The 144,128-nt window shown below is 42.8% G+C and overlaps 4 protein-coding genes and 1 long non-coding RNA gene across 6 annotated transcripts in view; 2 read left to right on the top strand and 3 right to left on the bottom strand.

Moving 5' to 3' along the window:
- The window catches only part of LOC111264536 (netrin-1), a 41,847-nt gene extending 17,632 nt beyond the window's left edge, over positions 1 to 24,215 (bottom strand). Inside the window, exon 1 of the mRNA XM_022840525.1 lies at positions 22,627 to 24,215. Within this exon, the coding sequence (XP_022696260.1) occupies positions 22,627 to 23,986 (1,360 nt within the window). The 5' untranslated portion in view covers positions 23,987 to 24,215. The remainder of the gene's footprint in view (positions 1 to 22,626) is intronic.
- Positions 24,216 to 40,858: 16,643 nt separating this feature from the next.
- On the bottom strand, positions 40,859 to 114,835 carry LOC111264532 (netrin-1). Its single transcript, XM_022840522.2, has 6 exons — positions 113,089 to 114,835; positions 43,701 to 43,889; positions 43,356 to 43,505; positions 42,949 to 43,107; positions 42,611 to 42,799; positions 40,859 to 42,127 (listed from the first exon to the last, which is right to left on the bottom strand). The coding sequence occupies exons 1-6, from the start codon at positions 114,608 to 114,610 to the stop codon at positions 41,994 to 41,996; spliced, it is 2,343 nt and encodes a 780-aa protein (XP_022696257.1). The 5' UTR covers positions 114,611 to 114,835; the 3' UTR covers positions 40,859 to 41,993.
- LOC147752940 (uncharacterized) lies at positions 83,898 to 89,540 on the top strand. The gene is made up of 4 exons (XR_015312721.1): positions 83,898 to 85,582; positions 86,414 to 86,672; positions 86,848 to 86,941; positions 89,167 to 89,540. It is a non-coding gene; the product is annotated as an uncharacterized LOC147752940 (long non-coding RNA).
- Positions 114,836 to 126,098: 11,263 nt separating the features above from the next.
- Positions 126,099 to 134,605, bottom strand: LOC111264529 (uncharacterized). Its single transcript, XM_022840518.2, has 7 exons — positions 134,391 to 134,605; positions 134,104 to 134,232; positions 131,962 to 132,168; positions 128,680 to 128,808; positions 128,286 to 128,456; positions 127,898 to 128,080; positions 126,099 to 127,445 (listed from the first exon to the last, which is right to left on the bottom strand). The coding sequence occupies exons 1-7, from the start codon at positions 134,589 to 134,591 to the stop codon at positions 127,224 to 127,226; spliced, it is 1,242 nt and encodes a 413-aa protein (XP_022696253.1). The 5' UTR covers positions 134,592 to 134,605; the 3' UTR covers positions 126,099 to 127,223.
- A 5,446-nt stretch (positions 134,606 to 140,051) lies between these two features.
- The window catches only part of LOC111264530 (uncharacterized), a 6,169-nt gene continuing 2,092 nt past the window's right edge, over positions 140,052 to 144,128 (top strand). The window contains exons 1-3 of one of the 2 annotated variants that reach the window (XM_022840520.2): positions 140,052 to 140,145; positions 140,557 to 141,134; positions 142,981 to 144,061. In XM_022840520.2, coding sequence (XP_022696255.1) covers positions 140,076 to 140,145; positions 140,557 to 141,134; positions 142,981 to 143,133 — 801 coding nt within the window. In that variant the 5' untranslated portion in view covers positions 140,052 to 140,075 and the 3' untranslated portion in view covers positions 143,134 to 144,061. Of the gene's footprint in view, positions 140,146 to 140,556; positions 141,135 to 142,980; positions 144,062 to 144,128 lie in introns of those variants that run through there. The other variant, XM_086970111.1, reaches the window with a different exon arrangement.

Genomic DNA, 144,128 nt, shown 5'->3' with positions numbered 1-144,128 from the left:
TACGAATCTATAGAGGACTGCTGATTAAAACCAACATATTCGTGAATTGATTTGTCTTGACAATGATATGTCGATAAAAATTTTCAGAAAGGTTAGTAAACATTTGAAATTAATAAAGTAGTAGGAGAAACCCAGCAAGCCACATACTGAAGGAATAGGCGTGCGGACTTTACGTTTGTACAATCTTATAGGTTATGTTATTGATCATGGACGTTGTCTAATGATCCCCTACTTTCGATTCGTCAGATTCGCGTGCTGACACAGTCCGCCAACCGTTACTCATATAGATCTCAGATCTGTATATATCTCGTTGCTAAAACCTGCTGCTTAAATGGCTTCGCCAGTCATTTCCTTCTCCGTATTTTTCCTGTAGCTGAAAATCTACCTGTTTTATCCTAACCAGTAGTAGTTTTTTTTTCTGAGACTTGTTAGATAACTCCCGTTTAAATGCACATTATTCAAGATTATTCTGCATCTGTTTCGAAGCTCATTTTAGGAAAGAACCGTCATTGAAATGACTAGACGACTATAAAGAGAATCAACATAGTGGGACAGTTGTGCTTGTTCAATACATCCGGACAGCAAAGTTCACTGATGAACTTTGGCTCAACATATTCTTCATGATCTTAGCTTTTACCTTCCAGACTAATTAACAAATGGGATGTACGAAGCATATCCGCCAGAATAAGTAACTTACCCGTCGCTGGATGTTTGGAAGAGGCTCCGCGTTCACCCACTCGTAACATCAGCATTGATTGCAAACGTTAGGCCGACAGACGCTACAGAAACAAGTGTCTCCGCTGCAGCTAGCAACAACAAAAATGCCAGGTACAGTCACCAACAAACAACACATTAGAAACTGAGAGTTTCGGGTGTGATCTCGAATATTAGCTACAGAAACGTTTATTATTCTTTTTCTTACAGATATTTGCATATCATTGTGTGCAAGTAAAATAACAAAGTCTTCTACCTACTCACCTCTCAATTAAGCCACCATGTTCTCCTTCTTGCGCCTTCATATTGAGCAATTCTCAATAGCTGTTTGCTAGCCAGCTGACATATTTTTAGTTGGGGCCGGTTTTTGGTCCTTCATGGACTCTCGGCATAGTCTGTTTCATAATTTCCGGTTTTAGGGTCTTTTAGATTTCACCAATAGAAACACTGCGAGGTACGCTTAGCCCTGTAGATAAGCTAGCCATGCGCATGAGTTTCTACGGCACATGCATATGTAGGTAGTTATGCTTGCGACCATTGTCGATGCCGGCGTCACCATCGATTTCGTTTCTATCGCCTCAGTCGCTATTGGGTCAAACCTCAAGAAATGAGATGCCAGAAGGATGTTTATAGCCGTGCGAGGATAAAGCTACAGTGACCAGGGGGATGCTTCGCCCACACGCCTCTCCTCTGCGGATTACTGCGGCTACAAGAAGATAAAACGCGCTAGATGATGGCCTCGATTTTGATAGTTGTTTGGTGCTCGCGACCGCATAACCCGCAGGCCAGGCGACTCAGCCAGACGAAAATCCGCGGCACAGTCCGGAGCCATGGGCGCCATGAGAGTGGCGAATGAAACAACCTTCGTACAGATAGACGTAATGTATGCAACTTCAATCTCGACGAAGGGGTGTACGTGATACTTACAAAGCATTTCAAGGTAAGTATGCCGGCCTGCACACACGGCAGCAATAGCGGACTCGGCTAGTAGTTTCTGTGACATTGTTAGTGAGACGCTATGGGACGCTAAACTAGCGCCAGGCGCTAGGCGGAGCCATGTTTAGACGAACAAGAATAATCCAAAAACCTGAAACCTGTTTGTTTTTGAAGCGCTTTGCTATACTGAAACAATGTGGCCTTGTTGTCAATTGCATTTGGTGAACGTTCGAAAACGGCCAGCCGTCCTTCTCTCTTTTACAGTCCATTATTTTCTTCAAGGGCGACGATCCAAATAACATTTAATTAACATGTGGCTATAAAAGAGCGATGAGTTTGCAGATGTCGGATACGAAAGTCGCTTGCTACACCATGTCTATCGTGCGATCTGAGGGCGTTACAAGCCATGGAGTAAATACGCTATACGCTAGATAGACAAAGACGGTGTGTGCTATAACAAGTAGTAAAGCAAAACGGACCCATCGAAGTCTAGACGAGTGGACGGAGAAAAAATCGCAAAGCACTCGGCAAAAGCCTAATCCTTTTAGACGATCCGTTTCATTAGTATGACAAAATTTTTAGGGATACGAGCAACTTATTTTCCAAAATGACCATTCCATCAAACCATCAACCGCTTAGCTGTTAGGTATAAAAGTTCGTCCCGATAAAGTACATCGAGATTATCGGCGCAGCCTCTAGTTACACTGTTATTTCCACTGTATTAGGCCTTTTTCACAGGTAGACTGCAATGCCCCTCGTAGTCGCTACATAAAGTAATACATCAAATGGCACTACGTACAGAAAGGTTTTTATTACAGATTACAAAAAACGAAATCCCATGTTGACATCGGCAGATGTCTTATGCCGAAGCGACACAGATTGAAATTGCTGAAAGACTAAGCCCAGTCACGAAGTAAGGATTGCGCAATACCTTTATTCAATACCATCGGTGAGGTTTGCGGTCGACAAAAAATCTATTGGTACTTGTTTACGTACGCTTTCGTCCGAAAGTATGCTTAGCCTGAATGAAATGTGGTAACGATGTATATTTGTATGAGCTCTACGATGTGTGCAGGCGATGTAGGTAAAAACGAAGCAAAAGGAGTTCTCAGAGCGGAAATGTTATCAATACATCACACACGCGTTCAAGCTTCTACATCGGACGAAAATAATGATGGGAAATCGGCGTTTCTAGCTCGGGACATTACCGTCGATTATTCTCACTTAGTTTTAGGAAGTGAATAGATATTTTCACAGTAAACTCATAGGCATTGTAGTGCTGGTTTGGTAAAAATAGATTTTTACTATTAGCTCGTTGTTTCCAAGCGTTGCAGGTCTGCCTTAGTTATGCGTGGACAATTTAGTCACGATACGTTGTGTCTCTTTCTGTTACAGGAAAGCTGGCTGTATATACGATATTTGTGTTCGGTGAGCCAGATTTTTTAGGTATAAAACAGTTCATGAAAGGAAACCCAGTCACGAGCATCTTTCGATCGATATCCGTTATATAGTTTATGTCGTTTTTCTTCTAACAGCCATTTCGCCTAAAATTAAAGCTACGCATCACACGCCCATATACTGCTTAGTTTACGGTTGGTTCAGTATGGAGAAAAAATCTTCAGCATCTCTTGATCGACCTCGCACAGCCATAGACCTCTTTTTAATTGCCTCATGCATGCTAACCAATCACTACGCGTACACTATCTAAATACTTACAAACACGTTTATTGTGATCGCCACTCAAACTGTCATCGCTATTAATAAATCAGTCCTCTCATTGGCGCAATGAAAAAATCATTGCCGCCCACAATTTATTGACGGATATCACGCATTTTTACATCCGTCCACATATATGGCCATGCACCCACGCACAGTCACGCCTTAAAAAGCTGTACTCAGCCGTTCCTTTCCATCTGAGTGACAAACCGCTGCTTTGCATCTTGTAAACGTGTCACGATATTTAGATACTCGCAGTACGGTGAGTAGTTACTAATTAATTAGCGGGTCCGTTCTCGTTGCCCCAGATGGCGATCACAGCCAAGCCGGCAATGACAACTACAGTTACTATCCTAATGGACGCGGTAACCGCGAATCTTGCGCACGTCTCCTTATCAAGTTTATGTCACTACGCATCGTTTACTTCTGGGCATTGTCACGAGTGCCACCGCTGCTGCTGCTGCTGCTTCTTTTCCACGGACTTCCGCACTTTCTGTTGTTAACAAGGGCAAAAATCACTTGCATTTTCAAAAAGATGTCCATTTTTATCTGTTCCGCCCTTTATGAGTGTATAGCATACTCCCAGTCGCCTCGGTGCACTTCATTGCATCCTGTCAGTTGACGTCAACAACGACCTATTTGGCCTTGTGCTAGAGAGCCTAACTTCTCTTCTTTTCGAGTCCTTGTCGGCGACACCGCACGACCTGCCGTCTAACCGCGACCTCGATCTCAAGATCTCGGGAAGGAAAAAGAAACATAGAGTCGAAATGCCGCACCGTCGTCTAATGTCCTACCTAGTTTAGAGTTTGACCTTGTTGCGGTCCATTGAAGATGAGGTGCGAGCAGACAACCGAAGTATTTGCTTTCTAGATGGCATCGTTCCGGTTAGATGTGGTAAATCAAACGTTGGCTTCACTTCACCGGTGTCCAACATCCGAATGCAGGTTGAGTAGCGATAAGTAGCGGCAAATGTGTATGCTTTAATCCTTTATCTTAGTAGGGAAGTGATGTCCTGGGTGATTTCAATCTAGGCCAGGTTGCTGGAGACAAGAACGAGGACTTGTAAGCAGTCCGTGTGTTTGACTATGTCTCTGTGACTACGACTTTGCTTCCTTCTAGAGACTGGATCTTACAAGGCCAAATTTCAAGTAGCCTTTTTGAGCGCTGGGTAAAGAGGTGGCACCGATTACAGCCTATAGGCTATATGTAGTCCAATAGTCGCTTCTTTTTGTTTTTTGAGAAAAACAGACGACGCAGCAACTTATAATATAACTGTACGATAGGAGGAGCAGATGCATTGTGAGGTACCAGTATTGAAAGCAATCGGAAGGGATAACAAGTTTAATGAATCGAAATGTTTTCTAGCGAACATATCGAAAATGGGAAAAGGTTTCGTTGACTTAGATATATGATTATCGATGGGACTGTCCGTTATTTGTTAAACTATCCAAACTACTTGTATGGGTCATTTGTTCGGCCTTTTTCAGGCTCAATCGTTAAGCTTCTAGATGTTAGCCAATAAGTCATAACAACTTTCCTCTCTAAACACCTATCAGATAAATAAGCCGGATTCTAAAGGTCCCTTTAATCAGTTTATTTTTCGATGAATAAACAATAACAACGCCTAAGTTAGACAAGTGTGATATCTGTATCTGTTTGGATAGCAGGCTACTTGGTAAAAATGTAATAAAAAAGTAAAATTGCTACTTCCAAGCTTTTAGCTACCGCTAACTAGCATAAGACTGCGATGCCGCTTGTTGCGGCATGGTAAAATAAGATCAGCGTTTGTTGGCATTCTAGCGGTCTTATCTTTTAACCAGTATGTGTGTACGGTAATCGCCGATTCGCATTTCATTGGAAAAAACTAGAAAAAAGAGAGTGCCGTCTTGACTGTAAGAGTAACGAAAGCTCTGGTAAGGCAAGTCAATGGATATCGGGTGGTAGCTGAATCATTTACAACCCGTGATGCCCCGGGGGGGGGGGGGGGGGGTAGCACGGTCTTATCCCTAGCGAATCAATTTAGTTAGATTTTCTCGGCCAGCCTCGCCTGTTATTATCCCATAGGCCCATTTAACTGTCTTTTCTCCTTACGCTGGCTAGCCCATGGACGGATGCTTTACTGGCTCGCTCACATTGCCAAGTGAATCTCGTCTTGCCTAATTTTCCCTTTGTCTCAATTGAACCCCATTCGAAGCGGCTGATCCAGTATCGTCTACCTCTTTTGATCCATCGACAGACTTCAGGCGATGTAGCAAAGACGAGGGGAAGGTAGGAATAGAGTCCTGCACGCGGAAATAGAAGTAGTTCCGCGTCTTGTAGCTAGAGTGCATCATATCCACTGCTGGTTACCACCTTTGCACTTGTTCGCTTTGCCTGTCCTGGGCCGCTACCCCTGCTTCAGGTCTAACAAAGACTGACCTCACAGTCGCGAAAGCGGTTCGTTGCCCAGGAGGGGTTTGCTTGAGAAATCTGAACTCGAGGCTGAATTTTATTATAGTCGCGGCGCCGTTAGGTAGATAGGCCGTACGGTTTTAAAATGAATGCTTGTGGAGAAAATAAAAGGCAGCGGCAAAATAGAAGCTTAACTAGAAGAGTGCCCGAGGCTGTACTTTTGCTGAGTGTTCTTTGGTAAGTGAATGATCACACGATGGCAGCAGGCCAATGGACCAGGGCTACCGGCGAGCGTCCGCCTCGCTTAAACTACACCGACTGAACGGGTTGGACTAGATCGAAGTATCGTGACCATAGATCGTGACTTATGCATGTCATAATAGTCCAACAGGACAAAAATTAGGATTTCCAACGAAAGACTAGAGAGACTGCAGCCTTTTTGTAAACGAATGATATGCACTACAAATACAGGTATTTTTACGATAATCGTCCCTCGATACTGGTTGTATATATAATTTCTGCGCATGATTTCATGAGAGTCAATTCGTTAGTTGTCGCGCTCTGTCTATGCATTTAAGTAATATGGAAAACATTCATAGAAAGCAAGCAAGAGTCAAACACTTCTTTAGTAAATGCGGCGATCTAAAAAGCAGTATTTGACAGGCAGATGATTCAGCCTGTGCGATTTCCGGTCCGGCCCTTTAATGCATATGATTCGACCCAGGCTTTTAATACAATTGATCTTAAGTTTATGACTACAAATAACACGAGCTGATTTGCTTTATTCAAGGCTGGACAGCGGCGATGGGGTAAATTCCATTGCAGATGAGGAGAATTTAGTGGCCAGCTCACAGTCATGAACGAGCAAATTCCAGTGTCTCTGGGGAAATTCGAACTGCCGTTAAGAAAATAAAGATTTCCTATTACAGGAATGAGGTAGGACGGGCGACGGCCTAACGACTCGAAAACCTGGGAACGTTTTTTCTCGAAGCTTTTCATTGCAGACTTTCGCAAGCTCTTCTCTGAAATTATGCGACTATTTAACCTTATAATACAAATTGGTGAAGAACAGCAGTTTTTAGATGGCTGTACATTTAGGCTGGTTGCCGTGAGTGCTCCGCTATATCGAGTTAGCGTTTGAAAACTCTATACGTATTCCTATTTTACAGGATATATTAAATATCTTTTTAATACTTTGAATTAAGTAGCTTAGAGCAGCCCAAATTAGAAGTGGGCATAGGTTCTTTGATATTATTATAAAATGTGCAGTGTGATAAAAGACGAAGTGAAGATACAACTTCAAAGATGATAATAATTCATGCTCAGGTAAGAACACTTCTAGGAATAAAGGGATCTCATTGAGTTACAAAAGCGAGACAAGGCAATAGAAAATGTATCACCTGTCACGTTAACGCTAAATGATTTATTTAGACATATAACGGCACAGGTAGGAGATCTATAATACAATGACTAAGACCCGAGGAACCAAACTGAGTAACACTTAGCGAAAAATACAGCTTGCAGCTATAATAAATACTTCGATTGCAAATCTACTCTAGAACGGCAAACGAACTTATCAATGTAAAAAAATCTGCCAGGTTAACTATTGACGCTACCTCTTAAATTGTGGATGTACCCACATTGTAACTTAAAGGATGGTATGACGATGAGATAAAGCAAGTTAGGATCCACATCGATAAGACAGTAGCAAACATAGTTTTCAGCTATTCTACTACAAGGTGTGCAAACAACTTAAAAGTGCTCTTCTTTTTTGGCGTCATTTAATTCGACTGGTTATACTAAACTAGCAGCAGCTTTCCAGGGGTTCCAGAATCCCAAGACACAGCAAAACCTATGTTCGCCAGCCGCTTCTTTACCCACCAAAGCATGTGTTGTCTACTCCGTATCCTCAAGAGTTTTTTGCTCCCCATCTCGACTAGACTCCCTGGCGTAGAAACTTCGGATTTCAATTTCAAACCTACTACAGCCACGGCGACAGAAATAGCAGTACCTTGCAACCCTTGTAGTAACTTGCAAGCTAAGCTTCTGTACACTTGTGTCGTCGACCGAAACGATGCGTGTCCCTGCCGCCTACCTTGCTCCTCGGCTTCGGCTATATTCTCTGAGTTTGTCTACTGCCGTCCGTACGTTCCGCCAGGCCTCCAAACGCTTCCGCGAAACCAGGACACTTCGTAGGTTTCCACACGCCTCCTCGGTGTTTGTGACAGCCGGAGTTTACCGTCACCATCGAAATATTCGCATTGACCATTTCTTCCATCCATGGACATCAGCGATGGCCAGTGCGAAGCCTAGTGACGAACAGAACCACCCGAGGCCGCCAGACGAGTGATGGTTTTTGTGAGGAGCGCAGAACCGAAAGAATCGTATGATACATAGCGGTGTATGTCGCAAACAGCAAAACAGTCACAGCCACGGCCAAGCTACGGCGCTGATCTCCTCTATCTCGAGGTCCCGTTTGTTCTCGTCTGTTGCAACTCCTTTTGGTTGTTGGCCATCCCCCAGCCTAGCTAGCTGCGGTCCTGTGGTCTACCCTACTATGCGGTCTGGGACGCCACTCGAACCTTCTGTACAAAGGCATCGGCATTGTTGTCCTTCTTGCCGCCATCGCCTGGTCTCCCGTGCTGAATGAGGAGAAAGAGTTCTGATTTCCACATATATTGGTCCCATTGCCACGGCCCCCTTCCCTTCACACACTTGGAAGTAACAGAAGCGAATCTGGTGCCACCTTCTTATTCCTGCTATTCCCTTACTTTGGTACGCTTCTCGTGGAGCATCCCGCAAGGGTCCCGGTCTACCCCAGTTATTGCCACTGGTCCTACACGTCAGGCACCCGTTACACCCTTCTAAGTGACGGCGTTGCCAGAATAGCAATGGAACCAAGACGGATCGTTGGTCCAAGCAGGTGGCATCTACGGCCTGTCGAGCGGATCGCTCTGGCAAGGCCGTTGAGTCGTAGTGGGAGGAAGCTGCAGCCGGGAACCTTGCTTGCCTGTCACCTAGTGGCCAAGTAGTCCACCCAGATTGTCATGAGGAGCCACACAGTCGCTGCGTATAGAAACTGGGAGCGAAGAAAGGGCTAAAGTGGCGGCGATAGTAGTGAGGGTTTGAGGAGGCTACGATGTTAAGTGACGGCACGTATAATGCCAGTCTTGCTGAGTCTCTTACACTAGCTTACTATAAGCATTGGACCAGTCGAGTTTTTCATAGTGCTCAAACATGATTAAATACTGGACAAATAGGACCGAAAGAACGCGCCTCTTTGTAGAAGGATCTGAAAAGGACACGCCACGTAGAAGAACCTTACGCATATCGCCGCGACACATGCTCATAATCAAACCCAACACATCATATAGTCGTGAATGTGTGGGGTGAACGATTTCACGTACCGACCACGTTCTGTCGTCACCTCTATCGTCTCCTTTAATATTGCAAAACAAGAAAAAAGGGTGGTTATCGGCGACTCTTTCAAGGCCGTGACCCCATTTACTAAGAGTAAACGCAGAAAAAAGCGTCTTCACAGAAATGACGCCCACGATGACTACCACCGAAGTTGTTCCTGATTATATTATCTGGCGAAAGTGAAAGGGGTCACCGAAGCCAACTACACTAGACAGCATGTTAGCCCGGGAAGGCTCGAAAGAGAACGCTAGAGAGATAGACGTCTGGAAGAAAAAGGGACACTTAGGATCGCGGTTAGGCCTAGAACATGCGAAAAACGTTGAAGGCTGCAAGCTGGAGAGTAAGTAGGTTGTCTGGCCAGGTTGTGCACCCCACCAGGGAAAGATCAAGGATCTCTTAGTTTGCGCGACGTTCCCGCTTGCTTGATCGGTCGACCGAGATGAAGAGACGAGTTCGAACTTAAGTGACTATGACCGTGGTGCTGCCCGCATTTTCGTTATCATAATCGAGCCGTATTCAGGAAAACGTACAATTAACACTATGTGATGCGTTCAGTTGCAGGCTCGAATACGAATACAAGTCATAGTTTTACAACTTTTACAACGATGACGAGGAATTAATACCAAGTTGCGTAATGAGTGTGGCCCAGCCCACTAGCAGCAAAGACGTTGAAGCAGGTTAGCAATTTTTTTTTTTACTATTACTAGAACAACTCAAAATTCGCTTTTTTTGATGCGGTAAAAATGATGGCATGAATCTTGGAGCCGACCAGTAGGTGGACCTCCAGTTAGATTAATTTTTAGGATTAGCTTTTCTCATTCGGCAAATAAGTTTTTGTGGGCTGTTAATACACCTGTTCAATAGAAACGAAGTAACATGCGTTTGTTTTAATAGATAGCTGGAACTTCTTCGCCGCTAAGTTCTTGCTATTGCTGCAATATTTGAAAAGCAAACTTAATTGTTGTTTGTTTTGTAAATAACGCGATTCTTTGAATTTTATATTGCCTTAACACTTGGGTGTTCGTTGCGAAGTGATATATTTATTTCTAGATGATGAACTAGTTAGCTTACTGGCAGGTAAAGCAGTTGAAGTTAGCGGCCATTTGTCTAATCCCCACCCGTAGGGTGTCACACCTGGCTAAATGCAGTCATGTCACTGCCTATAACAAACCGAGTTCGAATAAATCGAATAGCGTTATCTAGCCCAGGATAAAAAAAAAACCTTTCATTGTACATAATATGACCTTGGTGCTGCGTTGATGGACTGAAAAACTATGCGCTGTTTTTGCAGCGCGCGATCTAGCCGTGAATGGTTTTTTTTGTTTACGCTCATTGAGCATAGCAGTCAGTTTAGTATCTAGAGTAATGTACGAGGTCATCGGGTTGTCTTTTAAAACAGTAATGCAATGTCGGCAGTGCCTACTTAACCTGGAAAACTAAACAAAAGCTACTGACTGAGTCGGCGGGGTAGATTTTGTGAAGAAACGGTTAGTAGACGGGAGCTCGCCTTCTCTTCCACATAGCAACAAGCAACCTTACAAAGCAGAACCCGGAATGAACGAATAGAGGATATAGCAATAGAAGAAGTATCTAGCTACGGCTAGGAATAGCTTTCTTTAATGTATAGCCCGGGGTGTAAGGTACCAGTTAGAAATGCCTTCTTGGCTCAATTTCCCCTATTAATCCAGTAGGACTACGAGGCAGTCATAACTCAGTACGTACTATGTGGCATCAGGATCATTGCACTAGCGGCAGGTTTAGAAAAGGAAAGAGAAAGATGGGGAAACAGACGTCTTAGAGGGCGCAGGAGTGATGCGGGGAGGTCTGCAGCATCTGCCCTGAACACTAGGATTTTTCTTAGACTTTTGCGACCGTTCAGGTTCCAACTCCTACTTGCTCTCAATCCTCTCCACTCCCAGGAGGATGTATTACAGGAGCCCGAGCCGACATGGGGTAGAACAGAGAAACGGGGTATTTTTCCCAGAGATTAGCCTTCCTTTCTGTTCCTTTGCACCCAACTCAACGACCAGCTAGTCGACCTGCTGCCTTCCTCTTTTGCAGAAGAAAAAGAAGACTGCGATACAACTGACGCGCAGGAACGAGGCAGGTCATACTAGCCTACTCTCTGTAAGAAACGTTTTTTAGTCGAGGACATACACCTCGGAATAATATACGCTAGATGTACATGCCATGCTTCATATTTACAAGCTTTCGCACCGTGAGTTCATTCCCTTAACTGTATACGGTCAGAAGAATTTTAAGCGGTGTCAATATAATTCTATTAAATTTATGAGCCATTATTACCTAAAATGCTTAATGGATCATCTCTGATATCTGAATCGTATTTTACTGCTTAAGTAGGACGTGGAACATGCCGCTGGTCATTATTATTAATTATTTTTGTTATTCAAGTAGCAATACGCTCTTGTACTTAGGTAACGCATTTTAACATTTCGTTAAAGCAGCGATTTCTTAGTCAAAATGTCACCTTATTGTTACCTAAATGTTACCTAATTGTTTCCATTTTGAACAGGATCATTCAATTCGCAGTACTCAAGCACGACCAGCCAACCCATTTGCAATGGGGCCCCTAAAAACATAACCCATACTTGAAACCACCTTCCATGAGCACCACAAAGGCAGCATCCACTGCGCATATAAATATATAATAATAGTTGGTGTATAAAAAAAATCATATTTAATCGTAATTATAGCTCATAGAGCCATGGCCATCGACCGTCACCACTGTTTGTATTACCGGTAGTCATCTGCGTTGCTACGCTTCCGTAGGTCTCGACCAATTCAAGCTCACCTTAGGTCATTGGTTCCCGCTGTCCTGCCAGCGCCAGTACACACAAAGTTGAGAGTCGTCAACTGATTCCCAAGCGATTCTCCATAAAAATACGAGCTCGCGCATCGACACTGAGAAATTAGTAAAAGTTGAAAATCGCCGATCTGAACTAGATCGAAACAGCCATCTTGGCGTCTTCACGGTGCCACCGCTCATCGCTCACGCTAGAGCGTCGGCGCCGGTTCGTGAAAACGGGATCCGGGCTGGTTTAACGTTGAACGTGCGGACAGATTCAGCCTCATCGATTCTAAGCCTATCGACAATCACGACGAGCCGTTAATTCTGAGTGAGAAATATCTACATAACAAATATATTTTACAGGCCGCGCGCGAGTGTTCACAGTAGGAGTAGGGTGTCCTGAGTATATTAATGTCCGCGTAAACGACGCAGCGTTTTTATAACAGCCAATAGCAGAAAATGATCAAAGCAAGGTAATAGCGCTTGGTAAAGTTGAAGCACACGAATAAACAGGAGAAAGCAGACATCGACATTTACTGCGGTCAGCTTTAAGCTACCTAAAAAAACAAACTGTAACATCATTTCTGTGAAGTGAGGATTCTTACTGGTATGTTTTAATATACTTAAGACCAACCCCCGTCAAAGGCGTAATAACTTTTGTTCTAATACGAGTACAAATTAATTTTTATTGGCATGTGTATATAATGTCCTGTTCAATACAATACAGGTAAAAAAAAAACGTATCTCCACTATTATATGTACATACTGTGTATTTTTTTATTTCCTAACCGAGTGCACAAGCCTTAATTAAATACAACAATAGTAAACTGCATAACTAAAAACGAGCTAACGACATAAAGCTCAACCCTTAAAGGATATTGCTGAAGAATATAAAAACATTGGTTGGAAGAACACTGGTCTACGGTCAGTCGACTGTGTTCTATAAAGAGCTAGCAGCAACTGTCTTTGATAATACGAGAATCTTTTAGTTAAGCGCATAGACAACACCAAGACTATGCATTAGGAAACATTCCGGTAGGTCGGAATCCTCTAAATCCAGATTAAGTTGGCTGACGCAGGGTGCCATCGTATGACAATTGCTTGGATCAAGCTGATTCCTAATTCGTAAATAAGGTCGACATCGAAAGCATTCACCAGGAAAAATCTTTCCAGTGAGATCTACATGGACACAAATGATATTACAAGTGCTTAATATGTAAAGTTCTATGCATTTAAATATATATACACATACTTGGCTTGCCGTGACCCAGGCAGGCCTACAACTAGCAGCGAGCTAGTCAAACGAGTCCTTGCGTCTAGACACAGCCGGCTTATTGACAAGCGGACAGATCCGAGTCCGACGCATGCCTCAACATTCATATATTGGTGTAATAATTTGCATGGATGAGGTAGTATGGGTTTATCTCCGCGTGCCGTTATCATGCACTAAGCTGCGCAGGCTACCCCCATGAACATACATCCAGCAATAGGAAAATATATTTCACTTCCTCTCCACCCTGTACGCCCTCCTTCGCAAGAATGAGATGCATATTGTGTATTCAGGAATGTTGAGAAAGTCTGTTAGTCGAGCTCTGTCATCGCTTTCTGTCCCAAAGATGTCGTACAGTATCAAGCCATAGAAGACCAATCATAGCACTTACTGCCTTCAAGCGATGAGTCACCGTGACCTCGACTCGAAAAGTTTGCCTTTTCAGATAAAGGTAGAGTAAGTTTAGCGGCAACCGAGAGCATACTAAGGACGGTCATGCTCTTCCAAAGTCTGCGATAACATCTGGATCCAAGCTTAACATGTGGAATTGTCGAGACGCCACAAAATGCGCTATTATATTGAAGTATATGTGAAGTATATGTGAATCAGCAGCAGAGAGAGAATACTTTCCAGCTATAATCATGGTAAACAGAAATAGCAGTCAAGCGTATTTCAGTTAGATGAAACTTATTTCTCGACGTACTCTTATTTTATCACAGTCGACACACCTAGTGGCACCTAGCTCGTAGATCCCGCATCAATGATAGTAAAGAGCGCAATGATTATCTACCCGGGGCTTGAAAAAGCCCCTTTTAATCCTTGTTTCGTAAAAATATATCCGATGTGATGAAACGTGGATCCGAACACGTACTACCATCAATAACTGAATGTAAATGAACAACTCATTTTTTTCTGTTTACCGGCGATAGGACTGATAATCCTGTCCGCTAGATTGATTGCCTTACCATCTTCATTCACTACAACTTTCAGTTATCTTCAACCAGGCTATCAACTAAGCTATTTGATTAATTCGAGCTTGCTTCGAATCGATCGATCTTGGCTTGCACCAGCCCTCATGGAGCCTTTTACGGCTCGCCGAGCAGCAACGGTCGTCGGCGCTTCTGCCGCAGTCGCCTTAGTCACCGTTCTGATCAAATCGTGGTCTGACGCCTTAACCAATATCGCTTTCCAGAGCGTACTCAACAATACTATATTCTCTTTGACGTTTATCCTCCTAGTGCAGGATAAACAAGAGCTAGGACCATCAAGTACTACCATCTACTTCCGTTTATGTGAACCATCTTCGACTGCAATCACTTCGTTCTTCTAGAAAGACGAAGGCCTTGTCCGTGTATGTCTACCCTTTCAGGCACTGGTGGTCACTGAGCGTTAGGGTCAATGTACGCCACCTGCGGCGGTCGACTGGGAAAGATTCATTTGGCCCCCATCACGCAGACCTGTATATATATATATATACACAGATCGTATAAGTGTGAAGAAAGAGACCGGGAGATGGGCTGACAAATGCTACAGCCCGACGCCCAAGTCCGCAAGCGTCATGCGATGGACTGATGATTCAGTGTTGTGGTATAGTCCCATTGTTACTGGGCTGTTTTTGTCACCTTGCACACTCGATCTGCGATCGCCTCGGTCCACAGCTTGGCTTCCTATGGATCTGATGCTTCACTCGAACAGCTTGCTATAGCCCAACAAAGTGACCGTCACGCCCAGCAAGCCCAGATGGACGCTGAAGGTTGTGGGATGAAAGACGATCCTAAGCCCTCCTTCTGCGCTACAGGAGTCTACATAAGAGAAACATAGCGTGATAACTACTGCGCCAAGTAGATCAGGACTACTGCTAGCTGTTTAGGGCTCAACATTCCCAACGACATTTACGAGGACTAAGCATTAACAGACGATGACGCTGATGAAGCCTGTTGGGGATCGAAATGAGAGAGAACAATTTTTGGCAAGTTGGGTTTGCCAGATACCAGATTTAAAATACGATATTTTCTGCCTCTATGTTTCATCGAATGCGACATACATAATAGCCTCGACAGGCGCTATGATCAAAATCCGCGCAGCTGTGACACTGAATCGGATGGAGCGATCATATCAGCAAATGGTCTTCCAATTACGCTTCCCATAATAAACAGATAATTGTGCTCACTTAAAGCTAACCCCGATTAGTTAGCGATAGTATATTTATGATTATCCATATTAATAAAATAAAGTATCAGCTTTAGAGGTTCATGGTGTTTTTACATAATATCATGGAAGTTTCAAGTCCGCGGAAAATCTCCGACGCCATTTTGGCTATAAAGTTATACCACTAAAATATACCAATATATACATTCATATGTATAGGCGCCCAACTGGTCCATTATAATCTACGCCATGTCTAAACGTATAAAAAGCGCCGGATCATTGACACATTTCGAAATCGCAACAGTTCCTGCTGCCGTGGCTTTTTCCCTGTCCCTCTCGAGGCGGTTACGCGCCAGACCTGAAGGCCTTCCCTGCGAGGTCCTTTCTTCTTCTAGAGACTCGTTTTAGAGTTTTTTGGAGTTCAAAGCCACTCGGTTACGGACATCGTTTTTTGTGTGAGGATGCTGTAGCTGTGCCTAACGTGGTAACTACTGCCGCCGCGGCTTCTCCTAGATCCAAAGTGTCAGGAGAGAGTTGGATAGGTGGGCTAGGAGCAGCACGGCCCTGTGGCGTGGCCGATGGCGAGATTCCGCTTGGCCGTCATCAGCTGCAGGTGATCCGGGATTCATGGAAAGGGACTTCAGGCGCTAGATCTCTCCCATGGGCTTGTTTCGAGGATTTGGAAAGGCCGCTGCAGCACGTCGACACCTGACGTCCCTAGGGGATCTGATGCAATTTTATATGAGCTGTCGTTGTGGCCGCGACGGCGCTGTCGGCAGCAGCGGAAATACCTAGTTACTATCGCCGCTACTTCTATCGAAAACAGGACACATTGGCCGAAACTGTTTTTGCCGCGAACCCATGCGCTTTTTATGGATTGTAAATATACAAAGTGAGCGAACATCGGGGTGGTGTCGGTGGATATTGAGACCACACCGGAAAAGACCACTTGGATTTTCGCTGGAGTCCTACGCACTGATACGATGGTAGCCTGAATAAGAGTTCAGTGAACTATAACTTCATAGGCTGTTACGTAGCCGTTGAATAGAAAACCAACTGGCTGGTAGAAGCTATCGTTGCCTCGAAATATCGAGCGGAATTACAATAGGAGTAAACAACCAATGCGCTCGAGATATGACCGATTGTAGATTAATATACTACAGAATTAGATGAGAGCTCTAAACAACATCATGGATATTTAAGCAGTTTAAAGCATTGACAACATATAGAAATAACCGTTATAGCTCTTCACAGTCCGAGTATTTATCAATATTTCGGCTCTCGTTTGCGATTGATCATACACGGATGGTTGCAGACAGTTCACAGGAGGACGGTAGCACGGGCCACGATGAAGGCAAAATAAAACGATGGTGGGGGTTAAACGAAAGCAAGGCATTGGTTACGAGCAAGCTGTGGCTACACTAAGGTGGCTCACTAAATATCCTCTACTAATAGCAGCAGTGCAACAATAGGTTTTCCACAAGCTTGATGAGAGGTTCTCACACTTAGTCTCACACTTAATACTTCATTCGTCGTAGAATAAAAACAACCCTGTTGATACACGATAAATTTATGTCAAATTTATATGCTAGACACGAATACAATTGAAGGCGCTTTTTCTCATTGCAGACCATGAGTTCGTCACAAATTATGCATTTGAGCTCGAAGCGTGCAGGTGGCATGGTACGAAGTAACTTTTAACAGTTCAATAATTTTTACCACGGTTACAATTTGAATTAAATTTTATTTCGTTTTGCCTGTCTTTAAATTGGCTAGATAGCAGACACAATAAAGTCTAATCAAAACATTTTTATCACGGTTATGATCACGGTTCCAATGCATTGTGATGCTGATCAATGAGGAACAATAGCTTGTCATCTTCCTAATCTTCACATATTATCTTGCAGCTGCTATTTTCATTGGTTCTGAATAGCACCTGTAGACCTGTTTGAGACGAGCTCGCATGTAGGTAGGTAGGTAGGTAGGTAGGTACGGCTGTGGTATAGGTGGTTTTATTATGGCCGAAACGAAGACACATGTGAACCAAACTACGAGACTCGTTAACGTATCGACGAAGGTTTAGCAGGCCCGTTCGGCCTTATCGAGGGTAGCTGATATCGAACAAACCATAGACTCTCATTATCTAACCAAGTGAGGTGGGTAATTCCTCGTAGCAGTAGCACTTCTGCATCTGCCGTAAATGCATTAAAAGTTTTACTACGGGCCTATATATACTTACTTATTCTTGCTCTTCTATAAGCAGGTTCAGACCAAGGCTTCAGTATATATGCATTTTAAATTTGGCGGTTGCTGTTTTACTCTGATATAAATACAGCTATTACTAATAGTCAATATAGATGCCAAGTGTGTGTCATATATTACATAATTAACTTAATTTCTATAGTAAGAATCAGTCTTCAGTGGATCGGTAGATGTATCTAAGTGGTCAAAATCTACCAGAATAGATACCAGCCATATCTAGTGTGCCACTATTTATTTGCTTTAATATTGTAGCGTCATGATGAAGTTGAAACGTTTAAAAAAAATGTCAAACTATAACAATAGAAGACAGAGTAGATATATGTGAGAACCCTTTCGGATATTCGGTTGGATTGGAGAAAGCACTGAACATATGCGTACCACAGAACACATCCGTATGGACGGTGCGGCGTTAACTGTTACTTTAAAAGACACAGATCTATACATTGCCCGACTGAGAATAGAAGCGTGGTTTCTTAAGATTGAAATTGTCTACTTTCGGACAATTAAATTACTTGAAATGAGCCAAACGCGTACGAGCGTGCTCTTCTCGGACCTGGCTTAAATAGAACACCCACGACCACTGTTTTTTCAGTGTGCAAAGCTAAGGCTATCAGTTTTTCGTAGTCGCTACTATTACATCAAGGAGGTGATCAGACGTAAAATCGTGCAAGTATGTTCTATTTTCCGGTTACAATTAAAATCAAGCTCTTAACAACCGAGACGATTTCGTTCCTAATACGGTAGTTACTACGCAGATAGTACGCTAACACGGAAACAGTATAAGGAGCAGGGTGCATCCTGCTGAATCGGGGCCATCAGTACACTCTCTGCTACAACATATAGCTTTATTTTATTAAGTTTACGTGAGCATCTTCGGCTGTTACCGCAGTGATGGGCAGATGTACAGCAGCTGACAGCCAATGCAAATAGTACACGCGGAGAAACTTGACTGCTCGAGGTGCAGTGCCCGTATCTTTGCTTAGGCAGTTCGCTGGCAAACTAACGTGATTAGGATAGAGTAGGTCTGTACGTGCTACCTGTTTGCCCCCCCGTAGTGCTTGTACGACCCATTTTCATGAGCTTTCTTTCGCCAATTTCATCCACTAGTTCCAAATGGCCTGTTGCCGATAGCGCTGCAGCCCGTGGTAAATTGCTTGCTGCAGAAGCTACCATCAGAACGGGGGAACTTTTTTTACAGCAAAAAAGAACATTTTACTGTCGAAAGATTCATTCAGTACGAGTCAACTTTGATCATCGACCCCGTTTTCCCGACGCTACTCCCTTGTCCCAGCTTCGCTCGTACGTTCCAGCTAATCAACGGGGATCTTTTACCACCACTATTGTCCCCAGCAGTGGCTGAAAGGAGGACGATTATAAAAGTGTTTGTACGTACATGTGCATGCTTGTATAGCAGCATGGATTAGAGAGCTTAACTAGTTCCTCAGTGATTATCGCAAGCGGCCAGCCACAAAAAATACATATAGAGAGAAAGAAAGTCAAGAAAAAAGGAAATGTGTTTGATCAGCTATGATTTCTGCTCGATTCAGTCTTCGGTTTCGCTGTACTGTCCTTTGGCAACCCTTGGGAGCTAAACAGTTATGTGGGTACGTCACTGATAGAGAAGATGGCCCATTAGAATTTGTCATCGTCTCGATCGTCGGGAGTCATTTCCTGGTCAATAGAGTTATTGATCGCAGGCGGATTATCAGAAATAGAATAGAGAAACTATGCAGATATGTATCTAGTTTCCTCTTGAGAAAAAATTAACCCCATAGTAACGTTTATTGATGCGATCTTATAAAAAGAAACGATCTTAGTGCTTACGTAGAATGCGGCACGTTATCACGTGTACGAGCGTAACAATAACAACCTGCTAGCAACATTTTCCACGGTCAACAACTATAAAGTCGCCGGATCGATAGGAATCATTCAAAAGGGAATTGCCGAAGAGCATATTGAACGCGCGCTACGAAATGTTGGCCATGCGCAATATAACTAGAAAGAGTTAAAGCTTTTCAAAGAAACACACTGCATAGAATTGTTAATATATAGGTAAAAACAATTTATTCGAGTACATCCTTCGTGTTTTACTTCCAGTACGTAATCGGCTAGGTATTATTTCAGACGGCGGGTTCACAGCATGAAATGAACGGCGTCTGCGCGTGGACTTGAACCTAGACTATCACGTGTCGCTAAATTTAGAAAACACATGCGTTACCCATTGCGCTATCACGAAGACTGAAGACACACACACACATGTGAAAGCCGTAGAGTGTTATTGTTTTGTCACACATTTATTCGTGAGGAGGCCCAGCCTTTGTAAAATGGCCGGCTTTCTTCCTTTTTTAGACTTTGGGCCTTGCTCTATAGCTTCATAGTGGTCTTTCGGTGCGTGATTCCACAGTAGGATGTGGGATTATATTCAGTCGCGAGGGGGCCTCCGTACTGCTAATAGTTTAAGCGTTACCATAAAGCGCCAGCATATCTGTGTGCAGTATTGTTACACAGACCTTGCCAAATTCTGTTTCATTCTAGCCGTGCGCACAGAAAGACGCAGCCCACCTATCAAAGAAAAAAAAGTGGCGAAAACCCTATGGGGTTGGCTCTCAGCTTTAATATCAAATTAGGTAAATTGGATTATATACACAGATTTATATACGGTACAAATCTACCCATTTACTTTATCAAATAGGTGATCCATTTAGATATTGGTACAGTGGCTTCATGCGCATTTCCATTGGACACCGTTTGCAATAACATTCATCTACAAATACTTCATAATAATATATATGACGTATTTTCCAAAAGATGGGAGCCAATTTTTCCTGCAGTTGCCAAGACCCTAGTTTCAATGGTGACTGAAACCACCAATTTTTCCGTCTAAATTAATTTTTTAAATTCGTAACCTCATATTCTTGTTCCCTTAGTTGGCTTGTCAATGTAATTAAAATTATACAATTTTTTTTAACGCCATTATATTCAAATTAATATTCACTACACGCCACAGGTGACATCCTCTTAGGTTTGACAATATGGAAGCCTAGAACCTTTACCATTTTTAAAAAAAGAAAGAAATTGGCGCCACAAATGAATAATACATGCGTCAGCAAAAAACATCAATACGTTTCACCTCGGGACGCTTTTTCTTTCAGTGTTTCACATCGAAAGGCATAGTGAGTTTGTAACATTTCGATCAACAGCACAGGTAAAAGATCGTCTACCGGAAATTCCGGAAACGTTGGCTTCCGATACGCCGATGTTGCTTACAGAGATTCCACCGACATAAAACTTTCTAACTGATACAAGCGGGCTATGAGCAACAGCCTAAAACAGGCCGTTTTTCCGGTCGATGATCCAACGCCTGATCGGACGCCGGGGTCGCATCAGCTTCTCCATGTGGTCGTGGTCGTGGTCGTGGTGGCTAAATCAGGCGGAAAAAGCGCCCACGGGCGGAATTAGCGCAGGTAACAAGGACCCGCAACCGGGTCGCTGCAAAGCATGTGCCATGTTTACAGGATTAACAATCGATGTCGCTGAGCGCTCGGAGGCCGGAAGGGGACTCATTCGCTTTTGTAAGCGGTGTCCACCAGGACCAGAACTGGGGTTGGCAAATCCCTGTGGCTGCGATTCGCGGCATAATGTATGGCTACGCAGCGCAATACAGCCAAATTATAAAAGACGGAGAATTGTTGCCTCTCGAGAAACTTGCGCGAGCAACGCTGCAAATGTTGGTATTACAATAACTTTGTGGCTGCATTTTGCCTACATGTTGTGCCGCCTCTGCTGCTGTTGCTGTTCTCGCGGGAACGTACAACAAGCGCAGATAAAGCAAACGGAGTTGAAGTTGCATGTGCACCCCTCACGCGTTGATTAGTCGACTACCGATCTTTTCTCGGATCTTGTCCGCTCGCTTGTACGGGAACTTGTGTCGTTTAGCAACTTGTTGCACAAATTTCTGGTTTTAGCTAAGTCGGCCTGAACACTGCTAATCACCATAAAGATACTCTGCATCTGTTAAAGTATTTGTTAGACTGATCATCAGGCCTGATAATGTGTGCCTCGCTGTTTGAGTTGTGTTTAGAGACTGCTTCAAGAGTCCCCATTCGGTACGCACGGACAGAGCGATCCCGGTGACTGCGTGATCCTCTGTGCGGATCAGGGACGCAGTACGGATAAGAAATCAGAAGTCACGTCTGTGTCGTCATCCAGTGCGAAAATTGTTGCTATCAAGCTGCTCTAGTCATTGTGAACAGCGTCAGCTGCATGATTCGCTTATTTAACCTGGCAGACCACCATTTATTCCGTCCGCAGTCCCTGGTTAATTTACCAGGGGACGCATAATTACGAAATGCGCGCCAGAATATCATTTCATAGTATCAGCAGAACGGGGATTGCGACAGGGCTGATCAGGTTGGAGTAAATGGTTTGTCTAATTTTTGCACTAATCTAAGGATGCACCTATATATAAACAGTCGAGATAGGCATGCTGTGCGTTACCAAGAATAGAGCTCCTATAGAGATTCGCTCTAGCCAAGACGATAAGGCGATATTAAGAACGAAATATCGCTAAAACACTCGTGTTACCTGCTTTGTCTATGATTAGAAATGGAGATAAACGCGGTCGTCAGTGTCTTCAGCAGTAGCTCGAATGAAGTGAAAGGTATGCCTACAATAAGTAAAATTTTAACCAACCATCTTTGTCGCCATTATCTCGTCAAAGTTTAATACAATCCGCGTCCACCACTTTGCTCACTGTTCACATCCGCAGCCCTACCTGCAACTAAAAGCATATGAGCGAGTCCAATCTTCCGATCTACGTCCACGCTAATAGAAATATTTTGAGCTCGGATCCGTCGCTACCCGGTATAACTGCAGTCAAGAGAAAGAAAGTCAAGCTTATGTCTACTATTTTTCACCAGTACTATAGTAAAAAACGAATCAATTTGTACCTATTACTTACGTTTACATTCATTTGCATCGCTTGCCGTGGCTCTTGCCCAAGGCCGGTCAAAAAAAAACGCAGCACATCTTTCACAGTCCCTCCCCGCAGTGTTATGTCGACACTCGCACTCTACGTTACCGCCGTCAGTCTGTTCGAAATCTGTGGAGTTTCGTCCATTCACACGGCTTGCGCTGGCTATACCCGCATCCTTTTTCACGCAGCGCGACGCATGGCCGTTGCATTTACATCTTCCGCCGATAGCGAGGTCTGCGATCGAATAGAAATAATAGCTGTTCTGTTGCTTAAGTTCTTGGCCCCCAGTGGGGGCCGAGCTTAGACTGAGGCTATCGTTGCCCGCCCACTCTAGCGAATCGTTAGTCTCACTGAGCACCTCGTCGTCGTTAATACTGTCGCCCTTGTTGCCGTTAATGTCCTTTTGTCGCGGGAGAATATCTGGCAGAATTTGCTGACTTGGATTGAGCAATCGCCGAAAGTCGATACGAATGTCAGTTGCTGTCACCCAATCCTGTAGTAGTGGACTTTGATCAAACTCGTATGCGGACGGTCTACCCTCGAGGGTTGAGAACGCTATGCGGGTACTGCTCTGTGAATTAGTGTCACCGTTCGGATCGGAACAAAGAGGCTCGTGCTCGTGATCGAACGAGATGTGTCGCGGCGAACGGGCAGGCCGACCATAAGTCTTTTGGCAACTTGTCGAATAGTATTGAAACGGTTGCCAACTTATGCCGTAATCGCTACTTTTGAAAATGGCCAGCGAGTCCGGTTTGCCGGAGCCACAAAACTGCAAGCTGATATAGGTGAGCTCAAATTTTTTGCCTAAAGAAAGCCGTAGAGAGACGTTGCGTTCTTCGCGACTGTTCAAACTGAACGGTTCGGACATCCAGCACGTGAGCTTTGAAGGGTTATGGAGATCGGTCAGTAAGGACGCTGGATGGCCTAAACTAGGTTTTTTTCGGTCGCATACCTGACATGTACGTACTAGCTCCTCAACGCCTAGGGGTGTCCCAAACCCTGGCGGTAAACCCGGAGCCGCCTGTCCTGAGGGCGTCACCTGACAGAGCCTCATCGAAGTCTTTCCGCACGTCGATGAAGCATGCACTTTTCGCTGGTATGCCGCGTTCTCGAAATCAGGTATGCAACGACGCGCTTTCCCTCTTTCGTCCTGGCATGGGTCTACTAGAGCTTGTTCGGCCTGAAATAGTGATATCCACGAGTTTCCCGACGACGCCAAACCAGTATCTTCATCACTTTCGAGCGCGCGAAACTTCTGCGATTTCTTCCGGCTCGATCTTCGTCCTACGGCTTCACTGCACACGCTTAACAGTAGTGCACTTATGACTATATGAGACGCACGCATTTTTAAGAACGCGCTGGAACACAGTAGCTCCGATTGGGTGAGCGGGATAGGTTTACTGTGTTAGATATATTATCCTCCGCCTACCCCAATTGCACTTACGAGAACTTGGCCGGTTGATCACCTGCTCTAAGCGATCAACGGATATGGCTGCCGTCGACTTCTACTTAAACAAGACACAACACTAACTGTAGCTTTAAGGCATGTGTACTACTACTGGCACGGAGCGCACGCTACGCTTTGACCTATCTGTCATGAGTGGTCACGCGCCGAGATCGCTTCGACTGAAGTCTAGAGACCTCGTGGTGTCCTCGATCTGAGAAAGGGAAAAGAACGCTTTGGAGAGGGTCGATTCGGGTAAGGGTACGAAGAGCTACGGCGTGCATAAGAGTAGATGAGCCAACTAAGCTACTGTCAAAATATTAGCCAGCTGTGAGCTGCCTTCAGCCTGGCACCGGGTGAAGGCTGATTCGAACATGCGACAAACAGAACCTTTGTCAGTCGCACTTAGAAGCTGTCTATTCAAAAGCGAATGCGGTCCTGTTATCGTTTTGTACGGACCTTTTGCGTTAGGTTTAACATTGTCGTCATCCTTTACTGTGGCTCCCAAGTAGTTTTAACACTGCACATATTTTTCTATCTATTAAATCTCTTTACTTTCGCTGGATTCTGCCTAGTACTAGATTTCAGTGGACGTTAGATTCCTACGAAGCAGACCATTGCGCTCGTCTGACGTTGTGCTTAAAAAAAAACGCGCGTATTCTTCATATCCGCTTTCCTCAAGCCTAACAGTCTGTGAACCAAAAAAAGAAAAGACATATTTACTAAAATGATCTTGATCTACTCAAATATCTTCACTGAGGTCTGCCTCACCCATTTTAGGGTTTGCTCGGTAGTGCCGCTTACATATGCAAATGCATTAGCATATTCTAATATAATAGCAGGTTTGACAAACGACGATAAGCTGCAACGCTAGTGCTATACAATTGCAACAAAATCTGTCTACTATTTTTGTCCTTGGAAAAAAGAATAATGCTGTAATTTCGATTAGGACGCTAGGAATATGTTTTCTGCCGTGCTATTGATTTTTGCTTTTCTCTTTCTAAGACTCAATCTAGAAAAATAATTTTTTTTTTACATATACCAGAGCTGTCACTCCTGGCGGTCATGTCTATTTAATTTAGGCACCGTGCACCGAGGTTATAGGTTTCATTCGGGTCCTAAATTGTTCACAGACTCATTTCAAATATCCCTTTACAACTCTGCTGGTGGAATGAATGAGTCGACCTTAACGTTGTTATATTCTCGATCAATATCGGTCCATCCACAGTAATCCAAAGGGCTCAAATTTAGACTGGTCGGTGGCCACGTACGCTCATTCTAGGACATGCTTGCCCTCTCAAGCAGTCAATCGTGCCCTGATCGGCTTGTGTGAGCCAATGCATCATCTTGTCGGAAGATGTGTGTTCTCACTTAGACGCTGTATCTATTCACAAGTACGCTATAGCTTGTCGAACATATAGAGCACGTTTTTTTGTGGGTCAGTTGCATTTCTGGAAGAAGTCTGCTACGCCGGTGTCTTCTTTACTAAGCACCGCACTAAAAAAATACACAGTGGCCTGAAGTTTTCTTTTAGCCGTTATAGGCGCGTCTTTAGTATTACGAGTAGGCCAAGGTAATTTCTCCGGTTGGCTTTTTCATCAATAATAACTAGTTTCCAGTTAGATGAATTAATCGAGAAGGACCTGCTGCCTCTCCCTTGAAAAAACAGAGCAGCGTTGTCTCCAGAAAGGATCTGCTTGACGTTTCAGTCGAGCACAGCGTAGCTGAAACTTTTGCTACTCTTAATGCTTAACACAGTGCGTCTTATTGCATGAAATTGCTCCTCTAGCGCGTTGATCGAAATAGGATAATTAGCAGAGATGCAACTTCAAAGGGCACTAACTTACTGTCGAATCCGCACTATTTTGTTTTGTTGTTGGAACTTGCTCGCGCTTCTTCCGCTGCCACCTACACAGTTATAATGTCGTAGACTGTAGGATCCAAGAGATTTGCAATCTCGGTGAGGGTTGGCCTCACGCGAAAACACGGCAAAGTAGCTGGCCTTCTCTCAAATTCTGAAAATGAAATGCTGTTTTATGTTATGCAGAATTTGTAATCTTACTTTGAACACTGAAAACTAGTTTCTCTATTACTCTAAAAAAACAACTATGCCAGAACCAGCTTGTCCAAATTTGCCAGGATTCAATAGGCCCATTTTGTCTAGTTATATGTATTTGGCGAGTATTTAATAAAATTGGCTTACCTCGGATATAATGAGGGGCGCAATACCTGGTGACTACCAGTCGCTTCTATGCGTTGCTGAACGAAACCTATTTAGCTTCCGTCCATGATATGATTGCAATATGCGATCAGTTTACTAGAAATACACAGGCTCTAGAAGATTAGATGGGTGTAGTGATCTAGCCTTTGATTTTAGGAAATATAAGGTCCGAAGAGAACGTGCGTTCCAGTAAGCGATAGTTATTTAGATCTCATGTGTTGTCGCGGCAGATCAGGTAGGTCAGAAGTAGGGACGGATAGGAGATTGTTTTGATGAGTGAGCACTATTTCTGTGCCACGTCCTGTGCAAGAAAACAACAGCTAATAAAAACAAGAAGAGAACTATTATAGAAAATAACTACAGACAATAACAACAATAGAAAGCTAGTTAGAAGCGGGCAGAGATATAATAAAGAAGAAACGTTTATATCCCCTATATGGAACAAAAATAAATAAAATGTTAACCATTTCGCCGTACATCAGCAATGCTATATGGGTAATTTATGAAGTTTTGAACACCTAAGAACTTGTACATGGGAGAAACTTACTCAATTAACGAATCCTAGGTTGAGCAGCAGGATGGCTTCAAAACTTGCTTTTTAATTATCTAACATAAAACGTCCAGTCCGTCAAGAAACTTAAACAAGGAACTTGAAGTTTAAAGTTTAAATCGCTATACTTTAAATTGATAGAAGGGCAAAAATACTTATATTAGTTCTTTATCAAGTTTTCTTAGAGAAACGTTTTATGAAGGGCGGTATTTAATAAGTTGTCACTTCTTCAAGTTCGCGTAAAAAAATACGCGTAATGAAATATGTTCATAATGTTTATCTTCTTAAATATAGAAGTTTAATTAAAATGAGTGGCCTTGATCGTTTACGCGAGCTCATTCTTCACTTCAGGAAACTCAAAACAGGGAGAATGAAGTGTGCTGTTGAAAGGCACATAATATACATACCTAAATTGCTTTATCCTTTTTCGCTATTATATAGTATTGGCCCAGTTAATCGTACGGTTAGATTCTCCCCGGAATAAAACGATGCCTGTCTCAAAACAACGCTTAAAGCATGTGTTTTATCCAATATTAGTATTACTATCTGTTTGTCTTGAAAGTCCATGTGAGGCGAACATGTTTCCTCCACCAAGAAAGCTTTCCTTTGGCCAAGGATAACATATTGCTTTGCGGTTTCCTCAAGCCGAAAGAAGCTGGGTAGATCCTCTCGACGAGAGCGTTCAAGTGCGTCATAAGATCTTCTTTAGGGAAGATCGCGACTCACCAGACTCCCGAAGCTTCATGCGTCTAAAAGCCAAGTGTATGCTGTGCATTGTCAAGCAATACGTCAGTAACATCGAAAAAGTGCATAATTCTATTGACCTCGTATTTCCTGCGGATGAGTTACACAGGCGCATCAAAAGTAGTGAAACTTTTAGGGAAAAACGTAAGTTCGCTACGAGTAATGTAAATACAACGTTACGAGTGAGGTAACATTGCTATGATTGAGGGTGGTGAATTATAACAACAGGAACGTATTACAAAATCTAACAAAGTATGTGGAACTCGCTTTAGCGCAAACATTTCATTAATGAGTATTGTTCATGCAACAGTTTTATAGAAGGCTGAAGACTGGCTTCTGAAATAATGCGCTCATGTAATGAAAACAAGTCTTTTTAAATTGTATTGGAACATAAATGATCAACCAACAGAGATTCACTAAATCGTTTAGCTTCATTACGTTCTCCCGAACCCGAAACCGGGTCGTCCTATAAACGTTCGGCATGCACGCCTCGCCGAAGGTTCTTAATAAATGTGTGGTTTGAAAATATCTTGAAATCTTATTAAAACGGTCGTGTGGTTGGTGAATTTACAATTTAAGTCTACTGCCTTTACTCCTAAACTTTTATCATCTTCGAGATTGCCAATGAATGGGCATACCAATTCTTCTCTTCTTTATGGGGTTGATGGATATCTATCCCTAGCCCTAAACGATTTTTGATCCACGGCATTGCTATTTCTACAAGGGTTACAGCTATTCTATCCTGTAAATTCAGCTGCTTATTGTCAGGAAGGACGATCAGCACTTTTTTAAGTAATTAGCTATCCTTTTGAATGTTTCATTTTGTTTATTAGATGATTTTGTTAGATATCTTAGTTTTGAAGAGCACGCAACGAACATGTATCATAACCGATGAGACACTCAAGTACTGCCCTTTTGAACGGGCCAATGAAGACAACCAATATAGAATACAGGAAATTAAAAAAAGAGCTGAATCAGAACGCTTTCATGAGATTTTTTGTGGTAGATATGGGTTTAAAAATCAGAGCGTTAAACGGCATCAAATATTAGTTCTAATCCGAAAGTATAAACCGACCGTCATCGCAATAATTTACTGTGTTCACGTGAGACTCACGAAAGCTCAGTATGTTTATAAATGCTCTCATTAAATGTGGGCAACTGGAACGGTTCTAGAGACCTTTGTTTGCTGTTGCGTATAAATATGGGTCGTGTGGATAGCAGACCGTGCGAGCGTGGTCCTGATCAGCTATGCTACCTGTATGTAGGCGTTCTGGAATTTAAAAGGTCGACCTGTTATTTGTTAACGAAAATGCCAACACTGGAAAGTCGCTTAGGGGCACATAAGACTTCATTTAATTAAAACAGGTTTATTAGGTTAGCGCGTGATTTTACAAGGTATTACAGTCAGCGCGAAAACGATAATTAACGTGTTTTTGACACCGAGCTATCTTCTTACCGTTAGCTTTAAACGCTATGTTGTGTAGCATTTAGAATCATAGTGGATATATACTTGAAATGAAAGTTTACCATACAAAAGTAAACTACTACTGCGCTATTGTCTCTATGCTATAATAAGGCATTACAAACCTGAAATGTCTTCACAAATATTTGACGGTCTACTATAGCATTGTGAGGTTCATCTCGACTGTTAAGATTATTCTGGGCTTCATTAATCAGTTTGGTAACATTGACACCTTTCCTCTGTGAAAAAATTGATCCCTACTCTCGATCTGATGATCCTTTTGATGGTACACCGCTATTTAACGCCAAGCACAAACAAAATGTTTTTCTCAATTTCCACAGCCCAGATCCGAGTCACCCATGCACCTACGATAACTTCTAGATATAGCTTTCATTCAGACGAGGCTTTCGGAGTGAAAAAACGTCTCACTTGAATCGAGCTATTTTTTTGTATACTTGGTTTAAAGCGCAATACAGCAGTAGGCCTATTAACACACCTCCATGCCCCTTCATCCTTATGTCAAGTTAGGAGTATTTCCCTTGCAAAAAAAAATGGCTCTATGCTGCTTTCATCTTGACCCTGATCTGCATTAGAGACTCACGTTAGCAAACTTTCTAACACGACGTGTAAAGAGTATAGTTCGCATTTGTAAAGCGCATATAGTTCTAGACATAGGGCAAATTTAAGATCATGACCGTTTTGTCTTGCCTAAACAACTAATACAGACACACTCGTACTTTGACTGCTCCTGTAACCATAGCTGTATCTAACTGTGACATAAGGGGTATATATCTGCTTAATCCGGCTAGTTCTTATTGTTGCAACTTCTAGAATTCTGTCTCTTCGCTCATTTCTCAATGTATGATCTGAGCATGGCAATGCTTGGTTGATTCCGTTATTACGGGATTCATCAATAGGCAGCTGGCAGAATTTTTTTAGCCAGCTGCTCCAATGCACATGATTAGCATGTGCTTTGGAGCAGCTTCGTTTGGCCTATTGTCCTTCTAAAGAAGTTTCCTTCCGGGGCACTAAATCTTTTTCTGAGATGGCTAACTTAATAAGAATTACCTGATACCGTATTGTACGTGTATCATCCAGATTCATACGTAAGGACAAACGATTATGGACATACTGACTGCTGCAATAAACTCCCTATTTTTTGGCCTTATCTGGTCACCCTGTGCGCCATCGAATGGCAATCAACGGAGCAACGAAATTGGTAAAGTAGTTTGTAAAAGTTTCTGCCCCAGTAGCTCTCTTAGCCTTATGTCAACTAGTAAACGTTCCACTGCCCTATAATTTTTAGTTCAACTAGCAGGCCGTCGTCGTACTTATCGGAACATCCGCATTGTGTCCACATCACTGGACAGGACATAGTCAGTTAACTAATATATCGAACAGTTCTACAGTTTGTCCTACTTCTATTATGACTTAGGCGAGCGTGTCGTCGTGTGTGTGCGATAGTCGGCAGAGACCTTTAAAGCCAGCGTCAATAAGTCACACGAATATTAGGGCGATAGTTAATTCCCTAGTACCGGCAGCATCTCTCCCGTCGATCGCCGTCCGTCGGTCCCAGAAGCCCTTATCAGTTCTCCCTTGCTGCTGGGGTCCGCCTAATGTTGAACCTCTAGTTCAAACGAGGAAAACGACGAAAGGATTGACCCAGCTATGTTGGCCGCGAAACCCAGCCGTGAACCGACCGTCCAATGTGCGAACCGCTGCGGCCGTTGCGCGCTCATGGACTTGCCGGTGGGTATTTACATATATTATCACCATTCACGCATCCAAGCGTACGAACGAAGAAGGTGTCGGTCGAGCTCGCTTCGAGTGCCATCCGGGTACTGCGAACACCCACGAGCATCGGTCGCGGCCAAGACATCGCGCTGCTATTGGTACATGACGGCCAACGACGCTACCTAGCAGCACGGCCTACTAGCGTTAGACGAGAGTCATCAATGGAAGAGGCTGCCATGCAAGTTTGCTCTAACCACTCCCACAAAGAGGGTTTTGGCCCGCTCAGGGGGAGCCACAAGCAACGAAGGAAGAGAGCTTTGGCTATGGTACAACCAGGCCGTAGCACCGTGGAACGCAGCGTGGTCCAAACCTCGTTTTCCGTAAGGGTACAGTGGTGCGAAGCACAGCTCATAGTTAGTACCCCGGCAGAAAATAGACAAGCGGATGCCTCTAGCGTGGGGGATGGAGAACATGGTGACTGGTGACGGTTTTAAAGGGAAGAAGGGGCTTTTTGAGCTTCTTCGCCTTTTGGCCTTCTGTACTTTGTCGTGTTAAGCGTCTCCTACGCTTCGTACACTGAGAGCTTCTCTTCCACAGACATACACTATGTAGTACTTACCCAAGTAAAGCAAGCAAATGTGTAATAGCGAGACAACAAGACGCCCGCTTATATACGCGCGCTAGCCCCGTAGTGGAAATATACGTTTTCGGTCTATTAGGGCTTAGCGATTAGCAAATGATAAGGTCAAAGCGATGAAGGTCGAGTGGGACCAGCGACGTCTGCTCGAGGCATCAGAACACGAGCGAGAAGACGCACCTTGTCACACTAACAGGTAGTTAACGGTTGGCTCTGAGAAAGTTTTGGGTGGATCGGGATTAACGCATGGGGTAAATGCAGACGTGAACAAATTGCCCGCTAGGATAACCCCGGTCGATGAAGCTGATAGCAAAGAGCTGTACAGGAGCATAGTGGAAAGGTAGGCGAAACTTATGTCGAAAGGAAAAAGTTAATCGATAGCTACAGCAATAGATATAGACCAGGAGAAAGTTCACGGCCAAGTTTACGAGCAAACCAAATGTGTCAGCGGAGTAGCAACTAGCGAATTATCTTGTGACAAAAGAGTTAAGGAAAGTTTGGCTTGATTTAGCCTCAAATCTGCAGTGGACGACGCGCATTATTTTTTAAAAATGAAACACAGAGCATTTTTACTTTTATTTATCAAGCGCACTACAATTAACAGCTAGCGTAAACAGGCGAGTCGACTACTGTGAAGTTCGTCAGGTGATGTTAGGAACTGACGAAAAGTTAAGCGTGAGCTAGAGATTAAGCTTGATAAACTATTGAGTCTGTTGTTATGCTACAGCTTGGTGGAAACATGGCTTTCTATTAGGCACACGTAACACATTGGGCCTAGACGAACATAGATTTTCGAAAATCGAACACCCAGTTGTTTACTACACACTGACTATTTACCACAGTAAGGTTTCATTGATGATTTTATGTAAACGTACTAAGTTTCATAGTAATTTCAGTGTCCCCATCAGGGGAAATGCTAACGACTGAGAACCATTATCGATTTACGTTTGATTATGTCGTCTAACCAAGATAGCACCATGTCAATGTTTATCTTTGTAACCCCGTTGCAAAAAGTGTTAGTTTTCGCATCGGATAAACCGCAGTGGCCATTTCAACTGTACAAAAACTATGCACGTTTACAGTTTCCTCCTTAAATGTCCACGTCAATACGTCCACTAATAGCAACAAGTATGACCAGGACGATCGAAACGCGCTTTTCGCGTAGTCGTGATAGTAAAAGCTGTTATTCCTCTACTTTGTACTTGGCCTGGCTAGGGAAAACGGCCGGCTCGGTTATATAAATGGTTTGTCTTCAAAGGGCTTAGGTGAATTTGTTGCCGACCTTTATGCTCTGAGTCAACCTGATATCCTCCGAAAGTCCGACAAAATATCCATAGTAAATTAGCTGAATCTCCGAATTCATTAAAAAGGCCGTAATATAGATGACAAGTTTCCGCACAATGGTTTAATTTATTTTTTTCTATACAGGAACCGAAGTGAAGAACTGAAATTATTTTGATGTCCTTCATGATTAGAAAGTACGTAACATACTCTCTACAAAAATCGAATAAAAAAACATCGTATTAGGGCTTTCAACACAAAATGACCTAAGGCTGTTTATATATATGCCGCTATTGCAAAAACAAAATGGACGACATTTCCTAAACTCCTGTCCACTCATTATTGCGCCATGTCGTATTAGTTACTCTTCATCAAGCTAAGACATTTTCTTCAGTTCAGTCAGCCGAAGCAGACTATAAGGTCATTGCAACTATCGGTACACGTAAACATAGAACATCATCTTTGTTCGAGTTATATTTCTTGACGTTTGGACGTACAGGCGCACATAGGCGCACCTATGCCTTAGAAACAATGAAAACTGAATCAATAGGTTTTTACGTATTACTATTACCGTTCGTTCTCAATACGAAGTCAGAAAATTTTAGTCATATAACAAACTGGTAGCGTTGTTGTACCGTGGCCAGTTGACTACGAATCGCGGACGCCGACGACAAATTCATACAAGTTCGCAAGGATCCATGGTAGTTATTGTGGGCTATATGTAAATTATGCACTTACTTTCACTGTAAGAATTTGGCACTTATTGAAAGCTTGGAATAAGACTCAACCATCCATAGACACGGTAAAAACTAGAGAAAAAGTGAATACATATTAGAAAACAAATTACCAAGTACTACCATCTAAAATAAATGCCAATTATATTGAGTTGAGGCCATTGTTGTAGGCCACACCAAGATTACAACTGAGGTTTATTTCTAACAAATTCATTTCGTCAAGGTTTGCCCTCGACCTTTCTCGTTTCTATAGAAAACACATTTAACTGTGCTAGAAAAAGGAATTGTTCTAAATTTCCACCCTCCTTTATCGAGTAGTTAGTCATATTTAGGTAGACAAGAACGATAGCAGTGGATATACCTGCAAATCCTTTGGGTGACCAACGATGACACATTCGCTAATCGTCCCCGTGATGACTTCGTGTTAACACGGCCATGTATATATACAGAGTACGATAAACGTTTTTTTGAGAGCTTCATATAAAGGTCAGCTGACAATATGACAGTCTATTTTACGCCTGATAGAACAATAATAAAAGCGAAATAAAATGGAAATAGAAATGAAAAATGCTAGTTGGAAGGAGAAATTATCATGCGATTGTTGACTCATGCCGTGTATATCTATGACGTTAACGTTAATGGTGGAAAATGAAGCTGGCAGGAAGTGCAGTATTTGATATAACTTATCTCTATCCTTGCTTTGGTCGCCCGCTGATAATTACTTATTTATAACTCGTTTCCCATCGCCACAAAGACTGGGCGAGCACGACGGTGAATCCGTTCGGTGTTTTCTATTCCCGGCATTAGCAACATCCGCCATCGCAAACCCCCCAGTTGGCAAACCATCTGAGAAGGTAGCTCGCCATACCGTGAAATAAATGCGGTGCGGAATTAGCAAATGATTCCCCAATAGATGAATAAAGGCAATAGAAACGCAATGTGCGGAAATACGAACATCTAGTACCTATTGTATTTTTTATCTTCGAAGCGTTACGTTAACGCGCTAAAACACTAAAAACGGCAATTATTTATGTAATTCTTTTTGTTTTCGTACTCGATTTGTGCTACACTTTTTAGCTAGGTCTTCAATGGGATTAATGGATATTTTAGCTAACAGATGAATACAAGGGAAAGCAACGAAGTCGAATGAAATGGTAGTCTATCGAGTAATACCGCTTCTGCTTAGCAAGACTTTGCCGGTTTTTTTGGTAATTTGTTGTCTACATTCCCAATTTTCGATTAACCAATCAGTTTTACACTAAGACTAAAAGTGTACAGAAATTTATATCAGAGTATCAAGGAAAAACCATTTCGATATGCGCATCCAATTACGCTAATGCCTCATATTCGATACAGGGCACCGTTAGATTGCTCAGAATAAAAAAAAAACACCCCGTGAAGGACATGATATAACACTGACGTTTCCTTAGCAGCCGAGGATGAAAGCACGGGCGCAAACGTTCCGCACTCGAAACAATAGCACACCTCTCATACCTTCACGTTGCCGCTAAGCGTACGAGCAACTCCCGATCCATCCACCTTTCCTCGGTGCGGGTCAAGCAAGAGGGCGCAAGACAGCTCAATGAAGACAAGCACGTACGCCTATAGCAAACAATTCATAAAAGCCGATATCCTTTTCGCTATGACCATGCTTTCATGTAGGGATATTCACATGATGTCGATGTCTTTCTGTGAGATCTCCGCGTCGTGTACTAAAGGCGGGCCTGAACAAGACAACGGGGCAACGGCAAAGTGGCAAAGCAAAAGGCTGACGACGTAGAAACACCAATCAGGGGAAAGGTAAGAGGGGGCGTGGCCGCTGTGTTGTTCTTCATTATCGAGCTTGTCCTCCGGCTAGTCAGCCTTCGCACCTTTGTGGCGTTGGCAGTGTGTGCCTCTGATCCTGGTGATTCGGAGAAGCCTCTTGTAGAACTGTCGTTCTCGAGTCCAGTTCGACGCCCATTCTCTACTTTCTTTTTGATAAAAGAAAATATCTGCGTAGCAATAAAATGTGTTTGTTATCAATGGCTCTTCGCCACACTATTGGTATATTTCTATTGTGTCTTTTACTTTCATCTTCCCTCTCTCTTTCTGCTTTAGAGAGCCCTATCTGTGCCCCTTTTGACGCCCCCATTCAGCGCCTCATTTCGCCTTCTCCGAAAAGGGCGCCTGTCTATCAATCTTGATAAAGAATAGCAAAAAGAGATGGCACAAACGAACATCGGGTGGCGAATATAACCGAACTCACCAAACTCGATGTTGGCCGACGGTTTACTAGCGTAGGTTCTACAAAGATTCCCTAAGGGCCTTAAGTATTGATTCCTCTCATTTTCTTTCTCGTCAACGAGATGGTTTCTCTTTCGTCTTGGTTTCTCTCAGTCACTAGCGGTGAGCCTAGCTTATAAGCTTGTTGGTGGACTAGTGGCCTGGCAGTGGCCATTTTGTTGAGCTCCGTGGCCGGCGTGGAAGGCGACGCATCCACTTTGGCTATGAGTATCGTTTTCGGTTGACTTGGCCTAGTTACCTCGGCCCGATGAAGTCTACTGAACGTAAGACTTTAGTACTCGGTAGGCCCTATCCGTAGGCCGCACACTATACCTCCCTAATGAGGTTCTTAGTGACGCAGACCCCTAAGCATTGTGACATTCATAAGAGTACTGAAAGGGCTCTCTTACTTTCGTTTTCTCTTTTTTGGCTGATTCTGTGAAGCCAGCATTGTCATTGTGGCCGTTGCCGCTAACGGCATCTAGCCCCCTCATGGCTCGTTTTCACAGTTTGCTATTATTGTGCTATTATTATTGCGAGAAAACGAAGGGAGGATTTCTTTCCTGGAGCCTTACTCATCAAGCACCGCACCAGGCGATTAAGTGCAATAGCGGCGGTAGTAACGGATACAAATAAATGAAAAGCAACATAAATCTAAAGACGTTATGGTGAATTGAATTCGAGGGATATATAGACACATCGGTAAGGTACAAAGGAATTGATGTCACCGTAGCGCGGTACGCCACGCCGCCTATTTATCTGAGTCAATGTTATTATACCTCCTAATTTGCTTTGTTTTCGGACATAAACGGTTGTAAATACGATGGGTAATAAGATATAACAGAGAAGTGCGGCACAGCTATAACTTAACTTAAAGAAGCTGTTCTGTTTTAGAAGTAATATTAAGGATATACGCATCGAATTAAAGGCTCATATCGCCATGCCAATAATATGAAGACAGGCCACTCTGTGACAATTAAACGAATGTTTAGGGCAAAGTAAGCCCTACAAAACAAGGCCAAATTCGACCTGCTTGAACATCGCTTATTGAGAACAGTGTTACCTTAATATATACAGTAACGTAAGACGCTATCTTTAATATTATTTGTTTTCAGATTTTCTTATATACTTTTAAGTATTATAACTTAGTAAATATTATTTACTATTATTAACATAACAAAGTGTATTTCCGTTCATACTTTTTACAACTAGAGCAAAAAAAACTTGTGAGCCAAACGTGTTATCTGCTTGATTTTGCATAAGAGGCTGGAGCTCTGTTAGATATCTTTTGTCCCTTCAGTGGCATTCCCTACAAAATGTCTAAAAATAATTGATACCAAACTTGATACCTTTAGCTAGAGATACTAACGAGCGGCACCAAATGAGTAAGTTAAATGATGTTCCTGAGCCAAGCACAGAAGATTGATCAACCATTAACTGTGTGATTTGTATACAGCGTATCATTAATAACTGTTATGTTGTCTGCTCGGTGACATCTGCCTAAGGGCTGTTTGCCATGATAGAAAATTTCGCTTCAGATTTTCATGTTAGTTTAGTGGCTGGTTCAATGGTTAATGGTTCAAAATTTATCGGCTCTCCGAGTTTCATCTTCCGCCGAAAGTTTTAGAACTGTTAGATGAAACAGAGGCACTATTCATCATAGGAAACAATATCGTCAATATGCGGCTATTGTCATTGACGTCTTCATATGCATAGAAACGGAAGTGCGCCCCCATACAACACTTTGTACCCTACTCTATCTAATCACCATGATAAACGCTACTAATTTGGAGCTATTAACGTTAAGCTGTACAACGCTGCCATAGCTTCTCGATTGCTTTTGTAATTCATTGTATCCATCCAGACGCAGTACCCCTCGGAAGATAGTATGACTACTGCGCGCCATATCATTTCTGCAGCTTCGTCCATCACAGAGTCCTTCTTGTACCTGCTACTTTTTTCTCTCTCTGTTTTCTGTTTCGTCTGCTGTTCTTCTGATTCTCCTACGAAGCGCTTTGATGAGCGTTTTTCTGTAGAACTAGCTGGCGCGCCTTGCTTGCTCCGCCTTATCAAAACCATCATTATCACGACCATAGTGGACACATGGTTAGCGAAAGACAGTCATTTCAACGCTGAAGACTCCTCTTCCTGCTGCCGCCATCAAACACGAACACCTCTCTTTCTACTGTTAATCATCTAACGTCTTGCGTTTTTCAGTAACAACTGTCCATAACTACCTTTTATCCGACTGCCAGTCGCATTAGCGTATCGAAGCGCCCGGTAGCTGGTAGCGTCCGCGCATCGATCCTTCCTGTATATACTAGGGCCTTCTTGATCCATCTTTTTCTCCCTGCTCTCTGTGCATATATGCGTGTACGATGCGTTGCTGTTATTGCTACTGCTCCTGCTACGAATGACTTTTCTCTGAAGCTAAGCTCAGCAGAGGCATGAATGACCGAAAAGCTAATACCAGCGAAGTGTAGCGTCAAATCGCCAGATTAGCAAAGGCCAGTGAACCTATCAAACTGAGCTCAAGCGAACTCGATTGTACCAATCAGGACTTTAGCACCTATGCCAGAATGAATAGGCCAGCGACTAGGCAGGAATTCGTTCATCCGTCGACTAATATTTCACCTCGTTTCGCGGTTCCTTTACGCCAGCTTCATCATTGTCGTTGTAGCGTTGAGTCGCCATGCATAGCGCATAATATCGTCGTTCTAACATCGCTGCTACACTTGCTAGAGGACAAGCACATAGGATAGGATTGTTCGTGAAAGATAGACAGTAAGGCACACAGAAACACACATTTCATATATGTACTCCAATGATAATGACTAGCAGCATGGCTTCATACAAAACTTTGTACAAAAAGAACTGTATCTTCCCCATTACGTATTGCACAGCTTCGTCTCAGTCGGCCTCGCCCTACTTTCCCCCGAGCGGCGTCCCATTTGAGAATAGGACATAAGGGGACCGGTGCGTAAAGCGAGAGGATAGAAAAAAGCGTACGAGAGGAAAGCAGAGCCTTGGAATATCGTCGATTTCTCTTTAATTGCTTGCTCTGCTCTTGTTAGAAAGTAAGGTAAGTACATAATATATATGAATAAAATAAGAAAGTTAAAAAAAAATAAAGCTTACGTAGCCTTACTGTTCCCTCAGCAGCAAACTTGCTTCTAGTTCTGTCCCACGTTTCTAGCACCCAAGACATTTCTCGTTGGCATCCTCTATCCATAGCCTTACAGTAGTTCTCCATACCTCGTAGCACTGCGTGTAACCGTTTGTCAGTGAAGGAGTGCGTGAAAGAGAGTCAGAACGTTCATTTTGTAGGTGCAACTCCTATGAACAGGCCGAGATCTGGACTTGTTGTGAGCCGCTCCTTGGTGTTACCTCAAAGGCTTTGCTTCGTCTTGGCACGACCGCCTTTCGTCGTGAGTAAAGGATAAGATAACAAGAGGATAAAAAAACAGGTCTCAGAGAGAGTCCTACTAGGCTCTTGCCGGGCCACCTCCAAACCTGTTAATTAGTCGTTTTTGCCTTACTTCTTGATCATAAGGTCAACGAATTTGTTACAGCCGCTAGCTCAGCCCGGTTGACTGCGTGCTTCTACCAACAAACAGCAAAGCAATAAGAAGAAACTTTTAACACTTAGAATAGGTAGTTTTTGACGGCACATGTGATATAATCATGACCTGTTAGACAAAAGGGCCTAACTTGGAAAAATTGCAGAGGAGGGAAACGTAAGCAAGCAAAATAAAACAAAATCAGGGTCACTTTACTGAGTGGACAGTAAACTCTGTGAAAGCAGTTTTATTTTAGGAGTTCAACTTTGACAACTAAAAGTTTCTCGGTGCCAGAATTGAAAAAATCACAATAAACTCTCCATCATAGCTTTAATGTAATATCTAGCGTAGTTAGGCCCGAAATTCCTAGGACTAACTATTATAAACTACACTAAACAGATTTACATATAAAAGCATCAGCATATTAAATAGTCGTCTACAGCGATAATAAAAAACGAGTTTATAAAATAGAGTATCAACGGAATGTCACTGCAGGCAATACCTATTTCCCTTGAACGTATTTCTTTACTGGGCGAACGCTGCGAAGCACGATACTGCAATTGGCGCTGGCCAAACGAAAAAGCTGCTGAGAAATATCCAGTTGACCGTTACCTCTTTCCTTTAATGGGGAAACAGCGTGCCTGTAAACATATGTGGACTGAAGTCCTGGAGCTATAATAAAGCTCCCTTAACGCAATTAAAGGTGTCTGCTTTGCCATGGAGGTTGCCCCGCAACGAGACTTGGCATGGCCTGCATAATGTGTTCTCAAGTGAAAATCCTAGTTACGGCGAAAAGAATTAGTCGCTTCGATGGAAAGTTGTGCTTTTCCCTAAAGGCGACTTTGTAACTTCGGGAACCGTCGTGCTGCGTTCTCCAATTAGGCTTTCTGCGTTTGTTGGGCGATTCAGCGCTGCAAGTAACTATGGAATAACGGAAAAAAAACTGCCTAATAACCTTCGTTTTGACAACTTAATACAACGACAGATTAGTGTTGGCACTAGTTTGTCTTTGTATTCGGCTTCCGTGCAAGCTATCTGGAATTTTTGCCATTAGGAACGTTCTGCTTCGGGGAAATGTAGACGCCGTCAAGGGCTCGGACGCGCATAAGTCGTAGATACCTAGCTATAGCTTCTAATATCATATACAATAAACCACACTAAAAAAAAGGGTCGCTACGAAAAAAGCTGAAACCTCCGATGAAAAATTAGATATGTAGTCGATAGTTGAAACATTTTAGATATATGAAAGGAAGTCATTTACTCTACCAAGAATCTCAGAAACGCGTAAATTTCCGGATAATTAATATCTACATATATATACGCAATAGTCCGAAAGTCTTGATCGGAATACTATTTTTCCTTAGCGGACCTTCAATTTAGAGTGTCCCACAATCGCCGCATCTAGAGCCTCATTGAGCTTCGCTAGTGCGGAAGCCGTACACTGTGCATGCTCAGTCAAGATAAGCTATACACAAACACTCACATTGTTCAAATGAGTACGAAAAAGTTTGCCGAGTAAATAGTAATTAAAACTATACAATCAAGTATTAGATTCATATCTAATATTGATAAACAAGACATCTAATAGCATACGACGAGAGAAAAATAATTTTCTCTCATTAATTTATTGATTGATGGTTTTATTATTAGTATATTTTGTCCTTCTCACATGCCTTATAAATTAAACGCAATGTGTGTATGTTCGTCAGGTGTTAAATTATGTACACGTGATGCTATTTACACGTCGTCGGGCATCCTTTTCACCCGCGCTCGCATTGCTCTTAGGAATACTCGGCAATGGTTGTTAGAAGCCCGCTAGTTTTCTGTTTTCCTTCCAGATACATTACCGCCCCTGCGAGATGGCTGGTAGCAGCGTTAGAGCACCGAAACTTGACAGCGTATTCTTTTTGCGAATACAGAGTTAGTACCGATTGCCCTTCCGGTCTATTCTTGTTTTTCAGGAACTAATTAAACACAATTAAATCTTATATTTGGCGTTCCGGTACAGGACAGCTCCTGGTGGGTGAGTGAGGCGTGTGCTCATGCTAACTGTATGAGCAAAATAATTTAGACAATCAATCAATCAATCAAACAGGTCTGGTTTACCACCTGTTGCGTATAAATATGGAAACTATTTTACATTTATTGTTCGTTACTTCGTAATTGCTTGATCTAAAGTTTGGCCACGAGTATGGACGCCATAGAGTGTATATTATACAATACATTATACAATACGGTATAATAGTGATGGAGCTGGCATGATACTGAATGAACTATTATCAGATTTCTATTTCTGCTATTATCTGCAGGTAGTGCATCAGCTCAGATCAAAACGCTTCAGACGCTTTCTAGCTCCTCACTGTTATTTAGTCCGTAGTTATAGACATGTGATCAATACGAAGGGGACATGTACGGCAACCGCAAGCTAGATGATAACAGTTTAATTGTAAATAATCTGTTACCATTCACCGTCAGTGATTTCTTATTGATCGGATCAGCCACCATAGCATGTTGTCGCCGAGAATTTAATGCATCAAAGTCCTCCAGCTCCGCGTAAGCACCAAAGAGGTGTGAAAATGGGGCACTGCCTTAAGTGACCACAAACAAAGATCCGTAAGTTCTGTTTACATAATTGGAATAGCGTCCACTTTGCATGACCTGACATGGTTTATATAATCCAGGTTTCGATGTGCTTGTCCCTGTATGAGTAAGGCCTGGATTTAAAAACTGTTGCATCTTCTTCGTCTACGTGCCATTTTGCGGACTGTCTTCTCAAGTAGCTCTTCGGTCTCTTTAACGAAGCCGTCCGGGTCAGCCGTAGGGCTTAATCGGCCCCCGTGCATCTGCATCGTACCTAACGGAACAGATAGATGCACAGATATAAGGTTAAAAACGCTCGTTCGTACCTAGCCCACATAACCGGCTGGTCCAGAACAACAGATGAGCATTTAAGGGCGTATATGAAGTGGCCGTCTTACGCAGATATTGTTTTTTTATTCGTTCGAGGTCGGATCTCGAAGTCCTGCAAATATCTCATGCATATGAATTAATGCAGTTTCGTAATCATGTGCTCGTTTCCCTGAAACGTGCGCTTCAATCGATTATATTCAATATACTATTTATAGCAGACTTCTAATATTTTTTACTATTTAACGTTAAACCCCTAACCATAAAGCCAGCGCTTGAAATTTTGCAGTGACGAATTAAATGGCACCAGGTTTAGTTTGTTGTTAGTTGTATTTTCACGTATAATACTATTGCCAGAGAACTTGCAAAAATCGAAAGGCAATTCTTGCTTAAAATCATCAATGCTTTACGGATCACCTTCTCCACTTACCTAGAATAACGTATGTCGATTTCGTTTTAATATGTGGACATCGGCATTTAAGATCGGCAGAAGGTATCCAAAGATGTTGAGCTCCCCTGCGGACCTTATGGGGGCCACCCTTAAACACCTTGTTGACTTCGATTGAGAATCGGGCCCAGTTGCCGAACGTCTCTCGACTCTGAATGGTCGCGCGGATTGCTAAAGAGAGAAAACATAAGATGGGTAAAGTAAGTCGAATTTAGCGTCATCCATAAGTTATTAATATGGGCCTTCCGGACTGTTTCATATATATCGGCTTGCACACTGGCTAGCACGCGAAGGTAACTAGTTCCATGTTTGGTTCTTACCAAAATCCCTTTTGCAAAATGTACTAAAGGTCAGCTCTTGCAAGCAGCGAGGGCATTCGTCCTCGTCTTCTTCCGAATCGTCAATGTCATCGTCATCATAATCATCATCAGCCGGTCCGTCGGCAACGATCGTCGGAGGTTCTTCGAACTGAGGAATGCCTGCGATCGCAATAGGGAGCATACATGTAGATATGTAGGGTGCTAAACATGGATAAAGTGTTTAAGCATATCAAGAAATATAGTCTACTTTGACAACCTGTTTATCAGAACTGCTCGAGTGAAGCCGAATGTGTACTTCATCTCAATGTATGTCCAGCTAGCTGGCACTCCTAAATACTCGCTTTACCACTTCGTTATACAAGGATATAGATATATATCACCGATGTCATCATGTCATAGCTACTTACGAACGCATGGCGCGATCGGTGACCGTGACTGTTGATACCCCCTCTGGCAACGATTACACGTGAGTCCTGTGACACCGTCTTTGCACGGGCATTGTCCTGACGTCATGTTACAGGTGCGCCCCAGAGATCCCACCGGATGGCATTCGCACGCTTCAATCAATGTACAATAATTTCATATACATATATTAAAATCTAGCTGTCCGTTGAGCTGTTAAATTATCTAATTTCATATAAAGATTATATCCGAACGGGTGATAAACATTTTTCCAGCGAGTCAGGCTGAAATAGTTCGCAAACTCCTTCGTGTGTCTAAGCCAAAGATCAAGGACGAACGTGCAAGCTTACCTTTACAGGCTCTTCGATGTGTCGCTGGCAAATTGCTATCTCGGTAGTACCCTTCCCGACAGTTGTGGCAGTGCCGTCCGGCAGTATTATGCCGACACTTGACGCAGACTCCCCCGCTTCGGAAACCTGACAGTTTATATAGTTCCATATTGAAACGGCACACACGGGAATGGCCGTAGCATTGACATGCTGCGAATCGAGAGCGGAAACGGATACACAATCATATTAAAAAATGAGATGAGACACAATGCACACACGACTAAAAACACTCGAAAAAGGCTCACGTCATAATTGAAGGGTTGCGTGAAAAAAACAAATGGTAATTCTGTTTGCTTTTTAATGTATTGCATACTTACCCTAAGTTTGACTAAAGCTCGTAGGCACCCATGTCGGACGCAAATATCTACAGGCCTTGTATGATTTGGACTGCATACGTGCATGGCTAAATGTACTATTCGCAGTGAACACCAACCCGTCCCTACCGTCGTTTTATATTCTAACCTAAAAATTCAGACGATATCGAAATCTAATGATAATTTGCATTATCCTCTCGACTCTTCCTTTTGTCCAGTTGTATAACAATGTAATCTTATAGCATGCGAAAGATATACGTATCTTTCTGTCGCAAGCCCGTAATAATCGTTTTGCTAAAGAACACACTGTTTACTTTCTTCCTCGTAGCGGTATTACCGTTATAGTTGAGTAGGCCTTGCAACCTGCTGTTTCTTGGTATAACCGCTCCTTTCTCTAATAGAGATGCGGTAGTAGAAGTAATGGTAACGCCGCCTCTGTCCTGTCGTTCTACGAGCATTGTGCCTCCAACGTGACTCGAGTGGCGTGATCCAGTAGCGACATAAAAGCGTCAAGGGCTTCTACCGGTGTTCTACTGTCTAGCTGCCTCCTTCCGCAATTCTTGAGCGAATGTTACCCATTCAGATCAACTAGCCGTTCCATTCCCGCTTTTTCCCTTTGCCTTACCTTATATATGGCGTGTGCTTCTTCCCCAATTCACCCCCCTTGTCGAATTCTCACAACGATACAACGCTTTAGCGGCATCAGCCAGCATCGGCAGGAGACCAGCACCGCCACTAACGGCGCAACAATGCTATCAAACCAGCGAAGCAATGCCACGGGACAGACAGACGGCGACCATCCGAATCGTCTTGGCCTAGAAGGCTAGCGAAAAATGAGGAAAGGAGATAGGGAGACAGACAAAACATGCAAAATAATCTCGAAGTACGCCGGTGTAGCAGCAGTCGCTGTGGGAACCACTACAATTTAGAGCAGGTCTGTCGACGTGGCGTGCGCCGCTTCAAGGCGGAACGCGCAGCTCGAACATAGCGAAAAACCCCCTTCTTGCTTTCCAACCCACTGAATCTTCATGGCCACAACATCATTGCCGCCGCTAGCATCTAAGAGCGAATACGACTTTGCTATGGCCTTGTTCAACTGCTTCCAGAAGCCTGCAACTTGCACTCTTTTAGCGCTCTATTCCTTGATTCGTTCAGCAGGCCTTTCGCTACGTACGTTCGCTATTCGACCGCACTTATTCGAATGGGATCGAATAAAGCTACATGCAGGAAGTACCCACCTTTGAGAATTTGTCCCTGTCTGCAGTGCTGTGCTGTGCTCGCCAGCTCGCTGGATCTGGGCCAATTCACGGTCCCGATCTTCATTAATGTCCCCTTGCGCGATTCCTGCCAGAAGATCGCAAGCCGCGTAGCATTCGGTTGGTAAACAGAATGCCGCTGCTTGGCTTACTAGCAGTTTGAGGTAAAGGCTCACTAGCGCCAAGGGGTAGCGCCGACGGCGAATGCTGCGATGGCGGCGCAGGAGTGTCTATTCATCCCTCAAGGAACATGCTGTCTAGGGGGTAAATAACAACACGAAGCCACTGGATGGAAAGTCGTGTAGACATCACGCAGTAGGGCTATACTATACAGGAATTGCCCAAAGGGCTGATTGTACTTCCGCAGGTCGAAGTGGGACAAACCGGTTCGCCCGCTGTGTTGCCTTTTGTCGTATGCATACATTGCTGTTCAATGTACGCTATACGTTAAACACTGTACGGCGGGGTACAAAAAATAAAAATCCGTTTTCAATCGGAGCACCACTGCCACCATACGACTATGACGTTGTGATGTTGCTTGCAAAAAAAGAAGCCTTGCCGTGTTCCGCCTCGTTCATATGTATGTCGTTCATATGGCGATTTCGGGAACTATAGGCAGAGCTGGTAGTCGTAAATGCCATTAAGTTGCTCAATTGAAAACGGAAACTGACGCTGGAGTCGACTGAGTTACCTTTGTAGGTACTCAGTCGACTAATACTGATTGGAAAGAGTATGCGTTCAAAAGCACCAAAATGCGCTTTACCAAACGATAGGATTGCTAAACAATATCAAATTAGTTAGCAGTTGTAAACCTTCCCACTCTCTTATCATATAAATTTCCACAAGGATTCATTTGCGTCCGTTAGTTATCAATGACAACTTGGAAATTATGGAAAAATAAAACGTTAAGATATTTTCATCTTTCGTTTACCTTTAAACAAAGAAAAAAAAACGGTAAAGAACATGCGACTTCAGGATTTTGTTGCATGCAGTCTTCGTTCACTCCGATAATTATGTGAAGATAACAATTTAAATTGCCGATCACCTAATTAATTTTATATTTTTCGTTTTCTAAGCCGTTGATAAAGGTAGCTTAAGGAAAATTCCATTAATTTCCCTTGTTTGTGCTAAAAAACAGAATATTTTTACAAATAGTTATATCCACTCACAGAGTCAGAGTATGTCCGTTTATCATTAAGTTCGCTGAAAGAGACACGAAATCAAATTGCTAAGTGATATTTGCACCCCATGATCTGTCAACGAACCTAATACACACTCCTGCCCAATGGATGATAACAATACTGACAAAGGTAACTAACTCACGAAGGTTCTACATAGTTCGCCCCCTTTCTCTTGCCCTTTGTTTTGGAAAAGTAAAAATCGTCGTGGTTTATATATATATATATTTGACCAGATACACGTTTGACTAAAAACAAAATAATCTTGAGATACGAACTGTAGTTACATGCAGCCTGGCATAGTTCTTCTACTGCGTATGAAGACTTTTTGACACTGTAAGCGATAAAATGAGAAAGTGTCGATTACTGGTAGATGTTGACCCATATAGAAAACAGCATCAGTCGTTTCTCTGTACACGATCCACGTGAACACGTTTAAGCCTGTTTAATGCCGATGAAATCAAGAGCAAATCAGTATTATGGTGTGTACCGCATGCGATATATAACAGAATCGAACAGAAATAAAATTCCTATAAAGAAAAACAAGTTCCTACATATGACTTCGTCGAACGGATGGAAGCGGCTCAGCTTTCCTATGTCTTGTTAGATGGCGGCTGCCTTTTAATGTCCTGCTCTCCTGTTTATGAAAGTCGCCAGTGTACGGTAGCGTCAATATTGTCCCTGCTTATGTTCCGCGTATTGCTTGTGACGCAACATTGCTATATACATATATATATATATATGCCTGTACCGTTCTGGCCTGAGAGTGTGCGTTTGGCTCATACTGTTACCCGCATTAACAGTCTGCTAGCCAGCAGCGCCGTAACCTTTTCAAAGCGTCGTTCAACGTCCACGCGGTTCTGAAGCGCTGTATTTTTTGTGTATATCCTTTCCCTTTTTGTTATTCCTTCGGGTCTCTGCGCGAGTTCATCGGCGCCTTTTCTGTTTCTATATTTCACTTCGTTTGATCCTCCATCCGCCGCTGCTGCTCCTGCTGCTACTGATATTCTAAGCTCGACTTGACAGCAGGTGGCCCTTTGGCTGCATTGTTGACTCGTTAGCAGCGACTGGGCCGCGAAAAACGCAGGCCGCGCCCATCTCTTTGATTAGTGCTAGCAGCCGTTCAAAGTATGCGTAGGCTACGTCCATTTCGTAAGGACGGCACCGCCTCGTCGCGCGTACGACATCGGACGATCTACGATCGATAGCTCCCACGTCAAACTGCTGCCTATCGCTACTACCAGCCGTAGCGCTGCTCTTGGAATTCGAACAAACCGCCAGATTTGAACATTAATATCGGTAAAAGCAGGAGCTTCTAAAGGTGTTCCGCTCAACTAGACACACAGGCACAAACTGGCTGACAGACGTTTCTCTTCTCTCCTGAACATTTCTCCCTTTCTCCTTCCCTTCCCTTCCTCTTTCTCTTCCTCAATCACTGTATCTATATTTTACTATATCTCGGCGTCTCTCGCCGTTTCTTTCGTTTCGTCTGCTACTGAATCAGGGTAAAAAGGAGCAAGTTATGATGGGAAATCGTCGAGACACATTTTAATAAAGAAAGGGTATCGGGTCACCCGAGCTGAAGTGGTTTCGCCACCAGTTGGGGCAGTGGCTGCCCTGCGACCAATAGATGGTTGAGACCAATTATCCAACAAGCATCCATGAGGCATCCTCGATATCTACACTGCCCCCTGTGTCGTATATCGATCGACGTAACGTACATTGGCATTCACTTGACAGAGGCGGGCCAGCATCCGACGTGGCGGTAACGTTAGATCTACACCCAACGGCGTAAGTGATCATACGCTGATGCAGATATCCGGTCACTGCAGAGAGAACAGCAGTGGCAGCAGCGAGATAGTCCCAAACTCTACTTTGCCGTGCCGTTGCCCCGGTACATCTTCCCTCTAGCCGCAGTGCCTAATATTTAGTGTTCATCCAAACTCTGTTGCGTCCCTCGTCACAACAGTCCTGGACAGCAGCAGCGGCATTCCTTATACTTTACTATTCCTTTCTCCTTGGTACTCATCGTTCAGTCATTCGTGCCTCGGACCAGTTCTTCGCAAGCTTGCCTTTTCTAACGGAAATTACGTATCAGCAAGCTGACAGAGCATTGCGGCGGCGGTGAAGGTAGGCTGGCTTAACTGGGGCCTTGCGTCTGCTACTAGCATTTGGAGTTTATGAAGATGTCCGGATAGACCTTCTCTTCGGTCTCATAACTGCCAGGCGATCTGAGGTTAGGTTGGTCTAACTCAATAACTCGAAAATGTCGTCAAAAAGTAGCTACACACTTATGGCATAATCATACTCCGATGGTAAACATGACATTTCACGTCTGCTGCGTACAATTCCGCTGCGCAGTATCGTACATCTACGATACGAAAAATGTGTATGAATGTAAAAGCATATATTCAAATCTGTCTAAAGATTTAACTGCTTTGAAAACTGGATCATCACTTGTTCATTAGAAGATATCCGTATTATAACTTCAACGCACGAAAAATTCAATTATAGTTTTATTATTATAAAAAAAACGTTTTTCATGAGAGACTATATTATAGCTGCACGTATTTCCTATATAAAACCTGGCTATAGTTTGTTTTCTTTAATTATGCAGACGCAATATATGTATGTATTTAAATTACGTGTTCAGATAGTGAAGTCTTGAATGAGGATCGTTATTGCAGATGGACGACTTTTTCCACCCGGCAGGTTGTTGAATGACTGTAATTACACGCGCGTGGTGTGCTTCCGTGAAGGCCTGGTCGTACAGGCACGGCTGACATTCAGTAGACGCGTTTCTTGCAAGGCCTTCCATACGGTGCTACACCATGACCGAAGACATTTATCCACCGACCCTTAAGTTAATGTTCGCTTGGTCAAATTTTAAAAAAAAAAAATGCGAAGACTGTATTGTGTGGCAAATTTTATGCCCAATTTGTATTCAATTATACTGTTTAAGAAAGTATTAATTTGTATGTCAATCAGTATTATAGTGTATTAATCGCTGGCCGAACCATACCGATACCATTGTGGTCGAAAACAATTGCCAAAAAGATCGCGCGATGTGAGGAGAATAGAGAAAGCCACCGAATCTGACCGTCAGAGGAAAACACGCCTTCATAGTGACGGAATGCCGGGCGGTACAGTGTTAACGAAGGTGCAAGCTGTTTCCCAAGAGCGGACGTCGTACAAATGATAAAAGCTACTAAACTTCGGAACGAAACAGCAACAGAGGCTGATAGCCGACCGACAGTCGAACGAATCATAAGAGATAGCAAACTTCCAGGCAAAGTGAAACGGCAAAAGAAGCAGATAACCGACGTCACGCTGATACCGAAATACGTAAGCTACATAGAACAAATGAACGCGAAAAAAAAAACGTCTCGGCGCATGTCAGCAAGGAGGATAACGTTCGTTGCTACTGTAAAATATATTTCATCAAAAATGAAAGCGCGAATTTGCGTTGTATGCAAAGAAACATTCAGTTAAATGATATAGAATAGCCGGAAGACCTATACATGAGCAATACATTATTAGTAAAGGCTTTTCGAAAAAACGTTGGACAACATAATTGTCTCTGAGGGATGCCGTCCGTTTAAAAAAACCGCTGTCAAAAAACAATAGGGCTGTTCCTACTGCTGACGTAGGTTCTAGTACGTCGCTTTTACATATATTCAAGTCTAATTAAAGGATTTTAATGAGAAGTCAACAATCTGCCAACGCCCCAATACGAGCAACTACAATAAGAACATATCGTAAACACTCACGAGACACTTTCAAATGACAAGCAATGAAGTCTCTATAAAATGTTTGCAACTGCCTAAACAAACGTTTCGGGTTTTGCATGCAGTGCTTAAGGCGCTGGACATGGTTCTAGATAGTTGTCTTCCATTGGAAACAAAGCGCGTCAACGTTCGGATTTGAACCTAGATCACTACGTCTCCCTGGCTTGCGACTATCCGACAAACAAAGGGAACCATTCAGATGATTTTCATCGACGCTTCGCTCCAGGAGGAATAGGTAAGATGTACGTTACCGCTTTGGTCCCGATCAAAATAAGAAGGGGCTAAAAAAGTGGCCTTTGTAGTGGAATCATCAACGATCCTAGCAACTGCAGAGGCTGAACTGCACACTCCCGATTAAGGATTACAATTGACGTCAAACAGGATACAGTACGTAGGATGCTATTTTAAAATGGCAAATTCACTTCGAACGACGGCACTTGTTGTCAGAAACGAAGTACCACGATTATATGAGAGATTTTCGAAGCTGTTAATCGAACACTTTGTGATATATGGAATAAAGGTAAACCCTTTCAGAGGAATTCTAAACAATGTTTAGGTAATTTCCGTTCACTGCCACCGATAAACAAAGGAAGTACCGACGCACATATTAAGGACGTCGTGTAAAAGGTCGTACCTATAGGGAAACTTCAAAATATACAGCCTAATTACTAATATGTAAATTAAAAGTACTGACACTGAGTATTCCCGGTTGATGAAGGATATCGGAAAAAAAAACATAGTTATTGGAGAAATGTAGATAAAGTAAATAAAATAAATTCTATTGCACAGTGTATAAATTTCGTTTATGTGCTAACATCACCCGACAATCATATAGATACCTGTGCCAACAAAGTCGCATTAGTTCTTGTTAATAGAATGGTCTAGAGTATTAACGAATACTTGCATTGAGCGATTTTCTGGAAATTAAAAAAACTTTTAGCTGTAAGTACAGTATATCCTTGCCATAAGACACTTCACCCACGGCCTACCTTACAGGTATAAAAAAGGAGACATTACAGGCTACCTCAGGAAATCGGCTCGCATAGACGGTCAACGCGCAGATGAGAATTCCGAACGTTTCAAGCGAGCCGCATCAATGAGTACGTTTTTGACGTTAATAGTCGCCAATCGGCTGATTATAAGTCAGTTAAATCATTTGACAGGTGATCTTGAGTTTGAGTTTGAAGTCGATTAACAAGGAAAAAAAATAGGTAGGAGCGGCATATAATCCGCGGTCATCTTTCTATCCTTGGCATTATTTTTCGTCCTTCTTCTGTCTGCCAACCTTAGAAGTGGTCATGTTTAACATAGGTCTCATTTATTTTCGTAGAAACAGTTGTGTCTGATGCCGCTACCTTAACTAAGGCAAAGGATCTGATGATGACTTTGATATCGTTATTTTTGTTGTTCTACCCTCCTTACCGCCGCCTCTGCCGCCGCCGCCGCCGCCGCCGTTGTCTTACTGAAGAGATAGTACTGTTTTATCTTCATCGTTTTCATGTCGCTCGTCTTCATAGTCAATTCACATCAACAGGGCAATTCCTTTCGTATCGAGCCGAACGAGTCATTTTCTATTAGCGTTTCTGAGCGCTTATGTAATATCAGCATCATGAGAGCGTCTCGATAACCGCCGTCCGCTCTAGCGGTACGTGGCTTCATGGTCTCCGCCGGTCATCTTGCTGTATATGTATTTTGCTCCTTGTCCCAACCTCGTTTATTTGCTTCTATCATATGCTCTCTGCCCAAAACAAATGCGAACGTTTTATTCGTCTTGAGCGATGCTGAAGACTGCGAGAAGAAAAACAAGTCCTCAAGCAAAACAGCCAGGAGCCTTCCCCTTTCACGTTTTGATTATCGCATCTCAAGAAGTTTCGCGTAGCCGCCCAAATTGCACCACTGTTGAACCCGATGATGAGTAGCGATGAACACCAATATTGACTCTTCAATTAGTTTGCCTCTAGTAAACGACAGCATAAAACGGGATCTATTCGCTCACGAGGAGGCGCCCCCGCCCTGAGCGTTAGTAGGAAACAATCTAAGGCCGGCCAGTGCCAGTCAGTATCGTCTAGCCATCTACATATTATGGTTAAGAAGAACAAAGTCTACGATGGTTCGTGTAATACACGTACACATAAGCTTCGATAGAGATTTTAGTTAACGAGCATTGATTGACTTTGCAAACCTTAAGCGGACACCTCGAATCATGTAAGTAGAAGCTACATATGAAGGACGACCGCCAGTGTTATTATTTGCATAATAATAGTAACGAAAAGGCAGTCTGCATTGTATTCCTTAATTTTCTTTATTTGCTATTATTCCTTTTCTTTTTTCCATACCTATAGTATACTCTATTGTAAAGGTATCGTATACTCTAAAAAGCAAAAATGTGTAGGAATGGAAATCTATCATAAGGCCGAATTCAGCCTACTTTGAAGTTGAATCATTTTTAAGCTAGCGCCGCTGGCAGGTGAAATTTGGCCGATAAATATTCTGGCCGTGTAGAAGTTTGTTGCATTGTGAGTGAAAACCGGTTGAGTTTTTTTTCCAGAAAAAAATTAATTCGGAAAGAGAAAAATATATTAGAAAGTCGACGTTCAGTGTTCAAGCTTTTGTCCCTCAACGGCCACAAAGCCGCGGAAACTCATCAAAGATTGGCAAAGACCTTAAGCAAAGAGCAGTACGTGAATAGTGCAAACGCTTCAAGAACAGAGATTAGAGTGCTAAAAATCAGGGACCCGAGGAGGCTTTCCACGAAAACAAAAATTGGAGTCCAAGAGCTCTATCGGCCAGAACTGGCGCATCACGAAATGATCTTCCAGATACTAAAAATGCGGAAAATTAATAAAAGTTGGTGCCTCGCCAGTTGAGTTTAAACCAATTGAAAACGCGTGTGGTGTATTTCACATGCATTTTGCAGAATTTCAACAACAATTTGCTTGCAGTATACGATCGCCGTAGACGATGCATGGTTCAATCGTTACTGTCAACCAGAGGTAGAGCAGACGAAAAAGCCGCTTCACCCTAAAAACGAACCGGATTTAATGGCAGTGTCGAATAAGTTCGGATATAGAGTAATGGTAGAACTTGCAATGGACATCAGGAACACCTGTTTACCATGAGATACTCGTCGACATAATACAATCAATGCAACCCGCTACTTCGGGTTTTTCAAGCGGGTCAAGGACCATTGGCACGGCAGTTAAAGACGCGCAATCTGCTTACCCGACGACAATGACAGCATTGATCAGCGTGGTTCAACTACTTTCTGCATTGAGCAAAGATATATCCAACATTGGGCTCAATTTGCTTGTTCTCCCGGTTTACATCCGTGCGTTTATGGAACTTCCCATGTCTTTCTGCACTTTTTAAAAGTGTAGCTGGTATGCCAACGTGTTTCACTATCGGTTTTTTAGAAAAGCTATAGCTGGAGAAATTGTATATGGAAACACGAATGGTAGGCATGTGGTTGTCGAGAACCTGGCAGAGCGCTGGGACAAATGTGTAAAAAAAAATAAAGGAGAGTACCTCTAAAACATATTCCAAATAAAAATTACCCTTTCAGTTCAACTAGTTCAGTTTAAGTTAGTTAGTTAGTTTGTCGCATTCGATTTGAAACATTGGATTGTTTTAGTACTAAGCTAAAATCACTTAAAGTGGATCTGAATGGTCGTCAATGTAGCCACCTAAGGGTTCAGATCAAAAACGCTGCGATCACTTGTCATACAAGCAGGGGCCGTGGATAGAGAAAATATAAGCCCCTGCCCTTAGGTGTGATTTAGGTCGAACATTGCGCCTAGATAGCTTCCAATATTCATTACCTCTCATTATTTTATCCAAACATTGCTCATTGTTCAGCCGAAGCAACCAAGTTTCTACTCTGTCCTCTAAATTCCCAGTGAAACTGCCCTCATAGGAAGTCGCCTATGTACGTATCTGTCTGTATTATTCGATTTTGGCATTCTTCGAAGCTTCATGTTTCGACTGAGAATGTCTGGTTCTTTTGCAGAATGCTGTGGGTTAATATATTTATACAGTATTTGGCCGATAAATGTTTCAAATTTTTTGTCCGGTGTTACCGTCGAGCTTTGTTTCAGCCGGCTGGACCCTCTACACCAGACCTCGACCCTAGACACCCTCACTTGTTTCAGCCGGCTGGACCCTCTACACCAGACCTCGACCCTAGACACCCTCACTTGTTTCAGCCGGCTGGACCCTCTACACCAGACCTCGACCCTAGACACCCTCACTTGTTTCAGCCGGCTGGACCCTCTACACCAGACCTCGACCCTAGACACCCTCACTTGTTTCTAAATTAAGCGAATGAACACGTAATTACTGTGCCATTATGAACAACCTAAAAAGAGTTCAAGTGTGCTCTGCTTACGTGAACGCCTGTTGACTAATCTAGCGGAAGGAACGCAGTGCATGTCTTTGCATCTTTTTTGTCAACCCACAGGAGAGTTTACTTGGCCCAGTCCCTTCACTTGAACTTACGTATGTACATGCGTGTATCGTCGTTAATTAACCATGAATATCATAAACGCACAAAACCAACAATCAGAGTTGTTAAATTATATCTTCGCCGCGATCGAGATTTCTTCTCCTGTTGGCAAAAATGAAAAGCGTTATCCTAATGAGACTGACAAATAAGCGGTCCTCATTCGACCATGGCCATCATCTTTTGAACTCGCCTGTCGAAAAAAACAGGGAACGTAACATTGTTGACCTTTTTTCATTGCACTACTGTCATTGTTATGACAATCAATAGCGTCGCAAACCTTTATGGAGCAGAAATTAACATATAACAACGATTGAATCATTCATTGACTGTACTGACGACAGTTGAATGCTTTTCATTATATTCTCCTTTTCCTTTTTCTTTTTCTAAGTAATAGTGCCATGTGTTCGGCCACAATGAAGATAGTGTCTAACTATAATCTAGTGAACCGTAGAGCGGCAAGCAGAGTAAATAACCTAATATATAATGATTTCTCTTTCTAGGTCCGGTAGTTCATTTGGTGGTAGCTTGGAAAGCTATCGAGTTGGAAAGAAATTTTCGCGCTTAGTTTGCTGGCTTGACTTACCCATCGTTTACTTTTGGCATAGTTCATTTAGCGAAATTGTAATATTAAAATAATGTGATTTTTCTTTTCGAAATTAGAAGATCCAATGAGAGTGTCTAATCCAATTAAGTATATACAATTTCTTGAACTTTCAAAACTACTAACAGGACTACTTTTCTATAGGCCTATATACTACTTCCACACACTAAGTATTCCCTGACTTGGGCTTGATCTGCGCGCTTTCAGTCGACTCAGGTGCTGGAAGTTTATCTGTCAAGGACATCGGACCTGCTACCCTCTTTTTTACTTTTTAAACCTCTTTTAAGGATTTTACCACACTGGAAACTGATCTGCTATTTGCAAGCGTCGTCTAACGACGGCCGGAGGCGACTAACGCTTCAAGGTCAAACTCGTTTAGCATACTGGTATCGAGGACGCTGTCCAACGAGCGCTTTCCACCGTTGGTAAACGAGGTCATTGGAAGAAGGACGAAAATCAATCGACGCTGAGGCGAGGCCATAGACGTCTATTTCATTCATGAGATTAAAACCTTTGTGGGACACTCGAATTGAATGGGTTGATGTCCCCATCTGCGAATTACTGTAGCTCGTGAAGCGGGTTTTGCCGTTTGTCCTCAGTACCGCTCTGATGTGCAGCTAAATGAATGCTGATAGATCGGCATCGTCTTAGCGCCTAATGATTGACCCTCTTTCGAAAGGAGGGATTACATGCCCCACGTAAAATTTTTCTTCCATATCAACAGGGCCTTTAGAGATTGTCGAACAGTTTTATGCTGTAGTAATTAACGCGCTTTTTATGACTTAGCAGTTATTTTTTACGTTTGCTTATTTGTTTATTTTGGAGACATCGTCTCTTAATAGCTCGGGAGGGTCCTATAACCTTGACAAATTAAGGATTTTAATATTAAGAGAAAAACATAGCAGCATCGGTCTGCTTAATAGGCATCGACGCAGAAGTAGTTGAACCTGACTTGTTTCATCTTCGCATCTTATTCGTATATTTTATCGTGCAATTAAAATGAACCAACTAATTACTATATACATTTATTCAATTTGGTTCCTTGATTAACCCAGCTGAAAGCGCAACTGTATTTTAAGTCTAGTCACCTTTTATGAGCGATAACGTATTTATTATACAGTTATATACGATGAAGATCGTAGGTCGACGTTCGACACTCAATCAATTATTAAGGAATCAGATCTTTGGCCAAATATAGGGTGATTTGTTGGATATGTTACCGGTTGAATGTAGTATATTAAAGCATTTTCTTTGGCGTTTCAGCGCCTCTTTGCAGTGCGATACGCACTATTAGCCAAGGAACTGCATCAAAAAATCCTGACCCTCATGGATTATGTATCGGTTTTCCTGAAAATTGTATCAGATAGTACGTACGAGGCCGGTAAGACTGTCTGGCGTCGGCAAAAGGTAGTGTACCCAGTATCTTTCCCCGCTTCGTGTCAGAATACCGAATGAATTAGCGTCGTTATTAACCAAGAGTGTTTAGGCCATGAGCCCACTGAGCAATATTCAGAGGTGGCAATACGGGATTTGTATTGATATATTTAGAAAATAGAAGTGTGCATTTCAACGGATATCAACAATGGTGTACATACAAGTCAGCTGCATCGTGTTTAGGTTGTGTTCATGTTGATAAAATGGTTGGCCATTTTTTAGAATATAAAGCAGCCAGATTGTCCGTTTATTTTTATTTTCTAATTTATCGTAAAGAATATGCTATAGATAGGGTTCAAACTAGCGGTTCTCAGTCCTGGCCACTTAAGCGACCGCATACACCTTAAGAAAATAAACAATTCACAATCAACCTTAGAGCATCGATTACCTCTACTGCAGTCATAGAAACGGGTACTCTCTTGTATCGCTTAGGTACTTTCTTACCTCATGGAACTTAGGATAATTACTTTCACGGACACAGATTTATGGTGTTTGGTGTCCGCTGAGCTTATAACAGGTCTCATCCTCAAGTTGTACTTCTTCGCACAATAAAAAAATGTGTGTATATATATATATATATATATATTTCTTTAGATCTGCAGCTGCGAAAACATAAAGCAGAACTTCCCCGGGGATATTCGCGTTCGCGACCACCCAGACTGAAGTAGCTAGTGGATGTTTCGTCTGGCACCAAGCGTCGTGCTCTCATCATTGCTATACGTCAATTTGCTCGCACTGAACAGGGTCGATTCGATCAAGCAATGTCAAGAAACCTGTCATATAAGGGAAGCCAAGAATCCATCGGGGCACCCAGGTATTCTTCTCTGGATTCCTCATCTACTTCATCGCAAGACGAAGAAGGAAATTACTGAAGATGCAGATACGATCGTGGTGGTCTTCGCGGCAAGAGCAAGCAATAGGTGTCGCCACCAAAGGCCGAACAGGCATCGCCGCTAAGGCCGTCATCGTGCGTATATATGTATATATGCACACAGACATTCGTCATTGCGCGCTCACGTCGCATCATGCTCGCAAGGGCCATTCGGTTCGATGAAGTTATACGCCGGATCTATCTGTTTCGTATCATTCATCTAGTTGTCGTCATTTTGATCATCAACAGCATCACGAGCAACGTCCCTGGTTACGACAGAGCGTCGACTGCTCTGGGTCATCAACAAAATGTGTATTAACATCTTCTTTTTGGCCGGTGCAAAGTAATACCAGCGATACTCGTCGTGGTGATGTAGCCAACCCTACGTGAGTTGGTGATGCCGCTGCTATCAGAAGGGTGGCCAACGAACGCAGATCTTCATGACGTTGACAACTGGCAGACATTGACCGCGTGCGATGTCAACGGAGCGATATGTTGTGCGTCGCCAACGTTCGCGTTTTTTTGCCGTTCTCGATGTGAACACTCAAGATGACAAGGGCTTAGTTCGCCCAACAACAATACAACCAGTTAACGTTGGGTCAGTGTCTATATTATACGTATATGAGATACAGTAGCTTTGAGGGGCGGCCCAGCTCCGGTGGACGCTTGCGGGTGAGAGCCGTCGCCTTTCGTTACGTTACGTTCGTTTCCTTTTTCATTTGGTTTTTCCTGGCCTTTTTTATGCGTAGTTTCTAACCTTGCCAGTGGAGTTGTCGTCAATTCGGTCTTTCACACTCCATGGCCGCCATGTCCTGCTCTGCTGCGAGCCGTTCCGATAGGAGCGAGGGATGATCGTCAGCGACAAAATTATGGCCGGTAGCGACACCAACACAAACTGTCCTTTTATTTCATCCGTTTTTCGCTGTTTATTGTTTCTCTTTCGTTGCGGTTATTCTTTCTTCGTCTGTCCGTATATAGAACAAAACCATATGTGAGAGTGGTACGTATGTACCGTCAATCAGTGGTCAAATCTATCGGTTGGTCGGAAAATGGCTTGTACGCCTATTTGCTGAAAGAAATTTGTTGTTTTCGCTGCTGCCAGCTCATTGGCGATAGTGTTGCAACTGGATTACAGGTACGTGTGCGTCGACGTGCAATTTGTCGGTTATTGCTCCATGATTGATTTCAACTGACGGCTGAATAGTCGTTCCTAGACTGATTGAGGAATAGAGTCGTTTTCTTCAGGCGTTTCCGATAGAAACACGATCCGTTTAGTTCGCGTTCTGGTGATAACTACCTGGGGCTGGCAATATAATATTCGATTAAGGCTTCAATGCGGTTTAAATAACAGCAGACCAGTTGTGAGAACCATCTATGGCATATCTAGTTCATTTTAGTATTAATCGGCGAATCTGTCTCTAACTTCTAGCACAGGAGCGGAGCTAAATCTTCGTTATGTGCTTAGCGTATGCTATAACCACTGCAGAGTTAGATGTTACAGAGTGGATACCCGCAATGGATTTTTCCGCACGTAAATCTCGTTTACGTAAAAAATTTTTCTTTATATAATTCAGCAAGCCGTTCTTTAGCGGCTGTTACACAGTAAACTAGAATTGAGCCTTAAAAAAAACTAAAAATCGAGCCGCTTAAATAGTATTTATTTTAATTTTGAGGATCAACAGGCTACCGCATCCTAAACAAAGTTTTTTTCTTTTTTTGAATTCTATTGGGATGTCTACAGTGGATCTGAATAGTAAGTGGATCAAACGTCATAGGTCACATAAACTGAGGTCGGAAAAATGAAGAACGGACTTAAATATTAAGGCGTACTTCTTTCCTCGATTCCCTCAAAGCACGCGTATTAAAATAGTCAAAATTTCGTATTGAGAATTTGCTTGTGTATTTATACTCTATGTTAATGTGCTTGCACAGCGTACACATAGATCGTAATAACAAATATTATAAATATTAGACTAGATACAACGTAAGGTAGCACAGGACGAAAGGGGTTCGATGAGAAGATTAGGCCCGCAGAGAATTTTGTGTGCATTATTATTGGTACTCGTGACGTTATATTGTGATAGTCCATTTCACTAATGTCAGCCTCTGTTGTATGATCATACTACTATTCCAACCTTCCCATAATTTGTACAATTAACGAAGTTAAAACATATGCTGTTTTTGAACTTCACAAATTTAATAATCGATTTTAAAGAGCTATCCGTTTCCCATGGGGCTAAAAGTGAAACACATGCCACGCCCCCTACCCAGTGGTAGACACAAGGTTTCAAGGACGATAAGGTAGACGTTACGTTGTACGAACCGTGATACTTTTCATTCCGCAGTGTAACCGGGTCTACTTGCTTGTCTCAGCTGCAAATAAGAACACCCTCTTCGTTTCCCCTTTTTCCTTTGCGTCGAGTCTGTTTCCCCCATTTTCTATGTCTTGCTCTGTTCGTTTTTTCATCGTTCCGATGCCCTTGCTCCGATGCTTTTCAGAGCCCAAGGCTTTTTGCGACATACTAAGTCGGTCCTTTTCTCGCCTCAATAAGCTCGCAACAGAACAGGCCCACAGCCGACCAAATCCGCTATCGAGCCGACAAGTAGGTAGGCATAATATGACACACTGTGATATGCCTAAAGGAGAACGGTTGGGCGAACGGATCACCACCGACTGACTCCGTGCAAAGAAAACTCGCCAAAGCCGAGGACAGCACCATCAAAACTAAAAGACAGTGGAGACCAAACATAAAATGGACGAGAAAACGGAGCGCTATAGAACCAAAGGCGACGAATACCTACTTGCTAGCCTGCGGGGCTGACGCCTGAAACAGCTCTGGAATTAGGCCTGCAAGATATAGGACTGGCGGAAAACTGACAGTGGAGACAAGTAGGGTCTACAGGACCAAAACGGAGTCGGTCACAGAGAAGCATCGTACCCGGCAGACAAAGCGACTGAATTGCAGCAGAAGTAAGTGGAGAAGGTGTGAACACAGCGCACGATACGGTAGACCAAGCAGGCATGGCACGAGACAGTCGGCATGAGGGATCGACGGCAGTATAAAAGCGGGATTATGGAAAGACTGTGGCAGAGGGAAAAGACAACAATAACGACTAAGACAACATCGCAGTGACCACTGGAGCTGCAGTCTGTTGCTCTGTCCTTATTTTCTTTCGTTATTCTACTGCTGCTTCTTAGAGAGGTAGTGGTTCTCTGCAAAAGTCTAGGTGTGCCAGAAAGAGGGAGAGGAAAGGCAGAGAAAGTGGTACATGAAAAGGATACAGGAAAGCGAAGGTGATTGACCGTAGACTCAGTTGTTAGCTGCGTGCGCGGTTTACTACTTGAAGCTGGCCACCCGAACGTGTTTTTTGGCTGGACTATTATCGCTGTTTCCGCAGGAAGATCCAAGAAACAGCCTCGGATTCACTCAGTGGTCTTCTGTCCCTGCATGTGCTTTCTTCGAGGCCACTACGGCTCCGAAAGTGGCGAAATAGGAAAGAGCAGACTATGTCCGTCGTTATCGTGCTTCTTGTAGTGGTCTATTTTGCTAATAAAGTAGACCAGCGAATTGTTGGAAAGCGTTCTTATTCTATTGCTTCGAATACGACGGCAATGGTTTCAGTATCAGTATTCAGTATTCAGAGACAACAGTTGGAAAGAATTACGGTAAATTATAGAAAGTTGTCGTATCTTTGGGGGAAGTAACGAGCTAACTGGATCTTATAGCCTTACGTGAAGTTTACTGACTGTATCTGTTTTACCGGAATCGTCTATATATATGTAAATATCCAATTGACGACTGTAACTAAAAGCAGTATATTTTCTTAGTAAACTAGTTATTTGTTATCGTGTATTTTGCCTCCATCGGCGTCCCATGAAACCTGAGCTACAACATTTACTTTAAAACTGCGGAGAAGCAAGCCAGGTGTCGTTTCGAAGTGGCTATCTACGCGGGCAATTTTCAAATCGTAGTACTGTGCGCAATGAAATTGCCACCCTTCTGTGGGCCTGCTTCATCTAATAATGCAAAATCCGGCGTTCTTTGCGTCGAGGCGGGATACCATTAGCGTATGGCATGGTCCTAATTGCAATAAAGATGCACAGTGCTACCTTTTTATTTGTAACGCATCTTTTGTTCCATGTCCAACTTTTTTAGGGTTCCTCAATAGTCACTCCTCTTTTAGGCCTTGTCGGGCTAGGCCGCTTACAAAGGTCCATCATTCCACTACTGTTCTTCCTGCGTACGATTTACTGTGTTCCATGCCGCCGCGTGGGTCCGCTAAGTCTTGACTGACGTCTACGATCACGACAATGACGGCTTAGTAGCCATTACTAAACCGGAAATGCCATTAAGGTTTCACTGATACTACCGCCAGTACTCACAGACGTTATCGTACGTTCTGCCACCACCTTCGTTAAAGCCCTACCCGAAACTAAAGCGTTACCGATTTACAGCGCTGGATTCTAACTGGTTTGAAAAGCCTAAAGGCCGCTGCATTTTTCGAGAACATAACGTAAAATACAACTAGATGTGTGCGGAAATGTAGGCGTCCCCTGCCACTAATTACTTTGATTTGTCTGCACTGTTTGATTTGCCTGCACTGTTGCCTACTGCCCGTAGTGTCTTGGTAGGGTGCTGATGAGTTATCCACTATACAGAAAACAGTGATGAGAGAAACCTCTGCGAAAGTACAATATCAAAGATCTCATTTTTTCCGGTTAAGGATTACGCGATAGGCCTTGCCAACAGGATCAGTACGACTGTTGTGTCCGTGTGGTACCATGCTATGAGATATACAGGGCGGCCAACGTGTATTCGATATACTACTATGAAACGATATAAGCATGATGTCATATATATGAATGCAGGATATTTCAAAAGCAGCAATCAATCTTGGGGGAGGTGACAAAGCTTGGTAAAAGAAAGTTGTTCTCAACACAGTCAGGTGGAAGTGATATTCATTTTACTATTAAACAAAGAAATTTATGGAAAAATCACTTGGTATATATACATCAATGAGTTGGTGAATCGAAACTGTGTAATTGTATGAGCAATAATACTGCAATCGAAACAATGAGATCGTATACATTTTGACGGGGAACTGTTCCTTCCTTCATCGTCTACGCCATATATTTCACAATGATTAATACCAGAATCCATAGCGAATAGCTTTCACTTATCGAACTTGGTCTTTTGTTCAAGGGCATTCCACTATGACCTGAAGTAAGCTTCAGTTGCACAGGGTGCTAAAGTAAAATCTTTGGCACAGCTGAGTACCATGATAGATATCAGCGAATAATCTATTTCTCCCGTTTGATACCGAAAAAAACACGGGCTGCTTGTTTTTGAAGACACTGCACATTAGTACCTGATGAAGGCTACTTCAGTAAAAGGGGCTCTCACTAACAGAGATCCAGAAAGATTTAAAGGAACTTTAGACCTATAATGTTTAATTTTTCCTTATAGAGACCAAAGCCTGCTTGGTCGAATGATTATAGCACGGACGGTCTGCTTTCAAGAATTGTGAACATTGCTGACCCAGTCGACCTCATAACGTGAAACCATTAAGTAGATCCGACTGTGGGAATAGCCTCGAAAACATACGATTTATTCGGAAATACGTATGACCATTTTCTTTTCAATTATAGCAAGTGCCTCTAACAGTTCTCATTTCGAGCGCATATTATGATATCGATATATGACCTAGTCAGAAGCCTTACTGTTTTCTGTAAAATTCTGCAAACCCGACCGTACTGAAAGATGTTACGATCTCAGCCTGTACAACAGAGCATTTTATTATTCTAATCGCGATACATGAAACTTCAACATCTTGGTTTTACATGGATGGTTCTACATTTCCGGCTACAATGCAAAACTTATAAGCGATTTTCTCTTAAATCCCATCAAAATTAAACATCATGGATTGAACCTATCAATTGCTTGACTTGTTACTAACAGTTATTTTTAGTTAACCGACCTCGAATAGACACCCGAGAGAATTTTCCTGTACGAATGTTTAATCCGTGGAGAAAATACATGCTTCCCAAGGTGATAGTAGTCACCGCATTTTTTCTATATACAGTTTCAGCACTTAAAGAAATGTCGTCACCCATCATTCGATCGGATACGATAAGTTCTACCGTTCCTTTAAGCTTTCGAGTTCTCAATAATTCTACGTACATCTCTCTATATGTGTATGCACAGTAATGTTTATATGCGCGTACGCTCTGACGACATCACGTACGCAGAATTTCTCTTGAGATCTTTCCTTTCGATGAAAACTCGTCGTTACCTCGGGCGGGTCATCGTAAACTTTCGACATGACGCGTACAACGAACTGCTGCGACACGAAAACTGCGCCGTAAGGCCACGAGCACCAGGCGCAGTCTAATGCTCCTGCGTTCGATGAGACAATAACGACGAAAATTTTAGGGGAAATGCTGTTAGGGAAGTTGAGGAGGATTGAAACTATGTGTCGACTTCAATGAAACGCAAAACCCTTTTGCCTCCCAACGAACTTGTTTGAATATAACCATCCATGTTTCTTCCCGAATGTTGTTTAACGTGTGAAATAAAAATGCACTTCTCTTTAGTCGCTATCGCAGATCGTTGCGAGTTTCCCATCAAATGGCAATCGGAGCTAACCAGTTATTCTTGTGCTGATCTGTGACCTGCTTGCCAAACGTAATCATACTTCGAATCCATGACTCTGTTATATTTAGTATTCAGGTTGGTTGATATAATGAAATTATTGAAAAGGTGTTTGATCTGCCGTTTTCTCAGATCCGAAAATCCAATATACGTATGGTGTGGTATCAAGTTTGCTTGTACATGACAATGCTACTCAGGCTACCACATCTGTATGAAAAACTTTTCAAACTTATTATTAAGATATGAACAACGTTTTATCATCAATAACGTATTGAATAGAGCTACGTAGCGTTGTTCTCTCAGCTCATCCTATTCATACGGTGAGTACCTATATGGGGATACACCGGTTTAGTTAAGCTCTTCTATTTTAGCTGAATTTTACACATTTTGAATACTGGCTACTTCTACAACGGTTTACTCCTTTTGCGGCTTCATTTAAATTTACACAATTTAGCCTTTTCCCCTTCGTCGATCGCGCAAGCCAACCACAGTTAAAAACAACCCGACCCATTTCTCCATTCGATTAAGTTCGTATTCATATTGCTCTAGCCAGTCTGCTACTATTGCACTGGGTATACGATGCGCACGCTAACTTCCTCCAGTGCCACGGTGCTTTGCTGCCCCTGGCTCGTGCACGCCAAACGTCTCGCAAACAAGCAGCATCGATGCAGCACACAGGCAGTCTGGCCATGGGCACAGAGGCACGAATGGAGGCACAAGAGTATATAGCCACGGCACCAAGGGACCAGTGGGAACGTCTGGACGCGTCTGTCCGAACGCGATTAAAAGTTGAGCCTCTCTTTATGTCCCTTCCATTCCTTCCCAAAGAACTAGCTATCGCCGTTTCAAGTTCAGTCTTTCTGACGGCCCAAGCAGGTCGAAAGCTGTTCAATGAAAGGGGTTATGAAGCTTCGTGGCTATCGTGGGTTAGTGGGGCATGTGGTAGAGGGAGTGAGAGCTTTAGGGACCAGAGAGGGTAGGAGGAAGCGACAGCAGCAGCGGCAGTGTCGGCAGAGACTGAGGAAAGTAAAGCTTCACTTCGGAACCGGTTCGGAGGAGGCTGAAGAAGCAGTTTGAACGCAGAGAAAACTGTGCTGAATACAAGGCGGAGGGAATGGAGACTTAAATCGTGGAGTTGAGGAAAGCATCTGCTTGGCACCGGCAGTCAACTAGTTATGTTATATTATGGGGATGTGATACAGCACTGCGTCGCATACGTAGCAAGGTGACGCCACAACAGTCGAGCTGCTATGCAACCATAAGAATAGTGCGCATGAAGGTAGTCAGTCGTTGGAGATGGCGTGGCAGGAGAGCTAGGCGATAGAGGGTTTGCAACCGTTCGGGGTGCCGAGGTCATGTTGAATAGCACTAGGGTCTATGAAGGAGAGCAATAGCGAGAACGTTGAAGTCTCGAAGGCGTACAGCGCATAAAGTCTGAAACCAAGAATTAGCTGGTTGCACAGGGAAAACATAAAAGGGTATATGACATTTCCTAACAGGGTCTTCCTTCGTGGTGGGGTGGTTCTTTGTCTTCGTTGCTTGTCCGCTCGGACTTTCAGTATCGTATGTGTTGTTGAATCAGCAAACTGTGTCTGGTACAGCTAGCTGTCATGGCAGTACGGGTGGAAGCAGCAGCAGTAGTAGGAGTTAGTGGCTGGGCTTGGGGCAAACCCATCGGAAAAGTCCGACCAAGGTACGAGGCAGGGTTGTACCCGGCTTTACCCCGTCCAGATTCGTACAAGCACACACCCATCGCGGGCAAGGATGAGATGTGGGGTCTACTTCCAGTAGGTAGAGAGGAGGAGAAACAGGGAGACTTTCTGGGAGTGGAGGCAGCGGCGTCGTTTGTTGCCGCTCGCTGCTTCGCGCTGGCAGATTTGTCTGTTCAGTTGTAATCAAAATGGATACTTCACCGCTCTACTACTCACATTCCGTATCGTAGGGAGAGGCGAAGAGGCAGCGCATAAAAGGGGCATACGATGAGCGAGGGGGACCTAACTTGTGCGAAGGCTGGCAAAGCACAAGTAAGCCACATGGGGCCACCTACCTAACTGACTCTCGCAGAATATGGCTTGCCTTCCTGACTGCTAAGAATAGATCGTTGCGAGCTTCTCTATGGTATCTGCGTGTGTATGTGTATGTCTGTGTATGACGTACTCCGCGTATAGTAAGTGAGAGTGCATAAGAGGCTCACTCTTGTACTATTGCCGACACCTCCTCCGAGGCCATTATTGCGCTTTCAAGCACCCCTTTCCCCCTATTCGTATCACAGCCGCTCCCCTACTCCCGGATTCACTATCGCCTAACACCGCTGCTACTACGTCGGTCTGTCGTTTCCTTTAGATCTGTCCCCAGTGGCTTCAAAAGTGCAGAGGATTGTGGTAGAAGTGACTTGCAGAGGTGCTACAGACCTAGTGGCGACATGAAGCCAGAGCAATGGGGTTTCAAGGGGGACACTGACTACCCCTACCACTATTGCTACCCCTAAGGTAGGTACGACTTAGCGAACTCATCCTCATAGAAGCTTACTCACAACGCGAAAATGTGCACCACCAGGGGGGCAAAGGTACGAGCCGGCCCTCTCGCCTAGGACCCCTGAACTCTGCGAACTGGAGGCAGGTTGTAGTGAAGGCACCTGGACGGGGAAAATTTCGGCAAAGCGTTGTCCTTCCAAGTTGAAGGTGTACAGAGGCGCTCGACGCCGCCGGATGGTGTCGAGTCGACTCCACCACCTCGGGCGCTGAGAATTGAGCTCGAACAGAAGCAGAAGAAGTAACCAGGCAAAGAGGAGGTGCAAATAGTGCGGGGCGGGAGCACCGGTAAAGTATATAAGCAAAAAGAGACACAGAAGGCCGTCGACTCCCATTATGGCATCAGCGCACTTACAGAGCACAATACTACACCTTCGCGTTCAGATTTGGCACCTTCGAAACCCACAGAGAGTCCCATGTCTTTTTTAACCCTAGTGGACGAAAATGAGGACCCAGTCCTCATCTCGGCTTGGCAGTGCACAGTGTGAAACACAGTAAGTTTTTTGAACAGTTTTTTTTACCAAAGACGAGGGAGAGAAGACTCGCAAGGATATGGGAAGAAACGTCGGAAACCTGTCATGCCACTAATTACCTTTCGAAACACACACTACGGGCTTTAGAAAAAAACACCTTCTACAGATGTTTGTGTGTATGTGTGTGTTTGTGTATGTGAGCGTGTTTGTGTGTGCAAGTCACAACTACCCCCAAGAAGGGTCTTTGACAGCAATAAAGATTAATGACAATCAGCAATCAAGCCACTAATATCAACTGAGTATATCAGCATTTCTATGAAACAGAAGTTACTTCAACAAAAATTAACGGCGACGCAAGTTGAGCCAGCGCTACAATTTTACCTTTTTCATTTATTTATTATTATATATTTATTTATATATTAAAATGCACATCTACTACGGTTTTCGAGATTTGTGGTCGAAGAAAGCTATAGCTCTAACAGGCTCCTTTTTTTGTTGATTCCTGCAATAGACTGACAGCACCATAAGATATAATTATTCCTGCATCTAGCGGGCGGCAATAGGCGGCTAAGGCTCCTTTTTTTTTTCTTTATAACACAGTCGTGCAGGAAACGCATTGATATCGCACCGAAAATCATATCTGTTTTACCTGATATGTATTCGATACATCAGAAGGACATCCCATTGTTCAGTTCTGTTAAGTGTAGGTCCATCTTTGCCCTGCAACAATTTATTGAGCGTCCCATATATCCGCTTCATCACAATGTCGTTGTTCCAACTTACCGGTCACCTGTCAACGCGCATTTCGTTTGCCTACGAAGATGGAAAAATCTTAGAGCCACGAAAAATCGGGCACTCGCAAAAGGCCACCGGCAATATACGATGATTTTGTAAACGATCGAATTCATCCTAGCCTTCTCTACTAGTGTAGTTTTGTATCTTATGAGCGCAAAAACCAGAAAGAGATAGAGACATTCTCTGCTCGGTGTGGCTTAACCTAAGGTACGTAGTAATCGCCGTAGGAGCAGAAGCTGACAGCTCGCACGACTCAAGTAATGGCTACCGATGCTACTACTAGAAGACGTACCTACGGCAATGTCTTGATGTCAATTTCACTTGATGCCCTCACGTAACTAGCACGGTCGGCTTACCGTCTTTTATCGTTGTCTCCAAAACTGGACAAATAGTCGATACGCTCCTACTGTTTTAGAATTGTCCAAGGAGTCATATACCCATCAAACTACACCTTTTAAGCAGGACGGTACTGTCTACTTGTGCCCAGCACAGCCAAGCCTAAATGGTGAACGATGTCCATGATTGAAACCGACATTAGCTGCACTGTCGAGCAGAATAGGAGGGGCCTATAGCGATTAGCGAGGTCAGCGGCCAGAGGCCACCATGCAAACCTGCAGCAGAGTAGTGGAAAGCAGCTCTTAGCATAAAAGAAAAAAGGAACGAAGGTCGTAAATTAACCAAAAAAAAAGCCGTCCGATCGAAGACGCCTCTAGCGCGCTCATAGAGTGACGAAAGTTTTGACGCGAACGAATCATAGTTACAAAAGCGAACGCTGGTCATGAGCCTCGTCGAACGACTTCGATCTGCCAAGAAAAGAAGCACACGTTCAGATCTTTCGGGTCGCTGCCATCTAATCAGAATTTTTGGAAATATTTCTGTGTGTCGACATAGCTGTAATGTATGTCTATGCTCGGGCGCAGCTTTTGCAAGGAAAGACAAAAACTTGCTAAGGGTCGTTTTGAAGTTATGCTTGAACATCTTCCACATGAACATATAAGTCGGCCGCCTTACAAACGAACAAGGTTAACTATGGAAGCTATAGCGGACGGGTTGGGTTCCTTATCTGTAAGACAAGTGAAGTCGTTTGTTGTTTGTCGCACCTATAGTCCGCTTAGTTGTAAGTGGTATCAATTTCGAAAGCTCACTTCAGCGTAAAATGCATATCGGGAAGCGGCTGGAACCTGTTATTTGGCGTTTTTGTGCAATCCTTTATCTTGGTGTTAAAATTGCTTGAACATTGAAACCATGAATAGTTATCCACTGACATTCGAATTGCTCAAAATTAGCTTTCAGTGATATTAAAAGTTATTATTTTCGTGTATAGACTTGATAACGGTTGGCGCGTTAAAAAGTTCCTAGAAAAGAGGATCAAGAAGTTCAATTTCGAAGCAGTTTATAGGAACGTAACAAATCGCCAAGATATATCCGGGGGCTAAGACGGCTTCAACGAATAGTGATTATTGTTGAGCGTGCTTATGAATGTTTTCCAGATGAAGCGTTGCCGCTTTTTCATCGAAGACTTAACTCGTTTGACGGTATTGTATTGGATACAGCCAAACGAATTAGTAACGCAGTTTAGAAGCGTTAGCGACATATTACATGTGGGTTGCCCTGTTTTCCTAAAACCGTCGAACACAGGAATACAACCCTCGTTCGCGTACCTGTATTCGAGCACATACCGATACAGATCGCCGGGATCGACATAGATTTCAATAGAGCAGTGTGTCTGTCGAAAGTTTACCCGTAACAAAACTCCATCAGCTATGAGCTGGTTTTTGCAACAGTTAGCAACTGTTTACCGTGTCGGATTTGCGCAAAGCGTGCGCCTGATATAAAGCGTGCGGCAGACGTACCGCCATGACAACTTCAAATAGGGAGCACGAAAACAAACATTTTCGAGGCGAAATGACAATGTTATTCAGTGCAGAAAGGACGTCGTATTCTTGCTGCGAAATAACGGTCCAAAGAGATTTGGTCGGAGTAATTTAGGAAGAATAGCTAACGACTACAGGGCGCGGGTGGAAGGCTTTTTTATGGAGATCGTCTGCCTTGAGGGGTCGTGATGGTAGCTAATTTAGCCGTGGTGAAACGGCCGTGGGACCACTAAACAGCAGGAATATGGCGAATGAGACGGAAAAAGTACACTGACCACACAGCGCCTGGATGAGAGTAAGTATGATGCATTATCTCTAGCCATTAATGTAAGCACAACGTATGGGCGCCCGTGGCCAAATGTAGAAAAGCTAGCAAAGGTAAAATGCTAGCACAAACCCATCGAGTATTACTTCTAGCTTTCCTTATATGCCAAGTTCCCGTTTGCCTACAATCACGTGGGCTGAATTTGACCACCTTTCGAATTCAATGCGAGCCTCATATATAGATACTGGACCGTCAGTGACTTGAATCTGTAAATTACGTAAAACTACCGCTGTTACAATGCTGAGGTCTGCCATGCCGATCTGATATTCTGATTGCATAGATACGGGTTCAGGCAGAAGCACTTTACATCAACAAAAGCGCAACGGTAGAGCTGACCGGCGAGTGTGTAACAGCCGCGAGCTGGTACAATTCGAAGGTTCTCTCATTGTGAATGCAATTCAGCTCTGCACTCACCGAGCGTTTTCGCAGTGCTGTGCTGATATATTGAGCTCCCCTCGACGCACAAGACCTTCACAATCGGTAGTAGCACGATAGTATGATTCAAAGATGAACATTTCTCTGTCTAGCCGGGTTCCACGAGCCAAGCTGCTCGAACAGCTGGCGGAAGTTCATGGCGAGTGAATGATCGCTGGCAGCCTGGCGCTTAAGCTAAAGCGATATGCAGCGAACTTGCTGCGTCTGACAGGAACCTTCAATCGGACCCGGGTTGAAGAGCGGAGGAACCCGGTCATTACATTCAAATCGTGCAGTGTCGGCTCCAGCTTAGCATACATACATTTATTGACAGGCGCTAATGTAAAACGTAAAGCGAAGTGCAGTGGAAACCAGCAATTAATCGCGATGGGCTTTGCCGGCATGGAGAGTTGAGGACGTCGCCCTTGAACTACACGATATGCAAGATTAGAATTTTGAAAGGACTCGTCTGATGGCTCCTTTTGTGATCAGGCTGCGCGTATCAACATTGTGCTAAAAAGATATTTGAGCCTACCGTCGTATTTATTTGAATATAGATTTTTATATGTTATATAAAACCACAGTCCGCTCGTATCATATCGGTCGTGTGGTTGTTCAACAGTGTTTGAAACTGATATACAATGATAGTGTTCCCCTTGTTGTGATATGTTACACCATCATTCATGTACGAAACGTTGGAGATCGTAGACGCATCAGATCGGCAGATGAGCGGCTGAGTTCAGGTAGCGAGCATGCACCGGGTGACTGTCTTCAATGCATTCACATGAATAAATGCATGCAGACCTAAGCACGTGGTCCTCATTGGGACGACGCCGACTTTAGCACTTTTGTTCTGTATGGCCAGCCACAGTACCATTTGGATATCAGTGAAATCTTCGATTGTTACTAGCTACTAAATGTCGCACAGCGTTGATTGTCCGACACCACTTATCAGCATGCATACCGGTGGCCATTGCACAGAAATCAATCGTCCGGTTAGGCGATTGGCGAGTATATCTTCGATAGCCTCATGCTTCAATGTGATCTTCAACCGTTCTTCCGGGTGACTGAAGAGCAACCATGTCTGCGGAGAAGCCAGGAAGCAAGCTGGCCGTCAAGGATTTTCGTCAGTAACGGGAAAGCCTTTTCGTTCCGAATACACAAACGACTCTACCTGCAGACAGGGTTCTTTTCAAGTGTCCATGATGCTACGATTCAGTGCAATTGTAGAGCCTTCGTGGGATCATAGTGGCGGTCCACTTCGTTTCGATTATCGTGCAGACGCTGCTACTTATTATGCATCCAATTCAAGCGACTAGCATTTCAGCAGTAGACGCTGCTTTTCCAATAGAGTGCACCTTCCCATTTCTTTCTTTCTCTGTCTCTATAATAGAACGGCTCCAAATGAGTACAGGAGGACTAGCTAACCTAACCTAGGTTAACTGAAGTCCTACCGGTGTTCCCTAGACCTTCACCTAGACCTCAGCTAGGCTGAGCTTGCAATGCGATGGCCCAGGTACCGCTAACTGTTTCATCTAGGAAGCGCAAGTCTAAGGCCGGCCCCCACCAAGCCTGTTGAGTGAGTATGAGAAAATTGTGTCAGAGGAAATTGTGCTGACTCATCGATGACCATTTGTCCCCAATCATTTGAGTGCTGAGAGCACACCGAAGCACTATTACCGGTAGCGTTAGAGCTAGCAGTAATGTAGCCGACAAATTGATGGTTTGCTTGATTTGTTTCATCACCTACTTCCTACTGGCCGCCACCTACGCCGCTCCAAGCATCTACAACTTTGCCGCCCAATCAACAAACTGTCATACGAAATGTATTGGTATGGTAACAGGCTGTATCTGCGAAACGCTGAGGATCGTTGGGGGACCCATTCATCTTCAAACCAAACAAAGCTATTTTGAAATTTGCTACTGGGCTATCTTCCCTGCCTGCCTTTTAACCAGGCAGAGTTTGAGACAATAGATTTTTTTTTATCGTTATCGACGTTGCCTATATCTAGACGGTATATATGTTTACTATTGTTGCAATCGTATATTGATTAATAAGTTCCATATTTGATTATGGAACAGAATACGGAGTAGATTTGTGCAGCGGGGAACTGTTTGTTCCAGCGGCTTACAAATAAGATTAGTCGTTGCAGAAGTATAACGGAAGGAACACTGAAGTGATTTGAAGCTGTCAAACTACCTATTCCGATACTACCCAGCATTACGATACGAACTGCGTTAAAAGGCCCGTTCGGTTCTCTATCAATGGTGTTTATAATCTTGTTTTGCATCGCCCCTACAATTGGATTGCTTCCAACATTGAGCCCGACAGCGGAGTGTTTCGTTTGGAGGATAAAAAACAAATTAGTGCTTGATGAGATGGCCCTAATAATAACGTATGATCTCTGGCAATTTGTCCTCCAAGTGGGCCAGCTTGAGAAACAGGCACAGATCGCACCGTTATGCTACACATCGTTTACATACAGATACATTGCGTTTAGCAGCAGATATGCTCTTGCAGTAAGCCTTCGATCGGCAAATGACCTTAACAGCTTATTTACTTGAACCATGTTCATATCAACTCTTAATAAACAAACTAAATGTATATGGCATTCACCGAGCCACAGGGCCACGTGCATAAATCAATTGATGATGTTTTTAAATATCTCTGTTTGGTCTTATTAAGACAAGGTATGTAAAGGTTATCCTGCATTACTACGAACTATCCTGCACGTATTTCGTTTACTATTGCACGTTCACCTCCAATCGCCTTGCGATATACATTAGGTTAGCGTTTACCTTTTTTCTATATATTTCTATATATCTATTTTATATATATATCTATATATAGACACATATTTATTTGACCATTTTTTAATCACACCCAATAAAACATTTGTTATTATGGTTATGAATAATTCATAGAACAACTAAATTCAAGTAGTTCGTTCTCGGCAGAGGCTAAACTGATCGTTCGAATAAGATTGTAAAAAAAACTTCCATAAAGTACAAGCGGTACACGTAATGAGATATGTCTTTACAAATGCAAATATTTCTATAGCGGTTTATCATTGAAATTAGGATTCAACCGCTTTGCCCTACTCGAAATATTTCTCGACTGTATCCACACGCATCGCTGCACGGTATCAGAGGAAAAATCCCTTATTCAGGAAATATTGTGTGTTTGTGCAACGGATGTATATCGTTGGGTATCGACTTCGTTGTGCCGTTCGCGCTATTTATGACTATTTTTTTTTTCGCGCTATATATTATTAATCGTTTGTCTATTATCAACCTATTCCCCCTCTGTCTATATAAATTTTATCTGACGCAGTTTAAAATTGGCTCGATCTATCTGGATTTCGTTCGCTTATTCCATTCCCATTCAGAACGTTCTCTTTAAAATTGACCATTAAAAATCTTATCCAGCTGACACGATCGAGTCGTCTTGTTTAGATGCACGTTCGGAAAATCCGTATCTGGCAGCTTCAAACTGATACTGTCGAAATGATCGAACGGATCCTACTCAGAGCACCGGCCTTCACTGGTGCCGCTTGGGGGAAAAATGTCATAAGACTCATTAAAATAAAGGTTGTAGGGCGTGATATAGCACAAAGCTCAGATACGAATGATCCAAGAAGTAGGCACGAAATCATCAACGTCTCCCAAAAACTCGCGCGCTAAAACATTTGTGTGGTTTTAATGGTTCCATTTTATTTACTGACAGTTAGGCCAAAGGTATCATATCTCGCACAATCTACGTATCGACTGGCTGGCTAAGCGCTTTCAGTTTTACGCAAGAAAAACTAAACGAGTAAATATTATTAACAAAAGTACGCTGTCAGTATCTGCAGACTAGATAAGTTAACCGGATGAATATATCTGATCTGAAAAGATGAAAAACCTCCCTCATTATCATACACGACTGTAATACTAGAATTCGATTTCGATTCTGGCAACAAGTACCAGGATTACCGCATTAGTTCTAAACGACCGAGACTAAGTCTTATGTAACCTAATTAATAGCCACTCTTCAATGCACTGTGACGTATATAAAATATTCTGTATATATATTCGATACACGGTGTAGCTTGGTCATTTTCGTGTTGGCAACGATCGTAGCAGACGATCGCAGACGATCGTAGCAGACGATCGTAGCAGGAGTTCATATATGGGCGTGTAGAATTAAAGCTCGTGAAGATTAACCTCGCCAGCCATCGTTGTACGTATCATTTCGCCAAATGCACAAAAATCATTACGACTAACTATAATACGCTTCACTTGTTGTATCTTTTAAGAACGTAGACACAACACAGAGAAAGACATAATCGTATATATATATATATATATATATATATATATATAGGCACGCATGCAGATCAAAGACATCAATAACGGATGGACGGCTCGATTTTACGGTTAGCATGTCCGGCGTTCGTTGATCTGCTCGCTCTGTGTCCCAGTTCTTAATGGTCTTGATTGAAGCGACATTACGCGGTTCTATCAAATGGGGCTAGCTACGGCAATGGCAAGCTGGCGTCTAATAGTTTCCTATTCGGGAGCATCAGTATTCTGTATTGTTTCAAACAAAAACGACAATTATCACTATCGAACAATTAATTCGATAGATAAAGTTGTCAATTACTGGCGCATAGTGTATATTTGGTTATCTACAAGATGCCACTGCGTATTACCACGATCACGGGAGAGTGTACAATAAATTATCAGTTTACGCGCGCTGCCTATTGAAATAAGCATCTTATAACGATTAGAAATTACTGTTTCGTTTCTTCGTTCTTCTTCGTCTTCTTAAGTTAATTAGGAAAAACATTGATTTCTCCAGATCAAGCGCGTCGATCAACACAAAAAGGCACCATCGCCGCGTGAAGCTAACACAACGTATCTTTTACCAGACAGCTGGCCAGTTGCAGATCCGAACAGGACGTTCACGTAATTTTCTGATGCTTTTTGCGTCACCTTCCGATGTCTCTATCAAGACTTGATTTTCTACGCTCATCATCTCAATTAGCATCGAAGCAAATGCACACTATTTCCCCAGCATAATTTCATGCCATTGCATTTCGTAGAAACGGCCCGCTTTTCAGTGCTGTAAATCTACCGATGACGCCTTCAGTTTCAATAAAAAATATGCGTCACTGTTAAACAACGAAAACTAGCATCACGATGGTGATTTTGTACGCTTCCTTGGACTACAACGATTCGAGCTATCGATAGCTCTTCGCTATCGATATCTATGTATACGCATAACCATCAATATATGAAGTACGTTCATACGCAGGGCTTTCGTACATGTTTTCTTAACGGCGTAAGCTGTTACACATAATGATCCGGTGACTATTACATGCAAGACTACTGTGAATACGTTTCGAACGCAATAGATAAGTGAGTGCCGAAGCCTGAGGGAAACTCGTCGCTAATCTTCGAAGCAACGTTAGTTACTGATAGCGACAAAATATAGAAGATTTACCTGCTAGGTGAGCTACGATGACCTGTTCAGCTAGTGAAAAGATGAATCTATATCGTAGCTTGCATGTCGGATAGCTATGTAGATCTGTACATGTTTCAAACGGATAGACTAAAAGATATATAGGTTAATTCAGAAATCGGCTCTGCGATCACTACTTGCTTGGCTTCATTTAGGTTGCACTGGATGCTAATAATGGCGCAGCACCGTCAAGAAAGCACTGGCAATAATTACTGAAGAAATTAGTCGTACTGCAAAATCAGGTAGTTGTCAATCTCACGTTAGCATCGGTTAGTCCTAACAAGAAACTAACGATGTGCCATCCGTGCGTACATAAACGTGTCGCCAATCAACCAATCTGCAGATTTTTTTCGCTGTCTTCTTCAACCGTTTTCACATGATGACACCTCTTTCAATTTCTAACCTCCTTCGCCCTCGACCTGTTTCGACCTCGTTCTCTTTGTTCACCGAGCACTAGCGGGCATCACCAACTGGACTTCGACTGGAGTAGTGTCGGTGCGAGGGATGAATACAATAAACCTAACCAGCCCTGAATCGACTCGAGCGCAGTTGGCAGACTGACAGGAAACATCGTTGGACCACAAGAAGGCGGTGAGGTCATGAGAAATTTTGGCGACAGAGGCAGCAGTGGAGGCAGAACGCTCGAGGGGAACTGTGATGCTGTAGGCCATGGCCCAAAGTTCAATATTTCAATGCAGCAGCTTACATGAGTCGCCGGTGGGAGTGCATTGCTGATTGCCCGACCTCGTTGCTAGGTGGTGGGCAATCGTCGTCAATGGCTAGCGGGATATGAAGGGGTGCAACCACACACACACACAAACACACTCATGGACGCACATACAATGCACGCACACACACGCACGCCCACATGCATCCATATACACGACCACATGTACACACACACACATATAGACATGCATGAACACACACACTCACACCCACGCACACATGCATGAACACACAGACACACGCGCGCATGGATGAACACACACACACACACACATGCATTCACACAGACACAATTATGCACGGGAACACACACACACACACACACATGCACACTAACATGAATGTATACACGCTGACGACTTGATTCTTAACGTTGCTCAATGTCGTGACCCTGTTAGTTCATTTCTTTCTCTACGCTTGCCTTTCCTTTTGGAGTGGGTTATCCTCATATTACAAGGTAATGTTATCTACGACCGGGGGGGGGGGGGGGGGTATAAACGGTAATATAATTGTAATTCTGTCCTTACGCAGCTTTGACGATCCTATTCTACTGTTGTTCACTCGTTTCTTGTGCGTCGTTACAGCCGTGGATTGTTATAGTGCCATAGGTACCTCGCTTTGTTTGAGAGCTGTCATAATGCTGGTGATTGTGAATGTGCATCGCGCTAAGGGGACAACAGAAGTCGTAGTGCTAGTGAGACTGTAAACGTTAGAATGAAGTCTAGGTTAAGTTAGGTGAGTCGATGAGAAGGTGAACCGGTATTGCCGTATGCTTTAACCTATACTTCACTTGGGTTTTCGACTTGCTTGTCTGTCCTGTTTTGCAATGGTAGCTAAGGCTTACTGAGCCCGTTACACTCGCGTGGGGCTGTTAAGAATGATGATGGGTCTGATCGTGGTGGCGTTGTAGATGGACCGTCTGATGCGAACGAGAGCGGATGACCTAGAGCTGACTGAGTCCGACCAACAAACAGACCGATCCCCATCGACCCTATGCTAATATTCCTTCTTTCCCAGCCTGCTCTTCAATGTCCGATAGCCATTGTGTTTGAGTCGAGCCCGTGTGTCTGTCGCATGGTCTCATCATGGTCCGGCGATAGTTTCGGACGATACCGTAGTCCGACTAGTATTGCGGGACAGACAGATAGGCAGGCAGGCAGGCAGGCAGGCGGGCAAGTGCCAGTAGTGGGTGAATACGGGTGTACCTCCAAAGACCCCACTAGAGATATCCACTGCACAGGTCCGCCATGGATAGCACAGATCAGGAAGAGAAGATCAAAAGAGCGAAGCGAGACTCGAAACTGACCAGGCACCCGGTCATCTAAATGCTTGCAGTTTTCCGTCACTTGCACATAGCGACGAAGTACCTTACTCGCGTAAAAAGAAGTTTGGTGAGTCGCCGCTGAATCGTCACAGATGTGCTTTTCTTCGCTTCCAACTTGCAGAAATGCGCGATTATTCTTTGTGACAAACTACTGCCTATCTACGAGTGCAACAAAGGCTGGTGAAGCTAATAAAACCAACCGTTTGCCAACTTCGCTGTTCATGCAGCAATATGGCAGCTATGGGCAAGCATGCACAATAGGGGTATATTGGCGTTGTTGTCTCCGTAAAAGCCCACATTTATCGGATGCGAGAGATATATATATATATAGACTACATGTAAAAGAACATGAGAGTAAATGCGAGAAGTAGGCAGCATGATTTGGTGCCACAAGTTTGAATGAAATTGAAACGTAGGGTATGTAAGCTTAGCCTACCTAGAATGCTCCAAAATGTATCAGACTGATCTAAATTTTTTTAAATTTTTATTTATTTTTTTTTATCTACAATAACAGTTACTGCTCTGATTGCAATCACAGTTCACTACGCCTAATATTGATCAACCAGGTAACGATCACTTTTCACTAGACATTATTTTATATCGAAAAACGATGCCTTATGAATAGCCTGTCCTTTGAATTTTTTTTACAAACACGAAACGTACGAAAAACATTTTTTCGGCATCGAGTATGTCTAAAGTTTTCTTTAGGTAGGTGATAGTGAGCATCTAAGGTTCACAGGTCGACAGGTTTAGGAGGTTAAAAATTAGAAAAAAACAAAATTTCGTTAAAGAAATTTTAATATTACAAAGGCGTTTGCTTTCTTCATAATTACTAATTTCGTTATACTTGCATAAGCTTAGATTGGCATTCAATAGTTTAGATCACATTATGTCCAACGTCGATTTGTCGCTAACCAAATGAGGCAAACCAAATGAAAGCAATGCACCATCTACGTTATTTCAAACTATCGCGAAAACACTGCTTTTGCACACGAATATGCGATTGTCTAAATGATTTCGTGGCATAAATTTCGCTGCCTATTTAGGCCAAGTTGTGCGTAAAATAAAAACGAGGTTACTATAGAGCTCCAGTGCCGAAGCGAACGATTCATCGCCTAATGATGCCTTCTAGAACCGCTAACCGCTACGACTCGAACGGGTAGTGACATTGTAGGCAGAAGAGTGCTTGTATTATAGCAGACACTGCTTGTATACGTCATGCTGTAGACCTGTATTCATGGTGGCTGGTGATTTGTACTTAAACAGAGTAATGTACTTTTTAGGTCGGTTGCTGGTGGCTCGCAAAAGACACAGTTGTTATTATCCTGCGCTTGGCTAAGGCTAATTCCACTGCTTTTAGTCGTGTTACCGTGGAAAAGCCAATTCGAGCGGGCTTAATTGGCTCAAATCAACCTTGAATCCATCTTGTAGGTTCCAGTAGAGGTATCCAGGAGAGATAGACAACATCATCGTAGGCCTATTGCCTGTTTCAGGCAAGTGGCTTAGCCTGTGGACAGCAGCGTAAAAGCAGAATATACTTCTAACCTTCTACAGCAGAGCTAATGACCTAAAATAAAAAAATGCTCACAGGGCTAGAAGGTTATATAATTTCAACAGGAGTAGTTTGTTGTCCTTCATAGAAGGAAAAAACAAGGCCACCTACCTGTACACTCAAACAACGAACCTACACATTGGTTATTAAAAAGCATTAGACGTAAGACAGATATCATAAAGTAGTATTAAAAAATTATAAAAAAAAAAAGTAGTTCAAGAAACGCAATGAAACAATATGCGAATAATACAGTTCCCATTTAGTTAATATAGGTAGAAACCTGCAGACATTTTTTTTGCAACGAACACAGTCCATAAAATCCGTGTTTCATTAAAATACTACCCGTGTCGTTCAGGCAATAAGCACCTGTTTTCTAAACCTTTCGAAGTATAAATAAGAAGCACTTCCATAGATTCCTATGTGTATGGCTGTAATATATGATCTTTACCGAGGCGTTACATGTTCATCCTGTGTGGTAGCTTTAGCGCGGGGCTAAGCCAATCGACCACTCCGCTCTGCAGGATATTGAAAATGACGAGACAATGCCGCTTCATCGCGCACAACAGGTCGCTACATTAAGTGACCCTCCCGATTAATCTACCTACTTTTCTCCCCAGCTGTAGGCTGCCACGGTGCGTAAATGCTCTATAAAAACTGACAGGCCAAATAGACAAGCGGCAGGTATAAGCTATGAGCAAGCATACACGAACGAAGGATGAAAGTCATAATATATGATCGTGCCCGCTGCTGAGGTAAGCAGGGTCTACCCTTCAGGGAAGAACAAGCGAGGCTCAATGGCAGGCAGTATCAACAAAATGAAGAAAAAAAAAAAGAGGCAAAAGCAGCGCCGAACAAGCGAACGCACAGTTTCGAACGTGTTCTGTACATTTTATTTTTTGGCTAAGTAATATTGCCTGCTTTGGCCTGTTGATCGGCCTTCCATAGAGCAGCATTGCGGCTAGAACTGAATAGGACAGCTCCTTAGTGATGTATCGGTACCAAGGAATGTGTAGCCGGTAGTAGCTGGAGCGGCGTTGTCGCCAGATGAACTGGTCATTTAGCCTCAACAAAAAGCTGAACTTTTACAACAATAAGCACTTACCGAACAGCACCATATCGAATACTTAGAGCAATCAATGATTGTGCGTTCCTCGCTTATCGCGGGAACGGCTGCTTCTCCCTCTTATTAAAACATGTAAAGAAAAAAACGCGTAACATTGTTGAATTCCACGCAAATTACCCCCCGTATATATCTAAAGCTTGTAGTACTAACGACGGTGCTTCTCTTATACAAACGAATGTATATCTTTACATATATATACACACATATATATATATATAGAAATAGTGACAGCGGGAAACGACTGTCTGAAGGGTCCAATCCATGCATATATATATACACCATAGCACAATGTGGGTACAGTTATTTGTCAAATCACTTGCTTAGCGCCGTCATTAGTTCACATTCATAATTATCAGCTTCCATTTATGCAGTGAATGCGTTACTGAAAAATAATTTTACTCGGTTGTACAAGCAGTATTCCCCTTGGAACCTGACAGGGAGACGCTGCATAGTAAGCTGAGTTCAGTTAACAATTAGGAAGTGAAAAGGTACTCGCAATATAAGCGAGAAAGGTCGACCTCTACTCTGTGTTATTGTTCTTTACCCCACCCCCCAAGATCACCCCGAAGGCCAGCCTCAGAACCTTCTATTTCTGGCACACGCTTCCCCTTTTCGAGTGATAGTTATAACATGTGAGATGCCGCACCGGAGACGCACCATGCAGAACGGTATAGCGTTGAAAGGCTCTCCGTCGTCAACGACTCTCAGTCGTTGGCCCTATGAGACTCTGTAACGCTCCTTATATGCGCTAGCATACCCAAGTGTTGTGTCAGAATGACATTGCAAATTTTCTCTTGAGTTTTTTTTTTTTGTTAATGTGATGCACGTTGTGCTGCCTTTGCGTACGCAAGATATTTGTACGAGTGATGATAAACACTGATTATATGATTGCATATACTAAACCGCTCAAAGTGTTTGTGTCTATTACCGTTTTTGCATAATATTGATAATTACTTGTTCTGTTTCACCTTTACTCAGGTGCATCACAGCTCTTACGCATGTTACACATACTGTACGGTTCTATTGTTAATATTGGAAATTCTCCAGGAAAAAAAAAAAGTAATCTCTACGAAAATACCAGGTACAAATAAAACAATATTCTGCAAGTCGAAAGCCTTCTTCTAGGGATTACAAACATTGACCGTTAGCAACCGCAGTTGCCAGTCGAAGCTACGCCCATAAAAGCCTTATGTTTTACTACCCAGAACGTGATGTTGCCTGCAATCAATTGTGTCAAAAGAAGCTACTAGAAAGACGGCTTCAAGTTCATTGCTGAATATGGAATAAAGTAGCTGTAGCTTGCTTGAATGGATAGGGACACCGACAACAGACGAGACTAACGAAGGTTTCTGCGAAAATTCAGGTTATGTTCGTTACTAGTTGACTGTAGTTTCGCCATAGAACCACCTGGCAGCACAGACGGCACACACGATTCGTTTCTATCTACTGTCAATAGGCAACAGCTATAGGCAGCGTCTATTCATACGTGCCCTCTATGCAAATGCGCCACCAATGGATTAGCGAATTCTGGAACACTCAATCGAATAATCAGTATATGTTTTGTTGAAGTTTTCTTCTTTGCAGAAAAGTTTCGATGACAAAAAGCTCCATTAACGCCTCGTATTTATAGCTTAGTTTTGATACCCTATCACCTAAATGTCCGAAGGACTTCCACGAAATTTCATAAAATCGAATAGAAAGTTTTCGAGAGAAAGTTTGTTCCCCTAGTCCTTTTCTCCCAAGCGTTTATCAAGACCATACTAACTTCGCGGATTACTGCTTACACTTAACTCGGTCACAACACGGAACTTAACGTACTTGTCTAACTCCGTGATCAGCAAACAACTGATTTATTTAATCAATATAAAGATCTATTCGTTTTTTTTTGCTTTCTTGCGCTCACCCAAACGTTTATTCGTATGTCTTGCCTCATATGACATAGGCTTCTATTGGGAATGAATCGGTCTAGGAGCACAACACGAACACAATTGATTGTAGCTCCCGCTGAGTTCCGCACGATTCGCGAGACCTATAACCTCAATCTCGGTTCTGCCTAAGTATGAAAACGCCTATGCCTAAGCGCACTTTTCGTTCGCGTCCTCTTTGAAACAAGCCTGTTTCATCCGAGTGAGGAATGTTGTCCTGTCGTCATGAAAAGTGTGACGTACACCACGCGGTCGAATTGAACGACACGATCCGTGATATCATCGGTTCACACCTCATCGACCTTTTTAAAACAAGCATTACAGGATGTCGAAAGTTGAGTCGTAGGTAAATGGTTCGTAGTAGCACCTAATCTGCGTCCTGGTGGCTGTCGACGGCCGATTCTACAAAATTCATTATTTCCGCCATTTTTAAGCTAGCTACTTACTCTCTTGGGGGAGGGGGGCATCTCAACGCGTCGGGCACAGAATAATTGTAAATTTAGATAGTCGAGTCGGAATTCCCTAAATTTAGGGTCGTGTCTTACCGTCTTACCGTAACTTCGACGCAAAATAGTTACGGGACATATTCCCTTGTTCCTTGGAGACCTACTACGAGTTCAAGACATTGCTGGCCTGTAACGCACATCATAGGACACGGTGCGTTGCAAAACCCTTTATCGCTTTGGTCAGAAATGCCTACTGGGCAACGAATATTCTTGCTCGAAGTAATTGCATACTTCAAGTTCGGTTTCTGAACGGATTACACATTGGATTGAAAGAAATTGAATTTTGGTGCGCACTCCAGCTGTGTGACCGTTCGTGCTAACTTGATATAACACGAAAACCCGGCTAAACTCGGATAATTTGTATGTCTTACATATTGCGTTACATTAATCTCATTGATCCTGTTTACCCCAATTTACATTGGTGTCACCATTTACGTTGTACCTGTCCTTAGCTATGCTACCCAGGCATACAAAATTGAAAAACAAGTCCATATTCTTGCTAGTTACGGTATCATTTTTTCATTAAGCATAAAAATTACTGTCTCATTTCAAGTCCTTTGTTCCTATCGGATATTTTACATGTGTACGAGAGCAAATTCGCCATACGAGAGTATGGCGTTTCGCGATTCGTGCGCGCTTGAATGCTCCACTTGGTCGTTATTGTAAATTTGTTGAAAATCGTTGCTTTCTGTACCCATTGCTGCTAAAGCAAAAACGGAAGGAACGTTCGACTGCAGTGGTCATTCGCACTGACCCGCGATCGTCCGTCTGTTTTCCATTCACTGGAATTTGCCCCTATTTAGTTCGTAAGTAGTTACTTGAAATGCCGTTCCTCGTCTTTCAACAGCATTCACGATATTCCGGTATTGGCCTCAACTCCTAGATATCACCACCGGGCGACCATCAGATCAGACTACACACGTCACCGTCACGACTGACCATCGCCTGGCCACCTGGTTGAGGGATCTTCGCCGAACTCCGCTGTCCACTTAATGCTTCCGGCTGGATCAATGAAACTAATTGCATTGAACGAAGAAGGAATCATTGATTATTGTTTGAGCAGTCTCTCTTGTTCTTCCACTCAATTTCCTTACCTGTATCCAAGTCGTCGAGGCGAAAAATTGGGGTCAAGTCCAGTCTAGTTTGGGGCTGGCCGGCGGCTGCTAGCGTCACGCAGGTCGCTCATAGCGAAGTGAGGGTCGCTTTCGTCTCTGATTAGGAAAGAGGAGCACGACCCTTTCAAACTGTGTGCTCTTATCGTCTGGGAAGCACCTACTAAAGGGGAACGAGTGCGGGCGCGACCGTAGCGGCAACAACAGCCAAAAAGAGATCTGCCAAAGTCCACAGTACTTCAAAGAGACTCAGAGGGACCACAATTTATAGAGAACTAACGTTCCTCGATTAATGAACCACTGCATTGGTAGTCTGCTTCGTTTCGAGCATTACTTACCGCCGCCTTCGTTGTCGCCACTATAAAGAAATGCACTTAGATAATTTGATTCGATCCCGGATAGATAGCCAGTCGGCCGCTTAGTGCTCCCGCTGTCGACTGCAGTAAACGAAGAAAACCCTTCACCTTAAAGTTTGCAACGGCGGCGGCTGCTGATGCTTGAGTCGTTGTTGGTGGGCCTTACTGTCGCACACAAGAAAAAAAAGAGAAAAAAAAAGAAGAAAAAGGGATCGGGGGTGTGGCGTAACAGGATGAGTGGGATAGAATAGTGCAGAGTTAAGGTGATCGGTAGCATGCCTAGCTTGAACGGTTTGCGAATGCAGACGAAACGGTGGACGGGAGTGTAGAGGTGCAATGGGGGCAAGGTTGTGTCTACATGCAGTGTGGAGCTGCAGGGTGGTAATCGAGGGGGTCAGCGGCGCAAAATCCAAAAATCCAATAATCAGTTGATAATGGTATCGTACTTTATCGCCTGTGTTTCCCACAGCGTGTACTTAAGCTTCGGATTTATCTGCAAGGATGGATCGGTTAGTTGGTGATCCGACTGCTGATCCTTCAAAACGCCAAAAGGTTGGGGGGCCAAAAGTGGACGGTATCTTAGGCGGAAAAACGGCTGCGTAAAGGAAGAAAATGTATGGGTAGAGATACTGATTGCCTTTAAGATTGGTCAGCAGAGAGAAAAAAGAATAAACTCCAGTAACTGAACAAGGCGTCTGTCATGTAGGTCGGCACATTCACTATTATGCTAGAGGTATAGTATACTATATAGCATGTTCCAGTATCGTAAACATGATATTGGTCTCTAGCTGGCTTTGGCCAACATATGTTTATGGAAGGAAATGGAGTAAGAAAGCAGTGTGCATATTAAAGCTGATGCCTATGCTTTTGCCCTCCGCAGGACGTTTTAGAGGCACGGATAAATATCTGGTATCTTCAATACTGAATATTTCAAACGTGGACGTAACAAACTGGGGCCGGCAAGAATGGAAGACGGTTGCCAGCAAGTAAACTGGACTGTACTGGCAAAGCTCTATCTACTAAGAGTAAAATAATCCGAATAGATTGCATGTATAAGCAGATTACGCACTGATATTTTTCTCGACACGTACGTTCGTACGTCGTAACTGCGCGGTCTACAGTATCACAGCAGAAAATAATTTTTGAATTCTCCCTCAGTTTCCTAGCAGAGTCGGTACATGTGCTTGCCTTGCTTTTGGCTTTCATTCTGCAAATGGCTATGTTTGTTTATGAAGATGGCTATGCAGAAGTATGTACGGCGTGTATCTCTTATACATCATAGTAGGGATCGCTGATTAGTAGCTGGCATTACCACTCGCCGACATTATGCCCCGAGCGAGTCATTAGGAAGTAAGTTGGATTCCAGAGTGGCAGAAAGCCCCTACAATTGGATCTATACACTGATGAATTTTTAGGGGAAAGGCGGGAAGGGTAGAAGCAAAAAAACGAACCTGGTGTTCTTCTTCGTAGGGGAAGCAACCCTATCATGCGACATGTAAGCAATAACACGTATTCGTTCGTCGGTCTTTCCAGTACCTGTCACGAGTCGAGTCAATAGAGTGCGGCCTAGTGCTTACCATAGAAAACCAAACGACGCCGTATTGCGCATCAACACGCTGATCGACAGACCAGCAGACGCCGCCTCAGTTATTCGGCTACTACCGTATCGCAAATACAGCCCTATCCAACTGAAGGGGAAAAGTTATACACAACTTAGCATAAAGCAGTATAGACATTAGTGTCAGCAAGAAGGGACGCCGATGGCTTCCAAGCGGTCGGGAGAAAAACGATGGTAAGAAATAGCTGTTCACACGCCAGCTGTTGCCGACAGCCTGTCTGTCTCGTTCTTCAACGATGTCTAGAAGACGAGAAAGAGATCAGATTAAGGTTAATTCGTCTCGAAGCTGGGCTGCTTGACTTTAATACGTTTTTAGAGAAAGCACTTCTTTCTTCCATGTTCGTTGCAGGTCGTTGGTGTAAGAGGCAGATAAGATTCGAAAATCGGCGACTATCCGGCAAAGAACCAATGAAGAGCGTTCGGACAAAGCCCACGACTTACGGGTAACAGTGCTAACTTATCTAAAAAGTTTTTTTTTCTCAGTTTCATATCCTATTTATACGGCCTGAGCTCTTAGAAATGTACAACCTCCGCCACATTTACTTCTGCTCCGCGTTCATTCTATCTCTATCGACACGAACAGACTTTGCCTCTATCCACATTGTCGTGATTTGTACTCTCATTGACGCGCGAGAACTGCGAAGCAATGCGAGCTTTAGGGGTAGCCGTCTCTCCATTTGAATGGATCTCTTGACGCCCCTAGTGGTTTCTGCGTCTCCCTGGTCCGTAGATGATAGTCCAGCTGCTGTCCGATCCAAAGACAAGTACTCCTGTGTGGGTCAGAGTTTACAACGGAAATCGGAATAAATTGAGCAGCGGCGTTGCTGCTGTCTTCCACGAGAGTACGAATATTCAACGGGTAAATACGTAGCCAAGAGAGCACGTCGTTGCGGTGGGACATACACGACCTTCCTCCCGTTATTCTCTCTGCACGTCTTGACTAACTCTATGTTCGCGGCGTGCCACATCGTGTTGGGAACAAATGGAATGAAAAATCACACTCACGAGGTAAGAGACGACGGGCGGTAGGGTCGCAGGAGATTTGGGTACAAGCTAATTCTAGCTTTGAGCAGAGTAGAACGTTTCGAGGCATTCCGGATCACTCCGGGACTTAGCTCTTCCCTAGCAGCTCTGATCGTTGCTCCGCAAAAGTTTTCGTGACAGCGTCGAACAGATAGGGATGGAAAAGGAAAAGCCAAACATGGACGAGAAGGCAAAACGCGCACAGCAAGGGGCCTATCGGAGCCAACCGTTGGGCTCGGGGGTCCACTACATATAATACAGCGGCGGAAAATTACTTCAAAGGGGCTCCAGCTTCATCTTTTTCTTCAGGTAGAAAAAGAAAGAAAACGAAAAAGCCTAGAAGACGGTGACGTTCTACAGATCGAAGCATTACATTAAAAGAAAACGAGGAGGAATCTGAGCTGTTGGAGCCAGTGAGTACCTCGTGGGCCGCTGGAGTCCACGGTGGAACGAGTCGCAGCAACGACTTCAACTCACGCTCAACTACCTATCAGCCCTATTATAATGCAGCCTTCTCATCGCATTCTATACTCCCTTTATCCTTCACATTCCCTGCTTTCACGTGCCTCCCTGTCGTTGCCGGAATTCTTAGTATCGACTTGCCGTCAGAAAATGAGAAGAAGAAGAAGTGGCTCCTTTGTCAACTTGGTTCATGCTCATCACGAACTTCTTGCTGGAGTCTTTACCTTGCTGCGGCTGCTGGCGGTAGCGACACCTATCTGTTCGCCATGGTGGTTGTAGTCGATTTATCGCTGATACCACTGCCCCTGAATCAAACTGGACGCGTTGGTGGCTGCAAGCCTACCTAGATGAAAGGGGCTACAGCGTAGCAACACTGAAGCACCCTTTCGAGCAAGGCTTGGATTTGGCAATATACAGATAGAGGTGACAATGGAAGTAAGGCGTTGCGATTAACAAGAGACGATGTGCACATGCACACAGATGCACAACCCACTTGTAACTATGTGGAGTGACATACCCACTCAGGTTGGATCTATGATGATTTGAAGGAAAGGAACTGCCCATTTAACGGCCGACCAATACTGACGGAAGCTGCCCCTTGTGCCTTTTATTATCCCGAAATATGCAAAACAGCGCGAGAAGTTCTCGCTCTAATCTCGTTTCTCACGTAGCTGCACCGGGGCTGATGCCCCCGACAAACGAGTGTGCCCGTAACCGTATCATAATCAAGCATGATCTCGGACTTAAGCGTTATTATGATGTAAATAAACCAAGTTAAAGAAAAATGTGAATACTGAAAACATCGTAGAAAAATTAGTTTTCTATGTCTATGCATCCACTTCAGTGGATAGGTAGCTGCTACTCATTAATGCCACATGCACTTGCAAAATGTAATGGCTGCGTATTTGTAAATAAAACATGCTTATTTAAGTATCCGAATATTCTTTTTAAACAAAAACAATTTAAAGCACCTTCTTTTTTACATTCGGTGATAGATGATTCTCTTTTTAGTGTGAGCAATCTAGCGTATATATGGACACGACTAACGCTCGTTGGGAAGCCAGTGTGGTAATTTCATTCGTTCGTGCCCTGCCTCCTTAGAAGAATATTTAGCGACATCCCGTACTCCTACATTCAATAGCTGTTGTGGGCAAATAACAATGAGTATCACGCCATTTTACAGATCCAAATTTGCTACTTTGTACCAGTGGGATTGCCCTCAGCGTAGTCTAGCCGTGAGCGAAAATAAAGCAGGGCCTGACAGATTCCTGCCGATGCCAACCAGCGTGGTCCTAACATGCAGTCTCACAGGCCAGGACGATGCGACTGCTATTATTTATACCGTCGAAACAGCTGAATGCGATCATAAATTTCTCGAAGAAGGAAAAAAAATGAAGACAAATACAAACTCGATTAGTCCAAGAATAACGAAGGGTGTGACAGAATGTGGCTAAAACAGAACTACCTGTGTGTAAATTATAGCTGAAGTCCATAATAAACATTTTACAATGGATTCGATGATGAATGATCGATACTGCAATATAACGCATGTCTCGCTTTCCCCAGAATCAGCGATTTTACATGAAAAAAAAAAAGCTAAGACTTTTCGCGCTACATTTTATTGGATCACTGTGTTTAAGCGAGATGTGATGTAAATATGATCAACTAAGCTATCATTGCATCGGCAAGAGGTCAATGTAATGGTACCACATATTTTTTGGTGCTTTTTAACTTAATGTGGTTCACACGTGCGCAGACACGTCTATATGTCCATATTGATTATATACATCTGCATTAGATTATCTTCACAAGTATCGATTTTGGTGGATAGGGGCTAACTGCCTCTATGAAGCCGTCGACGCCATTCAAGGAAAGCTGAAGATGCTTTCACGACGTGACACGCAATCGTTGTCAAATAAGAGACCGTTGTCCAAAGCTCTCTTGAATGATGCCGACACCTTCGCAACATTTTTTCGGTTTGTTTAGCTAAGCTCGTAACCCATACGAGTCGGATGATTGGAGACATGGCGGGCGTGCTCTGTACAGCGAATGCGCTACATCGTCGATGCAAAGCGAAGCTTTATGTTGACCTGACGCCGCCAAAGTTGCCAGTGAAGGCAGAGAGTTAATCCCCGGATCTCAGCGACCAAGCCTCGTAAGGTGCGAACCATGAGGCGGGACGCCAGAACACTCAACAGCAGCGGCAAAAGACTGCCCGTGACGATCCACAGAATGACGACGCTACAGGAGGTAAAACTAAAAGCAGATCAGATCTCATCTCTCGACGTACGAGTCGCTGAATCAGCAACATAGAAGTGCGCACATACATACAAAAACATGCAGACACAACCTTGCTGTTCGCAATAGTTTCGAGGCACTGTAGCGCCTCTGGGGTTGATGCCACCGGCACTAAAGTTGCAGAGGTTTACTTCAGACGGACGATTTTGGGTAGTTTGAGAAGTGATAGCTCGTGGGGGGTCGGTAATTAACGAACACGATCGTATCGAAGCGAATGGGATAGTCGCCGTCGTAGCAACGACGACTGAGTGTGAAGAAGCCACCGATATTAAGCTTGGCGTTTGCTCCCCCCCACACAGGTCCTTCCCGGAGGAAGTCGCGATAGCGTTTAGCTTCGCCAGGGGAACTTGGGAGAGAATTAGGAGCATAGATGCGTCTCGACCTGACAGCCGCTCTGAACCGCCGCTACTGCTTTCCCGCGCTAGCCGTACGCTGCATCCTGTGTTCATTTGTCCCTGGCGAAAAACACGCCAGGCATGAAGCCAATCAGCCACAGTCTAAGGAGGCTTGGTCCATATAAAAATTAAGCGATTCAGATCAAATCAAACGATGGCCCGAGAGAAGAAGCGATATCTCCGACTGGAGAAACTCGATGCTTCAACAGTTGATCTGCTTCTTCACTGGTAGCTCAAGTATGCCAAGATCGAAAAACGTTGATCTTTGATGACTAAAGTTCGATAGTTTCGCTTGTGGTTTGATGACGTACGCGCAGGTGCGCGAACAATGCAAGGTCTATTTGATTTAAAACATTATGGCTCAAAAGGTCCTGTACAACTTGTGTGTTGTATGAATGTGTGGATTTTGACACCCTGAGGCGTCCGAAACTACTGCGATGACACGATGTATAGCCAACTGTTTCCGTCGAAAATGAAACTGACCGTTACTGTTCATCTATTGCTGACAAACCAAAGCAGGCCTTCCACAATAAGAAGAAATATCATTATTTTAACAGTATCCGGCCATTTCGCATAATCAATCCGTTCTACAACAACATCCCCGTTAAGCAAGCCCTATACGTCGATTTTATCCTTGAGAGCATTCCTTGACAAAACGTAATAGCAACGGGGCGAGAAAGCTAGTTCCTTGATAGTATATTCTTTCCCCGGCATGTAATACTGTAATAGAAAATCAGTGTTTCGTACAACACTGTCGAGTACGAACGTAGAAAATTATTAATTCTCCCTATATTACATACGTGAAAAGCGCAACGAAAATGTAAGCAGCCTTAGGGCTTTCGATGCATTTGTATGATCGGCCATTATTCTTCGACGTGTGTGTGTGTATGACTGTAGAAGTATGGCCTTCAGATGTTGCCATTTAACTGCAAGTGTATGGACTTGTTTTTATGATACGCCAGCGTCCGTCCGCAGTCTCGTCTCAAGAAGACGGGCTGACTGGACAGGAGTTCAACATCGATCGCGCTCCGCTTTAAATCGACCTACTTCTCTGACGTTTAGCCTCGGTTCGATTTGCTCCGCAGGAAAACTGCTATTGGCTTCTACTCCGACGCAAAACAAGCGGACAGACGTGCAGGCACAGCCAGCAGCTATCCATCAATTCAGACGGTCAAATATAAGCCACCCCTGCCCTGTGGCTTTCTTTTGGAAGATACTTCTGGCAGATACTCAGTAGTTATTTCAAGCATAATCAGGTGTACGCCCGACTCACGCTTGGGTAACGCTTAATTTAGGATATGCGTAGTTAATAGTATTATAGAATGATTAGGCATCATATCGCACATGCATATGTATATCGTTCCTTACGGCAGGCCTTGCTTGTAGTAGTGGTACACGATTTCTACACTTTCAAATGCAATAAACGATATTTGCAGCCTAAGTATACACGCGCCTATCCGTACGTGTTTGTACAGCACGGGTGTGTACATCTATGACTACAACAGAACATTAGACTGACTGCGATTTCGAGATGACACTGACGTCCGCATGCGTTTCCTTGCGAGCGCATTATGCTGTTTCTGACGCGGGGCTCGATGTACGCCGGCGTCCTATGGCGAGAACACTGGCGGCTACTGTGTCTCGTTTTATATATTTCTATCTGCGCTTTGGCTCGTGGCTGGCCGCCAGTTTGTATTCACATGACTGTTTTGTGCGAACGGGTGTGACACAGCGCGCTGGCTTCTTGATGGATGTCGAACTGCTGCTTTGTGCTTGAGGGCAGTCAGAGGATCGTAGACATTTAAAGGGGGGCGGAAGGAGGCTAAAAGGATCAGTAAAAGGGGCAGTAGGAGTTAGAAGAGGTAGGGATAACTATGGGGATGTATATGTAGACCAAGCAAATCCCAGCGCTACTCCTGAAGCTGCTGCTGCTGCTGCCATCGCCGGAGTAAGACATTCTCCTGACGGTATAAAGGGCAGCCATCGACACATCGAGGCTGGGGTGGGCCTCACTGCAGACTAGGTAATTATTCCCTTTAGGATGACTGGCGAGAGAGTCGCTCGTCAGGGGAACAAATTCAAACAGCCTCTGTATCGCTACCGTCAGTCCGGCAGCTGGTTTCACGTGGGGAATCAGGCTGACTATGCAAAAGTAGCCGCTGGTGGAAAATTCGGCAGAAGGGGAAAAAGATTACGACGAGAAAATTGACAAGCAGGCAAGTCACTGTGCGAACGGAATACTTGATGCTGTGTAAGCATCCATCAGAGTATGTTACATTATACCACATTATAAGAAAAGAAAGATATTCATATACATATAGCATTTACTTGGCAGGTGATGCTACCCGGATATTAAGCGCCATATCGTCCAGTCGATCCATGTTTGGGCTTCTTTTCTATGCGTCTGGGTAAACTGGTCGTGATCACATGGTAAGCGTAGCTATCCGATTTCGCCGCGGATCATCCGGACGTATCGTGATTAACCATTTATTATCGACCAACACGTGCATAACGCATATTTGTCGCGCTATAAAAATTACTAATAGATAAACGTCTATTAGACCTCAAATCGTTACTGAAACACCAGGAAGCGTTCTTTTGGATCATATCTATTGACTTGGGTGTATTGACCAAGACACTATTAGCGTCTGCCAGGATATTATAATAATGATGCCATATATATATATATATATATATATATATATATGCTAAATTACCACATCAAATAATAACATGTGCCGTCGAAGAGACGTTGCCAATGTAACATCATACTGCGCGCAATAATTAACAGTTAAAGGCTCGAGTGGCTATGTTGTCTTCCGCAAAGAACTTTGGCTTCGTAGGCGGACGAAGATTTCATTTTTGAAGGTGAAAAAGGTGCACGGGATCTAAAAAGGCCCGGAATATCTTTTTCCTTTAGCGTAGGGTATACAGGAAGAAAAGCCGTAGGGATGACACCGACAATGCCTTCTGATGTTTTGCCCAATGCTTTTCGAATGAGGGTCATTTGCTCGCTTCCAGCGATATCTCGAAGAAGGCAGTCCGATCAACATGCAATCCCTTCCTCGTTTTCCCCTTTCTGCAATTCACCGTATCATAAATTTAGCAAAGGCGCCGGGTTCCGGCAGATCAAAAGCACCTGGTTTCATGTCTGCTTATCTATCCTTAAAAAACGGTGGATTTTATTTCCAACATTACACAGTGTGCAAGTCTTGCCTGCCGTCCAATATTAAACCCTCCTTTCCGAGTTAATTAACGAGAGCGGGATGGTCCATCTTCTTCAGGCAGTGACAGAGGCCAATTAATAACTGTTGATGTTTTACGTGCTCGTTTCATGGCCTCGCAACAAATATGCCTAACTGATCCAACTGATGCCTAAGCGATACAGCTTTCCAGAGTCTTCTCACGCTAGATAGTAGCAATTGACTACTGATGACCGCAAACATCGTGTACTAATAGTCGGATCAGTACATGATGTAACGTCATCGCTCATCAGACGAAACACGAACACGCCTTACTCGCTTACATTGTGTACCTACCTACACAGAATATATTAATAATAATGCCCCTACACCAACTGTATCTATCTATCTATCTATCTATCTTATTTCTGTTTGATACCACAGCACGTCCCCGATCGCATACGCGGTCCAGCATCGACCGGTCAACTTCTCGTCAATTCGTACTGTCCATTTTCCCTCCAGCCGCGAGTACAATCGCCTCAGCGCAGGTGTTTTTCATAACAGAGTTGCCCTACCACTATCGTCGCTACTGCCCGCCCCTATCGCCGTCTGTGCTTGCCTCCCGCCGCTGTGGTTTGTATCGATCCAGACCTGTTGCGCCATTTTCACTGAACGTTATTGTATCAAGCTATGCTATCGCGATCTGCTCACGAGGGAAATATGCTAGCGGTTCTGGTGTAGTTAGAGCATAGCGGTCTCTATTCCACACTGCCATTGTGCCACCGGTGGCCGTCGTGGGGGTGCCAACAGCAGTCCCTACACATTCTTCTATATTAGCGAGTAGCCGCCATCTAATGGCTATGGATATGGACGTTATGTACAGCAGTACTAGTCTGAACGGTGGTATTGAATTTGGGTCGGACACGTACATATATATATATATATATATATATATATATATATATATGCACACAAGCGTACAGCTTCCATAGGAAATTCGTCGTTGGAACAGAGTGTTCTTGCCCGTGACTGCGACCCGGCACCGGTGTACCGTGTTACGCCGATCGACACGAGGCAGATTTTGTCTTGCACAACCGCTACAAAAATCAATGCAGCTGTTTTCTATGTCTGTCTCTAAATCTGTTCCAGATAGAATATGGACAAAAAAAAAATACTGTAAGATTTACAGTCATCGAACGAGCCCGTAAACGTCGACTGGTCTGCCAGACGTACAAAGTCCTTCTTCGACTGTGGCCAAGTCTTAGATTAATCGCTGTGCAAATGAATTAACGGAATGAACTTGTAACACGTAAGCAGAGTAGAAAAGACAAAAAAAAATGACGTAGTATAGGGCGATGCCAATGAGCTAGTAAGTAATGTATATATATTACTCACTACTATAAGAAATCCAGCTGCCGGGCCACAAACATTAGAGTATCGACGTTCGACACGTTGTAGCAGTTTACGGTCCAGTGGTCAAAGGACTGAATAGGACAGAATGAATCGTTTATACTAACCTCTGCAAGTAACTACGACAGCGCAAAGGAGGAAGGGAATTATGTTGGAGATAGGAGGCGAATGTAGCGCCATCTGAAAAGAAGGTCGCGCTGAGAATGATCATTCGGAGCCGTAATGATCAATAGTTGTGGTAATCGGAGTCGCGATCATTCAGGCTCGTGTCGTAGTCAATCTTTCAGCTGTACAGGCAGACCAACAGTTGACTCGACTGCTTTCAATTCGACTAGCGTCGATTCGTCGTTTTGAGGCATAATGTGGACCGCTTTGGGGAAAAAGGAGACTTGAGGCTGGGGTACATGTATCTTATCTCTTGTACGTCTTATAAGGTCCATGGAGGTGTTTAGTCGCCTATGCTATATCAGTACAGATTAATAACCGTTACCAAGGTGTCTGTTATCTGCCATATTTCTGACTTCTGTGAAGCTAGTTTGGCTTGTTCTTCAAAATAGCTTAGAAACGAATTATTTGACAGTGCTGGCAGAACATGATTTCAGTTCTGATGTTTATCATTATAAATTTGCTATTTGATTTCGGCCTTGTAAAAAAAAGTCTGGCTGTACACTTTATTTTTAGGCACAAGGCATGTGCAACGTGCACGAATCGGATAAACGAGTTGACCTGCAGTACAACCCCATGGAAGCGCATTGCGTTAAGGTGAGGGGCTTTGGTAATTAATTAGGGAGTGTCCTGTCAGCCCATTCTTTGCATAAGACCAGAGTACCCAGTTGTGCTTTAATTTGCCTTGAAGTTCTATCAAAAAGTGGCCGTTCATTTAATATCAGGTAAAGTCGCAGTTACGTCAACTGCCCGATAACGTCGACGGTAGGCTATTTTAGTTTCTTTAATTTTTTATCAAATAAATGTTTGCCGAGAAAATAGCTCTGTCAGAATTATACGAGCAAGCTTTCAGCGTTAATTAATAACACAAGGAGATTAAAATTCCTATCAGCTCAAGCGACGACTTGGGCTCAAGCGTATTCCATATATATATATATATACACCTATGAAATAATAAAGTTCATAGCAAGTGTCTTCCTTCTTCAATATATCCGAAGGCCTTCCCATATGCTATTCACTACTTCAAGCCTCTAATATAGTTCGCAATCAACACCTCGCGTAAGTGCTCGCTATTGAATTTACTTGGCATTTGAGTGTGTGATTTATGGAGCAGGGCTTGGGTGCAAATGAGGTCCGGCCTTTGCTTGTGAGTGGTGTCAGGAGCATGTAAATGTAGATTGTATGTATCCTTTAACCGATAAGTTACCCACTGGAGGCCAGAGCGCTTGTAATAACCAGTATTCAAGGTTGAATCGAGTAATACATGCAGATCTACGTACATCTATGCGCATCCTCCTGTGGCTCGCAACAGAATATGACATTAAGACAGATTCACAGACAAACAACACAATAGATATCGGGTCAACCATTGAAAAAATCGAAGTGTTTAGAGCGTTATTCTTTTAAAAATGATATTCGTAAAAAGCCGAAGTCAAAGACTAACAAGATGATTTACAACGAAGCATAGGAACAATAATCTAATAGGTTTGTTCGTTTGTGCATCCTATAGGTTGCCTTGGATGAAAAAATGAAGGTCTAAAGAACACAGACAACCATAGAAAAAGTGCTGCCAACATGACCTTAAACTGTTGATAACCTAATTTTTTCGTTCCTAGACGGGCGCATCTCCTAAATCAAGATTAGTACAGCCGTAGTTAGCTTGTGGACAATTATAGACATCTCTCTTTGCTGAAGCTAATAGCCACTTGATGATCTGGTCACAGAAACACACACAACCAAGCACGATTGTCGGGTTCGTTTTCCACCGCCCCAACGGTCGGCTGTTTCAGTTCAACAACTTTTATATCTTGCCTGTTGTTCTCGCGCGCTCCTCAATTTTCACGTTGTTCAGGCAGAAAAATGACGGAGCAAGTCTTTAGGGAACCTTCTGGTAGGTCGTGAAAGTCGAGATTAGTTTAGGCGGTTTGGCAGATGAGGTAGGCAGGTTCAGTGAAAAATTGGGGTATAAATTAATAGTCGACGTCGTTTTCTCCACTAGCGTGGTCATTAACAAAAATTAGCAATGATTTCAAGAAAGGGCAACTGAGACCCTCTGCCATGAGACATGTTGTCTCTATCGGCTGCGCCGGAATTCGTGGGTTATTGTGGGTTGGCCATAAATTCATGGGGTAATGTAAGCGGGACCTGTTCACCAATTTATTCATGCAATCCATCGTTATCAGTTTCGGAGAACGTCTTCTTTCGACGCTGATTGCTGGCTACTACAATCCAAATCATCGAACAAGTTTGGTGGTCTACTTAAGTATGGCACGGGGATAGCCTTTCTAAACATGTAATCCCAGGGTAACATTTACCGCTATAGCCAACTGAATAATTTTGTGCGCACAATATACTTACTTAACATGACAATAATATGTTTCACTTATACGCAGTTATCATCGGTTACCAATTTTAATAACACATATCACCCAATTTGCGTATTAGTTGGACGGCGAACGGTGAACTTGCTCTAGCGTGCCCAATTACGATCGGGGCCGAAAATTCAGAAAATGTAGAAAAACAGAAGCAGATTGGAATACCCAACGTGAACCGTTGTTTTTTGAACAATGATGGGCGGGCTTTTCGTAGATGGGTTGGCTCTACATAGGTACTACAATTTAGCTTTGAGAACGGCTCAATCGTTTCTCGCCCGCCTAAAATGTCACCTTTAGAGAAGTAATTGCACCCATCGCCAGAATAAAAGAACTAAACAGTGTAACTCAGCCAATTTCGTATAGGGACGCAAAGTTCGGTACCATTGCTATATGGCAACATTCGCAGAATCAAACGCAGGTTGAACAAAAAAAACCGAACTCAAGTTACGGTAAACTGGCCACCGGCACAACCAATAAAGCCCGACAATGGTTGGCTTCAGATGACGCAGAAGAGCAATCTAGCCGACGTCGTGAACACTTTACGATGCTCTTAAGTAGCAAGCAGGCGTCTCCGCTCTGCGATATTGTTAAGAGATTATTAAGGACCGTAAAATTGAAGAACGCCTCGGCGGCCGAAATGCGGTTCGACCGGTTGTCGAAAGTCAATGTTTTTCACTGATCCAAGAAGTAGTGGTCACAATGGCCTTTTTTTTTGAAACAAACGAACGTGAGCCGAAGGCGCGACAATCTCCGCGCAATGGTGACGGCTTTCAGTTTAGTCGGCAAAAAAGAAAATGTCCATGTCATATATGGTTGAGCTGAACCTTTAACATTCAACGATTTGCATCTCCTCTTTCCTTTGTGGAAAAATCCGTCGATGAACACAGTGGGGATACAGCGTCATTGCCAGGGTTCCAACAACCTTCAGAGACAGTTAAATCACTGATAGGACAGCGAAAAGTGATAATAATACAAAATGGATAACAGCAGAACAAAGGTCTGACTGAGCTATCCAACCGCTCCTCTCACGTCGGAGTGCACGATACCCTGATATTATCGGTAAGCTTCGTGATTTATCTAATCCTTTGGATATGGGATCAATTGTTCTTAGATATCGTTAAAATAATAATAAAATGCCTTATCTAGTGTTGTCCATATATCTAGCGAGCATTGTTCTACAAGAGGTGTTACCAGTTTGCGAACGGGACAGATGACATAAAATACATACGTACTCTGTAGCATGATTTGTAGAATCGCATACAGGTGCTATCGAATGAAAATATCTGGCACCATTAATTTTGAAGATTTCATAATTTCGGTAGTTTTGAACGTACTTGGCAAGCAGTGTTGTCAAGATTATGATGTATTGATACAGGTTTGTTATGCCATGCTCGACCACGAGTTCACCATATGGAGGTGTGTACTTATCGCCACGGTCGGAAGACATTATTTTTAACATGGAGTGGACATAACGCATTTAACGGTGCGCGTCCCTTGAAGTGTCCTTTACGTAAGTTCGTTCGCTGCTTTTGCGGGCTTAATGATCTTGTGTTCTATAGGATATCAGCTAAAGTAAAGGCAAAACCGTTGACGAGCCTGCTACTATTTACATCTCGTCCAATGGCAGGATCCCTCCTGATTTACTCGTCTCCAGTATCCTAGTTTGGCTCACTACGGCCTGGATCGCAATCAACTAAATTTAAATAGCATTTGTTCTAAGTTAATGTGAAAAGTTTAACTGATGGTGCACTGATGGACCCTTGTTGGTCTCTGGGCTGTGCACACACCCGCACTGTTGATACAACAGACGTTATTAGTATGCGTGATAACTTCAACTTAGATTAAAAACAACTAATCGTCGTTTTGGGGCATATATATAATAAGATTTTCACAAGGTTTCAGTGCTTCTTGGTTCGATTCGGTTTTTACGCCCGTTATACTCCAGTTGCTAAAGGGGGTCTATCAGGTGGTAACGTTCATGAAGCCATCAAATGACATTACTTGTCTATATTTAGATACACATTATCCACCCGTGTTCCATGGACTTAAGACCGCTTAAAAAGCCCACTTTTTTTCGCGTCTGCAAAGCGATCTGCTCCCCACATGTAGAATTAAACATAGAGGGTGTATGTTTATTATTTTAACGTCGTGTTCTCCATAGTTGAGTGACCGCTGCAACTGATTTGTTATGGCCGCGATTTCAAAAAGGGTGCTGTGTCCTTTGTTGTTCAGACGCATTGCCAATTGCTTACATATTTTACTTTTCTAAGAACCACTATTACTGCGGATAGTGGCCTATCTAAGGTACTTCCTATGCACCCGTCCTTTGAAAGCAAAAGAAGTACTACAAAACTTCTTTGTTCGCATAATAAGCACACGATTACTATTCATTACTCAACGGATGCCGGAGACAAGAACGGATTAATGATAATAATAGTAATAAGAAGACCAGCTTTCGATGAAAATAGATGCATGAGCATGCACATACACCCATAAAAAGTAATTCCGTAGGAGTAACAATTAGAATTTAAAGTATCTAACGAGATTACTCTATGCTTAGTTTCGACTTGTATATTACTTCAAATGAAGACTAAAATTAACTTGGAATTAATAATTTATATATTGCTTCGAACTCGTCGACTACCATAAATAAGCGCCATAGGGGCACCCAGATTGAAATTATAGAAAGCGCTTAAAGAACCCTTTTTTTTTTTTTTTCAGGAGGATCGAATTCTTTGTTTCTTTAACCTTTAAAGTGTCAAGAATTTCACTTCCTTAGATTAGAAGAAGAATTAGACGATAGTAGGTGCCAGATCATTGATGAAGGCTAGTAATATAAAGAAAAAACCTAAATCTTCTTCTTCTCTTCAAGTCCATTATTGCGACAGTGGGTGTTCCATGATAACCGAATAGAAAAAAAAGGGTACACGAATAGCTTTGTAGTTGAGATTTCTTATAACAAACAACCAAAGCTGGTGTTCGACATCATACCAATGAACTCACGTTGACAGCGTGAACTATCAGTATGTGAGCTTGCTATTTACTTGACAGTTTGATCTTCGTTCTATATAATAGCAGTCCCTATTCAGAGGGATAAGAGTTAATTTGTCCACTACAAAAATTAGAGTAGTTCTGTTGTTATGTTCTTTATGCAAGACGCTTATAAACGTCATCGGGAAAGCCAAGTCTGCAACACAGTACTTCGATAGCAAATGCTATAGCGTTAAAGTTGGACCTAAGCATAAAAGGCTCGCGTGTTCACGAAATGAGATGTCAGCTACCGCTACAACTGTCAGAAAAATAAACCTAAACACAAAAGACCAACTTTGCTTGAAACTCACTTGTGCAGTCGAACATCCCTACGTAGTAACAGCAACGGGCAATGGAGGAAATCGCGAAAGAAGCCAAAAAAAACGCAAAATCGTTAAATCTTGCCAGCCGCTACGTTTTATGCACATTACCGTCGATTGCCCGCTTGTCTGGGTGTCTGGTCGATTGCCACTAAGGTATTCGTACATTACGTCTCTTCTGCTGCTGCGCAGCCTGATGGTAGCACCAGTGCGAAATTGCCACCGCACCGTTTTGAAGCTCCCCCTTCGCCTTTCCACGCACCGTAGCCAGGGCTTTTCTTCGCCATTTCGGGGCCTTTTTTCCTGTTGCGCAGCTGCTAGCCAAAAATGAAGGGGACCAGGCAAGAAGAGCGGCAGCTACACAACGGATAACAAGAAAGAATAGTTGAAAAAAGCAACAGTCGTCTTGTGCGTGAACGAGACCGAGGGTGGCAGATGAAAACAGAACTCGCCGAAAGCAGTAGGACCCGACTGATCCCTGCAGTTTGCGGGAATTCACTCACTCGACAAGGTCAACAGCAATGGTTTCACTACGATCCCCATGTAAGAAAAGGAACTAAACAAGTCTCGTTGAAACGTTGTTAGCACACCAAGTAACATATATATATATATATGTATATATATATATATATGTATATATATATATATATGTATATATATATATATGTATATATATATATATGTATGTATATATATATATATATATAGAGAGAGAGAGAGAGAGAGCGAGGGAAAGGGCGAGGAAAGATGGAACTTGGAACAAACCAGCGTCTTTTAAGGCGCAGAATGCTGTATAAGGTATAAGACTGAAAATAGCTTTCATATAGAGCATACATTAGGCTAGATGGCCGTCTGAGTCTTTCTCGTTTTGACGAGAAAACTCGCCCGACATAGGAACCTGGGATACTCGAAAACACATGCTTAAGTGCATAGATTTGTTAAAGCGGTGGTGCCCGATCTGTTGCCCGTTGTTTCTTATCCGAGATGTATGTGAACGTATTAGACATATCGTCAGCACCGTCCTGGCGGTGACAAGATCCGGTAATTGAGACCGGGACTGTAGATCTTCTCATGCTCGTAAATATGGCATGTATGTAAAAGTCGAAAAGAAGAATAGGAGAGGACGTTTAGGACCGCCGTTACCTGACGCGACAAGTCACTAGCAAATAGCCTTAGACGAATGCTTAAATGACAATATGTATCCTGAATATATTTAGACAAAATCGACAGTCAAGGAAAGCGACTACGGATGTTAGAAGTAAATCAGGTGTCGGCGGTATCGAAACCGTCAAAAACAACCGACTTTTGTTCCACTGGTGTGTAACGGCAACACTGATGACATATCAGAAACGCGCAAAAAGCCAATCATAACTAATCCATGTAACGTTCCTCTCTGATTTTCACTCTGACTGAAGTTCGGTCAGGCACAGGCAGACACAACAATGCCATCACGTGGCCTTTACCGGTCCTTTCCGCCCCCATGTTTCTCTCCCGACCTAGCCAACAGCCATAGCCTAAGATACTACAGGTAGAACTAGTGTAATTTTTTTAGTCTCTTTTTGGCCATAGCCTTCTCCACTGGTATGCACATCTACTCCGCCTTACACTGCCATTGTCTGACACCAGATCTTTTCCTGATATTCAATCATTCCTTACCCTTGCTACTTTCTATCAGGGAAGCGCCGAGAATTCCGCGAATTCAACGAAGCGCTGCGAAAAACGTCTCGTTCTGAGCAGCCACTCCTAATCATCGTTGTAGTTTGGGCTTCGTACGATAGCAGCGTCGACAAGCCTTACGCCGCGGCATTAGAGGTTTAATTCTGAAATGGCGCTACTTTCCCATTTGGAGGCAGCTATCCGCGACAGACATGTAATTGTCGTAGCGACTAAGCCAAAATCCGCAGGCTGCTTCTTCCCTTGCTAGTCAAGGAAAGCGTACATTTCCACTTCAAACAAGAAAGACAATAAAATCTGACATTATCTAAAAGCAAATAATAATGTGATCTCGGCCATTTCCGCAGCTCTACTTTTATATGGCATATGCAGAATGAAACTGGCGAAAGAACCGCAAGACACAAATAAACTAAGAAAACGTGGCAGTGGGCATGAAAAAGTCATCTCACGCAAATAAACAAATGCCTCTGTACTTTCTGCATGAGTGCATTAGACACTTTATTAAACTCTTAAGGTCTTTAGTTCAAGGTTAAGCGGCAGCTAACTACCTGTGCATTACCTTACGTGTATTAGCGCCCCCGATGCCCAAAATGCTGCCTCTGCATGAACGGTTAGATCGTCCGGCCGTTGTAACCTACTACGTAATACTTAGTATGTAAAAATTGCAGGTCGCTTTTATGAACCATGCTACCAGTGAGTGCAATATGCAGCTTGGTATGAAATTAATGTTTTCAATAAAAGCAGTAGAGTACAGCAGACATATATAAAATTCAGCTCTTGACAGTTTTATGGTTCATGTCATACGACCACAGGCCGCGCTTACCACTTGCCCTTATGCGGGTTTCATGCCATACGTCCAGCCAGCAATTAACAGTTCATTCAGCACCACGATGCACCCCCCTATTGTCTAGACCCGGTGACGCCAATGCGATTCGCAGGAAATGCCGCAAATAAGCCGCCGCAACCGCAGAGACGTTAACGGTAAGCGGCAAAATCGTCTCTTGTAGCCATGTGAACAGCATTCGTGCATTGGGTTATGTGTTGTAGCGATAGCTCGAAGTAAATCCAGGAGACAAAGCTGAATGCCAATGGTCGCTAAACGTACATCTTAACGTTGGGTGTTTGGCCCCTCCCGACCTATGGACAGCTATCAGCTTTTGTTCATATTGTTATGCTTTTAAACCGCAGAAACATCTCTATACAAAACAACTGCCCCAGGCAGCTCAAATGCTTGCCGGTTCATCAATGATATGAGAGCTTTTACCGTAGCCCTGAGACGGACCTGTTGTCTGTGAGCCCGAGGCCCAATGTGAGACAACAAACATTCCAAATAGAATTTCTGTGAACTTAACGTTCCCGTCCAGTTGAGCAGAGCGGCATAGGTCATATTCCACCAACTGCGGTCCTTCTCGTCGTAACCGCGGCATTCTTGGGATTCAGCACTATAAGGCCGAACGAGCTACACGACTTCGGGTTCTCACTAGTTTAGTAGGACAGACTAGAACTAGCCTATGCTTGTTTGCCTATCGTTTACATTTATGTATGTATCGTGTTTGTGGGGCATTTGCTAATATGCGACCAGACCGCACTAATTTGCAACACTACAATATTAATAATAGTATCACTAATAATAATTATGCTTATTAACTACCTTACAGTATGGATGGCCACAAGGAACAATCAAACCTAATTACGCCTGGTTACACAAAATAACCAGCCTTTCATACGAAATGGTCGTCAGTATGAATTTGTACTTCAGCCGCACCGGATTTGGTGTTACTTACCGTCCCTACGCTATACATGAACAAGGTACATATTGTGTCACACGTAACCTGTCCATATCAATTAGCGTTGCCATTTAAACGTTTTACGTAAAACGGAGACGTGCAAGCAGTCCCTTCTTTTGTAACCGCGAACCCCTGTCTAAGAAAGGTAACTTTATTTCGTTAAACTTAAAACGGCAGTTTATTTCAATTAACATCATGCATCGTTAATAGTGTACAGGAAACAACTTAACTGGAAGAGCGTTCGAGTGGGTAAGATCGTTATTACTAGGATCGAGCTACCCATCGATTATAACTAGTATAGAATTGCCTGATATTTAGTTTGCTCACTAAGTAACTTACTAATAAATAACTTTTATTTTGGCCTAGTGATACGATGGACGTTGCCACCCATATACATTCAGCCCTGTATCCAAAAGGCATGATGAATGCATTTACAGTGAACAGATACATTCATGCGATTGTCATCGACTGTCAGAATCGACAGTCCTTACAAAAAAAAAGTTTACTAGTTAAAAAAAAAAATGACAAAAAGCCAGTTTAGTGGTGGAAATCATTCTATCTATTTTCTTTGGTAATCAGCTCCTGTCCGACTTCGTACTGGCTACGATGACGGTAGGCCCAAAGTAGAATATTCACTGCCACGCTGATTTTGACATGCCCAGCCATTCGTCCCAGCCGCCTACCCTAAGCGATGTTATTAGGAAAGGAAATAGGGTTTAGTGTAATTTCTGAATCCTCGATTCTACGGTCAGTTACATAAATACTAAACACTGCATTTAATCAAATGTCTGACGTAATTTTCGCCCGTCAGTTGCAATAGAAGTGTGAAACCGGTTGACGACTTTAACATGGTCAGTTTATCGTCTAAAAATAAGCATCCATAGCATCGGCGGCGGCGGCGGCGGCGGCATAAATCACTGCTTCAGTATAGTACAGAAAACAGGTCAGGTTATAGCTCTTCCTATTTAGCCCTGGCAGAATAAATCCTATTATACATTTTCTCGTTATCGCCCCCATTGATTACACCCAGACCCAAACAATCAATGCAATTGCTTAGTGTCGGAATCTTCGTCATGGTCCAACTGTCAAGGTCGTCCTGATGAATACACATTTCTATACGTGTAGAACCCAGCGTCCAGAATTGGGTTGAATACAACGATGTGCCTGACGAGGTATCAATGAGACATGTCCATCTTTCTATGTGAACAAGCTAACGCGTGGCAGAGTTCGTTTTTCGTTCGTGGACGAAAGCTGACGCAACTGGGTTACGCATTCGTGGGGCCATTACGACCTGAAAGAGCTGCCATTTACAGCTTCAGCGAGTTGTCTGCTGGCCTTCTCGATCAAGCGCAGGTCTGCGTGTTTGTATGACACGTAGAAACGATCGTCGAAATCAGTAGACTTATTGGCTTCTTGACGCGCATTGCCGCATACTCGACCTTCCCAGTTTCGTAGGGTAATGCCCATTGGCGAGTGGTGTTCCACTGCTCGTTCTTTTATTCTGATAAAAGTTGTTAGATGTTACGGCCGTTAGGTGGTGAGAATCATCTGCTAGCAATAATAATATTTATAACAGTTGTATCTCCGGTGATCGCTTATCAGAACGCATGTATAACGATAAACGTATCTGTGCTTTATCAATTTCATTGTACAGTATGGAAATCGTACGGGACTGAAGAAGACGATTCAACGTAGCTAGCAATCACACGATGATGATGATGATGACACCGTCGTCGTCAGTGCAGATTTTTTTAGCATTTTGTCGTCTGTCATCGAGTAGATAAAGCAACGGTAAAGATGGCGACTGGACGATAATAACAATCAAGTGTCTATAATCTCGGACTGCCGCACGAGCAAGTCTTCTTCTCTTGGTATGATTTTGGCTATTCGTGCTGCTGCTGCTGTTACATTGTTGATGACAAAGATGTTGTTATCGTCGCTTGGTAGTGACGTCTGTCTCTGACTGGGACATGTAGACCTCTGAGTGGTCGACGTATCTCAGTATACGCAAGCAATTACCAGTGTCATACCACACGATGGCGTGAACCACGGTCGCGGCGGAAGCGTGCTCACCGTCCTCGCGTTGCTGGATTAAACATCGAGTGCATCATTAACAGTAACTCGCCCTGGGCGAAGACGACAGCTTGCAGGACCCTCCTACTCTACGTATTTTTCTGCAGCATCTTCCGCAGAGGTCTTTCTTTCAACCAAAGGCCGGAGGACGAAATACGGGCGGTATGGTAGACACGTTTTCACACAGATACACACGGACTCATATATATATAAATCAGAAATGGGCAGAAGAGCTCAGATTATAGCAAAGTTGACAACAACATCTGCTGCAAGATCAATGCCGACGGCAGGTCGGAACGGCACCCAGTGCTGTGCGTAAACGAAAATCTATCGCCGTAAGCACAGAAAAAAATAGGAAAAAGACGCAGCAGCAGTAACGTACAGTTTGACTTTGATCGGCTAGCCCTCCCATCGGACAGAGAGACGTCTGATCTGAGCCGCAAGATTTGATTTGTGAGGCGTGCAGACCTTTCATCGAGCCCGGTCAGCCGCCAAACCAGAGACAAGAGGATACACTACAGCATCGATCGTTGAGCAGCGGTTGTACAACAGGCTAGCAGTCATGCCATATTTCTCCTTGTTCTCTCGCTGGTTTTTTGCCTTTTTTCGTCTCTGTGCGTGCGCCGGAGGAGGGTCGGCTGATCAGACGACGATCCGGACAAACAGCAACCAAATGATCAGCACTCAGTTGAATAGCGATGTCTCCGGATGCCAATGAGTGACTGCGTGTCTGTATAAATGTGCGATTCCTGCTTCTTCTGTTACTGCCTAAACGGGGCTGCGCCCTCCTAACAAGAAACGGCTTTGAAGCCTCAAAGAAGACGCGCCATAGAACGCCGCCCTATTCGCGCCGTAATGTCCGATCTGCCGCTGTTGCAAACTGTGAAAGCTGCGCGACGAACTGTTTTTGCCGAAACCCCCAAACCTCCACCTTCGTCTTGGCTAGTCTCGCTTTTCTGACCCTGACTCATTCTATATATATGTATAATGTGTATTCATAAACTGAAAAGGAGGAAGACACAGTTCTTCTTTGAATTTTCATTTAAGCAGCATTGGCAGCAGAAAAAGCGTGGGGTACTGTTTTGTTTGAGCAAAAAGATGCGATCGTTGAAAAAGACCGACCAAAGAGAAAATGAGCAAGAAGGTAGTATCAACTTTGCTTTGAGATTGTTAATTTTTGGTGCCGTTTCGATGGTCGTTATCGGTGTCGCGCCATCGAAAGCGGAAGCGACGGCAGCGGCATGGCTGGCTAGGCTGTCGCGCGACATAAGACAGGGCATAAAAATATATCCGTATGATATGGCCGCATCATAAACAGCTAGTAATTGGCGTACAATGATGGAGAGATAGACAAAGCCAACAGCAACGACAACAAGGCTAGCCTGAGCCTACTATACTGGTCAAGGTTATAGAACCTCGATGCCAACAAACAGCTTATTGTGTTGAAGTTCAGCACTACGAAAACAAATTTAAAACCATTTTTCCATAGCGCTGCAACATATAGAATCAGCTATGTAACTGAATTAGATTTGAAAGGTACGAAGAGTCGCTGCCTGAGGCGACGAAACGGCATCCAGCTAACGTGCAAAAGAGCACTAAGGTGATTAGTAAATGGGCATTTTTGTTCGTTTGTACAATTATTATTAACTGGTCAAGACTTTAGACAAAAAGTCAATAGGGACAGTCTGAGCCTACGATACCGTCGACAGGTTTTCTATTTAAATATAGTTAATGATCCATAGTATGGTCTGACAGCGTCTGACAAACAGGTATGATGACGGACCACATAAGTTGTATTGTTGCTATTTAAGTAGAAAATAAGTAGAAATCCAAACTCGATAAGTCATTTAATACACGAAGGGTGCTATAAGCGTAGAAGAATGAACGAGTTTTCTTAATGATATAGTATGCAACGCTGGACTCGTGAAATACTACCTATGACGCTTATTAACTGAATAGGCACGCCTGCTTCGCTATTCCATAAAGGTACGCATGGCAGCTAGGCGCATTCGGAACGTTGTCTTGTTATTATTATATGTTAATTTGTTTTCGTCTAGGCTTTCTCTCCCTGCCTCGCTATCTATCTCTTGTTTTTAACATAATACCGTGGACTTTTCATATCGTTCGTATGCTGAATGGCATTTTTTTGCCGTTACGGTTAAACAGTATGTAGAGAAGATTTTTGCCGTCACAGTATCATGGATACACGATATTTTTTTTCCAGCTGTGGGATGAACGCGTGAAGCGAACGAGCGAAAATAGGGTAGTCCAGGTACGATAACTGTTAGTTACTTTACGTTGGTACGTTTACCTCTGCTGTATGATGATATAGTATTTTCAGCTGAAAATACGAACATCACACAAGCCATCTAGTGACATGTAAATCGACGAGGGTAACGCGAGGAAGAAGGGGTAATGCGTAAGACATTATGAAGATGCCCATCGTAGTGAAACGATTAAATAGAAGACAACAGAGGGGTCGCGAAATGGGTTACCGGTGTCAGCAACCCTGCATTACAGAGGTGTTATCGCAAAGTTTAGCAGTGATCTAACAGCTGATGTACTTTCTCGAAATTAGCAAACAAGCACAATCGTCAATAGGTCGAAAGTTCCACACATTATATACCTATTGGTCTTAAGGTTTTTCTTAGGGAACGTCGTCACAACTGCAACCCTAACCAGAAAACACGAGAGGAACATTTGCTCGATGTAATAAGAAAAATATTCATCAAATTTTTAGCACAACTATATTTTTCAAAGTAGACAAGACCCAAACTGCGTTTCATTAAAACCCTATCGCGCACAAGATCACTTCGCGGGCTAATTGCGACAGGAAAAATGGGTCCATATAAACTACTGTATTTTATATTATCGATGGCCGTGGCGACAACTGAAGTGAAAATACTAACTTACGACAAGATAAGAAATTAGCCTAATGAACATAGACATATATAAGCTACGGTATAACAATTTCCATACGGATCAATAAATAATCATTTCTCATTTAACTGGTCATTAAATTAAGTGTCGCCTTTTCTAGTCAAAATTATAGGTCGGAATCGTGCCTTGGAACATAAGCATTTGCCTTTCAGCTTTGATCGTTACTGGTTATAGGGCTCAGCCTCAAAGCGTTTTTAGTCGATATATTCTCAGAGATCTTTAAATCGTCCAGTAATAGCTTCCTAGACCATAGCTTAAGGGTTTTATCGAATACCTTGCCATAATTTATCCTTCCGCGACAACGGCTCTAGTCCGCAGTAGGGTTAAGTGAACTTTGTTCCATACAGCTTCTATAGGAACTTTCATAGATGCTATGCATACAAGCATATAGACTTTGATAGGGGAAATATATGTCTACACAGTCCCAAAGAGCTAGCTCACCGAACATAACAGCTGCGCTAGGGACCAACATCTTGTATAGGCGTAGATTTCTGAAAAACCATTTAAGCGTGTCTCTGTCGCTTCTGCCAAGGGGGGCTGCATAAGTTTAATAACCCTTTGTTGACGCTCATCAGCTCTGAACTACTAAAGCCATACAGGTGTTTAGCTATAAAAGCAATTAAAAAGTGTTAATTATTTTCGCACTCATCGATTGTTCCAGTCGTCAGTCGTCGATCAGTTTTTCTCGTATTGCGCACACGCCAATGGTACGACATATAGAGCATTTGAAACGATGACGTCAAAATGGACACGAGGTAAGGAGATACTGGACATTTACATAGAAAACCCTACCTACTAGGAACAAGCCGTCCACGAAGAGGACGAAAAGACAGGCATATCAGGCATTACAGTCATGTTAGTACCGTGCGCGAAACGAAATTCAATGGCAATGAGCTTCTTTCAATGCTCACACATACCAGCGTTTCGATTGACAGGCCCAAGTTTGAACCAAAGTTGAAACTTTCTTTTATAAAAACACGAATCGATCAAGACTACCGATATTAGAGTAGATAATCGCTTTTGTCATGATTGCCATGTTTACCGCAAATGGAGTGCACGAACTTTGAGGGCAGCGGGCCTTGATGTCTACGTCTTAAATCCAAACTGATTTGGCCAATTCTCAGGATCGATGTTATTATTCTACATTGTTTCGTCGCTTGAAACAGCCACCCACTTAATCTCAGTTACGAGGACATGTCGTTCTTTTTGCCTCCATTTTCGTATCGTCTTTTTGAGAACTTTACTGAACCGCTTCGTCAGAGCCGCTCGACAAGCAATTTCAATCACAACAGATACGGTATTCTTGACGCCTTCCGATGTGATGACCGCGTTTGGTGTCATCACTAACGGATTGCTGTTTCCGTTGCTATTTTCGCGATCGTATTAGCTCACGACATGTCTAACACAGCGCGCTCGGAGACGCCGGAGTTTTGATGGCGCTGCACGCCGTTCATGCTATTACTTCTCGCCATTGCGTTTGTTAATCGCTTGCAGTACGTAGTCGGGAACGTCGGCGGCTGCAGCTGCGACAAAACCGACCCAAACAGATGGAGCAAAGCTATCCGCTTATCTAAAGCCCCGCTGAAAAGTTTGTTTGGCCCACCTAACCACCTGTGCCTATTTAGCTCGCTGGCTCGTTCTATATTTCGTCGACAGTGTTAACTTGATTCCTTTGCCTTGTCAGCTCCAGCGTGTTCTTTTATTTACGCGTCTCTGTCATCACACCATGCTCGAGTTGCGGTACACTTCGAACAGCGTTTCGTGTCGACGACTCGAATGCCACCGCTCCATACGTAAGACTACGTCATTCGACGGCAATGTTAACTAGAAACGTGCGTGGATACGCCCGTGCAAAGCTCGTATAATGTTATAAAAGTCAGAGCAGTAAGGAGAAATTGAGCTTCTCTCGGTAGCTTGTGCGCTCAGTCCCTTCTCAAATTGAAACTGAATGATCCGTCTTGAGGATTTGCCTTTTTCTGCTTTCTTTGGGGATCGACCAACCAAAGGACCGATCGCCTGTCACAATCACTCGATACTGCTCTATGTCGGTGTTGTCAAGCTCGTCCCCGTCACCTTATTTTTCGTCCAGGTTATCGCTTTATTTTCCCTTTTCTACCTATTGCTTTCTGCCTTGCTCTATGACGCTTAAAAAAATGACACCAAATTTTCCATCCGACATTTTCGTTTGCTTTTAATTTTTCTTCCTTTCCCTACTTGTCAGATCTTGTCTGCTCCGCTGGCTGGTTTTACTTCTTCGAACACTTAATCCATCACCTCAGACATTTCCAATGCGATTCCCCCAAAACGCCCCATCGTTACTACTATGGCCATGTTTCAACGCTTTGGCTGTCTGCCTAGGGAACGGTGTTCGAGTGATTGTCATTCTTACCCAGCGACCGTTGCTTTTGCCCTTGAGGGGTGTACTTCACCCTGCAGAAATGGCGGGGTCAGTTCCTCTACGTAGTTGACTGTTTGCTTGATGATGACCCGCGTCTAAGAGGATATAAGCTTAAGAGGTGGAGCGGATAACACCTAGCATGGCATTCATATAATCAGACTAACAACGTGTTTCAGTTGTTCGTAAATAGGATAGTGCATAGTGGATGACTGATAAAGTGAAGGAAGAGCTGCGGAGTGAAGTACTTTTTAAAGGTGAAATTCTCATCCTCACTTCGAATCTGTACCAAAAAAATAGTGATGAATAGCGCTAAAAGGAAAGCTTGGTCGTCGCCTGTTAAAATACTCGTTCTCGATCTATACATTTTTTTGCTTTATTTTTTAAGGACATGTTTCAAATCTATTTTAAAAAAAATTGACGTCGACAAAGTCATACATGCCTCCAAAGTTCTTTCCGTTTCGAAAGCTCTACAAAATGAACACATATTTAATTGAAACCGCCCAGCTCGATCGGCGGCTTTCAGATAACCTCTTAATGTTAAAACATTAATCGCATTAAATGGAGCAAACCAAAACGAGATATTACAGCCCATCTGCAAGTACCGTATGGTTGGACTTCTCATATAAAATGTTTTAGAGAATTACAAAAATGTTTTTTTACCCTTCAAAATCGCTATCGTGAGTGAATGCCCCTTTGGACCCCCTATGCACATTTACAGAAAAAAAGCGAAACAAAGAGAACGAACGTAAACTAAGTTAACACACAGCTGACATGCTAAACCCGTAAGAAGGGCTAGCATATATATGCATATATAAATATGAATCTCGTTTGAAGACAATGCTACATATGCGGCGTGCGCCTTCTTGTGCTCCTGCGTTCTATATAAACAACATCCTCAGATATGTTTATGTAGTACAACTTAACCATCACAAGCACCCACTTATATCATACTCTTGTACACACAACGCCGTGTTCAAGCGTCATTTACCTAGACAGCACACAGGCTACGTACGATACGTACACTTTACAGATACTATACGACGTAAATAGATACTTACGTCGGCATTCTTTTGCGTCGCTCGCGGTAGCTCTGGCCCAAGGCCTGTCAAAGTAAAATGGTGCACATTTTTCACAGTCCCTCCCGGCGGTGTTATGTCGACACTCACATTCGAGCTCACGGTCAGCATCGTTTTTGTTATTTTTGCCTATGGAAAATCCATTCGAATCCTTTTTAGTATAAGCAACGGCACTGCTAGTTCCACTGGTACTGCTAGTACCGCGCTTGACACATCGGGAAGCATGGCCGTTACATTTGCACCGGCCCCCAATGGCGAGTTCTGCAAGGGAATAGAAATAATAGCTGTTTTGCTGCTTGAGAGCTTCCTGTGGCGATGCCGCCGCGTTTAAGCTAAGGCTTTCATTGCTCCATTCCGGTAAGCTCGCGGGATTGTTGTTGTTATCCGTAAGAAGTTCATTGTCTCGGTCGTCGTCAGAGGTTATTGTGCCACTTCCAGTTAATGAGGACGACGATGACAAGACTGATGAAGTGGAAACAGAAGACGACACGGCGGTTCTACGTTTTTTCTTCCGAGGAGGATCCGGCAGGATTTGCTGCCTAGGATCGAGAAGTCGTCGGAAATCAACGCGGATGTCGGTGGCAGTTACCCAGTCTTGCAGCAGAGGACTCTGGTCGAACTCGTAAGCGGAAGGTCGTCCTTCCAGAGTAGAGAACGCGATGCGAGTATTGCTTTGGGCGTTGGTGTCCGCATTCGGATCGGAGCACAGCGGTTCATGTTCACGTTCAGGCAAGATGTGTCGTTGTGAACGTGAAGCTCGGCCGTAGATTAACTGACAGTTCGTTGAGTAAAATTGGAATGGTTGCCAGGTCACCCCGTAGTCGCTACTCTTGTAAATGGCCAATGAGTCCGGCTTGCCTGACCCACAGAATTGCAATGACACATAAGTGAGCTCGAATTTTTTACCGAGCGAAAGTTTTAACGAGACATTACGCTCTTGTTGGCTGTTTACATTAAATGGTTCAGACATCCAGCAGGTTGGTTTTGAGGGATTGTTGACGTCGGTCAAAAGTGATGCCGGATGGCTCGTTGCTGCTGTTGAGCTGTCACACTCCTGGCATGTTCGCACTAGTTCTTCGTCGACACCAGGTATTCCTGAACTACTTCCCGTTACTCCGGGACCTGAAGGCGTCACCTGGCAGAGTCTAGCAGCCGGACTGCCGCAGGTCGAAGAAGCCGTTACATTTCGCCCGAACGCGGCATTCTCGAAGTCGGGTATACAACGTCGCGGGTTTCCGCGCTCATCTTGGCATGGATCCATCGGTGCCTGATCACTTTGAAACAGCGATGCCCACGATTGATGTTCACTTGAGTCACTCGCCCGACGGGCCTGTTTGCTCCGATAGGTTAACGGAATTGTGAATAGTTCCTCAGTATCGTCAAAGTTCTTCAAAGATCTTTTTTGTCTGTGTCTTTGATCCGCCGATCTTACTATGCTCGCCAGACCGACCTCTGTAAGGAGCGCGACTCCTAGCAAAATCGCCACCGTTGCCAACAATTTCATGACTCTCGTTTGTATCGTATCAGTCAGCACTTGATAGCACTTCACATTCACTATATCCTTTGTCCGTTGGGAAGGGACGAAAATTATACTCTTTAACTCGTCACATGGTTGTTCGACCCCTGGCTTGAATAGGAACGCACTACGAGGCACACTATAACGCTACGAAACCGCGCGTGAATGTCGCTGAACGGTACACAATGCTTCTAGCAGGCCGCTTTCTCGGCGCCTGCCGCGAAGATCTGATTGTGTCCTAAGCTACTCTCCGAGCAGAACTACCCTTTCCCGAGTGGCGAGAGCTATAACGAAGGCAAGGGCATAAGCTGTAGCGGTATTTCATTCACTTTACGGTGTTTCATCTTCATGATGCTGTTATTCATGCTGATCGTGGCGACGATGCTTCCTCTATTAGAGGCAGCGAAACGCTGCAAACGTTATGGAGTTAAACGATGCTGAAACATTTTTGAATGGGAGATGGACGATATCATTGAGAGGTGTAGGATGTGATCTGTGCCAATGATTTCTTTAGTCATTACATATGTAAGGTGGTTACTGTACCAGAACTTTTTCAAGGAAACTATACCATCCTGGAAGTTCTGAACTGAAAATTCTAGGAGCTGGAATTTCCGCTGTCGTTCACTGTAGGCGGGCGATACCTGGTGTGGTTTGATTGTTGACTTATCGTTAGACGATACCACTAATTTATAGTGGTAAGAAACGCTAGAGTTGATTTATATCCATGACGATATTTACGCGATATTGGTCAATTCCTTGTTGATACAAATTTGAATTGGCCTATAATTTGGGCCTGTTCAAGATGGATAAATCAATTCAATCCTCGAATAGGTCCTGTTACTAACTTGTATTTCGAAACTGTTTTATTTTATTATCAGGAACCGGATAACTGTAATCGTAGTAACGACTTTTATGTCGTAACTGGCAAGGTAAACGGTATGAAACATACTCTATTATGGAGCCAGGAATATCAGGTAGTAGGTGTTTTCTCGCCAAGTGCATATATGATAGCATTTAGTACTCAAGCAGACGTGTGTTGCCGTAAAAGAAGCTTCTGGAATAAAAGAACGGAAATAGCACGCTTTCTAGCCGATACCGCGATAATTATTAATCACCTAATCAACAGATCTACCGTTAACAGTTCGCCAATCGTTGGCCTATTGCTATTAGATGCAACATTGGCCTTTTTCTGATTCTACATGATTTACACATCTGTGATATCCTGCTACCGAATACAAACAATCTCGTTGTTACTTGTTCAATATTAAGGATGATAGAGGTGAAAACATTATAAAAGTATCTGCAAAGACTGCAACGCAACAGGCTGTACGGTTGCGTTCAATTCTCCCAAGCTTTGTTCGAGCAACGACAAGAAATAGAGCAGCATGTGTAGAAATATTTTGCAAGAAATCTTAGCTAGCTATAATTCTGGAATAGAAATAGTTAATGTAGGTGTATTCTACAGGTTCAGTGCATTGATTCCAAACAAATGGGAATTTTAAGCCAATTTCGTAACCCTTCGCACGGTCTCTCTCGCCCGTTACAGTGATTCAGTAGGACCTTTGTTAGTGTAACCAGACTTCGACATTTCGCTGGGGCATCTGATGCTGGAACAAGGTCTGACCGTTTGTGAGCAGCAGAACGACGGCTGTTGTCACAAAGCGTCGTGTGCATTTGGACCGACGAACGAACATATTGCAACGTCACGCTTTGTGCGAAAATGCAATTTTGTTTTTCCTCATTGTCACAATGCTTCCGTACTGGCCTTAGTTGCAGCGTGTGCAGGCGTGACGTTGCAATATGTTCATTCGCCGGTTAGGATGCACACGATACTTTGCGTTTGCATAGCAGAGTGTGCGTTGTAGGCTACGCACTATCCATCAGCGGCGGGCAGCGGCACTCGACCGCTTCCCCTTGTTTTCCGTTGCGTGATTTGTCGCCTCCTACCACCTCCTCCCGCCTCTGCTGTCCGACTGATTTGTGATCCAGCGGGAAAGATGACAGTTGCCGGCGGTGGTCGCAGCCAAAAATTCAATGATTTTGATGTTTTAGCTACGACAACTGATACTGTTTTGCAAAAAAGGGGGCTGCCACCGTGCCACCAACAGCTGAAACCGCCTGATAGTTTCACTCGGACCGAGCGAACTGTGTGAAGTATTGCTTGCGTCATTTTAACTACTGCTCCTTTCACTTGTTCGAACTGTTCGCGGGTGTTTGCCAACATGCGTCGATCTATGTATGTGTGTTTGTGCGTTTAGCTGCCTCACGCGTCTGTCTTGAAAAAATTATATTAAATTTACGCAGCCGTCTGAAAGCAGTTTGTGTAGAGTCTAGGCTGGTCCAGACTCTACTTCACTGAACAGGAAGTTGTTCCACGAAACAGGGCGCAATGGTAGAGAATCGAACGGCAACAACGTCAGCGGAGCAAGAAGCAACGCGGAGGGAAAGAAACGACGAACATTACGGCAGTGGGGAAAATGATCAACACATTTATTGGACTTATTGCTCTTCCACAGGCAGTCGTTCCTGATCGAAGCCCAATCGTTGCTTCCCTCGAACGTTTACCAACAAATCACCCACTCCGATACTGCGCCCAAACTCATCGGAAAGGTCAAGAAACTGCCCGTTTCACTAAAGGAAACAACAGAGTACAACATTTCCTCAAGTCATTACCAAACCTCACTTACGTTCTCTGTGTTCCTTCTCTCCCTGCACATCATCCATTCTTCTCTTGAGGACCTCATGCGCCAGCCCATTGGCTCGGCCAGAGTCACGGATACCAGCACACATTTACTTCGCATCAATCGGCATAGATGTATGTGCTTGTCGAATGTACACATAACGGCAGGGCATACTCAGAGACAGTATGGACACGTACAGAACTCGATGGTGTTGTTCTACAGGAGACGCACAGCGCTCACAAGAGCTTGGCCCCATTTTGCTCCTGTCTTGTCGTCTTTCTTTTCCTGATGTCCCCGTCGTCATCGGCTGTGGCACCCTTGCTTACTCGCCTCCGTCCACCCGTTGGCTTTATTAAATTTCCGCGCCAATAAGCTACAACTTGAGCTGGCGCGCGCTCGCGGGCAACGCACCAGGTTTGGGACGCACAGGAATCTTCTTCAATCTCTGCTTCGCTCGACTGCCATTGTGCTGCCAAATATCATCCTGTCGGTCTGCCACTGCTAATATAGGCAGCTGGCTTGTAAAAAGTGTTGGCTGTTTAACTTCTCGAAGAGTGACTGAGGGAATGAATGAGCGAAAGAAAAAGTGAAAGAGAATAAGCGAGCAAGAGCTTAAGCCAGAAAGTGGCAGAGAGCGCCGTACGTCAGTCAGTAAAGCAGTGAACGGCCTCTTGGGGGTTGCGCAAGGCGCAGGAGAACTGTACTACGCTCTGCCTGCGGATGCCGCGCGTGCAAACTATAGCTCGTAGCCCTTAGTCGTTCATTCTCTGCTTTCCTTCCTCGGTTTGCCCGCGTTAGTCGTAGCCTCTTGGTTGCCCTTGACAGGTCCAACCTGTGCGTTCGCCCGTCAACCCTAGCCAAGTCTACTTTGCCTTTACCATCTTGCCATGTCTACCTCCAAGCAAGTCTCTGCTTCTATTTTCTGACGCTGTTTCCTCCTTCACCTAGTTTTAAGCGTGTGCTATAGCTCTCTGCCTCCACTAACCTAGTGCCCATTCGCCGCCCCCCGCTTCTAGTCTTCTCTCGTCTCTATACTCTCAAATCGCCTGACTGCCCTGACCTACGAGGTTCTAAAGGGGAGAGGGAAGACTTAGAAGTACGCTGCCGGGACAGAGTGTAGCTCTTCTCCAGATAATACGGTATATGTAGTCTTTGAACGCAAATTTAGAAATGCCTGAATTCAACAGGCACCCAACTAAGTAGCTAACTCCAACCCTCCTTCATCCCCAAAGCGGCTGAAGGTTCCTCGTATCTGCAACAATCTCGTACCTACAACCAGCCGCTGTGTTGTATCGATATTCCAGCTGTTTCACTAGCTGTCCAGCGTCTCGTCATATCTTCCGTCATAAAGACGAATCTGTTGGCAGGCTGCTCCTTTTAAGTGTCACATACGCGCCCATTCATACTATATATATATATATATGTATACGCGTACGGTGGATGATAATGAGTGCTCTACCTTGTCATTCAGACAAGGAACAGATAGAACATGTTGCACCATTCGACTATGATCTTTTAAAGCCTGCGAAGCTTTTTGCCGATTTCTGTCGCTTTTGCCTTGATGGCTTAGAGATTTAAGTTTACGTTTATATGCGTGTATGCAAGTAATATCTCCAGACTTCATAATTAGACGATCGCTACACGGGGCAGCACTATTGTGCCCCCATCCATGTACCTAGTTACCGTGCTGGATCGTCCCGAAGGTGACATGTAAGTTACTTTAGTAAGTAAAATCGTTCGTTTACTACTTATTAATGATTTACTTTGGCGTCACAGTGCACATTCGAGGCACACAAGCTTGCTGCTTACGGAGATGTGGCCTGACACCCAGACCGTCAATTTTAGATTGTTCGGATTTCGTAACTCGAAAGTTAAACCTCTTGTCAATGAGATATTCACAAATAAATATCTTTACAATACTTACGCGGTAACGAATTATTCTTATTTCAAAAATGAAACGATTATTAAAGTTATCCAATGGGACGACTGCATATTCTACCATTACATAACCTACACAGCTATCTATATTCTCTGTAGAAAGTAGGTAAACTAGGCAAAATGGTCAGTATTCAATTCGGGATATACAAATAGAAATTTTGTACTATCATACCCGTGATAGTTGGCTGTCGTCCGTTATCGAATATCGCCAAACTAATACATATCATTGCGGCGGTAGTGATACCGCTGTTTATGGTCAAGCTATATTCCAGGAAGAGCATTTGTCGGAAAAAAACCTATATCGAAGTATCGAGCTATTTCCCTACCTATACTTTGATGTATTTCACTGGTATACACCGAGCGACTTACGGCTGGCGATTGGCTCGAGGTCGGTTTTACATCCGCGTAAAGATTGTCTGAACTTCCGACATCCATAAACTTTGATACCAAGACCGTGGCGCAAGTTCGGGCGGGCAGACCTGTCGACGTCCAGCTCCCTGGAACCAGGAAGTCAGCGACTTGCAACTTTGCCGTGTGAAAGTTATACGCGTCCGTAATCAATTAAGTCGCTATCTTATCGATAGAGCAGTTTAGACAGGGCCACTGAACGGAATGACGGTCAATTATAGCAATTTTCAGCCAGATATTACCAATGACAGTGCATAATAGCTGGCTGGAGGAAATACTCGGATGCCGCGTACGTCCGTGAGCGCTAGCTAATTAATTACATAATCATTATCCGTTATTTCGAAAAAATCCAGCATAGTAAATGATGACACAAGTACGCAGTCTATACGGTCCGCATCTAACTATTGCCTGACAGGCAAACCACTTATATACAAATCTATCTAAGGCCTGTTTTATAATACTAAAATTCATATACTCTTGGAATGCTTTGGAACGGCATAGTATCGTGAAATGCTCTATTGTCCGACCTTATTCTTATAACCTTACTCAGACTGAATTTGTCCTATAAAACATAGATAAAACGGCTGCAAAAGCATGATCTAATATATATATATATATATGTATATATTAGTTTGATAAAACCTATCGGCAAGTTACAAAGTGTTTAACTAGCGCGCCCTTTAGTAAATCCTATCGATACCTTACTCGAATTATCAGGACTGTTTTTATTATTATTATTAAATTACTGTATATAAATGTATGTAATTGAAGTTATTGATTTAACGCAAGTAGGTAACACTAGTATACGTGCACAGAAAATGACTTTGGCGTCCACTATATGAATTTATAAGTTGCATTATAGATATCAGTAAAAACAATACTGTGCCAGTATTCATTGCTTTCGATTCAGGGGCGCAAATCTCGCTTATGGGTGTTTTAATTGAAACAAAGCGTTAACATCGAATCCTCTTAAAATTAAGCATGCCGGACATTTCCCAAGCTACCGTTTAATTATTATATCGGCACAAGCGGCTTAACCAAATCGAAAAATTAGGACTCAGGTCTATTTTTGGATAAACGCTGCAGAGTATAAATGGTGATTATCAGCGCCAGCCTAACGCAATATACGAACTATGTGCAAATTCCGTGTGTTTATTTGCTGCGCGTATTTTAGAAACAAGTTATCGATTGTTTTTCTCCTACAGCAATAGGTGTTATATAGGTAATTTAGGCTGGTAAGAGAATTACACTATACCTTCTTAGATCCACCTTAGCCTATGACTCATTTCGCCCCACGGTGCTATCGAAGCGTGGCATATAGCCATGAAGTTTGCGATAGGGTTTAACGGATGAATGCGATTTGCACCGATCGCATGAGGCTTTTTCGCCAGTTAACTTCAACTGAAGGCGGTCCAGCTCATTGGCTGTATGAATGACACGAAGAAGGGGCTTATTTAGAAGCATGGGCTGCCCTCTCAATTGCATCTCCATATATCCTAGATGAGCCCTCATCGAAGGTAGAGGGGCTCAAACTTCGAAATCCGTTACCTCCCCCAGCACCCTGAGAAAGTCAAAAAAGCATGTAGAGTTAAGAAATCCTGGAAAGAAGACGTATTCGCTTGACTAGACACAGCTGTTGCCTGAACCCCATGCCTAACGACGATAGAACATCGAGGCTTGGGTCGCCCGGTTAACTCCGTCTATCTATTGCTTCCCCGAAAGCTTCTCCGCTAAAGATGTCCAAGGAGACCAAGGGAGGCCAGATAGAGTCAACGACTACGCTGAATGAAGACAAAATGGTCGCATGATACTAAAACTCTGCGAGCTTTTGAAGACCCTATTTGATAGATGCTCGACCCATATTATAATGAGAAAATATACGCTACTCTTGGCAATTGCTTCTGACCGCCGAAATATTTCTTACAGAAACATTCGTCGGAAAAAATAGAGTTACATCAATATTAGAATAATAACTTGGCGTTTTTGTAATCTACGCATATGTAGGTACATGTTCCTGATTCGTACTAAATCGTTACAAAGATATGACATGAAAAATATACAACTAGGTAGTTTTTTTCCGATGTGTAGAAGGGGCAGTTTGGAACTCATGTAGACGACAATGCCATTATTATTTCGTACGGCCAGGTTGAATGCCTTAGCTATCCAGAAGCTGCTACCTCGGTATAGTAGTAATAAACGAAGTGGACGATGGCCTCGGGCCGTTTACCATGCAGAATCAGCCGTATAGACTCATACCTCGTTACCTGTCGCCCGCTGAGGGTTCTGAAAGACGTTTCCCATACTAACTTACGTGTCACGCTAGCCTGTGACTGTCAAAAAGGTTTTTAGGGTGGTCTAACGGGTGGGTTTGATGTCAACCTGTCCCCAACAGCAGGGACCACTTTTGACAAAGAAGGCCCGCCGGCCGGATGGGATGCCTGCGTTCATCTGTTGGGTCCAGTGGCACGCTTCTTCTACGTCGCTGACCTGTTGCTATTTTCACTTTTGATCGTCAACGGTATTTTCGCTATCGACAATAGACGAAGGCAAAGTCCTTGTCCCATTTCCCGTTTTCACCTGTCTAACATTCTCCGCCTTACTCAACCTGTCATACTCCTGGCAAAAGTTGTTACATTCCCAGCGTTAGATTTATAGTCCCTAAAGTCCTTGGAGAAACACCAAGATGTTGTTGACATACGGCGACATTAAGGTGAGACTGGCTAGTCACTACTGCCATCCACCATCACGAATGCACGAATGACGCGTCTATCTCGCTTACTTAGATATGCTTCTGGTAAGGCTTGCTGTTACTAGCAATAGCGTTCGTAGTCATTGTTTTCTTTATATAATACACAGCTTAATACAGCTACCTTAAAAAAAAAAAGGGGAAAAAGGTTGCGCTTTACCAATGGAAACAAAGCACCAGCTCGAATGTTTAGTAAATCGATCGCGTCTTGTTAGCGTTGCACTTATTCAGCGATCCGTTATACAGGTCTGTCGATAATGCCCGTGATAAACGACTTTATACTATATTTGTTGCTGCTAATACCTCACTACATTGGAAATAATCGTAGCTCAGCGGAATAAGGGGTTGAATTATACGCATTTCTACACGCTGTAGTTATCTAACTACAAATAGATCAATTCTATCCTACGTTACTGTTAGCTGAAAAACTAATTTTATAATGGTGGTTACCACTAGGATTACTGGCAAAATTAGAAGTGTAATTATTAATGTAGATATTTAATATTTCTTATAGCTAATGACGTACTCAATAATAAAGAGCAAATAAGAAAAAAAAATTTTCTAATTGAAAAAAATAAATCGAGGTAGTGTATTTGAAATATAGGATTTCGTTCACATACTTATGCTAGATTCGCCACTTTGCCATAAGAAAAGTATATCTGGACGTAAGACACATATTGCAATGACCCTAAAACACAGCGTATTTGAAGGAAAACGTGGAATCATATGTAAAGCATAAGTAGAAAAGAGACCCAGAGCAACAAATTATGTAAGATTACCACCCACTTCAATAGCATTAAAGTTTTTCTGTAAGAAGTTATAGACCTCGTTTCTCGATTTGTTTCCCTGTGTCCGTCAATATTTCCCACTAAGCGTAGTCAAATTCGAAATAAGAGCCATTGTAGAGAACACGACCTTCGATTGGTCGTATGGGGCTTGTTGAACTAAACGTAGTCCTAAATAAAAAATCTGTATAGTTATCTAATAATAGCTTTCACAAATTTTCAGCTTGGTTTTACCGTACAATCCCATAGGCGTTCATTTACTGAACATTAGTCGCAAAGCCAATTTTTGGTTAAATTCTCCATGATGCCTTACAATCAACAGGATTTTTCTTTCGACGTGCGGGTATTAGGCTGGATCTTAGCCTCACCCACATGCACAGAATACCACCATTCTCGCTTTTTTAAGTTGACCATCTTTTCTTCGTGCCCAGCGCGAAGTTCACCTCCCGTTGAGCAAGAATTGCTTTAATCTCCCCGTAACGTACATGATCCACTATGCACTCGCTGTCTCTTCGCTCGCTGCTTCTGTATGGGAATCACTGCCGCGTTAGACGTTGTCCCAACTCACTCGCACATATGTAGGTATACACGGCTCATAGACGACGTCGGCGTTGGTGCATTTCTGCTCGAACGAAAATGAAACTAGAAAGATTCTTTGAAAGCGAAGTGAATGAGAAGGGATGATAGTGATCATATGTCGAGACGCGTTAAGGTCTGGGGGAAGTAGCGATTATACTGCTCCTGCCCGAACTGCTATTTTTCCAGTCACTAATTGCCAGCTGAGTCTTCAGGGGCGCCTTTCTGCCACCACCGCAAGAACTACGAGATGGACAGAATGAACACGAAGAAGAAACGAGGGTGGTAAAAACGAAAAAAGTACGCTCTTACGCGACCAGAAATCATAGTCGTAGAAAACTGAGTCTCGACCAAATTCTATTGACGCGTTTGCCCGGCGTTTCTGGAAGCCCTCAGCGGGCTGCGTTTTGCTCGCTACGCGATATTGTATCAGAGTAGTAGTGATTCGTCTGAGGATGACCCCACCGTAGTGATGACATTAATGTTGGAGCTGGCTGTGAACAAGTGAACTACAGTAAAATGAAGATTTTCGCTGGGTTTTCACTCTAAGAAAAAGAAGACGCAAATGAACGCTGAATTAAGACGCTGGCAGCGTGAAGGGAAAACGGGCTACGGATCAGCGGAGAGGCAGCACGGAAAGAAAAGTCGCGGAGCAAAAAAAAATAGAGAGTGGTGCCATTGAAAAAGGTTAAATTTGGCAATGTCTGACGCGAAGACGGCAGTTCGGATAATACACAAACTGTAGCGGGTTGGACTTTACCGGCAAATAGAAAGGAAAAAGGAATCATACGACAATGGCGGACGTTGTGAGCTCAGTTCCTTGCCCTGTTCTACTGCTTCTCGTATGCGAAATCTTTTTTTTTGATTGTTGCGTGTCAGACTAGACAGTTGAGTAGCCAAGATAACACACACATATAGACGCACCGAACATCTTGTGTGCGAAGGGACTCAGTGCAGATGAATCTAGTAGCATAGGTGTACATAGTTGCATCACGGATCTAACGAAGAGAGGCATTGTACTTTGTCTCGGTAGTAAAGAGCAGATGACACAGCAGTCGCGGGAGCAGACGGCACAGGTGCCGGCGTTAATCGGCAGGCCTTGTAAGTTGGTGGGTGCCCACTGAATGGCTAAAGTGAGCGATCAGAGATGAGAGGTGTCGGTAATGGCATGAAAAACAGTAAATTTTCTCTCAGGAAAAGTCAGACGATCAGACCTTGAAAAGAAAAGACTGGGTAGAGAAAACAAAAGAAAGGAAGGCAGTGTTATAGGATCGCCCCAAATCAGATGTCCTTTCTGCGAAACGCGACTCGGAATCCGATTTGTCTAGAGTGTTCCATTAGTGCCATGAGAAACAAAATTTTTTGAATAAAGACAAAACACTGTTCTCAACGGTGTCGTATAGGTACGACAAGCAATCTCGGTGCAACATCTATTAGGCGTATGTTACATAAAAAATTATGTAAAATCTAAGGAACAGCTCTCTGTATCATAGTTACTAGACTTTTCGAGGATACGAATTTGTGCCTGAATTTGGTCTCTACTGATTTTCGGAACCTTATACAGCCGTTACAGTAGCTTGTATTGTATAATGATTTTTACAGGGTTCACGGATGGGGTGTGAGATCACCTTTCGGGGAAATAGATAAATGTATTACTTTACGTTACTCAGTAGATCCCAAAATCATACCTGAAACATAAATGATATACATCTTTGTAAGTTAATTAACTAACAGGTGACAGCGTAGTCTGGCTGCCTAATTCGAATCCGTTTTGCGCGCTGCTTGCTACAGTGACTGTGGCCTGCGACCATGCTGCCACGATGGACCAGATATCAGCGCTAGCAAAACTTATCGCTAATATTAATAACTAAGAAAAGAGGGAACGAGTAAGAAGAAGAAATCTAATAATACTATTAATGTTAACAGCTGCTTGTATGCTTACCGTGTCGTTCCATATATCTGACGGAAAGGCCTTAGATAACTCCAGCAAGGACGGATAGGACATGCATAAAGTAAACTAACATTGTATAAAGTAAATAACTCGTAATGCAAAAGCCTCTCTAACCAACAACCAAGCTCACATCATAGAAATGAGGCATTTCAGGCTCACAGGTGTTTTCTTAAGGAATAATATCATATTGTCTCTTTGCATTATGGTTTCAAGTGTACACTTTACGAAATGGCCTCGGAAATCTTTTCAGTGGTCGACCTACTCTCATTTACTATTATACGCTGAAATACTTCAAATACACTAGCTTCTATTAGCAATACGTGCCCTTGTTGTTACACATTATTTGTCTTTACAAACCCGGCCAAACAGAAATCATTCCGATAATGCTATATATTTTAATTTATTTTCACAACGTAGCTCGTTTGTCGCAATTTTGATTTCATTTATATACCTAGTTTAGCGAATCAGTGTAAAAATAATTAGGATAATATTCGTATACTTTGCTACTTCGATAGATGTAAAATGTACATCGTTGTCAAATGATCAACAAATATTTGCCCTGCGTATCGTAGAGTTCAGACACCCCAACTGCCCCACGTATTGGTTTGCAAGCTATTGTTTCACCTGTAGCATGCCGAAACAAAACTTAAAAAATTATTATGTGAGAATCAATTTAATTGACTCGGGATTTAAAGAAGTTGCTTCCGATGCGGCATAGGTAGTATCTGTAATTTACATTCAAAATAACTGTCAGTCATCCAAGTTCTTTTACTGCCGTAATGACAATGAACAACAAAGTTCTTTGCGAAGATACCTTTTGTTTAGCGCATCGTATTTAGCGAATATACAATGTGGAGCTTATATCCTGTATGATAGATCCAATACAGAATCTTAAATGGAATGACGCCGAGAAGCCCATGAGGCATCAACAAAAAGCGCAAGGCACACCTAGCTCTTGTTGAATACGGAACAGACTGCGAAAAATACAACATTCAATAACTACTAGATAGTGTTTTACCCAGTTGCCTGACCTTCACGTGTCACTGCTGCCCTTCTACAGTTATTTGCTATCTACGAGAGCGTGGAGCTTGCAGTTCTTTCGAGCTGCTCATTCTTACATTGTCAATCCGTAGTCGTTCTCGTTTTACAGAAAGCAGCTATCTATACTTTTGCAGTTGCTAGTATTATTTATTTCGTTTACTGATTTGCAGACGAATTAATGATTCCACTTGCCCCCCTAAATATGTTTGCCCATTTCGGAGTGACCGACTCAGTCCTTGCCAATCATCTATTATGTATGTTAGGATGATTTCAGCTGGCTATGTTTGAGGGAAATGATTGTTGCCAAGCTCAGATATACATGTCTACAGATTTTCTGCGACATTCGGCCCCCCATCTGAACAACACTCTACTTCCACGACGACGAACTCGAGACCGTGTCAGACCAGCTTCGACTCCAGAAGTCCAGACCGTATGTATAAAAATGATCTTATTGATACAAAGACGCCATTGTAAATTATGAAGTAGCTGGGGGCGAGGAAATCCCGACCGCGTTGGCTATCGTGGTCAAGGTCATGTTGTTTGCAAACGGCACGGAAGAAGAAGACATGTAAATTTGGATTATAACGATAGCAAATGTAGTGACCGTTCCGACTAACGTAAAAGCTAACTGCAAATTCATGTTGTGACCAGATGCCGTTCGTACCCCAAAATCTACATCCGAGTTTAGCAGGTCCATCTGTTAAAGAGAATAGTGAATTAGAAAATCAAGGAAAGTAGAAAAAAGAAAAGGCTATCATAGAATACTATCTCAGTACACTGAATTTAAGAAGATTTCAAATCTAGGGCCTATTTTCTCGCTTGAATACAAAATTCTATCGACTAATTTGTGCGTAAAGTAGGACAAAATGCAGTACTTTTTTGTCGCCTTCAAGACAGCTAAACCAGTATCAGTATTCCATGCGTGTCAATAACCACATGGCCTTTTTATTGAGCTCCATATTTTGGTTATCGATCGTATTTATTGAAGGAAAATTAAAGCGACTTCTGCTTGATTAGCCTAATCCTACTCGCACCTGACTGACATTACTTATCGTTAGTAACTTTGTGTTATGGACTCATAGGCGACCGAAACGCTGTGACCGAAAAAGGTCCACCACACAAAAGGCCAAGATTTGAGGAACGATTTACCTGAAAGAGCAAAAGTTGTGTGCACGGCGTCAACTCGGAGCGTCTGGTCAATGTCTGGGTATTGTCGCGCTCTTTGAACACTCCATGACCGGCGTAACAGAACATTGAAAAGAGCAGTATATCGAACACCGACGAAACGATTATGTATTCAATGTGATCCGTTTGATTTGAATGAACATTGTCCTGCAGTAGAAACAAGATACCATCAGGTAATCACAAACCGCTTGGTACCGCAAGGCTGAAAAGTACGATTATCTATGGCACTTTTTTACGATATTAAGGGTTTCAATCGTCGTATCGTTTTTCGTCGGTCTACTTTATCTAATACGCTAGGTAAATTTATCTCGCTAGCCTGGTTAGTCTTGCCACTGTTTATGTGGTGTGTTACCTTGTATTTAGCGTAAAGGAAGACCTTGACACAAGTGTGGAAGAACATCAGCGATAACCAGGCAAAAAGTTGAAGGCCAAAGACATCAGATAGCTCGTCAAGTGTGTCCAGCAATTGAACATAACGAACACGAAGTCGCAAAAATAGCTCATCTTTACGCTTTTCGTCCACCTATTATCGACAAAGGACAATGGAAAAAGGTACGATTTTTTCATCTTTCAAGTCGCTTGCTTGTTATTCTTGAAACATACCTATATTTTGGAGACGTATTAAACTCTAGGCATTAGACCCATATGCTAGACGTAGTGCAGCATTTCTCTGGGTAGTCTTTAAAGCTGGCAATGACTTTTAAAATTTTGTATAGAGTAGGTGGTGATTAATTAAAATCGATAACCTGCGCGTAGAGAGCTCGAGTGACATCGTCATTGATGGCGCCGATCGCACGCCGAACACAGACGCAAGATGCTACGAAGAACGTTGGTAGAATACAAAGTACTGCCGATGTTGACGCGATGTAGATCAACTGAAAGAGGAGAAAATGGTATCTAAAGATAGAGCTAATTGGGTCGGTAACGCAACCGTGATTGATTTCTGGTCTTAACTAGCGTGACCCCTCGGATCTGTGAATGGTTTCCCTGTGCAGTTGAGAAGCCGTTACGCTCTACTTACATTGCCAATAGTATCAATGACATTTTAAAACGATTGTCCATATATGTACAAATCCTTATATATATATATGTGTGTCCCTTTAATGAACCGAAACTCGAGCCGGCCGTGGACATTGAGTAAATCATGGCTTCATTTAGGTCTTTTCAAGGCCTGCGCACACGTCTCACTCGCTGTAACTTGTAGGTAGCAAATGGGGCTAATTTTACGTTGTGTGTCACCGACTGATGAAGTTACTAATAATCGCTATTACTTTAAAACAAAGCTCGAACTACTCGATTGACCCCTTCAAGGAAGGAAAGTAAAATATTATTAGCTAAGAGGTAAGTTGGTCCGCATGCGTGATCGCATGATCGGCCGTTGTTCGCGGCATAAGTGCTCGGTATTTAGCCTAGCCAATGAAGTTACTGTTTAGTTCATTCTGTTTCGGACTGGCGCCCTTGCATTATGCTTTTTCAGAATTTTGCCCCCTGAACACGTTTTTTTTCTCAGCTACTTGTGTTCACTACGACCCAGACAAATGGTATGATCTTATCGCATGGTTTGAAGATGGTTCTCGCTAAAATTTGCAATTGAATTGACTGAAAAATATACAGAAGCTTAGCGTTGTAGTGTGCACGTCGCAGGCACTTCTCTCGGGAAGCAAGTTGATACAAGCCCAAACGCTTACGTTTAACCTGAAGCTAGCACATTTACGCAATGCACTGCTGATATTGATTTACTGCAGGCATAGCGTAATTTCATATTATATATATATATATATATTGTCCGCCGTTATAGGTACTATATATGAACTAAGATAAAGTCTAGGAACATTGGCGTGAACAGGTTTACCTCTTATGTAAATAGGTGGCATTCACGCTGGTTGTCGTAGTTAATGTATAACACCCACAGGAGGTTTCGTGGTTTTCTTCCACTGGAGAAGACAACAATACTAATTATTCCATCCATAAATGAGTCCTTTCCGAGATTCTGCATCCCCATTATTTTGGTTCTTGCCCAATTTGCCTGGCTGGGTACCGTAGATATATTATTTAGAGTCATGACTGCTGTCAACCAATGACTAATAAAGTAATAATTAACGGTAAAATGATTAGAGCAGCGGTACGTTGAGAGCACAGGGCACTGACACGAGAGCCAGACAAGACGTTTCCAAATACTGATTAAATAATGATAATTTCAATAACAGCTACGGTATTGGTATAAACGTGATTTGGCCAACTAGGCATATGTCGCTGTGTTTATATCCGTTGAATAACGTGTAATTCTTGCGCCTATGAATTGTTTAACAGAGCTGCCGACATAAATGTGAGGATTATACTGGGTTATTGAGAGGCTTGGTGTTAGATTATTAAGATCGTTTTATTAGCCGGACGCCATTAGAATCACGTATCTGAGGTAATATGGCTCGCGTCGGGTCAGTGTTGGATCGTTTGAGAGCCGAAATTTGGCAGCCCTACCTGTGCTAAACTTAGAACATCTTTATTGAGACTTAAAGTGTAGTGCTTCAAATATGAGTAAAATTTCCACAAAAAAATCACTTTGTTTTAATATTTTTCATGAAAATGCTATTCGGGCCAATAAAAAAATGCCTGCCATTTGTGGTCGAGATGTACTATCGGAAGAGACGGCTTAAAAATGGTCCCGTTTTAGATATTTTGAAGTCAAAAATGCTCTTCACAGCGGTTGATCGATTGCGAAAGATTGGCCGGTGAAATCATCACCATCGTATTGCCAAGGGACCAAACATCCACCAAGATAGAGTTCTAAATCACTGGGTGCTATACGACAAACTAGTTCGATCGTGTTGCCATCTGATGAAAGTTGAGTCGCTTCTAAAGATGTCGATCACGGACGATGAAAAGTGAATTGTGTACGATGTGTTATAATTTGTGGTAACGCCAGGGCTGACGCCAAAGCATCTTACGTATTCGATGGGAGCGGAAAAAACTGGGCATTATAGGTTAGTATCGTTTGGCAAAAAGATTGATTCGGATTTTTATTTGCCAACAAATAAGATTGAAACAAGCCACTGAAAAGTTAAACAGAGCTAACAAACAGAAAAAAAAGGCGCAATTTTCTGCCATGTCAATGCTACACTACGTACATTTCTAGCTACCCGGCAGAAAATGAGAGGACCTGAATGCCTACACGATATAGCCCGGATTCTTCATCGCTGAAATATCATTTGTATCGGTCTTTGCAGAACTCTTTTAATAACGGACTCAATTTCGATCGACAATTTTCGCCTAGAGACCTCAGAAATTCCACAATGATGGGGCTACGGTATTGCCATAAAAACGGCACAAGGTCAATAATCAGACTCGCACATATTTAGTTAGGTTATTTAAAATACAATAAATATTCTCTTCAGTCTTCGCGTAAAAACGATTAATACCTGTTTTTTTTTGAAAACCCAGTAGTTGGATTCAGTTCCGACTGCGGCGGACTGTATCAAGTGTTGGATGTAACCCGAATGAAGGTTTGATGTAAAGCTTTTTAATTAGCGCTCTACATTCAATAGACATCTGTATATGGGGCATAGACACAAAAACAATTAAACTAAAATTAGATCTGCTAATTAAGTCAACAGTCTGCTTACTATCAAAAATGTTATCCTGTTCGAGCTTCGAGTACTTCTAACAGCGAGTAAAAAGTGAAAAGATCACAAAAAATCTTTGGGAAGTGCCCAAATGATGGCCAAGGTAAATAGGTTAACGATCAGTTCCATTAGAAGCGCTTAACACTAAGCTGAAAACTTCTATTTACAACACTTACTAACTTCAACTAAGTCCATAGATTGAACCTGTCAGAATACCATTCTTATAAACCCTAGATACCCTATGAATCAGTTTTACCGCACACTTGAAGATTCGTAAGTCGAACTTACTTCGCGAACATCAGTTCGCCTGCATTAATTGAAACTAAAAAAACACCCAATGGAAACTTATTTTTTCGTAGCCACTTTCACTAATGGTAAATAGGCGTATTTTTACTTGTGAGGCCCTACCTTGCTTGTCATCCGAATCGGAAAGTTATGAACGGATCCGAGAAGGGGCAAGACGTCGCCGCGGTCACAGAGAAGATAGATATCTATCGATAGCGACGATGCAAGAAACACTATAACGAACATTACCAACAAGCGATTGATACGAAGTAGTTTATCGTCCACGTACAGACACGTTAAAATCTGACGTAGTTCTTCAAGTCTCCGCTCCTTAAATCGACGCACAGATAAAAGGCGATATTATGGTAAAAAGATGTAATCAATTAATAAAACATAGTTTGTTCCCTAAAGATGATACGCATCACGATGGTGTTCATGTCAAGAGCTGACTTTATCCATAATATAACTATGTTGGGCCTGACATAACACCCACAATGCTTACTTACAACAGAATTGATGTGATTCCTTTGCTAATTTTTTAGTTATAGTGAGGGAATATGTTTATGTATATAAAGACGCATGGCATTCTCGATTCACCGTTACCTTACGTGTCGTATCTCGGGCTCTACTGAAAAAGTGTCCTAAAAACGCGAGGGGTTACTAAAAATGTTTTCTCCTCGAAAATTTGTAAAGACGTAGCAAGTCCATTCTATTTATATTAGTCGACTTCTCAAAACTTCAGTTTTGGAAACTTATGTGGTCGCTGCAACCAGAAAAAGGTGCAATCGGATAAATATTTTAATTCCACGTACGTTCTACCTTACGAATTTGGTTTCGCAATGTCATCGAAAACCTTGTAATTGCCGCAGAGAGGAAAAGGCTTTCTGCACCTCACTTATTTGAGCTTGCTTGTAAGTTAGCTGCGTGTACTACCAAGGCTGCAAAAGACATTGCCCATTAAAGGTAAATACCCCCGTGTTCGAATTAGCGATAACCAAGTAAGCCTGCAACAGAATTCATATGTAATATCAGCGTTTTTATGAAAAGGCTAGCAACAATTAGTTTTATATAGTTTCTTTGATACGAATCGATACCAGGTCACAATTTCCTTATGCGTATGAGAATCAATGGAACGCTCTGTACAAGCGCACCTTTATAGCACCAGTCAATGTTTAGATAAGGGTGAGATTGATTTTCAAGCGAGACCTTTGCACCTTTAGGATATTCCGTGAAATTATACCGTTAGTAAATATACTAAGCATAAGTGATACTATTTTGCGATGACAGATGACCTGGCAAATAATTAATTCACATATCACGAATTATATCATAGCGTAACTTATGATATATATCTACATGTATACTTCTATCCCGTCTGTCTCCGTCAGATTTACACGTCTACTTCTATGGATCGGGAGGTAAATTTTTTGGTTTCTTATTATATATATATCTATCTGTGATCATCAATAAACACCTAGATGCGTATGCGTATAAACTGAATGAAAAACGAATAATATATGCGCAGCAATTGCTGAAAAATGCCCTCGCGGTCGAAATCATATAAAAATATATATGAACAAGCGTTGCATGTCTCTGTACGAGTATGCCCATGTGTAACATTTGCTATCCTTCAAAACAACAGACTGATGAGGAATTTAAGACGGTCAGAACGAATCTTCTCACATCCGCATAGCCATCTCGTTATATGATCACGTAAGAGGATTCGATGTGTCAAAAACGCAAATAATAGTTATATAAATTCAATGATTTTTCTAATTTTGTACATAAACTTGACCGTTGACCAATGAGGCTCAATCGAGATACGTTGCAAAGTTTGTCCAGCTATAGTTTTGATTGATAGATAGATATAGATAGGGACCCGACAACTCATATGCTGTCACTACTGGTATATATTATTCAGGTGTTTTTAGTGCATCTTCATAGCACGACAAAAGAAGAACGACTGCATTAACATTTGAATGTGGGACTTCTATTGAATAGAACAGGATACATTGGTCTGATTTTCGTGATACTGCTATCCAACTACATTCGTGGTACTAGGCTCAACGGATTATCTATATTTTTTTTTATGTCCTATCTGTTTAGCTTTAATTGACGGATGAGGCCATCAATGACATTCGAGCTGGTGGAAGCAAACAACGCTCTATTTTACTGTAAAATTTTAAGAAAAGATAATTGCCTATCGATTTGCAATGGGAAAGGTTAGAGAAGTTATTAGTAACGGAAACTTAAAGTTTGACGAACCTTAACGATGCCCGTGACGTACGTAATGAGGGCGAAAGACACTCGAAGTGCTATCTGCATCATGAAGAACTTTTCTGCATGCAACGGGTTATTCTTGGACTTTAGGTCCAGACCCTCTGGGGCCTCAATCTGTACAACAATTCAATAAATAAGTTAGTCATTCAGTGGTTTTACCGTGAACTGCGAACCATCTAAATGTCTTATTGATATAGTTTTTTTTTTAGTCCAAATACGATAGATATGTTTGGTATAATCGATTCATACAAATAGTGAGACGCAATAGGTACCTGAAAATAGTGGAATCCGGAAGTAGCGATAAGGCCAATCTGCAAGACCAGGTGAATAATTCTGATTGTCCAAGCTATCATTTTATTTTTCCAAAAGAGGCCTACATAACGGCCCCCGAATACAAGGTATCGGTAGACGTCTGAATACTTTCTCGCGCGAAATATCGTTACCGAGTCCCTACACACTTTAAAATTATCCATGAGATGAAACGAACCTGAAGGACAACTCCAAAAAAACGTAGTTTATAGGTAGATCAAGTACAAACAACATAAGATATTTCACCCTATGGAAAACAGCGATTTTTAAAGCCCTGACGCTCTTTGCCTGCCAGAGCGTTTTCAGATCTAGCAGACTTATCATCATCATCTTTCAAACTGAAGTAAGGTACCTTCACATACGATTTCGACGCTCTGCATAAGAATGTCTTTCGAAATTGGAAATATGTCTTAAAACGAAATTACACACGACGAACGTATTGTTATACGTGCTTGAGCTGTCAGCCGAGGGAAAAAATTTAACATACAACAAGAATATAGCAAAAACTTATATACATATAGCATATATATTATATATGCCATATGTAATATGTGCTGTGTTACATATTTCTTATTATATAATAAACAGTACATGCTAGAAAAAGCCCCGATGTCGCACCTAGACTTTTCTCAGTAACTAATCCCTTCTCATCAATCCCCTTCGGAAATCCACTTCATTATTATTATACGGCCAATATTGTTTAATCATCAAAGATATTTTAAAAACACGAGCTGCAGAAAAATATCTAGTAGTACGATATTTCGATACCACTATTACCACCATAGATCAGAGAAATTTCAGCGTCTTTCATAGACTGTTGGAAATGGTCCACCGAAGAGCAGAAGCCTATTGATATACAACTATCTTCTTAGAGACGGCACGAAAACTGAAAATTATGTTTGTTTTTTCTTTTTACAACATATCGGTAGCAACAACCGATGCTTCCCGTTCGCCTCAACAGATTATGAAATGATTTACTTAAGTATGCTAAACATCATGTTTAACCTATAAATTTTTGTTATATAAATGCGTTTATGTACGTTCTGTTTTAACGGTTAACGATAGGGGACAGGTTGCAATTTACATAGAATACATGTTTCTAGTACTATTGCTTGGCATTCCTTCAGACGTCGCGTTTTACCTACGAATGACTATAGTAACAATTATGGCCATAGTGTGTCACGTAAATAGCTCGTTTTATGTTTCGGAAACACTTGTAGTTTCCGTAGGTGCATAACGCCTTTTTATATCATCACGAAGTAAACAAACGAAGACATTTTTTGCTCAATATATATATATATATATACACGTGGTTTTCACATTACCAGTGAAACTCTATCAATCGAAAGCTAGCTGACCACTAAATGCGAAACAGTGCTAGACAGCGTCCTCGGACGGAACGGCTTCCCCTTAAGACTTGCGATGCATACTTTCAAGATTGTTATCTGAGGTGCTGATCCTTCAAATGATGCCGATTACTAGCGATGTCCATTGTGCATAAGAACAATCACATAATTCTAATTCGTTATTCGGTTACAGGTTGCCACGAAAAGCATTGCACGTTACAGAAATTTTGGCGTGAGTGCCTTTCAGAGCATTGAACTAAAGTTCTCTTACACACACCCACACAATGACCTAGGTTTATAGATGTCTACACACAAACCTAGTTTCACGTACAGCCCAAACCTGCTGTATACAGTGTCGCTGGCCCTGGGTACAATATTTATGTGAACGCTCCGTTTCGGTTAAAACCGCGTTCTAAACATCTGCATTTTGGTATCTCTTACGTACAAGCTTGCTTATAAGTCATTTATGACACACCTGTAGCTTGCGCGGTTTGTCAAGGCGAGACCTCTGAAATGCACAATTAGTGTAAGTTGACCGTGAACTCGTTATGAATAGCAGACCAAGGCGAAACGAGACTAGAAGCACTTGTGGAGGCTTTCCTACCATCCGGAGTACAGCCGCAGCCAACTTTCGCTTCTCATATTAAGTGTCCTCATTGCAATATCCTTTGAGGTGAGGTAAAACAATAGACCAGTGGTTAGTCTTGAATTTAACTGAGTTGTCACCCCTTCGTAAGTACGATGAAATCTACCTTCGGAGGTAAAACTTGTCACCGGGTTATAGCTTGTACCCTTTCCCTTACGGGATTTCCAATAAGTATCGATTGAATATTGGCAAGGATGGCGCAGTAGGCTGTAGTTGGTGGCCTCCATCGAAAGCAATACATATTGACGACCACGGCGATAAAGGAAAGAACAATTCCGTAAAAAGATAATAATATCAGAAGTAATTGTAGCAATATGCACAGGCCGTTCATGAGGTGGCAATGCAGGTGAAAGGTCATGTCTATACAGGAGACGGGCCAATAGATCGCTACCTCTTAATTACTTGCAACTCTTTGGGATGCTATATATTTGATTCTATGGAGGAAGTTAAAACAAGTCCTCTGCAAAAGAATTTCTTAGTTATGAGCTGATGACTACACCCGGTTACCCAGAAATGAACCAAACGTTTCGATTTCTTCATTTGCTACTGGCTTTCGACATTGATTGCTTCAAAAGCCTGAAGTAGCGAAGCTTTGTCCTTTAACGCCGAATGTTCAGATCGATTTTTAATTTTTCTTATTTAGCCTAAATATCTGTTTGTAGTTTTGTAGTTGGTACAGCCATTAAGCGTCGCTGCAAATGGTTAAAACGAAATGTTTCACAGCCGGTCTCAAACTTGTTGGCTTTAAGTATTCGTTCAGGTGTTCCAAGGGTGTGAATCTACCTGTGACCAGCATAAACTCCGACCATTTTCCTGACCTGCGTACCTACATCCTTCCTTATCTGGCCTGAATAAGCGTGTCAGGTTTATACTTGGTGCGGCCATTAACTATTGTCAATTGCTGAAGCGAAATTGTCTATACCACCGTTTTCAAAGCGCTGTCTTTTCCTTCATATAAATCGTAAGGTTCGTAAATAGACAGGCCACCATTGAACTATCACAAAAACTAATATTAAGCACATATTAAACACTAGCTGAGATTCGTAAATGGTTTGCGTATACAATACCAACGTCTGAAAGACGAAATATAGCACAAGCTAAACGACGTTTATGGCATATAGTGTACAATATGCCGGACGAGAGTATCACTTGCAGCGTAAGAGGCCGGAATTTCGAAATGCTGAAGTAGCAGGCTCCACTTTTCAACTAATTTTGTCTGACTAGACAAACGTTACCAAATCTACCATGTTGACTAAGTTTATTAAAAACTAATATTTCTACATAGCGGGTAGCGCTAGAAGAAATAGTCTGCTTGACGAAAATACGACATTGAAGGAAAACTTTTTTTTCCAAATCTATTCTGATTCCGCTGAAACAATATAGGCAAGATTATATCTTTGATTAAAGAAAGACCCATACGTGCGTGCAATATATCTATTCTATATAAAGCTTCATGTATATCCTGGACAGAGAAGACCCCCCAGTCTTAGGTTATGCATATCAAACACAGTTTTGGCTATGTCTTCAATGTGAGTACGGCACTGTATATAGCTATTAGACCTGATGCCTAAAGATGAGTAAGTGACTAGTTTAGTGATGGCCTGTTACCCCGAATAGTAGCCAAGGATGCTTGGGCGATTCCTTCTATCTGAATACTCGTAACAATTGCCTTTGGAAAAAGCTGCATGCCTTTATTATCTGAAATATCCACAAAAACTATGAAACTGTAGGCGTCCTTTCATATGTAGCCCCTGCTCGCTGAGTTAGCACGACTTGAACAAAGCTCGGTCCTCAAATAAGTATAATCAATAGAGATGAGGGGCATTAAGGAATCCCGTAAGAAAACGTTGTGTGCACCAACTTTAGCAGCGAAGCCGCGGTTTGCAAGGTAAAAGCAGCAGCAAGCAATTATTGCGATTACGCAAGGTTAATATGAAGTTATATATATATATATATAATTATAATAATAAGGTTACGGAAGTCTTACTAAATGTGGTGCACAAAGCGAACAGTGCCTAAAGAAATACCTCCATCTCATTCAAAGTTGTGTTTTGCTCTAGTTTTTGTAAGCCTTGCGGACAAAAATCAATATGTTGGGTCGAAACCTATCGGCACCAATATCCCCTTTCAAAAGTCCGATGCTCGTAGTGCAGTGAGAATTATTTTAAGTAAGGATCAAACCCAAGATTTCAGGGCTGTGAGCTCGGTATACTATTTGTATCACAGTCACCATCAATTGTACCCAATATAGATGACACGATCACTCTGCACAAAATGTCGCTTTCTCGTGTAAATAATGGGAATTGTTCATTATGCCGTTCGTTCAAAATTTCTTTATCAAACAATATGCTATTTTGTAAAATTGAATATACGCAGTATTTGTAAAGGTCCAACATTTAATAGGCTAAGTAATGGCACAAAGTTAAGTGGCGTTTTTTCATGAAAATGCTATAAATTTCTATGGATCGAAACGAGCAACGGAAAGCGGAACAATCTATAATGAGTATTGGTTTCTACTATGAATGTGTTTCTGATAGGAAAAAATTTCCGCCTACGTGAAATTAAACATGGATATTCACTGTTACAGAATCATTTGGTGTATTGTTATTATTCAATTTATCGACTCTTTGTCGCCATATGAACCCGCTCGAGTGAGGAGCTATTCAGGCCCATGCTAAATATATATATAATAAGCCTTCTACAATCGTACTATAAACCTTCACGTGCGTTGGCCTGCTGCGATGTGTTCTCACTGCTTGAGGGGTATTTTAAAACATCACCAGTGCTTTGTAATGCCTTACGTTGAACTTACTGAATAAGATATAAAGCAACCAACAATAACCGAACTTCTTTTTCTATGATATTTTTTTAAAATTTAATTTCTTAATAAAAATTTTAAAAAGGTTTTCTTTTTTTTTTTATTTATTATCATATTACGAATAATAGTATGCTGTTAGGAGAGTTGAGTATTATATTTAGGCAAAAGCTCGGTTCTTGAATCAATGAAAGATTACAGAACAGAAAATATAGATGAGATCATAAAACCGAGCCGACATTTAAGCTTTTACTTCTTCTACTAGCTTCTTTACTTTACGTTAAATTTACTTAAATAAATCTAATTGCACTTCAGCCGCCTGTTTATTCAGCCTCCTTCGGTGCACCTATAGCATCATGTAAACTTGAAAAATCTTTTAAACTTGATCAAGTGTTCCAATCATATCGAGGCTACAGCCTTTGATAGAGACTGAAAATAAGCTCCGTTTCCCTATCAATCCACGTAATAATATGAAAATATTTAACGCCACTTAAAAATCTGTCGAAAGATTACGAAGTATCATTCAATTTCGTTTGTCGAACTTGGATCATAATTACGTTCATACGGAATTTTGGACGGAAATTCGTGAGATGCACAGTCCGTTAGATAGAGCCGTCACTAACAAGGTTTCCAACTTAGATGGCATCATCACGGCTTAATAAGTGTAACACACGCCTTTTATGGGTCCCATTACTTAATTCGTGTTGGGTTCGACATGAGGTCTAAGTTCGAATTAACGTACAGTCGAAAGCAGGTAAAACGACAGTTCGGTATAAAAGTTACAGTAGGCCCTTCACTAGGCAGCAGTTCTAGCCTTGTTCGGAACGCATAGTTTTCTAATATGCTTCAACCAATTCGAATGCTCCTGGTTGAAGCCACATTCGTCATAGTCCAGTGTCAAACTTATTATGGTAATACGATTTATATGTAATTCCAAAAGTAGTCGATTATTATTATTAGTATTGCTGTTAGAACCTTATGAAGTTTCTATGCTGGTTTTTTTTGCTTCCGGAATATCGAACCGTTAGTCGATATATGTAGGTAGGCAAGGGCTGCGACAACTCACAAAACTCTCGCGCGCAGTCATAAGCCAGTGAATACACGGACTTCGAATTCTCTGCGATATCTTTTTAGTACATCGTTTACTCCCATTTAGATACAGGATAAGACATTTAATATTTCCCCACGTTCCTGCCACAGCTTCCGTGATACCAAAGCGCCTGTGTAATAAAGTAGATTTTGACAGCTGTCCACTCACCAAAAAAGAAAATCCCAAACGAACTAATCTCTTCTGATGCTTTTTATCTCATATAAAACCACAGGAAATTCAAGACTGGCCGCGTATCCTCAAACTTACTACTCCGACCTGTCGCCAGCGAACTACTACGCTGACACAGATGATTTACGTACACCGCGACAGCAGCCGTCTTACGCATACAGTAATCCATATTTAGACACCTTCAATGACAATTACAACCCTTCGATTACGTCAAGTGCCGGCGTCGTGAACTTGGCTCAGATTCCGGACACTGGTGCCCTTCTTGGTACTTCGGCAAAAGTGGTACACTTCCCGTTTGACTCGAAGGAAGTTCCGTACAAAGTTCCGCCATCGCCTAGCAGTAGTGTCACTGAAAGTCAGTCGGTGGCAGGTCCAAATGTGCTGATTCAGTCGACCGGGGCAAAGAAAGGCGTCTATATCAAAGACCTGACGCTGCGTTTATCGGAGCCTCTCATGAGTGCCTGGCTAGACAACCTCATTTCCACGATGAAAGGAGCGTCATGTACGATGAAGCCAGTAAAAGAGAAGACCACAAAACTCACCCTGTTTGTCCAACCACCGCCTCACGCGGATGCAACAAAGATAGCAACTGATGTGAACGCAAGCAGTCCCGAAGTTCAGGTAAGCTCGGGTCAGGTTCTGCTTTGTCTCCATAGCGTTTAACTTCTAAGTGTTATAACATATGCCAATACATGCAGAACATAAGTTAGCTAATGCATATTTAAAAGTGTTTGCAGCAGTATTTGGTTAGAAATATGTAATAACAACCGCAGGAAGCAGCCATTTGGCCGAAAGAGCCCGCAATCCTCAGTCTGTGTCATAGAGTGTCTGCCAAAATACAATCGATACCTGCTATTAATATCACAAATCTGCCAAAATAGAGATCACGCTTCAAAAGATGGCAGCGATTATGACGAATGGAGTAATTCATGTTGTCAATATTTTGCCACCTGAGCATTTCCGGAACGATCCAGAGGGCCACTAAGTTCTTAAAATTAGTAATTGTATTCGATACAAGCTGTTGTTTAAGAACGTGACGCCATTCACCCCAGACTCCTTATACGAAATGTAACGCAATCATTTTTGCATACAATAAAACAGTATCGCAGTGACATAGAATCGCTATATAAGTGTTAGGTTCAAAAACATTGATCCGCCACATGGAAAAGAAAAAAATTGGAAAAACAATGTGTTAACGAGTAAAAGGACAAATTGAAATTTGTCTATAGGACTAACGTGTGAAATGTGGTGATTAATGCAGTATCTCTCTTTTTAGCAACGTCTCTAATGGCAGTTTTCTTAGAAATACCAGTTTAGCTTTCTGTCTATATCAAAAATACTTGAATTTCAGAATAATTGTGTATCCTAAATGCAATGGAGGACTACCGGCTTGGCCTGAACGTCCATACCATATTATCATACCACAGTTGGCCTAGTTTATTTTCCTTTTAATCAAACGCTTTGTTTAAAATAACTCTGTAAATGTCACAACGTTCACCAATTCTTTACGAAAGAATATGTGACCCATGTAGCAGAGTTTGTATGAAAAATGAAGAAGAAAAGGAATGACCGTTATATATATATATATATATATATATATATATATATATATATATATGATCATATACATATATAGCCAAATATATACGGTCTATTCTTTCTCACTCATGATCAAGCGCCTTAGAAATGGTCCGATGTCTGTACAGCTTCGCAGAGGGGAATACGATTAAGCGCAGCCTCCTGCGTCAGCTCATGTGGCACCCAAACATCGGGTTTCTTTTTTTCAAATGATCCCAAACTATTCCTTGGTGAGTAACTAGTCCCTTGGCAATATCATGCTTACTGACATGTCGGTTCTGTTCGATCTTTCCAATCATTATATCAGCTTCTCCGTGTGAGGGGCATTTTACGTATCGAACGAAAGCGGCACAACCATCTTTAATCCATTTCGTCCGATAACTATATTCACCATAAACAAACATTTTTTCGCTCCAAACAGCATCTGTGCCTTTATAACAATAACATTGTATATACAGAGCAGTTTTGCAGGAGCTTCACTTATCCTTAAAACACTTTATGTATGTTAAGTCTGAGTAAAAGCAATCCAACTATACTAGCCCAGTTTACTATTGTCCTTCCGCGAATTGTTCTAAATATAAGCTTTCAGACGACACCCGCGTCAACCCAGTGCGCCTAATATTATCTGAGATATGTTCTAATCTAGCTAGGGAAACAATCGGTGCTCTTTCGACATCCCTCTTTATGTATGTAAGCACGCGTATGTGGCCCGCGTGATTTAAAAATCGCTATTGAATCGGTGTTAAGACCGTCTTGCGGCCACTGACAAGCGTCGGTTTATGATTTCGACAGCTAGAAAGGCAAATAGCATCTCCACAATAACCTACTGGTTGTGCTGTAGTCATATTTATGGAAAACCTGACCCACTTTGTCTTCGGATTATCTGCAGGTTCACAGGATCAGCGGCCGTGTCGACGTGGCAGCAAGAGACTCACGAGCAGAAAAGTCATCTAGAAATGCTTTTAGTGCCAAGTTGTACAAGCTGGGTGACGACAAAGAAGTCGTAACCTTCGATCCATTGAATACGGCGCAACCCGCATAGACATGTTATTAAAAACACACCATATATATTTACTGCTTTGGGGAAAATAGTACGAGTATATGCAGACCTAGAAAAATAACTCCGCCTATTGGCAGGAACGGCTCTCGAAAATATGCCTGTTCACGTCTTTATATATTCAATTTGGTGCGAAAGAGCAAGATTCCTCAGTGATTTTAGCGCTGCATCGTTGAAGAATGCCAATCAGGCCGTTGTCCAGTAGGACACACTCTGCTATAGAGCTTCAAATAACTGTCGGCGCCAATCGTTTTCAAAGGATCTTCTAAGGCAGAACGTTAGACCGAACGTACACAAAAGCATTGCCTACTTGTAACAATAATTAGTCACTGCTTCTAGATGAATCTATTTGCTTTTCACTGACAATCTAAGAACAATTGGCATTGTACAAAACATATGGGTAGGTAATATCAAACCTTTGAGACTACTGAAAATCTTACTGCACTAATTAAATCCTATGAATACTGAAGCCTGAAAGAAACTTAGTAATAAGCCAGTTAACGGTATATAGAAATACGCTAAGTAAATATTGAAAGATATATTAAATAGCTTTCTCGTTTTCAGCACCTACCTTGTAAGACCACTATTTTACCGACCAATTAAAGTGGATATTTTTTGCGTAAATATTACGTAGAAAGTGAATTTAATTAAATCTTTTATTGTCTACCAATTTCAAAAAGCTCAATCTAATTTAAGTTATAGCTGATTAAACTCAATAAAGTTTAATGTCTTCAAGGATAATATGTCAGTCAAAATTCTCATTTGGTTAAGGTAATTTTCCTATTATTTTCCAAATTATATAGCTATATCTACGACCCTTTAAAAGCATCGGCCGTAGACTGTGCAAAGCGAAGTGGTTTCAGATAATAAATATCCAAATAAATTTGAACAAGCCGTTCACTAGCCAAAGCAATTTTTCTCCTTTTCTTAAATGCAGATCATCGTATAAATAAATATTTATTTAAAAAAAAAAAAAAATA

Source organism: Varroa jacobsoni, unplaced genomic scaffold (genome assembly GCF_002532875.2).
Source record: "Varroa jacobsoni isolate VJ856 unplaced genomic scaffold, vjacob_1.0 scaffold_870, whole genome shotgun sequence".
NCBI classification, from domain to species: domain Eukaryota; kingdom Metazoa; phylum Arthropoda; class Arachnida; order Mesostigmata; family Varroidae; genus Varroa; species Varroa jacobsoni.
Note: the sequence above shows the minus strand (reverse complement) of the source record. Positions and strands in the feature narration are given on the sequence as shown.

What these genes read in the sequence shown, in the direction of transcription:
- LOC111264532 (XM_022840522.2), bottom strand. Translation starts at nt 114,610, where the DNA reads ATGAAATTGTTGGCAACGGTGGCGATTTTGCTAGGAGTCGCGCTCCTT. An exon ending in ACCGATCGCGCCATGCGTTC is followed by an intron (nt 43,108 to 43,355) that starts GTAAGTAGCTAT and finishes TTGCGATCGCAG; the next exon opens with GCATTCCTCAGTTCGAAGAA. An exon ending in ATTTTGCAAAAGGGATTTTG is followed by an intron (nt 42,800 to 42,948) that starts GTAAGAACCAAA and finishes TTCTCTCTTTAG; the next exon opens with CAATCCGCGCGACCATTCAG.
- LOC111264529 (XM_022840518.2), bottom strand. Translation starts at nt 134,591, where the DNA reads ATGGATAATTTTAAAGTGTGTAGGGACTCGGTAACGATATTTCGCGCG. An exon ending in CCGGATTCCACTATTTTCAG is followed by an intron (nt 134,233 to 134,390) that starts GTACCTATTGCG and finishes ATTGTTGTACAG; the next exon opens with ATTGAGGCCCCAGAGGGTCT. An exon ending in TCCTTTACGCTAAATACAAG is followed by an intron (nt 128,081 to 128,285) that starts GTAACACACCAC and finishes TTTCTACTGCAG; the next exon opens with GACAATGTTCATTCAAATCA.